At 42.1% G+C, this 137,500-nt stretch overlaps 6 protein-coding genes across 15 annotated transcripts in view; 2 read left to right on the top strand and 4 right to left on the bottom strand.

The window, feature by feature from the left end:
- The window catches only part of ccser2b (coiled-coil serine-rich protein 2b), a 112,718-nt gene extending 58,571 nt beyond the window's left edge, over positions 1–54,147 (bottom strand). For all 4 annotated transcript variants that reach the window (XM_017710572.2, XM_037544102.1, XM_017710573.2 and 1 more), the window contains exons 1-4: positions 53,785–54,147; positions 53,620–53,686; positions 24,435–25,784; positions 23,277–23,479 (exon numbers count right to left, since the gene is read on the bottom strand). In XM_017710572.2, the coding sequence (XP_017566061.2) occupies positions 23,277–23,479; positions 24,435–25,743 (1,512 nt within the window). In that variant the 5' untranslated portion in view covers positions 25,744–25,784; positions 53,620–53,686; positions 53,785–54,147. The remainder of the gene's footprint in view (positions 1–23,276; positions 23,480–24,434; positions 25,785–53,619; positions 53,687–53,784) is intronic.
- A 5,640-nt stretch (positions 54,148–59,787) lies between these two features.
- Positions 59,788–65,248, bottom strand: si:ch211-207i20.2 (uncharacterized protein LOC568537 homolog). Its single transcript, XM_017710574.2, has 5 exons — positions 64,800–65,248; positions 63,775–63,943; positions 62,732–62,790; positions 62,355–62,457; positions 59,788–61,088 (listed from the first exon to the last, which is right to left on the bottom strand). Exons 1-5 carry the CDS (start codon positions 64,971–64,973, stop codon positions 60,079–60,081), a joined length of 1,515 nt encoding a protein of 504 aa, XP_017566063.1. The 5' UTR covers positions 64,974–65,248; the 3' UTR covers positions 59,788–60,078.
- A 1,591-nt stretch (positions 65,249–66,839) lies between these two features.
- On the top strand, positions 66,840–71,365 carry dnajc9 (DnaJ (Hsp40) homolog, subfamily C, member 9). Of its 2 annotated transcripts, none has more exons than XM_017710579.2 (6): positions 66,840–66,982; positions 67,966–68,144; positions 68,438–68,578; positions 69,230–69,484; positions 69,584–69,667; positions 70,852–71,365. In XM_017710579.2, exons 2-6 carry the CDS (start codon positions 67,971–67,973, stop codon positions 70,954–70,956), a joined length of 759 nt encoding a protein of 252 aa, XP_017566068.1. In that variant the 5' UTR covers positions 66,840–66,982; positions 67,966–67,970; the 3' UTR covers positions 70,957–71,365. The 2 variants fall into 2 exon arrangements, with proteins under 2 accessions (XP_017566068.1, XP_017566070.1); XM_017710581.2 differs by having other exon boundaries at positions 66,855–66,982; positions 67,969–68,144.
- Positions 71,366–73,048: 1,683 nt separating this feature from the next.
- nudt13 (nudix (nucleoside diphosphate linked moiety X)-type motif 13) lies at positions 73,049–85,047 on the bottom strand. Of its 4 annotated transcripts, none has more exons than XM_017710577.2 (9): positions 84,518–85,047; positions 83,869–83,982; positions 83,623–83,765; positions 83,395–83,502; positions 83,202–83,308; positions 82,509–82,634; positions 79,865–79,976; positions 79,061–79,215; positions 73,049–76,649 (listed from the first exon to the last, which is right to left on the bottom strand). In XM_017710577.2, the coding sequence occupies exons 2-9, from the start codon at positions 83,952–83,954 to the stop codon at positions 76,452–76,454; spliced, it is 1,035 nt and encodes a 344-aa protein (XP_017566066.1). In that variant the 5' UTR covers positions 83,955–83,982; positions 84,518–85,047; the 3' UTR covers positions 73,049–76,451. The 4 variants fall into 4 exon arrangements, with proteins under 4 accessions (XP_017566066.1, XP_017566064.1, XP_017566065.1 ...); XM_017710575.2 differs by having other exon boundaries at positions 84,534–85,046; XM_017710576.2 differs by having other exon boundaries at positions 83,869–83,979; positions 84,534–85,046.
- An 822-nt stretch (positions 85,048–85,869) lies between these two features.
- Positions 85,870–120,153, top strand: p4ha1a (prolyl 4-hydroxylase, alpha polypeptide I a). 3 transcript variants are annotated; one of them, XM_037544052.1, is made up of 16 exons: positions 85,870–85,975; positions 93,470–93,557; positions 95,628–95,724; positions 99,208–99,359; positions 99,542–99,679; positions 101,031–101,282; positions 102,308–102,504; positions 104,825–105,001; positions 106,921–106,991; positions 109,311–109,376; positions 114,936–115,035; positions 115,558–115,611; positions 116,184–116,249; positions 116,592–116,660; positions 116,785–116,881; positions 118,310–120,153. In XM_037544052.1, the coding sequence occupies exons 2-16, from the start codon at positions 93,470–93,472 to the stop codon at positions 118,378–118,380; spliced, it is 1,695 nt and encodes a 564-aa protein (XP_037399949.1). In that variant the 5' UTR covers positions 85,870–85,975; the 3' UTR covers positions 118,381–120,153. The 3 variants fall into 3 exon arrangements, with proteins under 3 accessions (XP_037399949.1, XP_017566072.1, XP_017566071.1); XM_017710583.2 differs by lacking the exon at positions 106,921–106,991 and having other exon boundaries at positions 109,306–109,376; XM_017710582.2 differs by lacking the exon at positions 109,311–109,376.
- Positions 120,154–122,983: 2,830 nt separating this feature from the next.
- Positions 122,984–137,500, bottom strand: part of arg1 (arginase 1) — a 15,379-nt gene continuing 862 nt past the window's right edge. Inside the window, exons 3-8 of the mRNA XM_017710533.2 lie at positions 128,753–128,927; positions 127,068–127,227; positions 126,218–126,312; positions 126,012–126,116; positions 125,753–125,889; positions 122,984–123,201 (exon numbers count right to left, since the gene is read on the bottom strand). Of these exons, the coding sequence (XP_017566022.2) occupies positions 123,038–123,201; positions 125,753–125,889; positions 126,012–126,116; positions 126,218–126,312; positions 127,068–127,227; positions 128,753–128,927 (836 nt within the window). The 3' untranslated portion in view covers positions 122,984–123,037. The remainder of the gene's footprint in view (positions 123,202–125,752; positions 125,890–126,011; positions 126,117–126,217; positions 126,313–127,067; positions 127,228–128,752; positions 128,928–137,500) is intronic.

The raw sequence follows: 137,500 nt of genomic DNA, 5'->3' as shown, positions 1-137,500 counted from the left end.
AATTTGGAGCCCTCTCTGGTGAAAATGTGTAATGGCACGCAAAACGTTTTCTGAGGCTATGAATAAATCATCTACTATTGAGATCAAGTCTTCAACAGGATAATATTGGTTTTGAGATTACGTCAGACCTAAAGATCAAGCCGGACCTACTTTTTGAGCCCTTGCGTGTGATGTTAAAACATAAAGACATATGGAGTGATCTTAAAACTCCCATCCCAAACCCTCTGACTTTTAACCGATTGATTTCAAGCTTTACAGACTGCTTACCATATTTGCAGATGTTATCAAGTTTGCACAAGTGTTTACACATGCAAATGTTCGGTAAATCAGGGCCTGAACGTACATATGCTAAGCAGCTTAGAAAAATGTCAGAAATATCTCTGCTTAGCAGCCTTCCATCGAAAAATGTTATATAAACTTCAAAACAGAGCCTGTAGTTGAAGTCAAGGGTCTGCTGAAAAATACATTACCCCATAAACCAGACTTTCCCAATGCAGTTACATGTTTGAAGTGTTGGTCGTTGAAATGTTTTGCCTCTTGAACTCTGTCAACAGGCTGTAACAGGCCTAAAAATGTAAACAAGCTGATGGAACGCCTCAAGGAAGGAACAGGGAAATGCAGAGCTTTCTGACAGTGGCAGCAAAAAAAAAAGAAAAAGAAAAAGGAAAAGGAAAAAAAAAAAAAAAAAAAAAAAAAAAGAGGAAGTGGGTTGCTCATCAATATTTTAGAGGGGTCGTTTAGCCACCGCCAAGAATCGGAGTGAGCACATAATGTCTACAAACCAGCAGGAGGGTTGTGTGCTCACACAGAGCTGGATGGAGAAAACAAACCCGACAGGGACAATGTCCAACAGAGTTAGAGCGCTAATACTGCGGCTATCTTGCCACTTTGCACAACTCAGACAACAGTGGCGACTTCAGGGAAGAAAGGGAAGGAGTCAAAAATGCTCTGCAGGGCCACTAGAACTTACTGGGACCCATACTGGACGAGATGACCTCAGGGTAGTGCTGATATCAGTGAGATCATGATATGGTATTTAGGTTAGCATCAATAAATATTAATAATGTGGACTGTTCCATTTCCTTCTTGATCATAAGCGCCACTGGGAGGACAAATCACTCTAGGGATCATGCGCTAGGGGGCCAAGGACGACTAGGCCAGAGTTGTCAGGTGTCCAGTTTTGGAGCAGACAGTTCGGTTGTATTTTAGTTATGCTACAATTATTATGCTGCACACAAATAATATAAGCCGCTTATCCTTCTAGGTCACGAGGGGAGCTGGAACCTCTCAGCGCTCATTGGGTGGAAGGCAGGAAACACCCCAGACAGGACGCCAATGCATCATAGAGCAGACATGCAGACGTGTACAGTCACGTACACATAATTTAGCATCTCCAATTCGCTTGACTGCATGTCTGTGGACTATGGGAGGAAACCCATGCAGACATCGGGAGAACATGCAAACTCCACACCGACAGGATCCTGGTTGCCCAGCCGGGGAATCGAAACCCAGGTCCTTCCAGCTGTGAGTTAACAGTGCGAAAATGACTTTTTATGTATTTTGAATGGTTTTTCCAAACAACAGCAGCCAGCAAATGCACTACCATTCAAATATTTGCAATCACTGTTATCAACAATCCCTGCGATGGACTGGCGACCTGTCCAGGGTGTATCATGCCTTCTGCCCAATTTGGTTGCATGTACAAAATGAGTGTATAAAATAATTCTAATTTGTGCAACTTCACAGGTTTCAGATGATCAGTAGGATGCTACATGAAAACAGAGAAATGTCAGGTGTGTCCAGAATTATAAACAGCGCTGTAGAGGGTTCTAAAATTGACAACGATGACAAATAAGTTAGAATAAAATTATTACCCAGAATTCATATTTCAAAAGTGGAGATCTCAAAGCAAAAAATGTAAATACATAATTGCAACATATTGTTTATCACTTCAAGTTTATAAAATTCCTGAAGTATATATCATATAACAAGCACAGAATCCCTAGGGCTACAGCCCACTGTACGGCAGACGCCGCCAGAGACAGTGATGCCACTCAGGATCTTACGGTATTTATCTAGTATATTAACCCCCAGACCACAAATCCATAGATGATAGCTTGACTTTTTTTTAAGTCTAAAGTCTTTCTGATAAACAGACATGTGTAAACTTTTACACAGCAAATATCTGGCCAGACAGTATTCCGATTTGTATCATTTAGCTGGAAAACAGCAAGTTTGTGAACAGTTGACCTAATAATTTCTCCAAATGATGTTGAACCTGTAGAGGCTGTTTATCATCCAGCACTGCTTCACCTGCAATGCACTCACAAATGCTATGACGTATGTCAGTCAGAAGCTTTTTACACATTCATATCACGACTGAAAGCACTTGTCCAAAAAGGGTTACATGGTGATGAAGGTAGGGCACTGTAGCATAAATATTTATCCATTATAAAACTACACTGAATTTTGCTGGCTTATTTACTAATGCATTGTTTCACCAGGATCGAGATCTAGTATAGAGTAATGGTTGAAGTACACCATCATTGGCACCCATGATTTATAGATGCAATGTTCCATTAACAGGTCCAATAAAGCTGTTAGAGGTCCAACATGGGCCAGCCAACTACAGGCTCCATTTATGTCACTAGGTGGAAAACTATGCAAGAGTACTGAACAGATAGTTTGGAAAACGAGAAACAAGGAATGAAAAATAAGTTGAAGGACCTCTGGGTCCACTTGCTGTATGAGGCTCACTTCCATCTTCCATCCAGTTTATGCAGGGTGATGGCATCGATGGTGGAGAGGAACAGTGAGAGGGCTGCAAGGTAATGAAATTGTCAAGAGTGATCAGTGAAGTGGAGGCAAAGGTCAGGGCCATCGCGGACCGTGATTAGATCTGCAGCCGCGTCCTCCGCTGGAGTAAATCTGCAGCGTGTCAGAACTCCACATGACCGCTTGCACAACGCTGTCCAAGCCAACTGCTCGAATTTGGCTTTACTAAAGGCCCTGAATACCCAGCTCCAACTCATTTCCAGACCACTGCAGGAGGCCCTCACACTGATAGGATTGGGCAGAGCCTCTTAATAAAGTCCACTCTCCCATCTCCTCTTTCTAGCTCCATTACATTGTGAAAATGAACAAAGAGGCTACAGCTTCCCCTACAGTCTGCACGCAGGGACGGGAAACAACACTGGAGGCTTGTTTCTACCCAAACGGCATTACCGCTTCCTCCAGCAAATGGCAGTGCCTTTAATATCACGGCACTATGATGCCATTTTCTCAGCTCCACAAGGTCCCAAACGGCCTGCAAATACCTCCAGTCTAGGGCGGATACCGCAGGCTGCGGCTCATCCTAATGACTCTAAACAAAAGGACTTAAGGGTCCACCTCATCTCATCCGCTAATGAACAGCGCCATTGCTCAGAGACGGGAAACAAACAGACAACTAGGGGATTGGAGCATCTAAAAGGGCTACCGGAATTTCTGTCTCTAATGAGGTCCAGTGATGGAATAATTATGTGGCACAGAACAAGGCCTCTTTGGGTCTTGGGACTGAAAGTGATGGCATGTTCCCTCAAGCTCTGGGAAGCAGTTCTTTTTGCAGTTCATTGCTATTCCTTTAAAGGACAGAGTGACCAAACTGTAACCATTGCTACACTGGTTGAGAACATGACTACATGCCTCCTACAGTGGTGCTGTAGTCTACTGTATAATGAGATTTCCTGGTTTAAAGATTAGGAGAATCCCATTCTAAAGTACCTTGAAGGTGGAAGCAAATTCTGAAGGACTACAAACACATTGGTGTGGACACTTCAATGATTTTGCTCTTTTGACAACTGACTGAGGTTATCACTAATGCATCTAGCATTATGGCCTATTTAGTAGCCCTGGGGTTCTCAGATCAGTCCTCAGGGACTTTGGTTAGCTGGAGATGGTGTAGCAGATTGTGGTTGGGACTTGACTCCACAGGACAGTACATCTCCAGGACCAGGGTTCAGGAGTGATATGCATGCTAGGTATTGCAGTAAGAGAACAGTGATGGACAAAAACACAAAAATGATGAAAAATAATTAATCCTGTTAAACCGATTAGGCTGAGATATGCATTACTAAAGTACAAAATACTGGCAAATAACTCTTCTGCCCCTTTAATAATAACCCTGAGTTTTTCCATCAGTCAACCCACATTGTTTACTAGTCCAAATAACCCGCTGGACTATAAAAAGGAGAAAAAACCCAAAAGAGGACGACGTATTAGCTCAGCGACTTTCAGTTAGAGCCCCGATGGCCACGTGCTCAGGTAATCCGGCGCTCAGAAACCCAGATAACTGAAAGGTTCGGCAGGCAACAACAGCAGCAGGCCTCCCTGGGGGTAACGCACCCTGCCTGCATATTCTCTGCTCTAACAGCCGGGATGATTAGACGGAGCCGAAGGAGCCGGAGTGAGAGTCCGCAGGGAAAGAGGCAGGACGCAAGAGAGACAGACAGAGAGAGATGAATGAAGCCATGTGTGGTGCCCGAGCAGTCTCCTCGTTCCTCTGCAGACAGTCCTCTCTTCTCACAACTCCCACCACAGACCAACACTGCCCCCTAGTGGAGGAATGCACAATCACCATGAACCACACGGAGATTTATCTTCAGGACGGCCTGCCTCGCATGCTATCCCTGATGGATCTGCTTGAAACTCAATTTTTCTACCCATAAATTAGACTGGGTAGTCTGCCATACGCAGAGACGGAAAGTCAAAGTTGTGTCCTACACTTCAGCCAGAGCGTATTATCTTTTGGGAGAAGCTGAAACAGATCCGTACCTCCTGTCATTGCACTTGAAGTTTCAGCATGGGATATTTTTAATCATGTTTTTACCCTCTCTTGGGTTGTCAGTCCTGGAGAATGAGAAGGTCCAAGTGCCAGTTTGAGAGAACTACTGCAACTGCAGACACTGCACTTCTTGGATAAATGACCATTTTTAGCATCGACATCACTGTGAATAAGAAATCATTATGTAGTTTCCTCTCATATCGTGTCATATTTCAGATTGTGATGCATTACATTTCTGAATACACCAGCCGCTGGGCTGTGGTTCCATGTTGATGATGGGTAGCCAGTGGCAAACTAGGCATGCCACCACTTCTAACGGAGCAGCGACAGCAATGTCAACATATGAACCCTGATTTCATTGGAAGCCGTGGACATCCAGTTTTATAAAACCCAACATTAAAAGAACACAGAATGCCCTGTTGCCATTACAGACCCCAAATAAGCAACTGACATTGCTAAAACTCTCATTTGACAGTGCTCCATTTTCACTGGTGTCGCTGTCACCATGGCAACGTTTTCATGCCTGCATACTGCCATTGGTGGTGTACCACTTTGAGGTTAGTGATTTACAATTTTTTCCAAAGAAAACAAACCCGTTCCAATTAGCTGAACTAACTGCTGCCACATTTCTACTTAACACATATAAACACAGAACAACTCTGGTCCTGGAGGGCCAGTGTCCAGCACAAACCTCCAAACTGTGCTGGACACTGGCCCTCCAGGACTGCAGTTGTGCACTCCTACACTTGACCTCCAGCCCGGTCTCTGAAGAAGAAAGTGATGGCAGGCTTACTTTAAGTTCCAAACCGGTTGCTGATCCTAAGTGAGCTTTCAGGTCACAGCTGTGATTAAAGCACATAAACCAGGGGTGCACAACTCTGGTCCTGGAGGGCCAGTGTCCAGCAGAGTTTGGAGGTTTCTCCCTCTCAAAGACACCCACTAAATCTGGCAATTAACAGATAAGTGTAATCAGGTAAATCACCAAACCGTGCTGGACCTTCCAGGACCATAGTTGTGCACCCCTGACCTAAACAAACTGGAATTAGCCAAATACAATTTGTGAAACGAGACAATGAAATGCTTTACAGACTGACTAACAAAACTACAGATTCACACTGAAAAAGCTGAGCTGAACCCAATGATATAAAACTCGGAAGATGTTTTAGAGGCTGAGCAAAAGCCACTGCATTTTGAAGGAAGCCTACTGGAAAACAGAAACGTCTTTTTAAGTGATGGGACACGATGAACCATGCTTAATATCACCCGACAAGGTCTAAGAAAGGTAAAAAAATCCATTTTGATTTCAGGTCAACTTTACTCTGTGTCAGTTTCCTGACTGAACTTTATGCTGACCGTGAATGATGAACGTGTTTTTGCTTAGTCATATGAAAACTCATTGCGAACGAAGGTTGTTTTGCAAATTCCTCACAATAACGGATCTCAAACATAAGCTGGAAGGAGCTTGATTTATTCATGCTTTTATATCGTCACGCCTTGACTACTGTACTACCTTATTTACGTGTCTTAGTCAAGGAGCTATGACACGGCTGCAACTTGTCCGAAATGCAGCAGCTCAGGTACTTAAGTAGGACTACAAGAAGGGAGCACATTTCACCCATATTGGTAACTTTGCATTGGCTGCCTGTTAGTTTTAAAATTTTAAAATTATGGTTTTGATACATCAGGTGGTGCCAGAATATATCTCTGAGCTATCAGTGCCATATTGAAACACTAGGACATGGAGGGCTTTATATATATATATATATATATATATATATACACATACACATACATACATACACATATATATATACATATACATACACACACATACATACATACACACACATACACGCATGTGTGTGTATGTGTGTGCATATATATATATATATATATATATATATATATATATATATATATATATAAAAAGCACCATAAAATCCAATTTTCCTCTAAAAACATCCTTTTCTTGAAAACAAGTCCAAACAAATCCAACATATACTTGTAAAATGTATGACCCAAGTTTACAAATATTTTAAATTAATATAATTTCAATTGGTATTTGGATTGTATGGTAATACCAACAGCATCACCATAAGAATTCCAGGTCATGTGATGTCAAAGTATTCATGCTTTTAAACTAAAAGACCCTTTTTCCACAATTAAAAATTTATATTAGTGCCTTTTAGCAAAACTGAGATAAAGGAATTATTGCCATATGACAACACCATGTAACAGAGGGTTAAGACATATCTGCATGCCTTAGCCTTTGAGGCTGGATACAGCTGATGTTCTCTTGTGTTGTTTGTGGATGAAGCTGTACTGTCTTTGGTTTTATATTGTTTCATATCAGTTTATTACTGTATTTCCTTTATCTTACTGTTGTGAAAGTGCTATATAAATAAATGTTCGGCTGCTTGTTGAAAGGTCAGACTCCGCTCAGCTCAGACGATGCCGACCGCAGGACAGAGCGACTGCGAGATGACTCTGTAAACCGCAGCAGCTCCGCCGATGCGCGGCAGTGGCTGACGGACACTTTGGAGCAACGTCACTCCAGGTCCTCTCGTTCGGCTGTCACTCCAGCAGCTCCTCTACCTGGAGTGAGTCGGCGTGCGACTGCCTCCTTTCTACAGACCATCGTCGCCCCCTACAGCTCACAGGACTGTGAGCACTTTGTCCTTCCTGGATGATTTTGTGATCTTTGAGAACACGCAGAAGGCAATCACAAAAGAAAGTTCAACATCTCAGCAGGAAGCCAAGTCTAATATGGGTGGAGTCCTACAGGCTCAGGCTCCTTGAAAATTCTGGGCAAATTTCTTGCCACTTGTTTTTTTCCCAACTCCTATGTTCAGAAATTCCCATTTTCATCTTCTATACAACCCATGCACACTTAAAGATGGTTCTTTAGTAAAGGCAATCTACCCATTTAAAACACCTGAGGCCTATACAGAACCATCTGCATGCTTAAATGGTTCCCTGCATGGTGAAGTGCTTCTTCAGATTCATAGAGAATGTTGTATATGGTTCTATACAGCACCAAAAAGGGTTCTACTGTTAGCTTGGCATTGTAACCAAAACAAAAACATTTCTGGTGCTTTGTAGAACCACTTTCAAAAAGGTTCTACCATATACAACACATTCTCCATCAGTCTGAAGAGCCTTTCTCTTCCTATTAATAAAGGGCCTATAGAATACTTTATGTACCCCCCCCCCCCAAGTAGTGCACTTCAAATATTTGTGTGCTTTCATGTATCAAAAACAGTCATACATCATTTTTCATGAACATTTTCCAACCTCTCTTTATCCTTTACAATAAAACCTGCTGTTTTTTTGTTACTGCACCTTTAAAACTGATATACTGATATACTGATATACAGTACTGTGCGAAAGTCTTAGGCACCCAAGACGCATTTTCAAAATCTATTTATTTGTGTAGTATGTGTTTATTTGCTGAGAAAAGTGTTAATATTTGAATAAACAACATTTATAGAATATCAATTAATAATGATTTATATATATATATATATATATATATATATATATATATATATATATATATATATATATATATATATATTTACACACACACACACACACACACACCTCAAAAACATAAAGGGAACACAAAAATCATCAATGGAAATCAAATTTATTAACCAATGGAGGCCTGGATTTGGAGTCACACACAAAATTAAAGTGGAAAAACACACGACAGGCTGATCCAACTTTGATGTGATGTCCTTAAAACAAGTCAAAATGAGGCTCATTATTGTGTGTGGCCTCCACGTGCCTGTATGACCTACAACGCCTGGGCATGCTCCTGATGAGGTGGCAGATGGTCTCCTGAGGGATCTCCTCCCAGACCTGGACTAAAGCATCCGCCAACTCCTGGACAGTCTGTGGTGCAACGTGGTGTTGGTGGATGGAGCGAGACATGATGTCCCAGATGTGCTCAATCGGATTCAGGTCTGGGGAACGGGCGGGCCAGTCCATAGCTTCAATGCCTTCATCTTGCAGGAACTGCTGACACACTCCAGCCACATGAGGTCTAGCATTGTCCTGCATTAGGAGGAATCCAGGGCCAACCGCACCAGCATATGGTCTCACAAGGGGTCTGAGTACCTAATGGCAGTCAGGCTACCTCTGGCGAGCACATGGAGGGCTGTGCGGTCCGCCAAAGAAATGCCACCCCACACCATTACTGACCCACTGCCAAACTGGTCATGCTGAAGGATGTTGCAGGCAGCAGATCGCTCTCCACGGCGTCTCCAGAGCCTGTCATGTCTGTCACATGTGCTCAGTGTGAACCTGCTTTCATCTGTGAAGAGCACAGGGCACCAGTGGCGAATTTGCCAATCCTGGTGTTCTCTGGCAAATGCCAAGTTGGCTGTGAGCACAACCCCCATCTGTGGATGTCGGGCCCTCATACCATCCTCATGGAGTCGGTTTCTAACCGTTTGAGGCCTGCTGGAGGTCATTTTGCAGGGCTCTGGCAGTGCTCCTCCTGTTCCTCCTTGCACAAAGGCAGAGGTAGCGGTCCTGCTGCTGGGTTGTTGTCCTCCTACGGCCTCCTCCACGTCTCCTGGTTTACTGGCTTGTCTCCTGGTAGCGCCTCCAGCCTCTGGACACTACGCTGACAGACACAGCAAACCTTCTTGCCACAGCTCGCATTGATGTGCCATCCTGGATGAGCTGCACTACCTGAGCCACTTGTGTGGGTTGTAGAGTCCGTCTCCTGCTACCACGAGTTTGAAAGCACCACCAACACTCAAAAGTGACCAAAACATCAGCCAGAAAGCAGAAAGGTACTGAGAAGTGGTCTGTGGTCCCCACCTGCAGAACCACTCCTTTATTGAGTGTGTCTTGCTAATCGCCAATGATTTCCACCTGTTGTCTGTTCCATTTGCACAACAGCTGTGAAATTGATTGTCAATCAGTGTTGCTTCCTAAGTGGACAGTTTGATTTCACAGAAGTTTGATTTACTTGGGGTTATATTGTATTGTTTAAGTGTTCCCTTTATTTTTTTGAGCAGTGTGTATATATATATATATATATATATATATATATATATATATATATATATATATATATATATATATATATATATATATATAAATAAAATTAACAGTGATTTTCTGGATGTTGGTGTGTTTGTTTAACCATCTCCAAGCCTCTCCTCTGGGAAGCCCAGTATTATATATAGTTAAAAAGCAGCTCCTGGTTTGACCAATCAGTGCTCAGTAAATTGAGCTCATGATGTAATTGATGATATTAACGAGTTTTTATGGCAGCTGTGAAGGTGTCAAGGAAAAATATGGACCCAAGAAATTCTTGTTACTTTTTATTGTTTTTATGTTTATTTGAATTATGAATATGACTAGAATATGAATATTCTAATGTATATGGTGATAAACTCACTGCTGAGGTAAACTGTTTAAAAATTTGCTTAGATGCCTAAAACTTTCGCACTGTACTGTATATGTAAATGAGCTCTGTTCTGATTAGCTGCTCTGTATTGGGCCTCATTCAAAAAGGACTCAGAGCTGAAACAGTCCTTAGAATTTCTAAACAAAAGGCGGGGCTAAACATCTATAGGTGGATGTATGTGAATGTGATGGTTTGTATGACATCACAAAAACAGTGAGCTCCAAACACGCTATTTGCAGCTTAGGTTCCATATATGGACTGCATGGACTGCATGGACTGTATGGACTGCATGGACTGAATGGACTGTATGGACTGCGAGGACTGAATGGACTGTTCAGTAAAATGATAAAATAATTTTATTTACTAATGAAAAAGGTTCTATAAAGAACTCTACAGCATATCCTCCATTAATCTGAAGAACCATTTAATGTTGCAAAGAACCCTTAAATTACGCAAAGGGTTCTTTGAGTGTTCTTCGTTCTATATAGCACCATTCTTTTTACGCCAGAACACTGAAGATTCATCTTTTTATGAGTGCACACTCTTAGCCAAACGTATGTATCTATGTAGGTGGAAATTATGTACAGGGTGGGCGATTTATATGGATACACCCAAATAAAATGGGAATGGTTTGGTGATATTAACTTCCTGTTTGTGGCACATTAGTTTATGGGAGGGGGAAAACTTTTCAGGATGGGTGGTGACCATGGCGAAGTCGGTGGTGACCATTTTGGATCCAACTTCAGTTTTTTCAGGGGGAAGAGGGTCGTGTGACACATCAAACTTATTGAGAAGTTCACAAGAAAAACAATGGTGTGCTTGGTTTTAACGTAACTTTATTCTTTCATGAGTTATTAGCTTTGTCCTTTTTTAAGGGGTCTTTCTATTGTGAAAGCTTTCTTTAGATTCATGGAGAAGGTGCTGCAGATGGGTCTACATAGGACCACTTGAAAAGGGTTCTATATAGCACCAAAAAAACACTTCCACTATTCCGCTATTGTTACAAGCCCAAGAACCCTTTTTTGGTAGCTCTTCAATGTTCTGGCGTAAAAAGAACGGTGCTATGAACACTCAAAGAACCCTTTGCATAATTTAAGGGTTCTTTGCAACATTAAATTGTTCTGCCGACAAATGAAGAATGTGCTATAGAGAGTTCTTTATAGAACCGTTTTTTTGAAAAGAGTCCTGTATAGCACCAAAAGAGGTTCCACTTTTGTTACAAGCTGAAGAACCATTGTTGGTACTACACTACAACCCTTTTGGCTAAGAGTGTATACTCATGGAAAAGGTGGTCTTCGATGTTTTTCAGCCAAGAAAATGGATCGATATAGAACCTTGAACACAAACCTGATTACGTGAAATGGTTCTTTAGATTAAGAATGTTCTGAAGATGGATCTAGATATAGAACCTTTTTGAAAAGGGTTCTGTAGAGCACCAAAAAAGGGCTCTTCTACTGAATCTTCAATGTCAAGCTTGTCATAATAGAACTCTTGTTGATAACATATAGAACCCTTTTCAAAAAGAGCGTGTAGTATCTTTTTGAAAAGAATCCTGAAGAACCCTTTCATGATGCAAAGAACCATTTAAGCAGCAAAGGGTTTCTCTGAGTACTCGTGGTTCTATACAGAACAATTTTAATCATTTTGTTTACTAAAGAACCCTTGAAGAACCATATTTAAGTGTGTACTCTACATTATTCCAGGCGTTCAATAATATTTCCAGCACATTTGATCAATTTTCTTATTTTCCAGGTCTCCAGTAAACCAGTATAAATTCCCAGGTTTTCCAACTTTTCCAGGATGTGTGGATTCTTCAGCGTCCTGTCGTGATTAACTGACCTCAGCCAGCTCAGTGTGTGCATGACATGGCATTTTTTTTCCAGAGGAACATCATGTAATATTGTGAATACACCACAAGATGGCGCTCTCACACTGCACACGGCAGCTGGTCACAGGGGGCGGCATAAGTTCCAGAACAAACTGCCTTAGACATCACGAATATTCCAGCACGCCCAAACCATCGGCACCCCCACCCTGAAAACACATCTACATGAACAGAACCTGAAGCTGAGCTAAAACAGCACCGGTGCAATGGTGAGTGATATTGCTGTGGGTCATTTAGCCGGACGTCTTAAAACACAGCAGTTTTCCTTCCAGTCCAAATGAGCCGATCCCAGTCAGCTCACTGTTAATGGACACTGCCTGAATCTGGGGATTATTCCACTATTATTGGCCCATATCCACATTTTTCTTACATTTTCAGGTTCTTTTGTTTGGTTTCATGGACTAAAAATAACTAATTCAACTAAAATTAAACAGGTAATTTTACTTAATGCATAATTTATGTAAAAGAGTTCTGTTCGAGAGCTCTGATTGGCTGTCCAGCACGGTCCCTCACTTAAAAAGTGAAACACTCTTTATAACTTCAGCAAGAAGGGGCGGGGCTAAACTAATGTAGGCAGATATACATTTAATAAATCTGTTGATTTTTGTTGGTATGTGCTGTAAATGGTTCTATATAGAATCTTTTTGAAAAGGGTTCTATATAGCACCAAAAAGGGTTCCTCTATTGTTATAGGCCAAAGAACCCTTTTTTGGCACTACATAGAACCCTTTTTGCTAAGAGTGTACACTCATATAAAGCTGGTGCTTCAAGGGTTTTCAGTGAGTAAAATGGTTCTACATAAAACCATGAACACTCAAAGAACCCTTTGCAAAATTGAAGGTTTCTCTGGATTCATGGAGAATGTGCTGTAGATGGTTCTATACAGAATCTTTTTGAAAAATTTGGTTCTATATAGAACCAAAAAGGGTTCCACTATTGTTATAGGTCATAGTACATTTTTTTTGGTACTACACAGAACCCTTTTTGCTAAGAGTGTACACTCATAAAAAAAAGATGGTTCTTCAAGGTTCTTCTTTGGTCAAGAAAACGGTTCTATATAGAAGCATGAAAGCTCAATTTTTTTATTTGTATGATCAAAGGGTTCTTTGTATTGTGAAAGTGTTCTTTAGATTCATGAAGAATATGCTGTGGATCGCTCTACATAGAACCTTTTTAAAAAGGGTTCCACTATTGTTATTAGCCAAATAACCCTTTTTTCATTTCTTTCTAGGTTTGTTTGGTTTCATTCACTAAAAATAACTAATTCAGTTAACATTAAAAAAGCCACTTTTCTTACTGTACAAGTTATGTAAAAGAGCTCTGTTCGAGAGCTCTGATTGGCTGTCCTATACGGTCCCTTCACTTAAAATGCAGCCAGGGCTGAAACACAGTTTATAACTTCATAATGAAGGGGCGGAGCTAAACTAATGTAGGAGTCCATATTTAACAAATGAGATGTTTTTGTGACATCATAAAAATATGTGACATCACAAAACAGGCTGTTTTGCAGCATAGTTTGCATATCACTGCTTTCAGAAAACAAAACCTTGTATCTCCACAATGTTAACTTTACAGGAGAGGGATAAAACACACTCTACTTTGTATGCAAGTCAATGGAACCAGACGTTTCCCCCAAGTCATTTTGGGTCATATCTTTTGGTTCATTCATCATGAAATTTGCGTACAATGTCAAGGGCAACACGCACTTTCAAATTATGTCAAAAACTGAAAAACTACAAAACCAACTTTAACAATGTTTACATACATCATCACATTCTTACTTCAAAAATAAATAAATAAATAAATCAGTTTCCCATGATATGGGCCCTTTAAAGTCAACAGTAGAATCCCTAAATCCCTTTACTGACTGATATACTCACAGTATAATAAAATATTAAGAAGCTGGCCTGTGTTAAATGTAACCTCACTCCAGGCATTACCAAAATATCCATCGTCTTTTGTGACATCACAAAAAAAAAACACGGTTGTTTTTGCTGAATAGTTTGCATATATATCAACTGGGAGAGAAAACGGCGCATTTTAAAACTTCATCACAACTATCTTCTTCACCAAAGTGAAGTAAATTCAGTTTTCCATGATATGGGCCCTTTAATGCTGCAGGTTCACCTGCAAGCAGCTTTCAGTTACAACAAGAGCTCGGAGATAAACAGCCTTACAGACCAAACAGACCAACAAAACAATTCACCTTCATATCTAGTCTAAAAAAAATACAGCATATGTAACGTTAGACTGAGATTTCTAAAAAAAGAGTATAAGTGTATTATAAAAGAGTGAATATCCAAAGTTATTAGCATATAATATCAGCCTATATACATAAAATACATGCACTGACACTCTTGGAGCTCTGTTTTCATCTTTGATAGAAGAAAACTTCAAAGGAGTGAGGCCTCAGAGCAATAACTGCACCGTCATTCCCTCATTTAATCCCACAGCTCTGCTTCCTGGCCGGGCCTGCAGCGAGCATTCTGATTGGCTGCTGAGGTAGGTACAGGGAATCACCACAGGCAACAGCCAATCAGGACACTAATAAAAGGGCAGGAACGGTGGCGCAGCTCCAACAGCAGAGGCTCTGTGGCTCAGCAGAATATCTTCCCCCTACTGGACTGTTGGTTTGCATCAACTCCTGTCTGAGGCTCATCAAGCTGCCTGTGCACAGCATTCGCTTAAAGGGCCGATTTCACGGAAAAAGGAAAGAGTTCAATGTGATAAATGTTCCAGTATCGCACCACTCACTCTCTACACCTCGCTGTTGTCAGAAGAAAACCTCGTATCTCCAAAGTGGTAACTTTACAGGAGAAGGAAAAAACCTACCTTACTTTTAATGTAAGTCAATGGAACCAGACGTCTTTCCAAGTCATTTTGGGCCATTTCGTTTGGTCGATTCCTCATGAAATTAACAAACAATGTAAAGGGCAACAGGCATTTTCAAATGATGTCAAAACCAAAACAAGGACAAAAATTGAGGTTTTCTTCCGACAGCAGTGATATAATAAACACACAGGAAAAGCCGACTGTTGTGACCTCACTGCTTTTGAGACGTCACAAAAGCCAACTCATTTCCACACGTCTGCTGCTTCGGCCTACATCAATTCAGCCCACTCCTTCACACGAAGTCATAAAGAGTGTTTCGGAAAATGAAATGCTTTTACAGGCCAATGAGAACAGAGGTCATTTGAATACATCAGTCTTAAAGGCACAGCCTATTTAATGCTGAGAAAATGAATTGTGGCCATTTTTGGTACACAAAACCAAATACGTGGACCTCAGAAGAAATAAAATACAAGAAAAGTGGAAGGGGCCCTTTAAACAAGCACTACTATTAAGGGGGAATTCCACAAATTTCTCAAAATTCATTAAAAATTCAACTGTCAAGTAACATCAAATCTCTCTGAGTGAAACAGAGGTCGCCATGACTACAACACAAATATATACATTTTATGTATATTTTATGTACTATCCAAATCCATTAGCGAACCCACACATCATGAGCTTTTATATAATGTTTCTCATGGCTAAATAGCGCTAAATAAGAGTCTTTTATGCCTCACGATGCCCTGCACGTACCTCCCTACCAGTTTAAAAAACACATTTTAGGCCAAAAACTACTATAAAGCAGCGTCATCAGGCAGCACATTCATATTTACTCATTTCGTGTAATCGTTTTCTTTGAGGGAACTTTTGGAGTTGACGTCTGGTTCCCAAACAACCACTCTGACTCGGAAAGTGTCTCTAGAGAGGAATAACCATGCTGGTACAGTTGTTCTCTGATGGCTTGCTCATGACAATATACCAGATAGTTGTCACTTTCAGTATATACAACTCAAAGATGTTCTAAAGAAAACTGTTAATAGTGGAAATTTCTGCAATCACACTCCCCCTCTCTACTTAATAATAATAATAATAATACTTTTATTTTATAAAGCGCCTTTCAAGAGACCCAAGGACACTGTACAATACAAAAAAAGTAAAACAGAAATTCATTAAGATTTATAACAATATATAAAATAAACTAAGAAAAAGAAAAAAAATATATAAAATAACAACAATAAAAATAAAACAATAATAAAAGACTTAGCTAAAATAAATAGAAGTTCGAGAGAAATTCTCACTCAAATGCTAGTTGGAAGAGATAGGTTTTAAGACCGGCTTTAAAACATGATAGAGATGATGATGTACGGAGCTGTAGTGGAAGCCCATTCCAGAGTTTTGGGCCAGCAACACCAAACGCTCTATCACCTAGAGTACGGAATTTTGTAGAAGGCACAATTAGGAGATGAGAGTAAGAGGAGCGTAAAGTGCGAGTTGGAACATACATCTGAAGTAGATTACCCAAATAAGTGGGGGCAAGATCATGGAGAGATTTAAAAACAGTTACCAGTATTTTATACTGTACTCTAAACTGGACTGGAAGCCAGTGGAGATCCCTCAATACTGGTGTAATATGTTCCCAAGATCTTTTATGGGTCAACACCCTAGCAGCAGAGTTTTGCACATACTGCAATCTGTTTAAAAGCCGGGTAGGGAGACCATGCAACACTGCATTACAATAGTCTAATCTAGAGGTCACGAATGCATGAGTAATGATCTCAGCAGCAGCAGAAGACAGAAATGGGCGAATTCTGGAAATGTTCTTTAAATGAAAAAAGGCTGTTTTGCAGACATTTTTTATGTGGGGTTCGAACGACAGTGTTGTGTCAAAAATTACACCCAGATTTCGAACCTGTGCAGAGGAGGAGACAACAAACCCTGGTATAGAGAAAGCAAGGTTACTGAGCTTTCTGGCAGTAGCAGGAGAGGAAATCAGTATGGCCTCAGTTTTAGTACCATTAAGGCTTAGAAAGTTTTCAACCAGCCAGGCACGTACATCAAGTAAGCAGTCACTTAGCACAGCAGGCGGACAGGTATGAGATGGTTTAGAGTAAACATAGATCTGCACATCGTCTGCAAAGCAGTGAAACTGGAGCCCATGCCTTCTAATGATGTTGCCAAGTGGAAGCATATATAAAATGAAAAGTAGAGGGCCAAGTACAGATCCCTGGGGGACACCACGGGACAGCGCACACAAATCAGACTTGTAGCCACCAATAGAAACAAACTGCTGCCTATCAGATAGGTAGGACTTAAACCAGGAAAGAGCGGTGCCACATATACCTATAAGTGTCTCAAGCCTGGTAAGTAGCAGGTTATGGCAAACAGTATCAAACGCAGCAGTGAGGTCTAAAAGAATCAATACATTTAGCATCCCCTGGTCAGCAGCTAATAACAAATCATTCACAACTCTGAGTAGAGTCGTTTCTGTGCTATGGTTCCTCCTGAAACCAGACTGGAACACTTCGTACAAATCATTCGATTCCAGATGTTCGTGTAGCTGAGAAGCAACCGTTCGCTCTAATACTTTGGCCAGGAATGGAAGATTAGAAATGGGCCTAAAGTTAGCAAAATTCTCAGGGTCAAGGCCAGGTTTTTTTAGCACAGGAGTAACAGCAGCTAATTTCAAACAGGGAGGGACCAAACCTGCAGTGAGTGATGCATTTATGACCTTGGTGATAAGGGGACAAATAGCAGGGAGACAAGATTTCACCCACTGTGTTGGAATGGGGTCTAACTGACATGTAGTGGCTCTAGATTTCATAATAAGCTCACCAACAAAACTCTCATTAACAGTAGAAAAATTAGAAAGGCAACTACCAGAGAATTGAACAGAGAGAGATTGCTGATTCAATATAGGCCGCGTAAAAGCAAACTGAGAGTAAATAGAGTCGATTTTCAGATTAAAAAAATTAATAAACTTTGAACAGAGATCAGCCGAAGGTGTTAAAGGAAAACAATTCAGAGGGCAGATCAGCTTATTAACTGTTTGAAAAAGACCTCGCAGATTATCAGTGGAGCACTGAATGACATTTGAAAAATAAAGTGTTTTTGCTTTTTGCAGCTCCTCTTTATAGTAACCAACATGATCCTTATAAGCAAGGGCATGCACCATCATGCCAGTTCTCCTCCAGCGACGCTCAAGCAGACGACCAGCAGACTTTAGCTTGCGCAACTCTGGTGTAAACCAGGGGGCAGACTGGGTGAAAGATACTTTGCGAGTCTTTAATGGTGCCAATTCATTAAAGATAGCAGAGAGGGTAATGTCATAGTGAGTCACAAGCTGGTTTGCATTGTCACTATTAAAGTCAGAGTGATCAATCTGACTGAGCATGTCCATAAGGACAGAGGGAGAGATGTTTTTTGTAGTTCTGAATGAGAACTGTCGTGAATTGCGCTGCCCACGCTGAAAACATGGTAGAACAACATTAAAAAACACAGCCTTATGATCAGATATAAACAGCTCAACTCCATGCAGGTTAGTAGGAGTTATGCCAGTAGAGCAGACAATGTCCAGTACATGACCTTTGTTATGGGTAGGAAAATTCACATTCTGAACAATGTCAAAACAATTAAGAAGATCTAAAAAACTTTTGGCAATTGAGCAGCTTTCGGAGTCAACATGAATATTAAAATCACCAAGCAGCAGCAAATTTGAGTACACAGGTATAAAAGAAGAGAGCATGTCAGAGAGTTCAGAAATAAAAACAGGCGACATTTTCGGTGGTCGGTATATGAGCAGAATTAAAACAGATCTAGAGGCAGTAATGAGCAATGAAAGACATTCAAATGAGGTCAGAGGGGGAAGTGGGATCGTTCTAACTTTAAAATTAGATCGGTAGACCACCGCAAGTCCCCCACCCCGACCTGTTAAACGTGGTTGACATACATATAAGAAGCCCGCTGGTAAAGTTTGATTCAGCGCAAAATAATCATTGGGTTGCTGCCAAGTTTCTGTTAAGCACAGCAGGTCAATATTGCGCTCCACAAGAGCATCAGCAATGAGTGGTGCTTTATTATTAAGGGAGCGCACATTCAGTAAAGCACAGTTAACATTAAAATCAGTGTTCAAAGCAGGCAGATTTACGGTTTTAACGTAGTGCAGTATCCGACCACTAGCTCGAGTAGATATTCCCATAGCAATCGTACGACGACATGAGGTCCAGAGTGTAGAAATAGTATTCGCGTGCTGCTTATACATAAAAGTCCGGCCTGAACCACGGTGAGAGTATTTAGGTCTCCGCAAAATGCCGAGGTTGCGAAGATGATAAAGCGAGTCCGGGGGTTTACACCGAGTGTTTTGTAGAACATATAGTTCAATAAAAGAGTACCTTAATGTCCTTACTGCCATGCTGGAAGCCTCCATAAGAGCCAAAACAGAGACGCCGGACCAGCAATGATTCCCGAAATCCAGTGGGCAATCCCAACAGCGCGAGCAGAGTCAGGACAGGGGCGGGTAATCCAAACGTTGACACCGGTGCCGGCCCACGCCACAGGTGAAGAGATCAAACGGTCTGTAAGAGCCAAAACAGCGACGCCGGGCCAGCAATGATTCCCGAAATCCAGTGGGCAATCCCCACAGCGCAAGCAAAGTCAGGACAGGGGCGGGTAATCAAGTACCGGTGCCGGCCCACGCCACAGGTGAAAAGATCAGACGATCTGTAAGAGCCAAAACAGAGACGCCGGGCCAGCAATGCTTCCCGAAGTCCAGTGGGCAATCCCAGCAGCACGAGCAGAGTCAGGACAGGGGCGAGTAATCCAAGTGTTGACACCGGTGCCGGCCCACGCCACAGGTGAAAAGATCAGACGAAACAAACCCAAGGGAACAAATGTCGCCCACAGAGTACGAGATCCCAATCCAGGGTGAGCAATACGAGTAGAATTTTAACTTAAAAATAACCTAAAAAAAACTAAAACAAAAACTAAACCTAATTCAACATAAATTTAACAGGGGAGAAGCGGCAGCCAAACGCGCCAGCGTGTCTCTCGCAATCCCGAGACTTGGTGGTTACTTAAAACTACTCTCCCTTAAACCTCAGAACATGTTCTCACAAATATATAAACTAACAGCCTCAAAGGACAACACTATCTCACTCCCACCTGAAAAATGCACATCAGATAGAAAAGAAACATGCAAGGTCAACTGGCAAAATACATGCAGTGACATCTTCTCTATGCCCAGCAACTCAAAACTCCAACTAACTCAATATAAAACCCTTCACAGAACATACAACCCCAATTCCAATGAAGTTGGGACGTTGTTCAAAATTCAAAATGAGTGAATATTTGCAAAAATCAATAAAGTTGATCTGTTTGGACGTTAAATATCTTGTCTTTGCAGTGTATTCAATTGAATATAGGTTGAAAAGGATTTGTCCTATTCATCATATTCCGTTTTTATTTATGTTTTACACAATGTCCCAACTTCATTGGAATTGGGGTTGTATACTACAGCTTCTAAACTACACCGTATGGGATTCAGTGACAGTGATAAATGCCAACATAGCAGTTGTCTGTTAAAGCTGGACAATCATGCTTTCTAGAACTGTCCCCCGATCCAGCAGTTTTGGTCAGAGGTCGTGGACAGGCTATCAGATTTTGGGCCTTGTGATCCCTTTATGTCCTATTGTAGCGCTACTTCATGACCTTTTCCTCACTTTCATCACCCAATCACCTCAAATCCTTTATACTGACTTCACCTACCATTGCAAAAAAGTTATACCGCCGAACTGGAAGGACAGAACCAAAATTTCAACAAAGCTTACCCTCCTCACGGATCACTGCAACCTGGAAAGACTTGCAGCAAATTTCAAAAATAACTCAAAATCATGAAACCTGGTCACAATTTTTACAATATACTGACAGCTGCCTCTCTCTCCAAACTCATCAGGAAAGGGTTGAAACTCCTACATAGGATTTGATAACAATAAAAAAAAAAATTTAAAGTTACTGCTTTGTTTATTGTTTTGTTAAGTGTTTGTGTTTGTCCGTCCTGTATGTCCATTGTTAAGTGTTATTATAATTCTTCTTATTATTATTATCACTATTATTGTTATTTCATCCTTTCTCTTTACTTACATTTATGGCATTTGGTTGACGCTCTTATCCAGAGCGACTTACAGTTTGATCATTTTACACAGGTAGGTGAAGGCGGTGTTAGGAGTCTTGCCCAAGGACTCTTATTGGTTTAGTGTAGGGGGCTTACCCAGGTGGGGATTGAACCCCAGTCTACAGCGTAGAAGGCAGGTGTTACCCACTACACCAACCAACCACACCAACCAACCACACTTCTTCTGTATTTCTGTTTTTCGTTTTACTCAAAGCAGGGGGTGGGTGGGGGTGGGGTGGGGTGGGGTGGGTGGGTGTTTGGAGGGGTGTTGAGCGGTTGTGGTGCCACATCACCTTATATCTATATGATCATTAATAAACGATGAGTTGTGACATTGATTACGAAGTGAAAAAAAAAAATAATAACAATAATAATATGTCCCCTGGAAAAGTGGGGGTGGCGGTGTGGCCAAGGAATGTTGGCCTGGGAATATATTAAAAAAATAATAATAATATTAAAAAAAAGGAAAAAGTGTCTCTAGAACAGAGCATTTGTCTTCAAACGAGGGCTCTTTGTAGATTTTAACCACCTATTAACATACAAATTTTTGAGAAACTGGTGGAAATTCCCCTTAAGACTCATTGAGCCTGTGTGTCTGAACAGAGAACATAAAGACAGACTTTCCCATTCGTGTTAATCCCTCTGATGACTCCGCATTTCCTCCCTCCATTACACGGTCATGTGATATTGAAGCTGCCCACACTGGGTGCTGAGACAGAGCTGACTGACCCGCACATGCTAGGAAACCAAATCAAGTTTTAACACATGTTTGAATGTTTTTCAGAAATTCTATTAAAATATAGAATGATTAAAAATCATTAAAATTGGAGAGTACTATTCAATTCACACTTTAATACTGATACTATCCAAGAACATGTACAACATATGATTTTTTTTCTGTGGTGACTGTTCTGTGGTCAGCAAACCTCAGCAAACTCTTTGTTCACCACAGAGTGACACACTGACCTTGTCATCTCCTCGTCATTATTAATATAATTACTACTATATTATCATCCAAACCCATTACCTTAATAAGGCCCCTAACTACCCTGCCTATTAACCTGCTAATAACAGCTAACACTGGTGAGAATCCTGCACATTTCTACACGAGATCCACTTACATACACTCATATGCAAAAGTTTGGGCACCCCTGATCATTACATGCTTTGCTGGTTTGCCAAGTGAAAATAAGTTAAACGTCCTCTAAAAATATTTGCTGAATTTAATATATCAGAAAAAAGGTAAAACATCAATTGTGGCTGGTACAAAAGTTACAGTAGATTATTAGACATTTTATTTTAATATTTTGTATTATTATTTATTATTAATTATTTATATTATTCTAAACTCTAAAAAGAAACTGCACCAAAATTTGCAGAACAAAAAGAAAAGTTTTTTCATTTAGAAAATAATTAAAAATGTAATTTGATTGACTTTTGAATATGATGTAAATAGATAGCCATGCATAATTCAGTAGTTCTAAGTCATTCATGATGGTTCATTATAGAGACTCAGATGTCTCTATAGTGGTGGTGAATGGAACCAGGGGTCACCATGACTACAACACAGATATAGCCATTTTGTTTGCTATTCAAAACCACCAGTGAACCAACATGTGTCTTCTGAGCTTCATGGAATGTTGATGATGATAAAATCTGAAAAAAATATGTTTTCTTTGGGGACTATTTTGTCTTGTGACACCCCACGTGTATCCATCCATTAACAAAAAATACACTTAAGCCAAAACCTTCTCACAAAACCAGCACAAAACAAGGTCTCAGGCGTCTGGCAGTGGGAGCTTTTAGAGGTGGACGTATGGTTCCTACCACCACTATTGTGAACAACACTGTAAAGTTCCTCTAGAACATAATTCGCATCAAACCACTCTGAATGACTTTGTTTACATCCCAATGATTTAACTACGCATGTGGAAAGCGATTAGCGGGAGAACAGCGGTCCTTCTTTATGGCAGGACTTCATATATTTATACGCACAACTACAGCAAACAATTTCGGAATATGGTGAGGGTGTGCGACGGTACCTGAAACACTCGCACGTGTTTCCAGAAAAAGGGAGTTACTGAGATAGACAAAGGGTTAATGAAACTCCTGCACTCCACACAGTCTATGCAACCCAACTCACCATGCTGTTAAGGTCAGAGTCGTAGCTCCCGCAGCCGTGCGTGGCTCCTCCCAGCGGCTCCAGAACCTCCTCATCCCACATGTAGGTCCCGCCGGAGCTGTCCGAGGGAGAGAGGTCCAGCGAAGAGCCATGTGGCAAATCTCCCCCTGCAGACATCTTCCGAGACATGCAGTGAGGAGAAGCGTCCAACCCTTCTCGACCACCTACGCAAGACAAACAAGAGAGTCAAAGCATTTTCAGTGGTTTTCTAATCCACCGAAACCTGCGCTTCAGATAGTGAATGGCCTTTGAGGAACAAAGTAATGGGTAATGTTATGTGGAGAGGGCCGAGTGCTAAACTTTGCTAAAATTGTGTCAAACTGGAAGGTCGCAACACTGCAGAGTTTAGCGTTGTGTGAAGGGAATGGTTCGTCCACAATTGTCCCCTTAGCTCAAATGTAGTCGATCGGCCAAGACATGTCTGATGTGCAAAAGTTTGTTCTCTTACATTTGTTCACAGTCCTTGGGCAAGACTCCTAACACTGCCTACACCTACATGTGTAAAATGATCAAATTGCAAGTCGCTCTGGATAAGAGGACTGTGCCAGAGGCCTAGGCAGCTCCTTCGCCAACTTCGCTGCCTGGTCAAAGAAAAAGGAGCGGGTCAAGGGTGGTAGAGCTCTTCAAATGGGTAAAGCTATAATCCTAGATGAGTTGGTACGTCTAGCCACTGGTGATGAACAATAGATAGATCTCTGTTTACATGTTCAAATGATGGATTATACTGAAATACTGAAAGTAATAAACATACTCAAATGAAGCTTAGTTTGTCCACACATGTAGGTTTAACAACACGCAGTGCTTTTTAAATCATTTAACACAGGTAGACATTTATGGCTTTTGGCAGATGCTCTTATCCAGAGCGATCATTTTAGAAAGGTAGGTGAAGGTAGTGACGTTACGGCTTAGTAAGAGAGGCCTTCGATGTCTTTTTTAACAAAACCAATCTAATTTATAATAATAAATAAACTAATAAACTAAAAAAAAGCTTTTGTAAACCCAATTTGGTCTATTGGAAGAGGTACATCATCTTTGCAGGGTTGAAGTCCTCTGGGACCTGAGCTTGACACCCCTCATTACAATCGAAGAAACTGAAGACAGCAACAAACTCTGGCTTACCTGTAAGGCCCATTTCTGCCCAGTCTACTGACTCAGACAGGAAGCTGTGCAGACTGGTCACTGACGACCCATCCTGACACTGACTGACGACAGCGTTGTCATCCTCACAGAGTCTGGACTGGTCGTGTCCGCCTTCGTGAGCTGGCAGCAGCTGGATCCCACACCCATTGCCCAGGTCATCAAAGTCGTCCATGTACTCTTCGCTGACGTCATTGCGCTCCAAAGAAGAGGTGGAGGACAAAGACATGTCCTCTGGGATCTCCAGAGGCAGACCTTGGATGCCATCAGCTTGCTTGGTTTCATCTGGAGTGGTTCCGGGACTTTCTGTGGTGCTGGATAATTCAGTTGTAGGTTGAGCTGTTTCTTGAGAGTCCTCATCCCTCTCCACTTTCACCTGGACCATTCCTGGCTGAACTGTGCGGGGCTGCTTGATGAGGGACGGCCGCATCAGCTTGTAGCTTATCGCTGAAGGCTTGCTGCCGGAGCAGCTGGGCAGAAGTGATTTCTTTAGGGCCGTGGGTGGTAAGAGGCAGCTTGTATTTGTTATTGTAGGCTTGGCTCCTCCCTCACTAGCTAACACCAGAGAGGGCTTAGTGACCGGAGACTTGGCCAGCGGGGACTGTGCCAGAGGCCTAGGCAGCTCCTTTGCCAACTCTGCTGCCCGGTTAAAGGAAAAGGAGCGGGTCAAGGGTGGATTCACAGGGGTGGTAGAGCTCTTCAAATAGCTAAAGCTCTGGGAACGCACCACATTTTCCACCGAGATGGACTTAAGGCTGTCACTGGACTGGGATAGTGGGGATGAGGAGGAGCCCAAGCCAGGTTTTGGAAGGCCTGAGCCGACTCCATTCACACCAGCCCTACGGCCATACAGCGGCTGGGTCGGGGAAGGTTGTTTGGGGGCAGCTGTACGTTGATTGGCCCTGGCGGACTGAGGGATGGTCCTCGGGCTGGTGTTGGCCGCAGTAGAGATGGAACGTCTGGCCTTACCCGCTGGGACAACAGAGGGCTTCCCGATCTCTCTAGCCATCACTGCAGAGCGTGGCTGCTGCTGGGATCGGAGGCCCACACGAGGATCATCATCCGCTACCTTCTCTTCACTTTCCTCCTTCCCCTTCTTCCACTTCACAGAGAGGGAAGGAGGAAGTCGAATGACCCCATTCTGCTTTCCTACAGCTGCCCCTTTACTCCCTCCAGAGGAAACCGGCAGGGTAGAACCATTGGGGAGGGGGTTGGCAGCAGCCGGAGCACGAGAGCCAAACTTGGGCAGTCTGGAGACCATGGTGGGCTGCTTGAGGGCCGTGTCTTCCATCGGCTACCTCTCCCACCATGGGTCTGAGCACGGGGGTAGAACTGGGAAGAGAAAAAGAGAAGGAGAGAGATTTAGAGCCATCAGGCAGCACTGCTAGGTCAACAAAAGGCATTGTGAAAGGCTTTAATTTAAGTTGCAGGAACCCTTAATGCAGCATAGCCATGCCGTGATTAATGACCTCTGAATGGTTCTGCAGTAAAAGGGTTTCTTTCATGGTAGTGTGCTGGACAAAGACTGAGCTCAGCTGAATCTAAATCTCTTCATCGTCCACACATACCCAGATATTTTAAAAAACTTATTTGTCCACACCTACAGCATGTCCAAAAGCCAAAAGTCGCTCCGTCCACATGAGAACACAAAACCCACTCAGTGGGGGAAATGACGCGTCATTAAACTTAATATTATACACTTCAAGAAAACATTGTGAACATGAACACTCCACAAATTATGGCATGAAAAGTGACAGTAGGACAATGCAAACACTGTTTTCTTTGACTTGCAAGCCTGCCTTTCGTAATTCGATATTCCATGCAGACTCAAAATCCAATTACTGTCAGAAAACGAAAATCTTAAAGAGATTTAGAGAAACGAAGCCCACCGCTCGCTGCCATGGGGTTGGTCATGTTGCCATGGCTACACTACTGACTCTGAAGTGCCCGCACATCCCTGACCAGGCAGAGATCCAATTTTTTACCTTATGAAAATATGCATTATGAAGTGAGCATTTTTATTTTTAAATCTGACTTTAATGAATGATTATCAAGTTACAAGAGACGTTAGAATCACTAAAGTATTCTTGATGTTTGCAACTGAGCTGACACCCTATTGAACAGCAGTACGCTCTGATGCTTCCACACAGCAGTTTACCAAAAAGATAAAGCTAATTAAGCAGTAGAACACGAGAGGGAGTGTGTCATCATGAAATAACATCACGGCTGTGATTTGGTCACCGTAGATCATCACAGCAGTGATGTTACAGTGATAACACGTGACCTCGAGTGTTCTACTGCTTTTATACAACAGTTAAATAAAGTAAGAAATTAATAAACTGGCTGTGAACATGGCATTTAATATGTTTTAATGTTCAGTTCCTTCCTCCAAATTATAGTTCCTTAACGAGCAGCTTGTTGCTACGTCAGAATAACGAGCTCCGCCCACTCGCTACACAGCCGGCAGCTCGTTCTCCAGCTCCTTACACTAAATTCCCAAACTGTCATCATCACTGAGCAGCTTTTTTGTTTTTTATTGCGTCAGTTTAATGGCTCAGTCTGATTTGGTCAGACTCTGAGGATCAGATGACACGTTTGGCGAATGGTACTGGGTTCATTTCTGGCTGATTCCAGGTTAATCAGCTGTTCTTCTGTCTCAGCTGCTGACTGAAAAGTTGCTCAGTGGTGATGACAGTTTGGGAATTTAGTGTCGTCTCGTCTGACCAAATCAGCTGTCAGTCAAATTTGATCTTAAAAGTGACCATTTCCTGTTTCTGAGCAAAGTAAGAAGTGAAAACGTTCAAATGGTTTGAGCATCTCCTACAGCTGTCAAAGTCGTTGCTTAGCAACGGCATCTTAGTGGCATGATACCACGTTTGAGCAAAATCTGTGATGTTATGGTGAAATAACAGCGCGGTTAGAATGCCTCTTAACCAATCAGCTTGCGTAGCCGGAACTCACTGTTGCATAGATTCCAATTACAAACATGTTATCACCCTCAAACTGCTGAGCACACCACTAGATATACTTTCGTTGTGCATGCTCAATGAATGAGTACAGCGACAGGCATGCGCATAAGGTGATGTCAGGTTTTCAGGTTTTCAGTGTTTTCCATTTTCGGTGACTTAAAGCTCAATTTTTGGGTGGGTGGGAGGCCAAAATGCAGAAAAAAAAAACACATTTTCGTAAACATTGAGATATACCTGGAAGGAGCCTGAGTCACCAACCGTCAAAGCAATCAAATTCAAACCACATTCAAATAGCACAGTGCCAACCACACCCTTGTCTGCCGCTGACACCCAGAAAGCAATGACAACCCCTGACTGTGACACTCCTTAAAACCCCAGCCATACAGCCGTGAAATCATCACTTAATCAACTCCTTGAGAACTACAACACACTCAAGCTGCTAGCAGGGCAATGATCTCAAACCATGATGTTTCCTGCAAGGCATCATGTGAGTGGCCATCATGAAAGAAAACTGAATGAAGGGGAGGCAGATAGTAGACAATGCCCCCGCACCGCCAAAGCCCAGGAGACGACAACTCAATTACAGTGATCCTCAAACAACCCTAACCTTTCGCCTGCGCAAGAGAGTCTCACGCCACAGCGCATCATCCCACTGGCTGTCCCAGAGGGCCAACGCATGACCAAGCAGGAACATCTAGACATCGTCAACAGTCTGAGAAAACAAAGTTTCTACTCAGTCTGAGAACGGCAGACCTCCTCCTGACCAGATGCTGGAGGTGGCTGATGTTGGGAGCTACAGAAGCCTACAGTAAAATCTGGTAAGACTCTGTTCTCAACATCAGCATGATGTTAAAGAAAGGTCAGAATCTCTACTCAGCTTCCTCCATGTAAGGCAGAACTGACCACTGATGATGGACTAGAGGATTATTAGCTCACACTGTACAGCAAAAGATGAGCTATCGGCTCTGACTTTACATCTACAAGGTGGACTGACAAGGTTGGAGTGCCTAATAGAGTGGACAGGGAGTGGACAAAGTGTTTGAAAACTCCAGCAGCACTCTTGTTTCTGATCCACTCAGACCAGCACAACACACACTAACACACCACCACCACCACATCAGTGTTAGTGCAGTGCTGAGAATGATCCACCAGCCAAATAGTACCTGCTCTGTGAGGGTTCATGGGGGTCCTGACCGCTGAAGAACAGGGTACAAGAAGAACAGGGTAAGAAAGCATCAGAGAAACAGCTGGACTACAGTCTGTAACTGTAGAACTACAAAGTGCAGCTACACAGTAAGTGGAGCTGATCAAATGGACAATGAGTGTAGAAACAATGTCATGATGTTATGCCTGATCGGTGTTTGAGGGTCTTAGCTGTAGTAGTGTGTTACAACTACCTCCGCCATGCTGAGGATGTACTTTAGCCTTTCTAACTCTCACTGTGAGTCGTTTATATTCTTCAAAACAGTGCTACAGCAGTCTGTATGTCAATAAAGGTGGTCAAATTTGTCCTCTTTTAAACTTTTTTGATATCCATGTTTTTCCTGATTAAAATTAATGAAGGACTCATTCTTTTCTATTCCTGCCTACTAAACAAAATGACTGAGGTGACTCAAAAATGACCCTGGCCACCAAGGGGGTACAAAAAGAGCCTCAAGAGATGTCGACTACGTTAAAAAGCCATGTTACACCGTACCTTTTGTTAGTTTGTGCTCTTCCCTAACTGTGGAAAAATCACTTTTTCAATCATTGCTGGAAAAATATTTGAAAGTCAGCTGGAAGCTGGAAGTTAGGGAACCAACCTTGTGACCGGAAGGTCGCCAGTTCGATCACCTTGGCCAACAGAACATGACTGAAATGCCCTTGAGCACAGCACCTAACACCCAACTGGTTCCCGGGCGCCATGGATGGGGCTGCCCACCGCTCCGGACAAGTGTGCTCACTGCCCCCTAGTGTGCGTGTTCAGTAGTGCGCATGTATGTGGGCGTTTCACTGCACAGATGGGTTAAATGAGGAGGTCTAATTCCTCAGTGAGCAAAACACAGTTGGCTAATGATTCTGAATTCAATTCAATTCAACTTATTCCTCCCAAGAAAGCCTCAAGACCTACTGAAAAGTGTTTCCTTAAGGCAAGGCAACCACATAACACTCCTATAAGAGACACAGTGTTTGAATAGCTGACTCAAGGGCAGATTCATGAACACAGCTCAAAACATTGTGACAAGTTTTTCCCCCCACACCACATTAACGTGAGAGTCGGTGGTGCTCAGCGAGCAGGTCTGTCAGAAAGTCTCCTGTTTCGGGTTATGTCATCTTGTCAGGAGGATGACTAAGGCATCCTCTGTTTACAAACCATTAAAGTTTCATGAACCAGCACCAGCAACACAAACCCAAGGCTTTCAGGGAAGAGAAGCTCCTGATCTGGACTCGTGCAGGTTTAGGGCGTCACTGCCAATCAAACCCTGATGACACTGCCATTAAAAAGAACCATCATAGGGACTACTGCAACACACCTGATCCCAGGGCGGGACAGACCGACAGGGGAGAGGCTGCCAGAGGGATCACAGGACGCTCCGATTTATGACCGCTCTCTGTTAAAAGGCACTCAGCAATCAATAGAGCTCCATTTTAAGTCCAGAGAGACCTGCTGACCATGGAGTCCGCATAACACTTGTGTATGTCATCCTGCTTTAGAGTTCTTAAGTAGTATCTGGGCAGGATGGGTTCTCCAGACTTAGGCCCATGAGGAAAATGCTACCAAACACACACACACAATGTATTATTTGGTCTGATATGATACAGCTGGATATGGTTCTTCAAAGGGTTCTTTAGTAAAAAAAAGAAATGGCTCTACATAGAACCATGAACACTCAAAGAACCCTTTGCAAATATGAAAGCATTCCTCAGATTGATGGAGAATGTGCTTTAGATGGTTCTATACAGCACCAAAAAGGGTTCTGCAATTTTCACAAGCTTGACACTGTAACAATAGAAGAACCCTTCTCGGTGCTATATAGAACCCTTTTCCAAAAGGTTATACATAGAACCATCTATAGTACACTTTCCATCAGTCTGAAGAACTCTTACATGATGCTAACAACTCTAATCATGCAATGGGTTCTATAAGTGTTCATGGTTCTATATAGAACCTTTCTGACAAGTTTGAGAACAAACTTTGAGGATCAAACTAGTTATTTAGCGCAAGAAAAAGCAAATCCTGATGAATTCTCATCGGCAAAGAACAGAATCCTGACAGCCACTGTTAGTTCTACTACATGCTTGGAAAGGGAGGGGTGATGAAGAGGTATTCAATTGGTTACAGTCTGCAGCCATCACCACTAGATGGCACTAAATCTAACACACTGCACCGTTAAGATGATCCAACCCTACAGAAATGACTAGGAAACAAAATCCAGCTGCATTAACTTCCATAAAGTTCTGAACATTCTTCCTTCTCCTGTAAAGTTACCATTTTGGAGAAATGAGGTTTTGTTCCGACAGCGGAACACTCAGTTTGATCTGTGGATGCCTGAACGGTGCGTCACGCTTTGTGAGAACAGCAGAAGGTCCTCCACTGCAGCATCTCAAGGTCAGTGTGGGACAGCCTGATGGATGGAGCGGTGCTGTGGCAGTTTCACCCTCCACAACTCTGACGCCTACGTCTCCCTGATAGCCACACAAACACTACAGCAAGAAGAAAATCTTCAACACACATCTAATATCAGTCACTTGTAAAAGCAGGTGAACACCACAATGGTGTGATTTTCAAAGACCAATATGTCCAAAAGCGTCCACGAACAGCATTAATTACAGCTCTTATTCAGACTTATACTGGATAATCTTGCCTATGACACCACGCGGAGACATATGACTCAGCTAAGCGCTGTAACAGCTCCAAGGCTTAAAGTGCTGATCTCTATACGAGCACCAAAGTTGAGCTTCACCAGTCAGACAGTCAGGAGGCCTTGTTTCAATAAAAGAGGCAGAATGATAAAATAATTGTTTTTTCCCCCGCTATAAAGCACAATCATCTCTTTACAGCAATTAAAAATGACACGTGAGCCAACGACATGACGTGTATATTGTTTTCCTACTAAATAATTCAGCAAATATATATCCCCATCACATCATTGCACAATACATTTTAACCTCTTATGCTCAAGGACATATGTCACTTTTTCTATTTGAATTTTTTATGCCCAAATTCTAAGGCGAATTATTTAGTAACTGCATGAAAATAAATGTACATCTGTGTTTTTTTTGTAAATGCTCCCCTCAAATTAACAGAAAATGTGTTTTATGATCTACACATATTGCTCTATGCTTACAATTTACTGCTGAAAGCCAAAAGTAGTGGGTGGCCTTCTACGCCGTAGACTGGGGTTCAATTCAAACCTGGGTGAGCACCCTACACTCTACCAATAAGAGTCCTTGGGCAAGACTCCTAACACTGCCTTCGCCTACTTGTATAAAATGATCAAACTATAAGCGGCTCTGGATAAGAGCATCTGCCAAATGCCATAAATGTAAATGTCAATGTAAATTGTATGTAAAAGTATGATCACCGTCCATAATTCCTATTCATATATTAAAATCTTGGGGGGGGGGGGGAATATAAATAAAACATGCATCATAAAATGTGCCATAACTTTTGCACAGGCCACATTTCACATTTATCAGAAGATGTAACTATACCAGGGGTGCCAAAACTTTCACACACAACCAAAAAGGCCAAGTGGTGCAACTATCCAACCATATATGCAAATTATGCCAAAAAAAATTTTACAAAATTGTTAAACAATTGGCGTCTATGCTTTAAACCTTAACTAACATGTTGCAAAAGTATTGAACTAATTGAAAAAAGAAAAAAAAAACCTTACACACCAAAGAACTTTTATTTTGGCATGCTTTCAAAAATAAGGGGGGGAAAAAAAAAAAAAAAAAAAAAAAAGAGTGGGCAAGGTATTGCACCATAAAATGGACCTCAAATGACTTCATGGCGCAATGCTGAGGTCAACAGCCCTTTCACAAACATTGGAAACTTTCCACAGAGTCAGGTCAGACAGGGTTAAATGGTCAACGTTGTCCTTATGAGGTCACAGTAACAGATGTATACGGCTGCATTAAGAAGTGTTTAACCTAGAAATTCATACTTAAGCGGGTTGGGCTTATTGTACAAGTGATATTTGGCTGTATAGAAATCAGAAGTGTTGATATTGTACCGCTCCTATTCCTACTGACCTCAAAATGGACCGAGAGCTGGCCAGGCGCTCGCACAGCGACCCACATTCTCCTCTTCCTAACGCTCACCTCACGGCTTAACCCTGATCGAAGCCCAGAGCGGACACGTCCAGACCTCCACGCAACCCGGCATAATGCAGCTCCAGCCCGGTCCGCCAACCAGGTCAGAGCCCGTAGCCAAGACCTTCTCACTCAGATCAATCAAAAGCCCTCCATATTGAACATGTTTGCTGTTTAAGATACATAAAAATGACAGAATTTAAATATAGAATAAAGGAAGCATCACTAGCACAATGCTTCTCTCATCACTCCACCCTCAGATCTTGAGCTGGGGGGGATGAACACGCTCATCCAGATATCGCTACCAGTGTGGGAGCATCAGGGCCTTCTAGTTCTTCTAGCAAATGACAAAAAAAGTAATTAAGTTTCCGTTCATTTACTCATTTAACAGACTCCTCATGCTCGGTGTGTTGTAGTAATTCTCTAATTCTCTGGTTGGTGTAATGTGGTGGGTAACATCTCTGCCTTCTACGCTGTAGACTGGAGTTTAATCCCCTGCCTGGGCAAACACCCTACGCTATACCAATTAGAGTCCTTGGACAAGACTCCTAACACCTCCTTGGCCTACCTGTGTAAAATGATCAAACTGTAAGTTGCTCTGGATACGACCGTCTGCCAAATGCCGTAAATGTAAATGTAATTCCACCAGCTTTGGTTTGTAGGTTACATAGGGTTACAATGACTGATCACCTGCAAAGATTTTCACCCATCAGATTAAATACATTCAGATTACAGATTCAGACTGAGGTGTTCATATGCCCACTCTACTCAACAACCTGACAGAAGACCTCTGTTTACATTCACAGTACAAGTATTCAGATCTAAATTACACGCATACGTGGAGCAACACTTAGTGCAGACATTTCCATGACAACGAGCATCACAGAAGTCCAGTCAGAGTGAGATGAGCAGCAGTGAGCAGTGCTTGTTTTTATAATCGCTTTAAAACCATGCCAGACTCAGGAAACCGTACAGGGAGATTCACTTGAAAAACACCTCAAATATTCTGCTGTAATTCCCGTTAGGATGAAGCAGTCTGCAACAAAACAATGCCCTACATACCTTGACGTATGTGTAATCGACTGCATCACATACGATGCTGGAAGTGATCTCCGCCACACGAAGGGTTACAGAGGGTATGCACTTGGAAGTTGCAAACGGATGTTAAATGTCGCATTGGCTGTCCAGTTCCTACCTCATCGCGCCGACACAGGGGCATCCCGGCTTATTCGCAGCTTCACATGCTGAGGGGCACATTGCACGTTGTTTCGTTCAGATTGCTTCGTCCAAGGGAGAGTTATAACAGAATACGCTGGGCCTCTTTCAAGTGAATCTCCCTGTCCTTCAAATGTCCTTATTAAAGAAGGCAGAGAGGAAGACATCGTGTTCTGAGACACATAAACTGGACGCCCGTCCCACCGCCTTTTGATCTTTTACATTTGAATTTCATTTACATTGAAGGCATTTGGCAGAAGCTCTTATCCAGAGCGACTTACAACTGCATCATTTTTATGCATGTAGGCAAAGGTGGTCTTATTGGTAGAGTGTAGGGTGTTTACCCAGGTGGGGATTGAGCCCCAGTCTACAGCATAGAAGGCAAAGGTGTTATCCACTACACTACACCAACCTTTTAAAGATCAGAGCACAAATTTCATAAGTTTCTGCTCCCGCCAGCGTATTCCAAACGGCCTCAATCGGACTAGTCTATTCCGACTGTGGTGTATAAATGGACGTATTCTATTACGACTGAGCTATTAGTTAGATTATTAACAGATTATCAGGTCGCATGTAAACGTGGCTAATGGGGGAAAAATAATTGAGATACCCTACCCCCCCTAGGTGTGAACGCACAAAAAGGAGGGGTCAGGGCGAGGGGTGAAATGGGATTTGGGCCTGAATCAGTGGTTATTGCTGGATATGCTAATCTACATATCTTACAAAGTGCCCCCCCCCAGTTTGTTACGAGATGCAGAGGAGGTTCAAAGCATCAAGCTTCACAACAAGCAAGGTAAACCAGTTACAACCAGTGCAGCTGCTGAGAGGCCTAGAAGATTCCGTCAAACCCAAACAGCTAGAGCGCCAAGCTGCACCAGGATGCACACACACTCATTAAATCCATTAAAATTTGATTATGTCTGGGTTTGAAGTGCCTCTGTGCCAGCAAGCCGACTCTTCCTCTTCATCCAAAGAACACTATCTTCCGGAAAATGCACACTGTCTCGGAAAAACGGCCGCACAGTGACTACACAGCACGTGGAGTGTAGCATGCTTAAACACCCAGACACACAGAGAGCCTAGAAAGCTCACTGATCAGCTGCTTTCACTTTCACTGCTAACTACTCTATCTGAGCTGGACAAAGGTGTTACCTGGATATCTGCTAATATTACCAATCAAAAGATTCACTTGCCATATTAAAGCGTGCATATCAAGATTTTTTTTACCCTTATTTACCCAGGGTAATCACACAGCCATAAGCAACAGTCCATCAGTCCATAAAGCAACAAAAACATCATAAATTAAAAAGAAAAAAGCAAAGAAATGTTGGATATAAGCTCTTTATTCTATATTTAAAATGTCATTACTCAATAGAAAAAAGACAATAAAAGGTCATTTTTAGACCTTTTCAGTATTCCAAAGCAACTTGGAAACAAAGACATGATTCCAGGATTAAAAATGAAATACTAGCTTTATAACTTCCCAATAATTTCTCAACAAATATTTTTCTTAATTCATCTGCATCAACACTGATGACAGCACTGGATTAAACCAGCAAAAAACGGCTTATAACTGTTTAGAAAAAATTATCGCCATTGGACAGCTGAAGAAATACTGTAAAAAAAAAAAAAAAAAAATATATGCCTTGCATTTCAGGAGAAAATGATATCCATCATGCACACCAACCCTGTGAAAAAGTAAATGCCCCCTTAAAAATCAGTCGTTTCAGCAGCAATAACTGCAACTAACATTAGCTTTAATTTGATATCAGCTGTTCACATCGCTAAAGGAATTTACGATTCTTGGTGATATTTGAACTCAACAGCAAAACAACCCCTCCCTTCGGTGGTCCTTCAGAAGCTCCACCCCATACTCATGAACATGCCTTTTTGGATCTCTGTGGCCATAAATCCTTCGCAAACACTGTACAGGCAAATACAACGATATAAGGTCAGCGCGAACAACAACACAGCAAGCAACGTACCTAATGTTTGCTAGGACATGGATTAGCAAACTGTCTTTACAGGTTCTGTTGCAGAGCTAACCAGTTAGGCAGGAGTTAGGACTACAATCCGGCGCCAGAGCTTCTTGTTCGAATTTTCCCCCATTCTGCCTTAAATGGTGCTCACACAACGCTGTGTGGGCGGTCACTATCTGGAGAGGGCAAAACAAAACGTGGGGAGGACAGACGTTTTCAGATGGCTGAACTGGCTATGAAAACAAAAACAGAGAAACTCAGATCGCAAACACACAGAGGGGCTTCATGTGGCTTCATTCTCTGCACAGAACACTGTTACTCCACTCTGACTAAGGCCCAATCCCATTTCTTCTTTTTACCCCTACCCCTTGTTTTCGAGTGTCACCCTAACCCCTTTGAACTGAGTTACAAGGAGTAGTGGTTGAAATCTTGGCCTACGAAATGGGACTTATATAAAAAAAACAAACAAACAAACTTCGTTAACAGCTACTAGAGCTGCTCTGTAGGCGACCCAGCCCAACTTCAGCGACAGCAGAGAAGGGAGAAGTTCAGCTCCTCACTGCTGGGCTTTGTGTACATGAAGGCACATGATGCCCTTCAAAGAGGGGGACAATTATTTATTACCGCCCACCACTAATTCTTTGGTGATTCGAAGCTGAACTCAGACATTCACCAGCTTCTGGTTCGAATTTTCCCGTTCCACCTTAAATGGTGCAGCAGTTACATTCTGGTGCTTCAGGCGTCAAAACTGCCGGACTATTTAAGGTGGAATGGGAAAGTTAGCCAGCTAGCTACCGAGACATTAGCATGCTATTAGTGATTTTTTGTGCTCGTTATGAAGAAAACAACCATAATGTATTGAAAAGACATTAAACCAAGATATTACAATGGTTATCATAATTTTTTAACACAGAAAGTTCGCACATTTGTCGGCAGCTCGTGCTGCCATCTTGCCGTTCTCTCATAACACTTCTTTTGGAATACGCCTCTAAAAAAACCTCCGTTTGGAGGGCCACGTAGCCCTAACACTTCGCCCTACCCCTCTATCTCAACAAAAAGTGGGACACCCTACCCCTAGACGTGAACATGCAAAACAGAGGGCTAAGGCCTAAGTGGTAGGGGCGAGGGGTGAAATGGGATTGGGCCTTAGAAAATAGTTGTTTGCTGCTATATTAATGTTTGTGTCATAAATATCACCTTTAAATCGAGTTGATTCGTTGCTTGAGTCCCTACGGGGAACAAGTGCATGCGTTAAGCAGAGAACACACGTCAGCGCATAGTTACAGTTTGCTGAATGTAACATGTTGGAAATCAATAAAACAATAAAAAAAAAGGAATAGCAGACTTATATTTTATTTTATTTTACCAAATAAATCATGGACTTAAAATGCAGAAAAAAAGTATATTTACACCTTGCTGGTAACTTATTTTCACCTAGAAAATCACCAAAATATGTGAGGGGTGTTCGAAATTTCATACCACAGTAAACCTCATATGAGAGGCACTTTATATAACCACAACAAAACCGATTACGTATTAGTGTCTAAATTCTCCCAGCGGTAATGTAGGTGCTGGTATTTAGCTCCAGAGACCCTGTTTGCAAATGGCAACATCTACCACGGCTATTGGCCCTACATTAACCTCATGTGGTTGACGCCATTTCATTCGCCCCTGTCTGAGAGCCTACGACGTCCGCCCGGGGCCAAATAACCCAGACCTCAACTCCATCAGACAGGAGTACAGAGCCACAAGAGAAGAGGGTAAAGATCAGGGCTTGAGTGCTCAGCTGAAAAGCCAACAAGGCCATTATCAGTCCTACAATGGGACATTATACGAATCCCCGTTCTGAAGATCAAAGAGCGACTGGATTCTGAAAGGCTGCTTTTGAGGGCGAGACCTTTACATCGCTTTACAGCAACCAAAGCAAAGCCTTCACTTTTCCAACTCTGCTTTCTGAGCCGAACAGTGACCGCTGCCTTCGCGACCACGCGTCCCAATGCTCAGTGACCGAAGGTTCTCTTCATGCACCTGTGTTTGTCTACCTGTGTAATGAAGCAGAAGCCCTGGAGGGAGAACGAATGCTAAATCAGTACAGCCCACTGAATTCAAGACCCAGATTTCATGCATGTCATACATGTTTCCATGGTAACACATTACAACACGTCTGACCGCCCATCACATTTGCCCTGGGGAGGCACGGACAGACAGAGAGACCTACTTTAACTTCCGTGATGTGGGCACTGAGGAGTGGGCGAGAGTGGTGGTAGACAATCCGTAATGTTGTTATCACTCATCAAAATCACTACAGACATGGTCCTGTTAGCCACACCTAAATACTGGGTCTCTTTTCCATCCACTCCTTGTAATTGTGCCGTTGGGTCATTTAGACCATGATATTTTATAATGCAATATAAATAGATCCAGTATTAGTAGTTAGTAGTATTATTATAAGGTAACACCATGCGCTGAAGTATTAAGGATTGCACATGTTGGCTAATGAACGTTGTGCGGTTAGTAAAACAATCAGGTGTCGTAGCTTGAAATCATCAAATGACCTTAAGCAAAGAGCCGAGCTGGACCAGCGTAAAAACTGCTGCGATCGATAAGCAGCTGCTGTAAAGCGCCGACATCTGCTAATAGAATTACAGTCAAATATAGTCCAGATAGTCAGACACCAAAGTTCTGGTGTTGGTCACGAGTTTGATCCCCAGCGATGGCCAGATTCACACTGCTGTCCCAGAACGTTCACCCCATTCACATTGTTCTATTCACAGAACGTTTTCCCCATTAACTCTGTTCCAGAATGTTATCCCCGTTCTCAGCGCTGCAGAATCCACTCTCTACAGAACTCTACTGTTCTGAAATGACATACCCAGCCATTCACACTGCTATAGAACATTTCCTCCTTTCCACAAGTCTACGAGTGTTCTCCCCATTCTCATGGTTCTAGGATGTTCTCCCCATTCACACTGTTCTACGATGTTCTTAATATTCACATAATTCTAGAATGTTCTTCTCATTCACATGGTTCTCTCTGTTTCACGCTGTCCTAGAACATCTGCCCCCATTCTCACTGTTCTAGAATGTTAGCCCTAATCTCACTGGTCTAGATGATACTAGTCTTTTGTTTTTTTAATTTGTGTGTTTTTTAATTTGTAATATATTTCATACCTTTGTTGTTCTTGGTCTTCCTTCTGGACCCTTGTCACAACTGTATGTCAATCTGGAAAGCACTCTGACTTACAGCTGTGGTCGGAATTCTTTTGATTGGGATTTAAGTGACTAAGTGAGGAAGTTCTAGATTGCCCCCCCCCCTCCCCCTCAGCTTAGTTCTGTTTTCAAAGATTCTAGCGTACGTTGCTAACATCAGAACTCTCTGGCCTTCAGAGCCAGTCTGTTCAACCTTCTTCTAACACAGGCACCCCGCCCCAAAAACGGGCGGGAACAGATGCGAGATGTTTTACCGAAGTCTGTGTACTCAAGACAAACGCTCTCCAGTCTTGCCTCAGCCAGCTGAGTCATTCCACACCGGCAAACAAGAACTTCACAGTGAGCAAGCACCTCCATTTGCTGGTCTCAGGCCAAAGAGTGAGTCTACAGCAGGAGATACGGTAAAGACAGATGAGTTGGGTGGGTCTAGCACTGCTGGCACAGCGAGCCCAGATGGAGTCTGACTCGGGGCTGTAACAGTTTTAATCATATACCACGACATAAAGCCTGATTGCTAATATACTGTTTCATATGTTAATCAACACACAGCGGAGCACGAGAACGATTACAGATGCTCCATATGATAACAGTGTAACACGGACTGAACCGAATTGCTTCATGACTCAATGTCTCATCATGTGTCATAAGCAGAACTATGCAGAGGTGACACACACTCACCTGCTAACAATGAAGCGCCTCTTTTCCAGGACAGAAAGATCAGCAACACACAACAAACCAGAGGTGTGGACTAATTTACTGACTTGACACTCGACAAAACCTGGAAAGATTTGGGACACGAAGTGGAATAAACATGGAAAAACATCTAAATTTCATTTCATCAAAACATGAAAAATAGCATTGCTGATACCGGGTGCAGATTGGTTAGCATTACTGCTACTGAGCGCTAACTGGTTAGCATTGCTGCTACTGAGCGCAGATTGGTTAGCATTGCTGCTACTGGGTGCAGATTGGTTAGCACTGCTGCTACTGGGTGCTGATTGGTTAGCATTGCTGCTACTGAGTGCTAATTGGTGAGGATTACTGCTACTGAGAGCTGATTGGTTAGCATTACTGATACCGGGTGCAGATTGGTTAGCATTGCTGCTACTGGGTGCTGATTGGTTAGCATTGCTGCTACTGAGAGCTGATTGATTAGCATTACTGCTACTGAGAGCTGATTGGTTAGCATTGCTGCTACTGATGCTGATTGGTTAGCATTGCTGCTACTGGGTGCTGATTGGTTAGCATTGCTGCTACTGGGTGCTGATTGGTTAGCATTGCTGCTACTGGGTGCTGATTGGTGAGGATTACTGCTACTGAGAGCTGATTGGTTAGCATTACTGATACCGGGTGCAGATTGGTTAGCATTGCTGCTACTGGGTGCTGATTGGTTAGCATTACTGCTACTGAGAGCTGATTGGTTAGCATTGCTGCTACTGAGAGCTGATTGGTTAGCATTGCTGCTACTGAGAGCTGATTGGTTAGCATTGCTGCTACTGGGTGCTGATTGGTTAGCATTGCTGCTACTCGAGCTCTACTTCCTCTCCAAAGCTGATTTTATCGTCTGCGTTAGGCCACACTGACTCGCCGTGAGCCTCTGAAACCGCATTCCACAAACAAGCTTTCACCCATCATTAGCAAGGTCTTTGAAATGAACACAGGCGTTCCACTTGCTGCTCGCCGTTTGAGCTATAATCTCAACCTGGCACCAAACTCACTCCAACATCCTCTTATCGCCATTCAGAAAAACGTGCTGCAGCTCAGTTCACCTTCAGAGGAACGTCATTTATGTAACTGCTGTTGAAATGAGTTAGTCAGCCATAAAAGTGGATAAGAGCAAACGGGACTTGAACACGTGCTACGGCCTTGCGCTGATGAAGAAGCCCTCCCCACGCAGCTTTGGGAAAAGCAGGTGGGTTAATATTTGATGGAGTGCTGGTGCCCGGCCCCCTGACGGCCCACCCCTACCAGTGCAGAAAAGGAACACTGAGGGCACCGGAATTATCCGGGAGTAGAGGATTCAGTACAATGCGTTATCAAGATGTTACTCGTTCCACATTAAACGGTCTCTGGGAACGAGTGCAGAGCGCGCTCAGAAAAACCAACAGCATCCTGACATCAGCCTACAAAACACATACAAAGGACCGCTCAGCAATTTCTGCTCTTACATTGCCTGTAAAAATATTGTGGCCCTTAATATGAAAATAAAAGCCTGTATTCTGTGCCAGCATTTTCTTATTAAACGATCACATTAATTCATGATATTGCATTATTCTACAACCCCTCCTGTGCGTAAATACATTTTCATCGCATCAAAATAAAATTAATTTTATGCCTCAACAAAGCGTAAAAATGTCCAGCTACACAACCACATGCGACTGGATTACCTCTTTTGTTAATTTTCTAGGTGAACAAACTTAAATTTAGCAGCAATTTTTGGTGCACAATTTCTTTTTGTTAGGAAAAAAACATTAATATTAAATATTGCATGTGCCATAACTTTTGCACAGACCACGTTTTATGTCTTTTTTCTCCCAATGTGTTAAATTCAGCAGTAATTGTGAACTGAAATGCATGCAGGTGGGCTGTGGACTTATTTTCGCTTAGAAAATCAATACAATTTGTCACTGGACCAGGGGTGCCTAAACTTTTGCATACTATACATATTATGGCATGACGCATGACTTCGAACCCTGGTGCCATGTTGCAAACAATTCTTCAAATGTCAAATGTTGACCGACAGCAAAGGACTTTTATTTTGACACTGAACATATAGGAGCACATTGTAGTTCTACAATTACAGACTGTAGTCCTGTATCTGTTTCTCTGCATACTATTAAGCCCCCTTTTACCCTGTTCTTTAATAGACAGGACCCCCCACAGACCCTCATAGAGCAGGTACTATTTGGGTGGTTGATGTTTCTCAGCACTGTGTTGTGCTGGTACAAGTGGATCAGACACAGCAGTGCTGCTGGAGTTTTTAACACTGTGTCCACTCACTGTCCACTCTATTAGACATTCCCACCTTGTCGGTCCAGCTTGTAGATGTAAACTCAGAGACGACAGCTCATCTACTGCTGCACAGTTTGTGTTGGTCATCCTCTAGTTCTTCATCAGTGATCACAGGACGCTGCCCACAGGACGCTGTTGGCTGGATGTTTTTGGCTGGTGGACTATTCTCAGTCCAGCAGCGTCACTGAGGTGTTTAAAAATTCCAGCAGCACTGCTGTGTCTGATCCACTCAAACCAGCACAACACACATTAACATACCACCACCACATCAGTGTTACTGCAGTGCTGAGAATGATCCACCGCCCAAACAGCACCTGCTCTGTGGATGCCCTGAATACTGAAGAACAGGATAACAAAGCATGGAAAAAACAGATGGACTACAGTCTGGAATTGTAGAACTACAATGTGAGTGTTTATTTCTTGACACTGATAAATTGAAGGGAAAAAAGTGCCATATTTAAAAGTACTATATAAATCAATGTATCCAATAAAAAGAGACTAATTATGCTCCCTTAATAATCAGAGAGACAGTTGGGAAGTGTTCTTAGGTACTTATGATATTCACAATATGCTCAGAAAAGCATATTACAGCATAGTATTATATCATTTATCACAATAGTCATAAATATTGTCATACTGTCCAGCCCTAACACAAAACATAAGGTTTGAACTGCTATAAACAAGCCTGAGTAGCACTGGCGATCCTAAGAGTTTTCTAAAAATCTAAAAAAAAAACACCAAAAAAGTAAAATAAGATGTGAACTTCCAGAAGGATCGTGAGCATCACCCCACTAGCCATCTGCTCAAACAGATGGTCAAGGCCACAGGGTCACTGAAGGGGCCTTCATCAACGTTAGCATCTGGCTAGACTGGCTCTGCCAGTGAGGCACTGAGCTAGCGTGAGCGAAGATGGAGTGACTTATAACTGACCATCATGAAACTGAACACCAATGAGAGACTAAAGAGTACAAGCTGGTCAAAAAGAGCTAGTAGAGCCGGTCAGAGTTTCCAGGGGCTACGTTTTCAGTGTTAGCAAATGGCGCTAGCTCAGGTCACCTTCACCTAAAACCGTAACCGATCCGGCTCCACTGGCCACTCAGGTGTGTGTAGGACAGTCTTAATATAGCTCCGTACCCCGGCCGGGCCCACAGCAGCGAGCATCTGAAAATGAATCTGCCGTATTATATGATCCATAATGTGTGCAAGGACAGTGAGCAGAGGGTGGTGATCGGATGGTGGAGAGGACTTTTCCACCGTCATTCATCTCACTGCTCGGGGAAATACAATGTTCTGAATCACTGGCTGGACCAAGGGATACATTAAAAGACATTTAACTGGTTCTTTGTACTTCATGTACAAAAATGACTCTGATGTTTACTCATCACATGGAGTTAGAATCACTTCAGCTGGTTTCCTGATATGTTTAATCTGCAACAATAAACTGTCAAACACTAAAAAAACTGCAAAGCTGAAGCCAGATTCCTGTTCAAATGTTCCCGTTCCACCTTAAACGGTGCAGCAGTTACATTTAAGGCGGAACGGTTAAATTTGAACAAGAAGCTGGTGAATGAGAAGCGACTTCAGCCACATAAAAACTGAAGAACTGCAAGAAACTGTTGCACGTTTGAGGAAAAGTTTCCTGCTGGAGATGCGTGAAAAGCAGCTATAGCTGAGCTAAAGCTAAAGTAAGTCTGCAATGTCGTTTATATCATCATTTTTGTCATTTACCAGAACATCAGCACATACCGAGACATGTTTACAGCCAAGATGGTAAAACAGACATAATGTTGTGGCTCTAAAGGCGATTTGATTTTTCTTGAAAGGACAAAATGGCTCTTCTTAAAATTTGGGTTGCAGACTCCTGGCCTAAGGTCACCATGCCAGCACTGGGGTGTAGAGCAGTGGAACTGTGTTCTCAGGAGTGATGGTGCTCCATCGAGTACCCTTGGAATGAGCTGTAGTGATCCATAATTGATCACCCGACATCCATCTAGTATAAAGCCTTAATAAAATGCATTTCCTGAAGAAAATGTAAAGTATCTGAGCACCTCGAAGATGGTTGCTAGAGTGTTACCAGTAATTTCCTCTGTAGTATTTTTGGTGGCTGCTGTAGTATCCCAGGTGGTTGCTAGGGTCTCCCTATGGTATCCCAGGTGGTTGCTAGAGATATACCCCAATAGGGGTGGGATAAAATATTTACACGCCAATATATTGTCGCTACACTTTATTATCGCTTTCTTTGGTGATATGTGATCAATACACTGGTGCCAAATATCTATGTAATGATTTATGGTATCCCATGTGGTTGGCTAAGGTGTTGCTATGGGATCCCAGGTGGTTGCTAAGGAGTTGCTAAGGAATCTCAATTAGCTGCTAGGATTTTGTTAGACAGTAACTCATTTACCCTACAAGGTTAACAGGGTGTTGCTAATGAACTTGTATCATCACAATATAAGCTTGGTGCACAAAGTTTTGCCTCCATTCATTCCTAAAAATAAAATCAACTTTTAACTTTCACTGTATGAAAATCATCTGATCAAAAAGCTGTGTACAAGCACGCCATTCCCGATCCCCAAAAATCCTGAAGAGAAGGAAGAAGAATATAAATAGGACACCAATAGTTGTTGACAATCACCCTGACTTTAGAAGAAACCCAGGTATCTACACTTTCGGACATACAGTACATTACAGTATTATGTGTGACTCATATCAGCACACACTCCAGTGCAGGTGTAGCTGTAGATCCTCTCCTTTTGTAAACATGCTTTTCTTTGTATTACTATGGTGCCTACTGTTTGATTTCCTTTTTCCTTAGCATACATTATGCAAATTTTGAGGTAACTCCTCTGACACAGTTGGGCTCAGTTCTGTAGTTCTGGAAAATTCCGTAGAGATATCCAGCCAGAATAATACATGTGATTTAAACGGCTTATTCATTATTTATTCCCTGACAGATTGGTTCAGGTAAAGTATTCCATATAATATGTAAGTGTAATATGCGATATTTACACTTTACATGGTTGATAATAGATCTGAGAGATTACGTTTAAAAATAACATCAGATGACATCTTTGCTTTTTAATGTTTAGTAATAAATGATATTCTTATCAATATATAAATGATTCGGGTCAATATACAATAAATTGTCTGAAGTGGCTTGTGATTTGGTCAAATCAGGACCAAACAGCCTTTAATAAATACAAAAATCGAGTAAAAAAAAAAAAAAGTTAAGCAAACAACAAGTAAATTCAAAATGTTTGCTGCAGTAACAAATGAAAGTGTAAAATTAAATGAATATATAAATAAATAAGCAGGCCTCTTTTTCTTATATCATAACAGGGACAAATTATATTCTACTATATTTTTTGTAAGGCTGCTTGAGGTGGCGTAAGAAATTTTAGGCATTACATTTTTGTCTGGTCATTTTTAAGGTCCCTGTCAACATGGCTTCAAATGTGGAAATTTTGGTTTCAATAGTAAAGACGGGCCACTGAAAACGTGTTTACCAGTGATATATTCAAGATAAAGGCTCCAAAATTTCTGAGCTGCCTGCAAACCCAAATATACACCCCAACACCCGGTCCAGGTTCATAAGAATCTATAAAAAAAATCTCTCTAAAAGCCACACAGAGTGAAAAGACTCAGCAGCTCCACGTTTCACATGGATCTAGTCTGCACATGTTTCTGCACTCCTGGCTCTGACGAAATAGGACGCTGCAGAGGGACATCCCCAAAAGCCCAAAGCCCACTCTCCTCTCCTCACCACCAAACTGGGCCACAAAATGGGCCAGACTGATTATTGAGCCGGTTCCCTAGTGGCCTTCTCCCTCAGCACCGCCGCAGCCTCCGTAACACAATGTGGTTGTTGTAGAGGAGCTGAGCACCGTTCCTTCATTCCCCCTCAGTGCACACACACAAAGCCCTCCATTCTTATCACAGGACCACCACGCTCCTGCCTCCGGCACGGTCACACGTGCAACTCAGAGTGACCACCACTCACAGTGCCAGAGTACCAACCATAAACAAGAAGTCAGGTGCCTCCAACAGCCAATAAATTACTTTACTGACAGCAGTTTTTACTGTACTGACAGAAGGACAGTTGCGTAAAAGGGAAACTCCACCAAATGTTCAAAATTCCTGCATGATTAAATCAGACGGAAACAAAGACATTCCGAATGGTTTGGTGTAAAACGCTCAGCTTTAAGGAAACGTAACGAGTCAGAATTGTTCACAGTGGTGGTGATAGGAACCAGACATTGCCAGACATTTTTAAGGAGGTTTTTGAGCTAAAACATATTAAACAAAGTTAAACAAACAAAAAGTTAAGTAACTAACTTCATTAATGCTCTAATGCAATCAAACCCTCACAGTAATGTTCCAACATCTAGTATAAAGCCTTAATAAAATGCATTTCCTGAAAAAATGTAGAGTCACTGCACACCCTGAGCAATTCCAAGTGCTAGTGTTTCCAGATAGTGACTATAGTATTTTCAGTGGCTGTTCCGCTATCGCAACCCAGGTGGTCGCTAGGGTTCCGCTATCGCAACCCAGGTGGTCGCTAGGGTTCCGCTATCGCAACCCAGGTGGTCGCTAGGGTTCCGCTATCGCAACCCAGGTGGTCGCTAGGGTTCCGCTATCGCAACCCAGGTGGTCGCTAGGGTTTCGCTAGGTAGTAGCTAATCTGTTGTGGGATAAAATATTGATACAGCAATATACTGTTATAGTGATATATATCACTTTCTTTGCCGATGTGTTATCAATACACCGGCACCAAATATCAATCTATTTATTTTATCGATTTATGTATATTAAAACATAAAATCCACTCATGGCGGAGGAGTACACGCAGGGTGTTGTGAGGCAAAGTAGTCTGAAAAGAAAACGTACATTTTTAGGATTTAGATCTATTTTACTATCATTAACATTACATATATGGTTTATGTTTGTTTATTGGAAATGATGTAAAATTAGACTAACGCCAATAGCATTATGTATGTGTGAAATGCATTCATTACCGTTTCAGCTAAGTCATAACACATACGCACTTTTTATCGTTTTATGTCCCTTTAAATGTCTCTGAGGCATTTCTGGGATATGAAGCAGTTTGCGACTTGCGATCTGAGTGAAACTGAAACCAAGACAAGAACAGCAAAGTCACCAGCAAAAATCTGTCAGGAAAGTGCAGAGCAGACGCGTGAATGAAGCTTCATAGTGATTCCTTGAAAAAAGCCCAGTTGTAGCTCTGAAATCTGAGCTCATATAATCCAATCAGTTGACAAACTGCCAGTTAAACATCACTGGTTGCTGCAAACAGTCTCTCTTTAACTTCTTAACACTTCATATTCTCTTTGTAACCGGCCATTTCTGCCCCCACTAGAGGAGGCGCAGCAGAAAGCTAACCGGCTAACCAGCTAACGCTAAAAACAAAAGACATACTTTGAGTTCATTCTTTTAAACAATGAGCTACTTCAAAAACAGGAACATGCAAAGTAAAGAATGTTATTTGCGTGTCTGTTATGAGCATCGGACGTCTATTTAAACTAGAGCTTACCTCAAAGTCCAGCATAATGCTGAACTGACTCTGCTAGCTTGGTGCTAACATAGCATCTGAGGGGCAGTCTGCATTGGATTTAAGAAAAAAAATCAAGTTAACAGATTTTGACATAAAATTGCCTTTTAATGGCACTGCTTTATGGTTCTGCGCCTGTGCTTGAGAGTGTAAACAAAACGGAAAAGTCTGAAATGACTGAAATTACTTCATTAGCGTTAGCAATTCGTGTTAGCCGTAAACAGAGTCCTCCAATGAAAGTATTTCTCTCACACAGGTTCAGGTTTCTGTTGATATATCGATTACAAACATCAGCCTTAAAGTATTTTAGCATCCCAACATGAAATATTATTTATATTTTCATTTATTCTCACGTTTCTATCATGTTAAAATGTGGTTAGCATTTAAGAAACATCTGAAATGGCATCCTACTATATTAGGACCAATTATATCCTACACACTGTATCGTACTGTTGTTAAAACAAAGTATCGTCGCAATAACAGTAAATTTTGTCATATTTCCCAGTCTTAGTGTCCAAATACGCCTGTTTTCCTGTTTTATTAAAAAGGTCAGTCATTTCAGCTTCATTATATGAGTATCTGGTGATGTGAGCTAGTTTGACAGAATAATAAGCAGTCTGACTTTACACACAAGCCTGAAAAGCTGACACTGTGTGGTGGAGACCAACTTATGTAACATGAATAAATTATGTTGTCTATGAATTAAGTTAACTTTATTAAATGGGCTAATATAAATACACCTCAAGAGCAGCAGGGAAAGCAGCAGCTTTCATTCAAGCATCCATAAAACATTGAAAATGGGGCCATTAAACTGTTCGGAGCAAGCCAGGTGGTTACGTTCTCCTGAAATGACTGCGGTGCCTTTTTGGGACACGGTATAGTGGGTGATTCAAAAAGATTCATCCGATTTCAAAGCCGTGAGGCACCTAGGAACCAATCACATTCCAATTGCAAGAGGGAGTCATAGAGTTTCTGACTGTCAGTACAGCAGTGAACCTCCAACAGCTCAGAGCATTCGTCGTTGGTACGACTGTAAGGTCACCAGATCTCAAGCCGTGCGACTTTTTTTTTTTTTTTGTGGAGGTACGTTAAGGGTTCTGTTTACATGCCACTCCCAACAACATGGGATGATCTCCGAAATGGCATTGAAGGAGCCGTGAGCGCGGTGACACCCGTCATGACGTTGATGTTGTCCGTGCAGCTGGAGGAATAATAAACTTCATGCTCATTTAAACCATTTAAAATGTATTATATTTGTTCTGTAAAGACTTATAAGCGAAATAAATCATTTGGAAATTGGATGAATCTTTTAGAATCACTCTGCATAATGAAGATTGTGCAGCACAGGCGGTGCTGAAGTATTTGGCCCGAGTAGTAGGTCATCCTGGCATACTGGGGAAATTCATGTGGGTCACACACTGCATTCTATTGACAACTTTTGGGCCTGCTTGGTACGTGAGCAGTATGTAGTAGGCCACTTTCAACGCCATAGACTGTTTACACTTCCCAGGAAGTTCTGTCCATATGTCACTCAAAGTATCATGGGGCACAGGACCAAGATGGATATTGGGAAGCTGAATTTGATCGATATCAGCCAGCACTACTGCACACTATGGGTGAGGCTCTTTTGGCGTCTGAACCACACCCTTCATTCCAGTGTTTACTGGCCCAAAGGCCCAAAGGCGGAATGGCACATAGCCGTGTAAAGAGAAGCCGGTAAGCCTCACAACCTAAACAACAACAAAGCCATCAAAGCAGAACAACACAGACAGCAAACAGCCAGGAGAAAGAATGAAAAAAGACCTTTTCAGACAGAGGCCTGACGTCTGCCCTGACAAGGAACGCCTGAGCGGGCATTCCTCTCTTATCACACGGGCAGACTTTGTCCTATGCAGCCAAGGACCTGCATGCTGACACTCATTCGAGTGCAGTCATCGTGGAGAGAGAAACAAGCTCACGTGATGCCCCCAAAGCCGCCGCAGGATAATCCGACCTCTGTTTAAACAGGAACAAATATCGGCAGCATGGAGAGCTTGGGTTCAATAACACATAAAAAAAAAAAGGCAGAGGAGGCATTTCATTCTGTGACCCAACAACAGGAGCACAGCTGGGCAGCTGGCAGAAGCTTCTCGTTGTGCTCAGACTAACCCCGGCTTGCCCAGACCGCAGCACACATGCATAAACCACTCCCAGAGAACCTGGGACATGAATTATCTATGGACACGAGACACCGCCGAACACCACACAAGGCAGAGAGGACGCGGAAGCGGAGACAGAAAGAGAAGTGCTGCGTTTTACCTGCAGATCTGTCCACCTACTCAGAGCTCAGGGAGATGCTGTGCATCTCGCTGCCAATATTTATCATTTTTCTGCTTTTTTAATGCTGTTTTGAACTGTTAAATCTCTCTACAGCTTACAGCTTTTGGAACAAAACGTCTTGTAAACACTAAGAAAGTGAATAAAGTCTTACACTGCATGCATAAAATGATGAACCACAATAGCTGTAAATGCAGACTTGTGTGTGTGTGTGTGTGTGTGTGTGTGTGTGTGTGTGTGTGCGCGCACACAGGTTTCACAGACTATGCAAACACTAAAACTTTCAAAGCAAAAACTAAGCCGCAAAAACAGCCCATCAATCAAAAAAAAAAAAAAATCCACCTATTAAGCCTACAGTGGTTTAGCCCTGCCTATTCATAGTGAAGTCAAAAGGAGGGTTTCAGCCCAGACTGCCTTCCAAATGAGGCAAAAAATAGGGCAGCCAATGAGAACAGAGCTCCTGTACATACAATCAAATTCAAAAGTTTGCGTTTGATCAAATTCTAGCTTTAATGGTGCTGGGCAATGATAATACACATCATTATCATGATAAATACAACACAACATACTGCGTATATCGTCAGCACTTGTCAGTGCTTCTCAGTGTTTAACTAAAAAGAGCAAAATTAGACACATTTAACTTAGCGTGCCAAGCATTCAATAAAAAAGTGTTTACAGGTTTTGATTGTATTTTTCCCCCCAATGCAGCATCTATCGCCTACCTCTGTATTTTATTGCACCATTTACTATTTATTTTTTAATTTAACATACTGGAAATAAAACCTGTGCAAACTTTATGGCATAATTTATACCCAGTACGTTAAACTCAGCAACTAAGCAGAAATAGTGTATTAAAATTGTCTGTAATGTCTGTATTCACCCATTTTCACTTCAGCAAAATACATAATTTGTCAGCGAAGGGGTGTTAAAACTTTTGCACACAGCTTCACATATATTAGTCTTAAAGGCAAAAAAAACAGCTTGGTCGTGTAAAATGAATTATGGCTGGTTTTGTTACATGAAGCCACACAAACGTTAGAAGTGGACATCACTGAATTTAAAATAGTACATAAGCCATTTAAAACAGCCGGCCGTCAGCGTGTTGTGATAAATCAAAATAGTACATAGTAATATTTATAGTATAGTATAGTATAGTAATATTTATAGTATAGTATAGTATAGTAATATTTATAGTATAGAACCAGCCCTGTGACCGGAAGGTCGCCGGTTCGAACCCCAGAGCCGATAGTGCATGACTGAGGTGTCCTTGAGCAAGACGCCTAACCCCCCACTGCTTCCCGGGTGCTGCGGATAGGGCTGCCCACCGATCCGGGCAAGTGTGCTCACTGCCCCCTAGTGTGTGTGTGTGCTCACTAGTGTGTATGTGGTGTTTCACTTCACGGAAGGGTTAAATCTCCTCGTAGGGGGAATAATAAGGGCCACTTAATCTTAATCATTTTGCAACATGTATATGCTTTAGAACTGTTTCTTAGAAAGAGTAGAAGGGCGACATTTACAAAAAGTGAGGGAAAATATTCATTTCCGATTTATCCAATAAGGAAAAGTTTGATTATATGGCAATGATGAAAAGGTGGTCACTTAAACTAGAAAATGTGACCAAAAAAAAAAAAAAAACACTTTGTTTCTATAAACCAACCATGAAACATTACAGTCTCTGCATTTTGTAGCAAAACAACATTTTCATGAAGAAATAACACATAGAAAATGAGTTATTCTGAGGTTTGGAACAGAAAGAGACCATAAAAAGCCGCTGTGAGACATTTAACAAAGACAAAAACAGAAAGCTTTGCACGAGAAAACGATTTAAGGGGAACTAATTGGTCAAAATAAATAAATAAAATAGGATGATGTCATAACGGGCTGCCTTCCAATCTCCTTTTACTTAATATACAGTTCATACAGTCACTATAAACTGGCTGTTGTTTACAGGTTGGATAATCGGTGTGCGCCTGCCTGTCAGCTCTCTTTTCTCCAAGTCCTCAAAAAAAAAGCATATGCTGACATGTAATTGTTACTGAGATGAATGACCTCATCTCACTGTCCACTCCTGGCTCACGTGTGAAGTCAAGGCAGAGCTTCCACTCTGACAGCCTAAGTAGCCGCACACTAATCTTGTTAGCAGGCTTGGAGAAAGCGCTTTAATCCTTTGGGGACTGTTAAAGACACACCGGAGCGAGAGTGCAGAGATCAGCGGCCCGTTACGGGCAGGCCTCACAAACCAACAGGATTCGACAGACCGTACCAGATCTCCACGCCACGGCTGCACTGAATGGATGTCTCTGACCTTCACAGCACCGCGCTGACCCTTATACACCACAGAAGAAGCGCCGTACAAATCAGGCTGGCAGAGAAAGACTACGGCCCACACAGAATCTGACGAAGCTGGATATTTCCCCTTTTTCCGTGGAGCGAAACTGGCACTCCACCTTAAAAATTAGCACTTAATGTGTTAAATGGCATGCTAGGTTAAGCTCTGTATCAGCTCCATCAGTTCGAGTCGTGAGTTTTTCATCCTCTTTACGTTCATCCATCCATCAGTGCCCACTTTCTCACTACAATTCCCAGAATGCACTATGCAATCGTGTCGTACAAGCATACAGAATCAGAGGTTAATAAATATAGACGTAACATTGGCTTCCTAGGAGTAACGATAGCCATCGGTGTTGGCTGGCTACATACAAAACAACCTGCCCTCAAGCAGCCCCTTTAAAGCACCTGCCACCTTCAAGACGCATCACCAGAAAGAATTTAAACTTGAACATCTCACTCCAGAAACCACTGAGACACGACTGTGAGACATGACCATGCATGTTTTCAGCAGACGACGCGGTGGCCAACTCGCTCAATTTTTCCAGAGTGCATCTTTAATGACCAAGCAGGTTCATTCAGAAACACAAACAGGCCACTGCAGCCTGCTGACCCCTCCTGACCCAACATTACTGCTAATAATGTATATTCCAGCATTTAAAAAAGGCCTGAGTGGTCAGCTTTCATCTGAGTGAAACATTTTAGGCAGGCAAACTGAAGATCCAGCATTTCTGATCAGTTTCAGAGTTGAAGGGGAACTCCGCCAGTTTTCCAAAACGTCTGCATAATTAAATGCTTAGGGTGTAAACCAAGCGTTTAGACTGGTGGTGATAGGAATCAGACGTCCACCTCTAAAAGCTCCCTCACAGAAAGTTATTACATGAAATGGTTTTGGCTTGAAATAAATCTATTCATGGTGGAGGGATATTACATGAAAGATGTTCTAAGGCAAAGTAGTCCCAAAAGAAAACTTTTTTTCAGGTACATCACTATTTTGCCAGGATCAACATCACATATTAAAACTCGGAAGACACATATAGGTGCATTGGTGGTTTTGGATAGTAAATAAAATGCTGATATTTGTGTTGTTGACGTAGCCAGCCCTCTGGTTACTATCACTGCCACTGTATGGAAATCTTAGTCTGCAAGTTTCTCAGCAATTCTATCGTTTCTCATCAAACCACTGTGAATGACTTTGTTTATATGCAACCACTGAATTATGCAGAGATTTTGCAACATCGTTGAAGTTTCCCTTTAAGTACTCTTACCTTAACTCAGTCCATCAAATGATCGGATCAGAGCCACAGCTGCAGCAGCGAGAACTTCCAATAAATCCTGGAAAGTAAGACAAGCGTTACGGCTTCTGACAGAGAGCAACGCGTGAGTCATTCCGTCTAATAATGCGTAAAAAGAGCAGATAAGACGAGGCAGACCTGCTGTTCAGCGTATCTTCAGTGAAGGTGACGCTGCTAAACTGCCTTAGCCCCGGAGCTAACCGAAGACCGAGCGCAGCCTCTCCCTCACAGCGCCGACAACGAGCCCGAGCACGGCTGCCCTCCCAGCAGCACTCCGCGCCGCTACCCGGCGAGTCCTTCTCGCTCACTCGCTCGCTCACTCACACTCCGCGCTCTCCTCCGGTTAAAAACATCTGATTTTAAACCAGACCCGGGATAAACACCGACAACACACGCAAGCATCGACAGTATTTGTCAACATTAGTCAATAAACAGCATTTTAGCGACAACCGGAGCGGCAGCTACTGCTGAAACCGAATCACAGCTGATACAGATAAAACACACAACACACAGCAGCGCCCTCTAGCGACAGCCTTAAAATATACAACACACAGCAGCGCCCTCTAGCGACAGCCTTAAAATATACAACACACAGCAGCGCCCTCTAGCGACAGCATTAAACTATACAACACACAGCAGCGCCCTCTAGCGACAGCATTAAACTGTACAACACACAGCAGCGCCCTCTAGCGACAGCATTAAACTGTACAACACACAGCAGCGCCCTCTAGCGACAGCATTAAAATATACAACACACAGCAGCGCCCTCTAGCGACAGCCTTAAAATATACAACACACAGCAGCGCCCTCTAGCGACAGCATTAAAATATACAACACACAGCAGCGCCCTCTAGCGACAGCCTTAAAATATACAACACACTGCAGCGCCCTCTAGCGACAGCATTAAACTATACAACACACAGCAGCGCCCTCTAGCGACAACCTTAAAATATACAACACACAGCAGCGCCCTCTAGCGACAGTATTAAGATATACACCACACAGCAGCGCCCTCTAGTGGCCACATCATGGAATTTCTAGTGAGGAGACCTGCTACACGTCTTCCAGGTTGGTCATGCGCTAGAGGGCGCCCTCAAGAGAGTCCAAAATAAATGCTCAGACCTTTTTTACGCAGGTAAATGCACACGCTTTCTCAGTGCAGTATAAACAGTATAAACTATATAAAGACTGCCGTCATGTTATTTTGAAGTATTTAAATGATACTACTCTGAACTGTGATGGACTGGCAACCTGTCCAGGGTGTATCCTGCCTTCTGCCCGATGACTGCTGGGATAGGCTCCAGCACCCTCTGCGAACCTGACGGAGAAGCGGCTTAGAAAATGGATGGATGGATGGATGGATGGATGGATAAATGATACTATGTCAAGTTAAAGTGTAGTTGGGCTGTGGACAGTTTTAAAACTTGTTTAGAAAAAGAATTTTAGTTCCATCACTCATCCTGAGTAAACATGAGCATAATATCTTAACTACAGATGGCACTGATCTGACAGCAGGTGACAGTACTCTCTCACGTTGTGTGGTGATGTTGTTAGCTGTGTGGTTCTTCCTGTGTGGTTAATAGAATGAATCTTCATTCAGCAGAACTGAGTTCCCACAGGCAGCTCCTACTCTTCATTTTGGTGTCCAAAGGGTCACCCACGAGTGCCCCGCATGTGGCCATTGGTGAGGACCATGCCAGAGATGTTACAGAGGAGACAGGTCATTGCTTGAAACATAAACGGAAAAGCTTCTAACAAAAGTCCTTATAGGAAAGTCCTTCCACTCAACGGCCATCTTGGCAACACCGCCGGGCAGTTATTTCCAGTCATTCAAGACCAGACTCCTTTTCTTTGAACAGGTAGGCCTAAAATCCTGAAGCCAAAAGCCATATTAAAGTTTCAAATACATATTAGAAACAATTGGTCAAACCTGGCAAAAACAGCACAAATAGTTTGTCACATTTGTCTGAAATAACACACAAATAAGCTCCACCCCACCATGAAGATATCCGCATGCGTAGCAGCAAAAACAAGCTGGAAAATTGTGGGGGGGGTTTTTTATGCAGTATTTTTTGGGACAAACGCTACTATTTATGCTGCTTTGGTCAGATTTTATCACTGATTTCAAGTTTTTAAAACCTTAATGAGGCTTAGTTTCAGTTTTATAGGTGTGTCCCTATTCAAAGCAATGGAGTCCGGTCTTGTGTGCCTGTAAATTGGCGGGAGGGGGTGATCTGACAGCTATCTGACCACCAAAGCAGAGGAGCTGATATTCATTTGTGAGCTAGAATATATTTTTAAAATAGGTAAACCCCCCCTTAAAGGCCAAAAAGTGCAGAAATATAACTGTAGAGGATATAATAGGGAATTTCAAAGTTTGTTGACCCTTTTTTCCAGCTGCACTTCTTGTTAAACCTGAAAGAATCATTATATAATGTAACACTGATGAGTGAAGAGAATAAAAACAGGCTAAAATATGGTGAGCGTGTGCTGCCAATTCACTCTGTACAGCCTGGAATAATCATTTTAAAGTCAGAGACGTGGTGACGGGAGCTCTTCACACCACGTCAGACATCTTTATGTATTAACGTCACATTCACAGCCTCAACAAAAGGCCTAGCTCGATGTTTAGGTCTCAAACGTTCTCAAAATCAACATCTTACTGATGAAGATGTGATGACAGAAGTAGACGACTCACTCACATCCTGTGAAGACGCGTCCTTCACCAAGTTTTGACTGAGTTTTAATTTCAATCAGCAGGGCCAGTCATAAAACATTGCGTGCAGTTACATAAGTCCACCAGAGAGGTCTCCAAATCCCCAAATCCCCAAAACATACATAGTGCTGCTTTACAGTTGGTATTATTATTATTATTATTATTTATGGGGGTATTTGGGATGGGGCATTTTAGACCATGATCTAGCACCTCAAGGTCAGCAAAGTGTAATCATTGAGGAGAGTATTCACTCATCTGCCTTCACACATATATGAAATTGAGTGAGATCCCATTCTTAATCCTTAGGGTTTAATATGATGTTGGCCCACCCTGCTATAACAGCTTCACCTCTTCTGGGAATGCTTTCTACAAGGAAAGGAGTGTGTTTATGGGATTTTTGACCATTCTTCCAGAAGCGCATTTGTGAGGTCAGACACTGATGTTGGACGAGAAGGCCTGGCTCACAGTCTCCACTCTAATTCATCCCAAATGTGTTCTATTGGGTTGAAGTCAGGACTTTGTGCAGGCCAGTCAAGTTCTTCCACACCAAACTCGCTCATCCATGTCTTTATGGACCTGCTTTGTGCATTGGTGTGCAGTCATGTTGGAACAGGAAGGGGCCGTCCCCAAACTGTTCTCACAAAGTTGGGAGCATGAAGCTGTCCAAAATCTCTTGGTGCTGAAGCATTAAGAGTTCCTTTCACTGGAACTAAGGGATCGAGCCCAATTCCTGAAAAACAACCCCACACCATAATCCCCCCTCCACCAAACCTTACACTCACAATGCAGTCAGACAAGTTCCGTTCTCCTGGCAACCACCAAACCCAGACTCATCCATTGGACTGTCAGATGGAGAAGTGTGATTCATCACTCCAGAGAACACATCTCCACTGTTCTAGAGTCCAGTCCACTTTACACCACTGCATTCCACGCTTTGCATTGTGCTTGGTGATGTAAGGCTTGGATGCAGCTGCTCAGCCATGGAAACCCATTCCATCAAGCTCTCTATGATGTTCTTGAGCTGATCTGAAGGCCACATGAAGTTTGGAGGTCTGTAGCGATTGACACTGCAGAAAGTTGGTGACCTCTGCCCACTATGCCCCTCAGCATCCGCTGACCCCACTCTGTCATTTTCCGTGGCCGACCACTTCGTGGCCGAGTTGCTGTCGTTCCCAATCGCTTCCACTTTGTTATAATCCCACTGTCAGTTGACTGTGGAATATTTAGTAGTGAGGAAATTTCACAACTGGATTTGTTGAACAGGTGGCATCTTATCATGGTACCACGCTGGAATTCACTGAGCTCCTGAGAGCGACCCATCCTTTCACTAATGTTTGTAGAAGCAGTCTGCAGGCCTAGTTGCTTGGTTTTATACCCCTGTGGCCATGGAAGTGATGGGAACATCTAAATCCAATGATTTGGATGGGTGAGTGAATACTTTTAGGAATATAGTGTATTTCGGGACAGGGCCTTTGATTTAGCTTGGAACGAGCAACTAGGACCAGCAACACGGTAGATCAGGACAACAGATCATTGTACTAGACAATCACTGCACACGCGGTGGGTGGTCAGTAAAATGAAAGAACGAAACCATCAGTGTATCATATTTATTGAAATGAAATTAAAAAAAAAAAAACAAAAACAAGAAAAAGGAGAAGAAGCAGGACTCGTATGAAAAATCACACAACCATAATCGGCCTGAGTTGGGAGGCATTCCCAAATTCTTTTACAAAAGATAGATCAAGTGAGCAGAGCACAGCAGCTTTCTACTTCATTACAAAAGCTTTACTTTGGCTTCGAAAGCTGCCCTAACAGAGAAGCGCGGAATATTTTGTGCTGCTTCTACCAGACGGCCCGGTGGGGAGGCGCACCAAAAGGTACGGTGTACATCTTCAGCCTTTTTAAACCATAGCAAAAATGACTCTTTGGATGGTTCAAATCAGAAATCTCATCAAAATATCATGTACACTTGTTTGTTATCGACAGCCCAAGCATTATTAACGCCTGTGAGAAATACTTGGTTTTCTTATCTGTATTGGATACTAACAGCAGTAGTGCAGAATGCTACACCTTGACAGACAGCATGGTGGAACTCAGTCCAAGGCAGCAACGTCCAACTGTGATACAATTTTAAGGAGACTTCGACCAATTTTTCCAAATGTCTGTGTAATTCATTCACTGAGATGTAAACAAAGCCATTCTGAGAGAAGTATGGACTCTTTCCAGTGGTGGTGAATGGAACCAGAAGTCGCCATGACTACAACACAGATATAGCCAATTTATTCTGTATCCAGAAGCACCAACGAACCTACGTGTGTCCGGTTTATATATGTTGACGATGCTAAAATAGTGGTCAATTTCACAAAAGTAAGTTTTCTTTGGGGACTATTTTGCCTTAGAACACCCTTCATGTATCCCTCCACAATGAATGGATTACAATACGTTTTAAGCCAAAACATCACTATTCATAACCACTTCATCTAATAACTTTGTGGGCTTTTATATGGAATGTTGATGGTAAAAAAAAAGGGTGTAAATTTGGAAAAATATATATTTATACCAGGGACTATTTCTGCACATGCAATGCACAGTGTACCTAATAGGTGCTACGATCAAAAATGTGTATCCTGGTACTAAACTTAAGTTTGCTAACAGTGGCTTATTATTCTGACATGTCCCTTCTTTTTTACATGTTAACAACCAAAGTAAAGCTGAACAATATACAGACAAAACTATGTTAATATTGCTTTCTAACTCTAGCCATGCAAGCCCAGCTAGAACACTGCTAAATGCTGCTTCACGTCAGTTGTTGCAAAGCTCAAGTTGGGTTCTTGTTCAAAAGCTTGGAGCAGAAGCTACATTCTGGCGTTTGCACAGGCACTGTACTATGACTATTGCACTATTTAAGGTGGACCAGGAAATCCGAATACTCCGTCAAGTCATTTCACCCACATGACCATCCGACACTGCTGGAATTTGGAAAATATTGGTCATTAACACTTCAATACCAGCAGGTCCACAGCTTGCTGCGTAGACAAGGCCTCAATTTATGCGGATTCACTGATGGTACAAGAGGAAATGAGCTCAGCGATTGCTCAAGTGTTCATGTTAGGCTAAAAGTAGCTGCAAAAGAGCGTCCTTCCTTTATTTCCAATGTCTCAGAAATGACCTAGCCTACTTTGGATGAAACATATTATACAGCGGGAGATGATCGAGGGTCTGCTGTGTTTTCATTTTTATTTAAAATGTGGCAAACATCCCTGACTCAGCCACTCAGCTAAACGGACTAACGTTGGCATTGTTTGTAGGCTGCAATATCTGCGCTTATCTGTAGCAGTTATACACTGGCATAACCGCTCTGACAAAGCTTTAAGAAACCACTGTAGCACTAATTGCTTCCTGGGCCAAAAAATCTCAAAACTCTCTCAAACATCAGGCAGTGATTTATTCATTAAATGCCTTTAAATGCTTCAGATGTCTGGTTCCATTGTGACCTCCATTGTGAAGAATTATTCTTGGCAAGTTTCTCTACTATAGAGCGTTTCAGACCAAACTGCTCCGAATGACCGTTTACATCTTAGTAATTAAATTCTGCAGACATTTTTAAAAATGGGTTCTCCTTTAAGGGTTTCTACATCGCAAAACCCGTGGCACATGAAGTGAAATCAGCCTCAGCTCGTGACTCTTCTAGGCTTCCACACCAAACTGGACCACATTCAGGCGTACACGCACTTGTGCAGCTTCAGATTGCGCGGGTCCGCGTAGCGCTTTCCGCATTTGTCACATATGTACTGCTTCCCACCTCCGTGGACGTGGCGCTTGTGCGTTCTCAGGTGGCTCCCCTGGCTGAAGCATTTGCCGCAGTACTCGCAGCTGTATGGCTTCTCGCCGGTGTGGATCCTCTCATGGAGCTTCAGGCTGTTGGTGTTGTTGAACCACTTGTCGCAGTAGCTGCAGCCGAACGGCTTGACGTCCGAATGCGTGCGGCCGTGCGAAATGAGGCTGCTCTGCTGGCTGAAGCTCTTGCCGCACTCCTTGCAAGTGAACGGCTTCTCTCCGGTATGAATCCGCTTATGGATTTTGAGGTTGACCGCCTGGCGGAAGGTCTTGCCGCACAAGTCGCAGGCATACGGCCGCGCGTCCGTGTGAATGCGCTCGTGGTTACGCAGGTTGACGGCGTGCCGGAAGGCTTTGCCGCACGCCATGCAGGAGTGAGGTTTCTGGCCCGTGTGGATCAGCTGGTGGGTGATCAGCGTCTTGGCTCGTGTGAAGCTTTTGTGGCAGATGGTGCAGGTGAAGCTCTTCTCGCCGGTGTGTGTCTGCTGGTGTCTGGCCAGGTTCTGAGCGATGTTGAACTTCTTCCCACACTCTTCACAGCTGAACGGCTTCTCTCCAGTGTGGATTATCTCGTGCGTCTTGAGGTGGGCCGCCTTTCCGAAGCATTTGCCACAGACTTTACAAAGGAAGGGCTTTTCTCCCGTATGAACGCGGTGGTGATCCACGAGGCTCTGTTTATGAGCGAAGGCCTTTCCGCAAAGCACGCAGCCAAAGGGTTTCTCGCCCGTGTGGATGCGCTGGTGTGATCTGAGGTTGCTCAGGGTGGAGAAACTTCTCCCACATTCTGTGCATATGAAAGCTCGCCTTCCACCAAAGCTTATGGCATCCTGACCACCCTCACCGCCCTCTTCTGGGGGTCTCCCTTCGCCTGAAGCCAGCTCCAAGTTACCTGTAATAAGCAAATACCAAATATTATAAAAATACCAAACAAAATACTCAAAATATTGAGTTTTAGAATTTGAATGACTATCTCTGTTCTTGGCCAAAATGGCCAAAAGTATGTGAACACCCCTCCTAATTACTGAGTTCAGGTGTTTCAGCCAGACAGATTGCTAAGAGGTGTATAAAATCAAGCACATAGCCTTGCAGTCTCCACAGACAAACACTGGCAGTAAAATGGATCATACTGAAAAGCATGACTTTAAACTAAAACTGTCATAAGACTTTTACCAAGTCAGTGTGTGAAATTTTTGCCCTGCTAGATCTGCCACAGTCAACCATAAGTGCTATCACTGTGAAGTGAAGTGTGTAGGTGCAACAACCGCTCAGGTACAAAGCAGCAGAGCACGCAAACTCACAAAGGGGGCAACCGAGTGCTCAAGAGCATAAAAAGCATCTACCTGCTGTTGCACCACTCACTACAGAACTGCGCATTAGAAGCTCCACTAAATGGGTTTCCATGGCTGAGCAGCTGCATACAATCCAAAAATCACCATGTGCAATGCCAAGCATCAGCTGGAGAGGTGTAAAAAATGCCACTACTGGACTCGGGAGCAGTAGAGGCATTTTCTAGATTTTCTAGTCACTATCTTGCAGTCAGATGGACGAATCTGGGTTCGGTGGATGCCAGCCCAACGTCTGACCTCACAGATGCTCTTTTGACTGAATGGGCGTAAATTCCCACAGACACACTCGATAATTTTGTGGAAAGCTTCCCAGTGAAGTGGAGGCTGTTGTAGTCGTAAAAGGGTAAAGTGGGGCAACTCTATATTAATGCCTATGGTTTTGGAATGGGATGTCCAACAAGTGGTGATGGTCAGGTATCCACATACTTTTGGCCATATTCTGTATTAGAGTCGATTTTATGGAGACAGATTAAGCCTAGGCTTAAGGCTTTTTAGTCTAGTATTAAACATACAATAAACGATGCATATTTACATTTACGGCATTTGGCAGACGCTCTTATCCAGAGCGACTTACAATTCGATTATTTTACACAGGAAGGCCAAGGTGGTGTTAGGCGTCTTGCCCAAGGACTCTTATTGGAATAGTGTAGGGTACTTGCCCTGGTGGAGGACTGAACCCCAGTCTACAGTGTAAAAGGCAGGTGTTAACCACTACACTAGCCCAACCACATATTGTATATCGTGAAAATGTTGTGAAGCATTGTGATACAATATTGTTGCCATATCGCCCACCCCCATTCCAAACTTACCTGCAATAATGGACTTCAAGTCAATGTTTCCAAATTCATCTTTGATTGTCACAGCCAGGGTTAACGGAGACTCGGGACGCTGAGAATCCTCTGCGTCTGCAGCCTGAGAAAATAATATGTTCACTTTAGTGATGCTTTATTGCACACAAATCAAGGTACTACATAAACAGTTTACCTTCATAAAGACCACCAGCAATAAATGCTTTTTTTCTTTGACTATATTTCTTCTCTGAATGCTCTTCAGTCATAATCACTTCTCATTTCTGGAGCTATACAATAACTCAGAGTGTCCTAACAAGCACATAGGTGCGTTAAAACTGCCCGATTGTCTCAGGAACCACCTGCCACAAACATCATTTATGGCTGCGGCAGCTTACCTCGTTTTGCGTTCTCGTCTCGGAGTTTCTTCCACATCCATCATAGGAATGTTCCTCCTCTGAGATCAAATCATAAGAACATCTTAAAAAACTAAAGATTGGATTAAATCTTTCAGAGAAAAACAGCAATAGGCAAGCATAGTAACTCTTAAATGTGGGTGTCTTGATTCTACTCTGACTCGTACAACTTCGGAAAACCCAACAAAATAAGCCCCAAAATTCAGCTCCTCAAATCAGACACAAAGCCCAGGCATGTCATAGCGCCCCCTCCCTGCCTCTTTCAATCAGAAATTCCAAAGTGCCTACTGTCCTTTACACTGTGTGAATGGACCAAAAGAAACGGCCCAAAATGACTTGGAAAAACGTCTGGTTCCATTGGCTTACGTTAAAAGTAAAGTAGGTTTTTTCCCTTCTCCTGTAAAGTTACCATTGTGGAGATACAAGGTTTTAATCCAATAACAGTGATATCAGAGATGGTCAGAAACGACCCAGACCCCGATTGGCGCAACTGTCTAAGCGTGGGTTCTATCATCAGGAGCCCTAGAGAGCACAACTGGCCTCGCTCTCTCTGGGTGGGTAGGATGGCGTAGGATGTGCGTGGGGTCCTCAGAACTGACTCTGGGACATCCGCTTTTCTTTTTCAACACTATACAAAAACCACTGAGTGACAAGGTTGAACAATTTTAGGGAGAGAAAAATATCACAGACCAATATCACAGTCGCAGTTTAAGTTGGGATTATTTCCTATAAATTAAGGCCTGTTATTTGGCAGCGAGGATGAGAATATCCACTTTTCCTGGCCTGACGATTGAACACTGAACATAGCGTGATAGACTGTCAGTTCAGTGTGGTTGTGATGTCACAACGCATGGTTGCTTTGTTGCTTCTGATCCATGTTATTAGGTTAAACATCCCCCCTTAAAGGCAGGGTAATGTAGGCTACGATTGCTCTCGCGATCTGAAAACGGCACGCTTTCAAATTGATTTTGATAGAAAAATGATTCTTTCAGCCGTATTTGGCAACCTTCGCAGTGAGCCCTTACCCAGCCCTCCCACTGAGAGGATGTTCAGAATGCTCCCCGGCTGCTTCGCTCGTTTCCCTGAAAATGTCTTGCACTCCAGGTCCAGCAGAAACTTGGTCTCGTCCACCAGTTTGATGATTTTGCCCAGAGCCTCGTTGCCCAACACTTCCATGACTGACGCAAACTTCTTCTGCAAGAACAAACACTCATTAATCTACTCTGTCTGGATACATATAAATACATAAATACACACACACTGTAGTTCTACAGTTACAGACTGTAGTCCATCTGCTTCTCTGATACTCTGTTAGCCCCCTTTTACCCTATTCTTCAGTGGTCAGGGCCCCCATGGACCCTCACAGAGCAGGTACTGTTTGGGTGGTGGATCATTCTCAGCATTGCAGTAACACTGATGTGGTGGTGGTGTGTTAGTGTGTGTTGTGCTGGTATGAGTGGATCAGACACAGCAGTGCTGCTGGAGTTTTTAACACTGTGTCCACTCACTGTCCACTCTATTAGACACTCCTACCTTGTCGGTCCACCTTGTAGATGTAAAGTCAGAGGTGATAGCTCATCTGCTGCTGCACAGCTTGTGTTGGTCATCCTCTAGTCATTCATCAGTGGGCACACGACGCTGCCCACCGGATGCTGTTGGTTTTCAGTCCAGCAGCGACACTGGGGTTTTAAAAAAAAACTCCAGCAGCACTGCTGTGTCTGATCCACTCAGACCAGCACAACACACACTAACACACCACCACATCAGCGTTACTGCAGTGCTGAGAGTGATCCACCACCCAAATAGAACCTCCTCTCTGAGGGTCCATGGGGGTCCTGACCACTGAAGAACAGGGTAAAAGGGGGCTAACAGAGTATCAGAGAAGCAGATGGACTACAGTCTGTAACTGTAGAACTACAAAGTGCTCCTATACAGTAAGTAGAGCTGATAAAATGTACAATGTGTAGAAACAATGAGGTGGTCATAAAGTTATGGCTGATGAGCGTATAGATGAATATTAATGAGGAGATGATGAGTCATCATCGCCTACCAGTCTCTCCTCGTTCTCTACTGCTGTTGTTGCTTGTGGTGTTGTTTGATTGCTGTTTGTTGTTGTTGTCTCGTGCTCGTCCCGCAGCAGCAGCGTGCTCATCTCCGCCACCGCCGCGCGGATCAGCGCCTCCAGCACTGCCGCCAGGTGCGCGTGCAGCGCCAGCACAGGCATCGGCACGAGCGATCGGTCCAGCAATCAGAAAACAGCGATCAATTTTAATCAGTTAATCGTTCATAAAGATCCACGAACAGCAGAGCGGTCAGCAAACACACCGCAGGACACTCAGCTGAAGCGGGAGCTTCACATCCGGGCAACTGTGTCAAAATAAAAGCTCACCCAGATAAAAGTCTGCTAACTCGAAACACAAACTTTTGGAAGGTTTGAAAGAAATACAAATAAAAAACTAAACGGATTTGGCGCTCATAATCTGCCTTATCGTGTTTATCTTTTAGCATATATTTAATTGTCATTCATGACCGGGGGAAAAAAACTCAAAAAAGCGTTATTTTTTATTGACTTATATTATATTTTATTATGTGTCAGGGATTTTTCGACCACGTCCATAAATCACGAAGTTTCTTACAAAATAATAGTATTCACAAAACTAGCCATATTCAAAAATTAGCCCCTCAAAGTTAGCACAGTCTTTAAATTAGCCTCACAAAAATAACAGCAACACAGCAAAAATAACAGCAAAACTCAGCCCGGCAACAGTCACGATATTCACAACTCAGCCCGGCAACATCACGATATTCACAACTCAGCCCGGCAACATCGCGATATTCACAACTCAGCCCGGCAACATTCACGATATTCACAACTCTGCCCGGCAACAGTCACGATATTCACAACTCAGCCCGGCAACAGTCACGATATTCACAACTCAGCCCGGCAACATCATGATATTCACAACTCAGCCCGGCAACATCACGATATTCACAACTCAGCCCGGCAACATTCACGATATTCACAACTCAGCCCGGCAACATCACGATATTCACAACTCAGCCCGGCAACAGTCACGATATTCACAACTCAGCCCGGCAACATCACGATATTCACAACTCAGCCCGGCAACAGTCACGATATTCACAACTCAGCCCGGCAACAGTCACGATATTCACAACTCAGCCCGGCAACATCACGATATTCACAACTCAGCCCGGCAACAGTCACGATATTCACAACTCAGCCCGGCAACAGTCACGATATTCACAACTCAGCCCGGCAACAGTCACGATATTCACAACTCTGCCCGGCAACATCACGATATTCACCACTCAGCCCAGCAACAGTCACGATATTCACAACTCAGCCCAGCAACAGTCACGATATTCACAACTCAGCCCGGCAACAGTCACGATATTCACAACTCTGCCCGGCAACATCACGATATTCACCACTCAGCCCAGCAACAGTCACGATATTCACAACTGAGCCCGGCAACAGTCACGATATTCACAACTGAGCCCGGCAACATCACGATATTCACCACTCAGCCCAGCAACAGTCACGATATTCACAACTCAGCCCGGCAACAGTCACGATATTCACAACTGAGCCCGGCAACATTCACGATATTCACAACTCAGCCCGGCAACAGTCACGATATTCACAACTCAGCCCGGCAACAGTGACGATATTCACAACTCAGCCCGGCAACAGTCACGATATTCACAACTCAGCCCGGCAACATCACGATATTCACAACTCAGCCCGGCAACAGTCACGATATTCACAACTCAGCCCGGCAACAGTCACGATATTCACAACTCAGCCCGGCAACATCACGATATTCACAACTCAGCCCGGCAACATTCACGATATTCACCATTCAGCCCAGCAACAGTCACGATATTCACAACTCAGCCCGGCAACAGTCACGATATTCACAACTCAGCCCGGCAACAGTCACGATATTCACAACTCAGCCCGGCAACAAGGAATTTATGAATGAATGATTGAATATCGACAAATCTCCAGTTAGAACATGCGTTAAAATACAGTCCGCCTGCAGGAGGCGCTAACGTGCCCAGCACATCAGAAAGCTCAGCGGGGGAAGAAGCGCAGAAGGCGGCAAAGTGCAGAGCGGCTGAAGAGAGAGAGAGAGAGAGAGAGAGAGAGAGAGACAGAGAAAAAACAAACAAATAAATAACCAGCTTACCAGAGAGATAACCAAAGTAAGTTTTTAACCCAGCTGTTTAATGTGTCTGTCTGTCTGTGATTCAGGCTGTGTGTTGATGACTGTCGGGCCGACGCTGAAAACGCGGGCTACTTGTTCGAATTCTCCGTTCCACCTTAAATAGTGCTGCAGTTACAGGTATTTAAGGTGGAACTGAAAACTCTGACAAGAAGCCAGGTTTGGAGAGCAGGCGGGGGAGTGTTGAGGGTATTCGGGTTTGATTTGGGAGATTAGCTTCTTGGCGAGGCTCTTCATTGTTTCTTCAGTCGGCTTAGCTCAGTAAACCGCGTTTGGGCTGAGCTGAAGCCGCCAGCTTCGCCTTCTGGCTCCGTTCAGCAGTGTTCAAATTATTGAAGGCGCTTTTGGGAAAATGCTGAGAACCAGGGTTCTTTAGTGAGGGAAATGGTTCTATATAGCGTCAAAACTGTTCTTCTGATGTGTTGAATACGGTTCTACATAACTTGGAACCTGTGACCGTGATCGGACGCCTCCTGTGCAGCAAGTCCAGTCGTGAAATTTCCTCACTACTAAATATTCCACAGTCAACTGTCAGTGGGATTATAACAGAGTGGAAGCGATTGGGAACATGAAGTGGTCAGTCATGTAAAATAACAGAGTGGGGTCAGCGGATGCTGAGGGGCATAGTGCGCAGAGGTCACCAACTTTCTGCAGAGTCAATCGCTACTGACCTCCAAACTGCGGCGACTGCAAGTCAGGCCTTCTCGTCCAACATCAGTGTCTGACCTCACAAACACTCTTCTGTCAAAATTCATATAAACACACTCTTAAACCTTGTGGAAAGCCTTCCCAGATGAGCTGAAGCTGTTGTAGCTGCAAAGGGTGGGCCGACATCATATTGAACCCTGTGGATTAAGAATGGGATGTCACTCAATTTCATATGCTTGTGAAGGCAGACAAGCGAATCATTCTGGCAGTATAGTTTATCAAGCAGCAGGTGTTAACATATGATCGTTTCTCCAGCAGTCATGGGTTTGTTGGAGCATTGTGAGCAGTTCTTCAACACTTCCAACCTCTATGAGGTGCTGGGGGTCCCAAAGGGGGCAACGGATGCTGAGGTGCGACGTGGCTACTACAAACTCTCCCTGCAGGTGCATCCTGACAGAGCCAGCGGAGACCAGGACGCCACCACCAAGTTTCAGGTAGAAGGCAGCACATTTATTTCAGTAGCCCAGCACCACTGCATGAGTAATGAACACCATTGTATTACTAGACTTTATTGAGTTTTTCAGGCCATATTTATCACAAAAGAAAACACACTGGTTGTCTCTGTATTTTGATAAAATGAGTGAAAAGGATTTTCACCAGCATTCTGTAAAGCCTGTCAGTCTTGGATACTGTGGCAAAGAGAGAACACATTTGTGGGCAGAGTATTTGTAAACGATCTCCCATTGTGACCGCACACCTGTCTAAATCATGTTGCGTTTGCCAACAGATCTTAGGAAAGGTCTACGCTGTGTTAAGCGACAAGGAGCAAAGAGCCGTCTATGATGAACAGGGTGTTGTGGATGAAGAGTCGGACTCCCTCAGTCAAGACCGTGACTGGGAAGAACACTGGAGAAGGCTGTTTCCAAAGGTAGGACAACCTGCTGAAGTACTTCCTTCCAATAATATTGGCGGCCTTTGCAAAGATGAGGGATACATATTAATTTCAGGTTTGATTTTTGATTATAAGGTAGAGATTCAGTTTAAAATTGGACATCTGATTATTATTAATACCCTCTAACAGAGTGAGTTTTTAAAATCCCCTAGAATTGATAAGCCCAGTCATCTGAGCAAGCATGGGTTAGCAAAAAGAGTTAGCAAAAGCCCTGCCAGTCCTGCCCACTTTACTCTGATTGGATACACCTCAATGCCTAGTTTTGATCAATGACTGAGATTGATGAAAGACGGTAAATGAGAGATGCTCAGGAAAGACGGCAATGCCATGTTATTTTTCCATAGACCGTTTTAGCATTAATTTTTAACAGTACTGTATTTATTTTATCTTTAGTCATAATGGGTTACCGGTATAGAAGAAATATTTCCTTCAGCTGAGGCAAAATCAAAAGAGTTGGGTTTAGTATAAAAAGGTTTTCATATGGCATATTTTTGAAAACTGGAACTTGTTTATCATGAATGTCAGGTTAAGAGATCTATCTATTACTTAAGAAACTTGACTGATAAACGTAAGAAAAATGATCACCCTTACTTTTTAACGCAAGTACCCTGTGTGTCTGCTTGTCAGATCACGCTGCAGGACATCATGGACTTTGAGAAGCAGTATAAGGACTCAGAGGAGGAGCTGCAGGACCTGAAGAGGCTCTACCTGCTTCACGAAGGAGACATGGATCAAATCATGGAGTCGGCGCTGTGCTGTAGTCATGAAGACGAGCCTCGCGTGCGGGACATCCTGCAGCGTGCCGTTGACGCTAAAGATATACCTGCTTACAAAGCCTTCACACAGGAGAGCTCCAAGAAGAAGGCCAACCGCAAGAGGAAGGTCAGTGATTTGTAGCTGCAACACAGGACAACACACAGAGCTCTGTTAGTGTTTATATGTTTTTATATAGAGTTAAGATCACTGGTCTGTGTTTTCCAGGCGAAGAAGGAGCAGCAGGAGGCCGAGGAGATGCGAAAGGAGATGGGTCTGGACGCTGAGGACAGTCTGGTGGCCATGATCCAGGTGAAATGAATACAAATCCCATTAACAGACTATGTCTGTTGCCCTGAGATACGAACAGTTCTATGTGAAAGCCACACTTTTGTTTATTTACAGTCAAAAAGCCCATTATATACAAGTTACTCATCTTTATTTTTACCTGATGCTGAAAAAATAATAACTTGTACTTAATGGTCATTTTGACTGGAAATTAAAGAAATGGAAGAATGGTCTCTGACTTTTTCATGGAACTGTACTGGAAAAACTTGCATTCAGAAATAATAACTTTTCAGGTGAAGAGAACATTCTTCTTATCTTTTGCCTTACGTTAATACGGTGAGGGTTTCAGAATTCAGACACATTTGTTGGTTGCGCATGTCCACTTCAGGTCAGCTGTCCACTTCAGGTCAGCACACAGTATGTTTCATTCACTGATGTGTGTACAAATGATCCGACCACACAGAAAAGGGTCTTTAAAGACCTTAACATCGACATGCCTGTGTGCATAAATTTGGTCTAATGTTGGTGAATTGGATTATTCTAAACTAGCACATTGGGTACGTCGCCATATATGACTATCCAGGGTCAAACGAGACTCTAACATTGCTAATGTAATGTTTGGCATAATTAAGTAAGCTAAGATGAATAAATGGTATTTTTAAATTGACACATTTATTCAAAATATGGTGTCTTGAACTGTTTGACATTAGCATGCTACACCTTTATAAACCAGTGTGCTTATGAGCACCAGAGGTTGCAAGAGCTTAGCAAGCAGGCCAAATAACAGCTTCACAGCACAGGTTCAGTTCTGGCTCACTGAGGCTTCACTGATGGACTCAGTTCTGAGGCAGTTGTTCCATTATACTTATTATTTATTATAATTGTTCCAGACCTTGTTCCATTATACTGTCCCTAGTAGCATTATGGGCTATACAAAATCAGTTTCATGCACCACAACACGGGTTCAATATGTGCGAGGTCAGATCCAAATCTGGGTGAGTGACTGAAGTCACTGAATGAATCTCACCTGTTCTGTGGTCTGGTCAGCTGACACAAGCTCTACTATGCTTTCCTTAGTATAGAACAACATCCAACAGTTGCTCAGGTTATGGTTTAGCATTTAATGGGTGGTGATGGTTTGACAAATGATACATTTTACATTTAAGGTGATGTTAATTATGTTGGCCTTTTTTCTTCTGTCCCTGCAGCAAAGACAGAAGTCCAAAGAGAAAGGATTCAACTCGCTCATCTCGGATCTTGAGGCCAAGTACTGCAAGAAGAACAATGCAGGGAAGAAGGGGTCCAAAAAGTGACCGTTATTCATACCTGAACTGGACAAAGATGCCTGGACCTAAACTGACTGCTTAAATATAATTGAGATGCAGTTGAAGGCTTCTTGAGCTGTTTTCCAGCCACATATCTGCACTTTGTGAACTAATTCAGTTTTATTTGTGTTCTATTCAGTGCATAGTTGAGCAGCACCAACCCTTTGGGCCAGACGAAGCACATCATGTGGGGATTTCAGCTGTCACAGCACTTGGTTTACTCTTTAGAGACCAGACACAGACTTAAAACAGCTCCTCCTCACTGGGGTGAGAGCATGACTGTAAACAGTAACAGTAGATCATTTTTCACACTTATTACACATTAATTGTGTTTCTTATGCATTTATAAATGCTGTGCAAACATTTCCGAATAAATGCTAAAGCTTTCCTGAAAACACTGCAGGTCTCTGATGCCCTGAATGTCTTACAGCCCAGAGCTACTGATCTTCATTTCTAGATTAAATACACAAAAACAAGTTTCAGTTCTCAAAAAGAAATTTATTAAGTCAAGACAATGGATTATTCAAGGTTAACTTAAAGTCCATTCTGGAGGTAGACATGATATTTGACAAAAACAGGGAAAGCCTTAAAGTTTTCACTTTATTTGTGGATTTATTTCCCAAATTGATTTACTTTCTCTTTTCTGCTATTTATTTGTTTTTATCTATTTATTATTTTGGCTTGCCTCACAGTTGCACCCTTTTCATTGGACATTTATTCAGTCCTTTGTCATCACATCTTCAAGGTCCTCGTCGCAGTACTGCAGCGGTCGGTTCGGCCACCTGCTTCAGTGTGATTTAGCACCAGATGAACATTCAGCTTTCACATGTCCAGGCTGATTTACCTTTAAGTGGCTTCATCAGAGAGAATAATAGAAATAATAATAAACTTCGTTTTATAGAGCGATTCTAAATAAAAAGTGCAGCCGAAAGCCTCGACACAAACATAAAGACAGAAAGAGGCCTCTCTGCGTTTTCTGTCCAGATTACATGCTGGAAGACAAGCACAGATGGACAGTGAGGTATGCAGGTGCTTTAATGCCGTTCACAGCTTTAAAGACAACTAGAAGGACTTTAAACTCCTAAAAGATACAGGTAACCAGTGCAGTTCTTTGAAACAGAGGTGATACGAGCTCTTTCCTGCTTTTCTTAGGATCCATCCTGCCCTCTATGGCGATGTTCACATTACGAGGTTGAAGCGGCACAAATCCGATTTTGTAATGTGACTCGGATCTGATGTTTTCAGGGCTGTGTGGACGCAAATCTGATCTTTTCAAATCCAACCTGAGTCACTTTGGCTATGTTCACATTACAAGCCTCATTGCTCAAATCCATTTTTTTTTTGCTTAAATCCGATCTCTCTGAGACGGTGGTTCACACTCGTTTAGGTGTTTCAAATCTGTCATTAATGTGGACGAACCTGCGTCCTGAAATGACCCTCATGCGCTCATCCTACTCAGTAACGTCACGTGAATGAATCCCTGCTTATTCAGCGCAAACTAACAAGCAGAACGAGCTTCGCTGAGAAGACCATTAACTCTGATCAGCTCTCGGCTTCATTATTAGAGCCAGACGAAGGAGAAAAAGGTGAAATGAGCTGCTTTTCCACTTTTTACTGTCTGTTCGGTGCTGTTGCCATGGTAACGCTGAATGATGGGGCACATGAATTCCGATCTGAGTGTCACATTAAGGTCACATGGCCACGAGTCGAATGCATATCCGATCTAGGACCACATGTGAAAGTCTCAGGTCTGATTTGAAAAGATCAGATTTGTGTCCACACAGCCCTGAAAACATCAGATCTGAGTCACATTAGGGCAAAGAAACGGATTTGTGCCACTTCAACCTGGTAATGTGAACGCAGCCTTTCATATGTGGTTCTAGATCGGATATGTATCCGATTCGTGGCCATGTGACCTTAATGTGACGCTCAGATCAGAATTCATGTACTTTGTCTCCAATGCGCGTGCGCCATCATTCAGTGTTACTCTGGCGGCAGCGCCAAACAGAAGTTAAAGCCTGTAAACGGTGGAAAAGCAGCTCACCTCACCTTTTTCTCCTATGTCTGGCTCTAATAATGAAGCTGAGTTAATGATCTTCTCAGCGAAGCTCGTTCTGAACGTTACTTTGAGCTGATGATGCTCGTGATTCATTCATGTGACGTGACTGAGTAGGACATGTGCATGTGGGTCATTTCAGGACGCGGGTTTGTTCACATTAATGACAGATTTCAGTCACTTTCCTAAACCAGTGTGAACCACCGTGTCAGAGAGATCAGACTTGAGCAATGAGGCTTGTAATGTGAACGTAGCTTTGGTTGTAAAGGACTTACTATTTTCATAGGAGGTCCAACAAAATGAACATTACAGTTATGAGCAAATGAATAAGTTCCTCAAAACAGACGAAACAGAGCTCATGATCTAGGATTACACCCAGGTTTCTTTCTCAGCTTTAGTATATGAAGCAAAGGGGCCTAGTTGATCACAGTTTTCTCTGAATTGAGTTCTAAGAATCAGCATTTCAATTCGATTTTTTCCCCTAATTTTAGACAGTAGTGTCAAACTAAAATCCTACATAATAACTGTGTCATTACAATCACCACCACACTAAAGCTATCACAGCTACAGTTACAGGCCGCGTTCTTTGATTCAGTTTAGGGCCTGAAACACTGCACAGATCACAGAAGGTCTAGCATAAAAAGACTGGACCCAGTAATGCTCTGTTACACTCCTTAAGAAGATGGGATCTTTACGAGAGACAGTGGTTCTACACAGAACCATGAGCACTCAAAGAGACACTTGCATGCTAAAATAGGCTCTTTGCATGGTGAAAGGGTTGTATATAGAGGCCTTTTAAAAAAATGGTTCTATAAAGCACCAGTAATGGTTCTTCTACTGTAACAACAAGCTTGAAACCTTAACAATAGAACCCAATTTTGGTGCTATATAGGACCATCGTCAAAAAGCGCCTATCTAGATCCATATACCACACATCACATATTCTCCATCAATTTGAAGAATCAGTTCACCAGGCAAAGAACATTTTAAGCATGCAGATGGTTGAGCGACTTCATGGTTCTGTATAGAACTACTGTTTTTGCTAAAGAACCCTTAAAGAATCTTTATTTAGAATGTATCAGTGTAAATGAATCTGAATCATTTTCACATCCACAGTACCAAGCCATATTAAACAGTCCTTTCTATTGAAATTTGAAGCTGCACTATGTAAGATTTGGGGAATTGATACATTTTATACTGTGGGTTGTGCTTCGGTCCCCTTCCCTGAGCAGATGTGTCTGATGACTGAAAGAGAATTTAAAGATGCGTCTGAGGAAGTAAGAGCATTATCTACCATTGTCATCTTATCTTCATCAGTATGATGTTGATTTTGAGGTCATTTGAGACCTAAAAAAATCGAGCCGGACCTTCTTTTTGAGCCAAAACGCATGTGTTGATACGTAAAGACGTACGACGTGTTGATAAACTCCTAACCTGATCCAAGTGTGAGCGATGAGATAAGTGGCACTGGAGAGCGGGGGAACACTAGCTTCAAAGGCTAACTGTTTTTAGCAGCTGGCTAGCTTGAAGCAGTGCTCTTTCACGGCCGAACTGATGTTACTGTAGATAAAACAAGAACAAAATAGCACTGAATTCAGTTTAAACATACCTAAAAGGGGCGTGTTGTTTGTGTAATGTGAGAAAAATCACACCGCAGTCAATGCTAATACACTGCGAGCGTCAGATACATTGCGGTTCTTCCACCTTCCAATTACTATGGTAGACCACAGAAGTCCAGTCGTTGCTAGCTGGTGTTTGAATACTGTGATGTGCTCCGACATGGATGTGGTCGGAGTGATTGCAGTGTGGGCCATCATTGATTAACCGAGCCAACTAATGTCTGTTCATATTAAGGTGACAGTATTGAGAAAATAAACGGTTCAGCACTTGTAGCCAGACAACTAGAAATTAATTGCTTTCTTACATTATAAATATCACGAAAATTGCAGCCGTGCTGTTCCAGTTGGTAAAAACAGCTGACCTGAACGTTCTCCCACTCAGCCATGACAGATTGGTGAAATATTCTACTGGTTGGTGAGTGTTTGTCATGTTCTGACCATAAAGAATAGTTTAAAACAGCAATTAACCACCCCAAAAAAAAAAATCAGACTTCAAGCTTGAAAGAAATAACAATTTGACATTTATCGGTTTATGTATCGATACATTTTTTAATGTGATAACATCACCCAGCCCTAGGTATCGGTGCTGATACTGGCACTTAAACGCAGTATCAGTATTGGTGATGAAGCCATTTCTGACACAGGCATACGTACCAGTGGGTGGAACTTAACACCATGTCGGCAGGGTGGGACCACGAGCAGCAGTAAAAATGCTGTAACAGCAGTTTTTGGTGTTAATAAAGTGCTAACGGAACCGCGTACCTGATTGGCTGAGCTGCTGCTTTCAGTACTCACTCATCTGGCGCTGTTTGGTCACTTACAGTCTGAGTTTATGTTATTAAGAGAGCAGACGGGACCGCCAGACTTTCTGCATAAAGAACCTTTAGCCTTGATTTAGCCTTCAGCATAGCAGCCTGTTAGCCAGGTCTGTGTATCTACTAGGCCCGCCTGCGGTTCGACTCCATCAGCCAGCTGTATCACTCGGCAGTGGAGTCTCGCTTCAACCAAGCCAGTAAAACCACTTGCTAAAAATGATGCATGAACAACGGTGATATTTACTGAACTGACGCTCAGAGAAGCAGCACAAGTGAACAAGACGCACGTACGAGGCAAACGACTTGAGAAATTTGAATGTGAAACAGCATTCGGCTCCGTTTTTGAGCCAGAGAAGCTGCTGTGTAAACACCACAGGTTTATCTACATACTGTTCAGCTCTGTTTTTAACTGCTTTGCACAAGTAAACATAAAATATCTTTCTTAAGTTGCTAAATGGTTCTTATTATTCATTATATAATATTAAATACTAATTATATACAGTAAATCAACTAAATGTTTTTTTAAGCATCGTATAAATATAATCCAACAACTAAATGCCACCTAGCGAATTTGAGTGTGTTTTATTTGATGCATAGAACATAGATTTGACCAAAATAAAATGTTTAGAAATATTAATAACGATATACGTGAGTTAGGTTAGATAGAGTTAGTATCTGTATCAGTACTCGGTATCAGTTGATACTAAAGGATCGGGTATTGGTACTGGTACTGAAAGGAAGCTTAATAAAGCTACTTTCTTAAATTTTAAAGGAACATAGTGAAGCTTTCAGAATTTCAGCATCTCCAGCTAAACACCTATAGCCCTACAGCATATCTGAGGGGCTAAACTGTAATTTTAGTGTTTTAGGCACTTTCATCTCCTCTCTGCTTTCTGATTTAGCAGATTTTGAAGTAGTCAGTGTGTAGTAAAAAGTGGACCGAGGTTGATGATGTAGATGCTGTTCCAGCTGTGTCCCACGTTGAGCCCTGTGCTATTTCTTTTCGAGGTGCTGCTGCTGGTCGGCCCACTCCTGGATGAGGCGATGGGCTATAGCGAAACCGTGAGGCACCCAGAAGCCCGGCGGAGTCGCGCCAGGTTTGTTGGGTGGGTACTTAACCTGCAGTGCAGCCAGGACCTCCTCCAGACTACACCAACGAGCGTCCTCCAACTCGGCCTTGTTCAGAACCACCTGCGCACGACCACAGCTGGAGAGGTTAGAGAGCTGAAGCGGCCCTGCAGCACATTTGATTCACCGTCGTATGGAGGCAGCTTTTATATCTACTATACGTAGTGAACATTCAAATCACTGCTCTCGTATCTCCAAAGTGGTAACTTTACAGGAGAAGGAAAAAACCTACTTTAACTTTTAATGTAAGTCAATGGAACCAGACATCTTTCCAGGTGATTGTAGGCCATTTCTTTTGGTCCACTCATGATGAAATTTACAGACAATGTAAAGGACAATGAGTATTTTCAAATTATAAAAAATAAAAAAAATAAATTCAAAAAATAAAAAACGACAAAAATGGAGATGCAAGGTTTTGCTCCGACAGCAGCGATATCCAAAAGTCTGGACACTCCCAGTTAATTTACATGTTTTGTTGATTTTCTGTGCACATAAACTCATTCTATACAGAGCACAAACTAAAGCGGAAATATGTGGCATTTCTCCGCACTTTTTAGTGCACAGGTTCTATTTACTTTCTATTTATTTGCTGAGGTTAACATACTGGGGAAAAATAAAGCATATAGCATAAAATATGCCACAATGTTTGCACAGGCCATCTTATTCCTTAATATAAACAGTCGTTTTGTATTAAAATGTGCAGAAGTGTGTTCTCTGTAGAAGTAAACATGCCGACAACACCAAAACAACATTTCACCAAGGTTGCCCAAACATTTGCACGTGACAGTATATTGAACTGGCAGGGCGCTAGGACCTGGGGGAGCCAGCTGCTGCTGATCCAGCTCTATCAGAGAACTAGTAGTCTCCCGGATTTTTAAACCGCTAGAGGGCGCTCCTGAGCGAGTCCAAAAAGAATGGGTTCATATGGAGCATTTGAGCAAAACTATGGTTTTATGAATGCTTAAACTGAACACAGAACAGCATAAAACATTTTCACGCTGCTGTTATAATCTTTTTAGAGCTTTTAAACTCGAGTTATAGTTTAATACAGCACCTCATCTACGTTCATGATGTCAGTGAGCGCGAACAGCCAATAGACCACTGCAGTCCTTATTATGCCCATATTAGGAACTCTGGGTCTAAGCGCCATTTCTCTATGGCCAGAATGAATAGGGTTTATGAAAAAGTCGCCTCTATCGCCCCCTGTGTTAAACAACAATGTTCAGAACCCAATAGGTTTTGTCCTGTGTACATTTTTCTCCCGAATACCTCTGGATTCTCTGAATTATGAGGTTGTAAACAGCTATAACACATGAAGCTGAAGCTGGAGTCTGTACTGGATCAGCCTGAGCGCAGGTACGTTTGTAGATCACTTCAAATCAAGCTAAAAGGAGAGATCTATCGTGTTCCAGGGAGCATCAGGTGAAGAACAGAGAACTGCAGGGAAACCTGGCAGCCTTCTTTTCATCTGCCCTCAGTCTGAACATGGAAAGGTTCACTGACTAAACCTGCTTAAGGAGGCTGCCAGTCAAATTACATGAATTCAGTGTACAGTAGCTTTAGCTCACATGTAGCAATATTCATATTTCAACTCTTTAACGACCTCATAATTCGGAGCATCCAGTGATATTCGAGAGAAGAATGTTCTCAGGACAAAACGTATTGGGTTCTGAACATCTGTATTTAACACAGGGTGTGACAGAGGTGACTTTTCCGTAAACCCTTTTCATTCTGCCCAGAGAGAAAAGATGTTTAGACCCGGAGTTCCTAATATGGGCATATCAACATAGAGCTGACTACAAAATGACAACACGACTACAGTGGTCTATGAGCTGCTCTGCTTGCCAACCACTCAGCACTCGATAGCAGTAACGTTAATGTCCTGCTGCCCAAAACGCGTTTGCTGTAGTTTGCTTTTTTAGTGAATTATACTGATGTTATTATATTCCTTATACTTTCTAAAACTAAAGGAAAATTCTGGGAAAGTGATTGGAAACTATTTTAACTTCTTGTTTTTAGCCATTTAGCTCCATTCACTCTCATTCATTGAGGACTCGCTCATGGGGACCCTCTGCTGTTTTGTAGTCCTGTTTTTGATATAACGAGGGAAACAGGAAGTAGCCAGGTCATAAACTGGCTAAGGCTCTGTTTAGGGGCCTGAATGTAACTGCTGCAGCATTTAAGGTGGAACAAATTCAAATTTAGCTTTGTGGAACAAAAAGTTATATTTAAGAAAGAATTTCAACCAATATAGTGCTATACCTCCCTTTATTGCTACATCTTTCTGGGTCAGGCATTTGCCGAAGTTTGCCAGAGTGTTAATGGAAATGATGTGTTCTGTGTGTCTTTAGTGCGTGTTTAGTGCGCACTCTGCGTTTGCCTGTTTGAGAAATGGGACACGCTCCCAGAAAAGCACATGAAGTACAGGACAGGCCGGTGTTGCTCTGTGACACAGAATGTGGAGCATATCTCACCTGTGTTTTGTCTGGGTTAACCGTAGCGTGGCAGGCCAGCATGAAGGAGCTCTGTGGGATCGGCCAGTGCTGCGAGGCCGAGTACTGCAGCGTGTCCACCTCCAGTCCCACCTCCTCAGCCACCTCCCTCCGCAGAGTCTCCTCCAGCGTCTCCCCTAAATACAGCACCACAAATAACACAACGGTGTACTCAGAATACATTTACATACATTTAAAGAGCAATTATCCGATTTTCCACACTTTTTGAATAATTAAATAAAATTAATAAAGTATATTTTGTTTATTTATATATTTGTACTGTACGGGTGCACTTTTACTTCTGGAGTATGTTTGTGCACATACAAGGATGACAAAAGATATCAGATAAATGGTCTACAAGCAGCAAATACACTCATTTTGGGGCTAAAATGTGTGTTTTTATGAAATTTCTTCAAATTTGCATTTGAATCTGATACATCGCAGTAAACTGTTTACATGATCACTTGGATTTTCAGGTAACTGTATTTAAATGCACATGCAGACTTTTCAAACTGTAATTATGGTCATTATCAATATACAAAGTGATAGAATACTTCGCCAAAAAGCTAAAATGACTGGGGTCAATTTAGAATGACCAGTAAGCTTTCGTGCACAAAGGTAAGTGGCCGTTACCAGCTTTTCTGCACTATTAGCGGTGCATTAGTTTTGGGATGAAGTGTTCCTTTAAGCCCACATCTGTAAGCAGTCGGTCAGTAAACAGCTGTGCATGTTGAAGTTCTGCTATCAGGCACTGGGTTTAAAGCTGTCTGGCAGATAGTGACTCACCCAGGTCGCAGAAGCCCGCCAGTGCGCTGTACATGCCCGGTGGGAAGGAGCGCTGACGGCCCAGCAGACACCTATTCCCATCAGACACCAAAACGATCACTACCGGCGCCATCTGCAGGCCAGCAGCACACTTTACAAACCCAATATATCTAACTACCTTTTTTTTTTTAAACAAATTCTGAATTTACAGTTTAAATACAAACTCATTTTTAAATAAGTTAAGACAGTAGATAAAATGTAAACAAAATAAAAAGAGACAGCGTCTGTTTATAGTTTATAGCCCAGATTTGTGGAAAAATGGGTGGAATTTCAGTACAAAAAAATCAGTTCAGAGTTCAAAAATCAGAGTTCAGCTTCTTTTATTATAAGAAGGGTTTAAAATGACATCACCATCTATTTGACTGGAAAGAAGACTTAGTTACAGCCTCATACGATGCCCAGCTTCTGAATGTGGCTTATGAAATATGAAAGAAGAATATGGTGAAAGCAGAAGCCATTTATCAGCAACATCCAGAAACGCCGCCGATTTCTCTGGGCTGAAGCTCACCGGAGATAGACTGATGCAAAGTGGAAGCGTGAGTCTTTTTCTCTGGGCCAAAGAGGTAAAGGACAATCCCGAATGCTACCAATGTAAAGTTCAAAATCTAGCATCTGTTCTAGTATTGGGGTTGTTACTGGGTAACTAGCATATCTGTAAAATACTATTAATAATAAGAGACACACTATACTGCCAAAAGTATTCACTCACCCATCCAAATCATTGAATTCAGGTGTTCCAATCATGGTCACAGGTGTATAAAACCAAACACCCAAGCCTGCAGACCGCTTCTACAAATATTAGTGAAAGAATGGGTCGCTCTCAGGAGCTCCGTGAATTCCAGAGTGGTGCCGTGATCGGACACCACCTGTGCAACAAGTCCAGTCATGAAATTTCCTCACTACTAAATATTCCACAGTCAACTGACAGTGGTATTATAACAAAGTGGAAATGATTGGGAACGACAGCAACTCGGCCACGAAGTGGTCAGCCACGTAAAATGACAGAGTGGGGTCAGTGGATGTTGAGGCGCATAGTGCGCAGAGGTCACCAACTTTCTGCAGAGTCAATCGCTACAGACCTCCAAACTTCATGTGGCCTTCAAATCAGCTCAAGAACAGTGTAGAGAACTTCATGGAATGGGTTTCCATGGCCAAGCAGCTGCATCCAAGCCTTACATCACCAAGCTCAATGCAAAGCGTGGAATGCAGTGGTGTAAAGTGCTACCACTGGACTCTAGAGCAGTGGAGACGTGTTCTCTGGAGTGACCAATCACGCTTCTCTATCTGGCAATCCGATGGACGAATCTGGATTTGGCGGTTGCCAGGAGACGGTACTTGTCTGACGGCATTGTGCCAAGTGTAAAGTTTGGTGGAGGGGGGATTATGGTGTGGAATTGTTTTTCAGGAGTTGGGCTCGGCCCCTTAGTTCGAGTGAAAGGAACTCTTAATGCTTCACAAGACAATTTCCTTAACTTTGTGGGAACAGTTTGGTGACAGCCCCTTCCTGTTCCAACATGACTGCACACCAGTGCACAAAGCAAGGTCCATAAAGACATGGATGAGCGAGTTTGGTTTGGAAGTCCTGACCTCAGAACACCGTTGGGATGAATTAGAGCGGAGACTGCAAGCCAGGCCTTCTTGTCCAACATCAGTGTCTGACCTCACAAACGTACTTCTGGAAGAATGGACAAAAATTCCCATAAACACACTCCTAACCCTTGCGGAAAGCCTTCCCAGAAGATTTGAAGCTGTTACGGCTGCAAAGAGTGGGACGACATCGTATTAAACTTTATGGATTAAGAATGGGATGTCACTCAAATTTATATGCATGTGAAGGCAGATGAGCAAATATTTTTGGAAATATAGTGTACTTAGTTGAAAACAATATATGTACTGACATCTAGATGACATCTTCTTCAGGGACGTACATGCTTGTTTCAGTAAGTCAATGACAAGCGACATTCTGCATTCTGCACTAAGAGGGAGCAGGTGACCCATCTCCCATTGAAACGCGGCAAATTGTGAAGCACCACATACAACAATGGAGGCCCCGGACTGTTAAGCGCCAGAATTGTTATCAAGAAAGAATGTGAAAAATTTGCACTTTCACAACAACAACTGGTGTCTTCAGTTCGCAAAGGATTACTGAACACGGTTAAAAAGGTGATATAACACTGTGATAAACATGCCCCTGTCCCAACTTTCATGACAGATGTTGCAGGCATCACAGTTGAAGTTAAAAAAATGACATTTAGTTTATCAATAGAAACAGTAAATACTATCTTGTCTTCGTACTATTTCCAACTGAATATAAATCTAATCACTGCTGCCCGCTCTTATTTGCATTTTACCTACTGCCCCAACCTTTTTGGAATTGGGTTTGTACATTATACAAACCTGCCATCTGAAGCGCTGCCTCGATAGCAGGAGTATGTTGAACAATACTGCATTGTATCCATTATAGAAGAGAATGACATCTTTCAATAGTAACCAAAACATGACTCTTCAATCTAAAAGGTGCACAACATTCATATAAGCAACTGATGGGAACTTATCCTTTAATCTCATGTTCTCAGAGGGGGCAGCTGAGAAAGAGACCACTCACTTGGGGGTAGTAGGTGATGCCGCTATTAGGAGACACTCTCTGGCTGCCAGACTGATTCCGAACCGTGGGCTGTCCAGTCGCACTGCAGAAGCCATGCGTCTGATGCCACCTCAAGAGGGCCTGACCCTAAACACAGCGAGAGCAACAGAACCTTAAAATGACATTAATTTTGTTAAGTAGCTACATGGATTATAATACAGAAGTGTGCATAATTGAATGGGTAAAAAGTAAGCAAAGTCATTCAGAGTGGTTTGCGTCAAATTGTCCATTCGACAGTCAGAACTGTTGACAGTGGTGGTGATAGGAACCAAACGTCCACCTCTAAAAGCTCCCACACAGAAAGTTCTAACATGTAGTGGTTATGTATTTGTTGCCTGTTACATTATTTTATGACACTTTTGCCATAAATTGAGTTCCAATTTTGGCCTTACATAGATTTTAATAGATTCCCGTTAATGGAAGGGAAGTATGCAGGGTGTTATTAGGCAAAAATATAAATAATTTTTTTCCCCCAGATTTATCATCATAAACATTCCATGCAGAACCTCAGAAGACACATGCACGTACACTGGTGGCTTTGGATAGTAAATAAAATGGTTATATTTGTGTTGTAGAAATCATAACGCCTGGCTCCTCTAACCAAAACCATGTCACATCACAACTTCATTCACACCTCTAATGTGCAGTACATACTTTAGCCACCAATGTGGTTTCTGGTACTGTAAGCATAAGGAAGGCTGTTCGAAGGTCCATGAAAACACCACCACAAAGCTGTTCCATGCTATTCTTCTGTAAATCACCTACAACCCCAAATAAAAACAGTCAGTTTACCAGAAATTGTTCATTCTGTAGGTATTATATACAAATTCCTGTAGGCTGCTCTTACCCACATCCAGACAGAAACAAGGCTCAGCAGTCTCAGGACAACTAATGAGAACAGCCTCGCTGATGAGCTTTTTGTCTCGGCCGAGCTTCTCCAGGATTCGTTTGACATCTCAAAAGCAGACAGTGGCAGATCATTTTAAAGGCATTCGAAAATGGCCATGATTATGAAACAGGCCATCACACTCTTCATCTATCCAGTGATCATGTGTAGGGTGTTGTATCTCTGCACCTGGAGTCCTCAGACGTGGCAGCTGATAGATGCCTTTCTCCTTCTTCTGCAGCAGAGGAGCGAGTTTGTGGTAAAGCAGCAGGCTTCCAGATTTGAGGGCCTCCCGGCACGCTTCATCGTCCTCCTTCAGCTTCATCAGATATCTGCACAGAGTGACCACACACTACTCAAGGTCTGGACTGCAATACATCTGCAGAGTGAGGTTATTCTAGCTCATGCATGTGTACACAAACAGGGCAAAGTGACCTTATCCGGGACACATAGCTGGACAAGGGCTGAGGGGTCACCAGCTTTGGCAGCTTTGGCTTCAACAGAGACCTCAGTGACTGCATTCCTTTGGATCTACAGTGGACAGGCCTGCTGAAACACACAGTGAAATGTAAATGAACTAGTGCTGAGGGCTGTAATGCTTTACTTAATACAGTACTAAAGTACTTTAAAAAGATGGTTCTTCAAGGGTTCTTTAGTAAAGGCAATGGTTCAATTGTGAGCTATGGGCTCTATACAGAACCACTTTCATGTTAAAATGGTTCTTTGCATGTTGAAGTTGTTTTTCAGACTGACGGAAAAGGCATTGTATTTGGTTCCATGTAGCACCTTAAATGGTTCTGCTATTGTTACGATGTCAAGCATCTCGCAAAAGAAAACCCCTTTTTTGGTGCTATAAGGAATCATATTTAAATGGTTCCAGACAGAACCACATAAAACCCATTCTTCATAAGTCTGAAGAACCATTTCACCATGGAAAGAACAGTTCAAGCATTAAACAGTTCAATACAAGACTCTGGGCTCTCTATACAACCATTGCCTTTACCAAAGAAATCATGAAGAACCATATTTTTTTAATGTGCCCTCGAAATTTTCAAAATGTGGCGAAATCTAGCAGCTAACTAACGTTCTGCAGGTCTTACTGCCTTATGAAGGCTTGTGGAACCACAGCGAACCGCAGCCCAGTACAGTCCAGTATGTCCCCCACTGTTCACTCCTCAAAAACTGTCCTTTATACACGAGGCTGAAGTTTGCCACCTATTAGCCAGCTTCTTATTCGTATTTTCCTGTTCCACCTTAAATGGTGAGGCAGTCACAATCGCCCTTCAAGCGCCAGAACGTTCCTGCTGCACCGTTTAAGGTGGCACGGGAAAATTCGAAGAAGAAGCCAGGGAATACGCCGGCTTTGTCCTTTATGATGAGGTTTTCAGTCTAGCTATCTCCTGTCAGGATCCCGGATTAGTCCCTGTGAACATATATACTCAAGACACACGAAAGGTTGAGATATTTTGTCAAAAACGGAAAGATATAAGACTTGCTGTTTGTTTTGTAGTCCGTCTGTAGTCCACGAACAACATATCCCGTGGAGCAACGTGGAGGCCATCTGGGCGAATCAGATGCCGCCGCCTCATCCGGGCATTCAGGCTAACTTGTTGGCTGCCCTCGCCGTTCAAACTCACCAACCCCTCAAAACACCGAAAGCCTTCTTTCTGTATTACTTTATAATTGGCTTCCAGGTTGCATTATTCTACAAATCACTGTAAATATAATGTTGTTAAGGGACCCTGCAGCTGCTTCATACCGGCATTGCTAGTTAGCGCATGCTACCGTAAGCTGGAACGCGATAGTAAGTGGGACTTGTAGTTTTTAGACCATGAATGAACTACAAACAGGGGGAAAATGAACATATCGTACAGAGCGGATGTAGTGTATGATCGAATCGGAAGCAAACGTTAAATCACCATGTATATATACCGTAAAAGTAGTTTTAAAAAAAGTGCACAATTACTGTGAATAATAATGACCACTGCTGGTTTTAAGAATGGCGAATTAATGTATTTCGTTTGTTAATAAAACAGACGGCAATCCGCATAAAACAAATGTCCTAATTCTGGTTAAATCCTAAAAAACAGCATTCACATACTTAACCAGCATGCAAACTGAAAAGTAAAACGTTTAGCTTTCTTTCACATTTGGGGAAAATGTGTGAAAGATAAACAACGCCGATTATATTTCTCACATTTCCTCTTTCTGTGCGCACAGTTTTTGTACCTTGCAACATCGTATAAACCTGCGTGAGGCTGTTCCCCTTTGCATGAACTGTTTTACAAGCAGTTATTTTACTTTCTACCCATATTTCAGAAAAAAAACTCCCATCTACGCTGTGATTGGCTACTGCGTCACAATAATGGGCGGGTCCCTTGTGAAAAATGAGCTGCTAGCCAATCGCAGAGCAGGAGGCTATACTGGTAATTCGTAGAGCTTTCCAGAATACGGGTGTGAAAAAAACCACAGTGTGGGCTACACGTAGCGAGAGAGGAAGGAAAATATCGATTGTGTTGCGAAGAAAATCCGGAGAAGTGCCGTAAGTGTGTGTGTTGGAAAGTTTTGGCGTTGGGAACGTGTTTATATCTGCTATTAAAGGATATTTATGTAGGTTGGTGGAGAGAGAGTCTAGAAATTTCCTCCGGGCTGGGGGCTGACTGGCTGGGCTGTTTTGACTTGCTGTTTGGTGGAACTGATTCATACACTTTCACTTGAGTGTCTTCAGGCTTTTGAGTTTGATCATGTGTGTGTTTTGTTGTGGTGTGTTTTTGGGGTGTTATGTTTAGTGGTCATTTGTTTTTAGGGTGTTGTGTTTAGTGGTCGTGTGTTTTTAGGGTGTTTTGTGGTGGTGTGTGTTTAGGGTGTTGTGTTTAGTGGAAGTGTGTGTTTAGGGTGTTTAGTGGTGGTGTGTGTTTAGGGTGTTTAGTGGTCGTGTGTGTTTAGGGTGTTTAGTGGTCGTGTGTGTTTAGGGTGTTTAGTGGTCGTGTGTGTTTAGGGTGGTGTATTTAGGGTGTTGTGTTTAGTGGTGGTGTGTGTTTAGGGTGTTTATTGGTGGTGTGTGTTTAGGGTGTTTAGTGGTGGTGTGTGTTTAGGGTGTTTAGTGGTGGTGTGTGTTTAGGGTGTTGTGTTTAGTGGTTGTGTGCGTTTAGGGTGTTTTGTGGTGGTGTATTTAGGGTGTTGTGTTTAGTGGTCGTGTGCGTTTAGGGTGTTTTGTGGTGGTGTGTGTTTAGGGTGTTGTGTTTAGTGGTCGTGTGCGTTTAGGGTGTTGTGTTTAGTGGTCGTGTGCGTTTAGGGTGTTTAGTGGTCGTGTGCGTTTAGGGTGTTTAGTGGTCGTGTGCGTTTAGGGTGTTTAGTGGTCGTGTGTGTTTAGGGTGTTTAGTGGTCGTGTGTGTTTAGGGTGGTGTATTTAGGGTGTTGTGTTTAGTGGTGGTGTGTGTTTAGGGTGTTTAGTGGTGGTGTGTGTTTAGGGTGTTTAGTGGTGGTGTGTGTTTAGGGTGTTTAGTGGTGGTGTGTGTTTAGGGTGTTGTGTTTAGTGGTCGTGTGCGTTTAGGGTGTTGTGTTTAGTGGTCGTGTGCGTTTAGGGTGTTTAGTGGTCGTGTGCGTTTAGGGTGTTTAGTGGTCGTGTGTGTTTAGGGTGTTTAGTGGTCGTGTGTGTTTAGGGTGGTGTATTTAGGGTGTTGTGTTTAGTGGTGGTGTGTGTTTAGGGTGTTTAGTGGTGGTGTGTGTTTAGGGTGTTTAGTGGTGGTGTGTGTTTAGGGTGTTTAGTGGTGGTGTGTGTTTAGGGTGTTGTGTTTAGTGGTGGTGTGTGTTTAGGGTGTTTATTGGTGGTGTGTGTTTAGGGTGTTTAGTGGTGGTGTGTGTTTAGGGTGTTTAGTGGTGGTGTGTGTTTAGGGTGTTGTGTTTAGTGGTCGTGTGCGTTTAGGGTGTTTTGTGGTGGTGTATTTAGGGTGTTGTTTTTAGTGGTTGTGTGGGTTGTGTTTACAGTGTTGGGTTTGGTGATGATGGTGTGCTAAAGGTGTTGGGTTTGGTGATGGGTTGTGCTGACAGTGTTTGGCTTGCTGGTGTCTGCTGGTGGGTTTATGGTGTTCTTTTTGGTGGTAGCCATTATATTTAGGGTGTTGGGTTAAGTGATAGTGGTGGGTTTAGGATGGTGGGTTGGGTGAAGGGCTGTGTTTACAATGTTTGTGGTTGTTTGTGTTAACAGTGTTGTTTTTGGTGGTGGTGTGTATAAGGTGTTATGTTTGATGCTGGTGTTTGTTTAGATTGTTGGGTTTGGTAGTAGCGTTGTGCTTGGTGGTAGTGCGTTTAAGATATTTGGTGTTGTGTTTATGGTGATGGTATGTGTCAGTGTGGATCATTTGTAGGTCAGTTTTGTTCAGCATTCGTACGTGCGCCGGCCCACGGTGACGTTAATGTATGCCGGCCCACGGTGACGTCACTGTGGCTCAGTGTGAGGCAGCTTGTGTAACATCACTGCCCAGTAGTAATATCTGAACATCAAAACTAGTTATGATAATGAATTTGTTGAGCTCATATACAGGCAGTTGCTGCATTCCTGGTCACTGGGTTGAATCTACACTCCTAAAGGTTAATGATGCGGCTGTGTAGCAGGTGTCCGCTGCTCAGCGGGAAAGGAAGACTGAGCACACATCCATCTACGTGTCCACAGTGCTCCTTTCTTACCTTCACTGGCCTCGTGTTACTCTGCAGGATTACCTGGGGGCTGTTGAGCATGCCTTCATGCATTCAGTCCTCACAGTCCAGACCAGTCACATGACCTGATCACATTCCTGAGGCAGAGAGGGCCTGCCTCAGACACAGCAGACTGTGTTTATAACATGGGGTAGTGTAGGACCTGGAGACGGCCATTAGCCTTAGACACCATGTGCTGTGACCTCACAACCACCACTAACTGGTAGGATCATTACTGCAGTTATCATTTGAGCCTGAAGCCAGAAAAAGGTAGATATTGGCCCAAAAATTGATACATTAATCTATATATAGTAATCGCAATTTAAATAGCAGTCGTAATATTGGTCAGTAAAATCGCATTTAGATGTTTTCCTCAAATCTTTGAGTCCTTCTGGCAACATCTGCTGCAAGTTTAATGGCAACAATTTGCAAGTTTAAAGGAGAAATAAGTGACGTTTACGACAAAAAACCTGAAACACTTTGTATAAAAGTTGCCATTGTATTTAAGTTTCATATGTAACATAGACTCGAATTTCTTTAGCTTGTATAAACTATTGTATCAATGGTGGCCCCACATCCTCCCATGGGCAGCGCCACATTTAGATCATGTGACGACAGCGAGGCAGACTCGCGGTAGTAGAAAAAGATATGCGTGTTCGTTGGTTAGCGGCTGTGGGTATGCTTGTCACTTTCCCCCATGCGGGGAGTCAGCGGCAACATTAGGCCTGTTCACACCAAGAAGGATTTTTCGGACAGAAAAACAAATACGATTGATAACGTAGTGGGACCTTCACAGTCCCAACGTCTTTTTTGTTTCACTCTGAAAATGCAGGTAGACGATGAAGGATACAAAAGAAAGGCATCCCTTGATTAGCAGCGATGATATATTCATAATTTTTCTTTAAAGCTACAACAAACACATGCAAGACCACCTAATACAGGAGCCGAAGCTGTATAATGATTCCGGTGGTGCTTTCATATGTCGGTGGGGGGATTCAAAGCTCTGTTTGTGCTTGCTGCCTCTCTCATTAGTGAAAGAAGGAGGTCTTCGTAGGCATGAACAAACTAGGACAGAGGTCATTAATTATGATTCAGTAAGGTCCAGTCAGAGAAAATGTCCTTAAGTGAAGGGGTCCGGAACACCATAAAGTCTGACTTGCATTATGATTGTGACATATACTGTTTACTGAAGTAGCCTAGTAGGAATATCGACATCTTATACTGTCAACAACTGAATGTCAAATCAAATAAAAGTGCATATTTCAGCAATATTTGTTTTTTTTAGAGCATGTCATGTGAAATAACTTCCCTCTGACTCACTTTCTTCTCCGACTGCTGTTTCTCGCCTCGTCCCTCCCCTGTGTGTGCGTTACTCACTCAAGTCTCAGGGCTCATGGTAATGCACAGATCTGATTGGCTGAGTAGCGTCAGGTGTGATATTTACCACACGTGTGTTTGGTCTGTGAGGCTCCCGGGCTGCTAAACTGGTACCTTAATGACTAGAAATGATACGCCAATAAAAACAGGACCACCCGATTGAAATAAAATAATTAACCATAGTTTATTGGTTATAGGTCCAGGTCCGCATAGCACAGCGAGTGGCTCTGGATTCATCCTATTAGTGACCTCAGGACTAGAATCCACCTGGATGAAGTGAAAACGACTGACTAGCTGTCAGGACGTACTTAGCGCCATTGCCTTCCACGTTTGTAGTCGGCGCGTTTGTCGCATAAGCTGTTGTGCTCTGCTGCGGCATCTTGATGCACATTTGTTTGGCCTGCAACCTTGACAGTCGAGCTCTGATTGGTCAGCCTGATTTTTAACGCATCCGTACAATGCAGGAAATCGAACAGGCTTCAGTTGGAAAATTTGCAGCAACGCAGTCACTTTAAGATGTGATGTGAAAGATTATGCGTGTGCTTGTTTTCAAAACTTGACATGCATGTTTGTGGTCCGTAAAAATCAGACTGCCTTTAGGCCACGTGAAAAAGAAGCGCAAAATACAAGAGATTAACGTTGGCAAAGAAGCAGGGTGAACATAGGCATCATGTTTTCCAGTTGTAAGCCCTCATGAAAAGCCAAGGTCAAATACTTTCATTGTTGGCAGGTGTTGTCCACTATTGACCAAAAGGTTACACGGTTTATCTTTTAAAAAAATAAATAAGAGTGGAAGTGCGACAGTATTTTGGTGCTAGAACACACAATGGCAGCATTCCTGCTACATAGGGCTCAAATGCTTTGATCCTATTTGCCCCCTAGTGGTCAACGATACGAAATTCTTGAGGATTGCGTGGAGAAGAAAGCGGCTTCGGGAAATTACAGAATCGCGTACTTACTGCAGTTTCGTGTTGGCTGTCGCAGTTGCTCCACTAATGCAGGTGATGCTATGACATTTTATAACAAGTTTCATGACTAGTTCACAGTTCTATGGCGACATGCGAGTCCAGAATGCTGCCACCATTTAAGGTGGAACGGGGAAATTCAAACAAGAAGCCGGCATCTTCAGCCTCGTCCTCTTGTGAACCTGAAGATAAGCTGACCTGTATGTTTTGGTGCTCATTACTAGTTAGTACTGCTGAATAACAGGCTTAACTTAAATTTAGGAGGTATTCTTTGTTTATTTAACAAATGCGTGTTTCACAGTATAACACTGATGTGTCTGCCAAAGCGATTAGCATGCTTTTTGTGAAACGAAGCCCCTTAAAGTCGTCTATCTTTGTTTTATGGCACGCCTCTTTTTCACGGACCAGTCACAGGCTTTTTTGCGTTTTAAGATTAAGTGACCCTTATTTGAAATTTCACCTTCGCATTTAACCCATCCGTGAAGTGAAACGCCACATACACACTAGTGAGCGCACACACTATTAGGCAGTGAGCACACTTGCCTGGAGTGGTGGGCAGCCCTATCTGTATTGCCCGGGGAGCAGTTGGGGGTTAGGTGCCTTGCTCAAGGACACCTCAGTCATGGACTGTCGATCCCTGATTCCGGTTCCCTAACCTCCAGCCCATGAGTGCCCCTACTTGAAGCCAGGCAAACGTCATCTTCGCAAGAATGATGCTGAAGCCTTGAGTGGGAATTCGCTTGCGTTGTCCAAGTTGGAGGTCAGAAATTCCGATTTTACAAGCTTAAGGTGAAGGTGTCATGATTGGACAGCTGATTGGAGATTGGTAATGGTGTACACTTGAAATGGAGTTGGCTTGAAAATGTCCTTCTGCTTCCTCAAAGCAGCTTGTGTGATATAGCACATCAGATCCACCCAACTGAGTCCTTCACTTTCATTCTCAGGGCTTTCTTTCTTTCACAAAAGCATTTTAAAGGGGTGCTATGTAACTGAGCTGGTGAAGTGAGGACAGTGATTGTGTGATCTCTGTGTTTGTATGGAGGAATCGAGGTCAGTGCAGCTGTGGCTTGGCTGTCGGGCTGTAAGTTTGACTGTTTTTGCAAGGCCTTTAGACGCTGCATTGTTGGGTTGTCTGGCTCACAGAGTGGACCAGCCTTTATGGCTCAGAGGACTCAGAGTATTTAAACTGCAGGAGCCAATCACTGTCCATCCATCCATTTTCTAAGCCGCTTCTCCGTCAGGGTCGCAGGGGGGTGCTGGAGCCTATCCCAGCAGTCTTCGGGCGGAAGGCAGGATACACCCTGGACAGGCCGCCAGTGCCAATCACTGTGACTTTGCATATTCATCATCTGTTGTGTCTAAAGTTTTATGAACAATGCAGATACCAGTTTTCATAGGCTGAAAATTCCCCTTGTTTATTAGCTCTAATAAACAGCAAAATAAAACAGTCTTAAACAATCTACACCAATCAGGCATAACATGATGACCACCTCCTTGTTTCTACACTCATTGTCCATTTTATCAGCTCCACTTACTGTATAGCTGCACTTTGTAGTTCTACAGTTACAGACTGTAGTTCATCTGTTTCTCTGATACTTTGTTAGCCCCCTTTTACCCTGTTCTTCAGTGGTCAGGACCCCCATGCATCCTCACAGAGCAGGTACTGTTTGGGTGGTGGATCATTCTTCTTTTTAAACACAAATATGCAATATGTAAAACGTAAACTATAAGAAAAAAGAAAAGATGAAAAGTTTTGTTTTTAATAAAGAAGCTGAACGGTTCCTGATTTCTGTTTGGTTTATCGAGTAAAATCATTCAGAATAAACATGTGATTTGAGAAAGTATGTGTGTTTTCCACTTTCCTTAAGGGAACACAAAAACAAGTACAATTAGCGTATCCGTAAGCAGCCGTGTCTAAAGGTTAAAGGTTGTCACTTTACCTGGAGGGACAGAAAAGCAGTTAATAGCGATTAATTAAGAGTAAAAACCAATTCATGGTGAAAATGTAAAGATCTAATGGCCATTAATCATCAAAGTTGCGTAAAAAAGAAAGTTTTTTTTGCCGTTTATAAGGTACGAACTGCTCTGCGTCTGATTCATAACAATTTTGTACGAAGTGGAAACCAATAGAGATTTGAGCATAAATGATGAATCAGCTTCAGTGCATGAAACCAGCCTACCAGCACCTCATTTACATATCATTTACATGATATTGTACTGGACTGTCACGTACACAAATTAGTATTATTGATATTTTCTACTGTTCTGATTTTTCAGATTATGTTTTGGTTAGTTAGCCACATATCCAGCATTTATGCCCAAATTTACATGCACTATTGGCAGATATGAGTTAGTTTGTACAGATATGCCAAAGATGAAAGTGATGAATAACAAATCCATCAGTGAATTTGTGTGCGCTCATCTTATGTTCAGATGTGACCATGAGCATCTTTAATGAACAAGAACCAATGTGAGAAAAGTGAAGCAACTGAATATACGGAGGTGATGGAAAGTTCACAGATAATTAACGGGACTAACGGGTTACTTCTTTATATGAATAAAAATACTTAAGTTCTTTAATAATGTAATTCGCAGCAGTTGATGAGCAAGTAGGCCATAAGCTAACAACATATTAACTAACGATGTACTCAATTACTAAGTGATAAGTGCTTATTAAGTTATTAAGTTATAACTAATGCTTAATGAAGAGTTAACTAATAACTAAATAATGGGAAATTAATAGCCGATTATTATATAATTAATGATCGATTAGCAAACATTAAAGTGGCATGTTACCAGTATAATTGTACCATAATCCAGTGAAATTGTATTTTCTAAATTGTATTGACTCCACACACCCCGTCTCGTCTCCAGTCTTTTGTTTTATTGTTCTCAGAAAACTTTGGAGAAAAACCTTGGAAGACTAGACCTTTTGTGTTCAATCTCTCTCTCTCTCTCTCTCTCTCTCTCTCTCTCTCTCTCTCTCTCTGTGTGTGTAGATGGAGGTTCGGAGTGTGTGGTGTGTGTTGCTGATCAGCTGCCTGCTCCACAAGAACTCGGCTAACAATGACTTCTTCACTTCCATCGGTGAGGCCTTTTACAAGAAGAAACAAAGAGCAGATCAGTGACAGAACTACACCAACCTTTACAAACATCGGCTCATTAGTGGATCTCTTTAGTCCCGTTTGCATGCCCTCGTGTGACAAGACAGTTTAAAAATGTTTTAAAGGCAGTTTGATTAGTATGAATGTTTTATTCTAAAATCTGAGAATTCACACCGATCAATCTACCTTCTAAAACTTCCTGAAACTAGATGATTCAGAACGACCACACATTTTAAAACCGAAGAATTCACACCGACCAAACCGCTTTTGGCACATTCTAAATGCATTCTGAAATTCTAAAGGCAGTTTGCCAGGATGAATTCTGTAGATTTAGAATGTTTTATAGGCGGTTTGATCGGGATGAATTCTGTAGATTTAGAATGTTTTACAGGCGGTTTGATCGGGATGAATTCTGTAGATTTAGAATGTTTTACAGGCGGTTTGATCGGGATGAATTCTGTAGATTTAGAATGTTTTACAGGCGGTTTGATCGGGATGAATTCTGTAGTGTTAGAATGTTTTACAGGCGGTTTGATCGGGATGAATTCTGTAGTGTTAGAATGTTTTACAGGCGGTTTGATCGGGATGAATTCTGTAGATTTAGAATGTTTTACAGGCGGTTTGATCGGGATGAATTCTGTAGATTTAGAATGTTTTACAGGCGGTTTGATCGGGATGAATTCTGTAGATTTAGAATGTTTTACAGGCGGTTTGATCGGGATGAATTCTGTAGATTTAGAATGTTTTACAGGCGGTTTGATCGGGATGAATTCTGTAGATTTAGAATGTTTTACAGGCGGTTTGATCGGGATGAATTCTGTAGATTTAGAATGTTTTACAGGCGGTTTGATCGGGATGAATTCTGTAGATTTAGAATGTTTTACAGGCGGTTTGATCGGGATGAATTCTGTAGATTTAGAATGTTTTACAGGCGGTTTGATCGGGATGAATTCTGTAGATTTAGAATGTTTTACAGGCGGTTTGATCGGGATGAATTCTGTAGATTTAGAATGTTTTACAGGCGGTTTGATCGGGATGAATTCTGTAGATTTAGAATGTTTTACAGGCGGTTTGATCGGGATGAATTCTGTAGATTTAGAATGTTTTACAGGCGGTTTGATCGGGATGAATTCTGTAGATTTAGAATGTTTTACAGGCGGTTTGATCGGGATGAATTCTGTAGATTTAGAATGTTTTACAGGCGGTTTGATCGGGATGAATTCTGTAGATTTAGAATGTTTTACAGGCGGTTTGATCGGGATGAATTCTGTAGATTTAGAATGTTTTAAAGGCGGTTTGATCGGGATGAATTCTGTAGTGTTAGAATGTTTTAAAGGCGGTTTGATCGGGATGAATTCTGTAGTGTTAGAATGTTTTACAGGCGGTTTGATCGGGATGAATTCTGTAGATTTAGAATGTTTTACAGGCGGTTTGATCGGGATGAATTCTGTAGATTTAGAATGTTTTAAAGGCGGTTTGATCGGGATGAATTCTGTAGATTTAGAATGTTTTACAGGCGGTTTGCTCGGGATGAATTCTGTAGATTTAGAATGTTTTACAGGCGGTTTGCTCGGGATGAATTCTGTAGATTTAGAATGTTTTACAGGCGGTTTGATCGGGATGAATTCTGTAGATTTAGAATGTTTTACAGGCGGTTTGATCGGGATGAATTCTGTAGATTTAGAATGTTTTACAGGCGGTTTGATCGGGATGAATTCTGTAGATTTAGAATGTTTTACAGGCGGTTTGATCGGGATGAATTCTGTAGATTTAGAATGTTTTACAGGCGGTTTGATCGGGATGAATTCTGTAGATTTAGAATGTTTTACAGGCGGTTTGATCGGGATGAATTCTGTAGATTTAGAATGTTTTACAGGCGGTTTGATCGGGATGAATTCTGTAGATTTAGAATGTTTTACAGGCGGTTTGATCGGGATGAATTCTGTAGATTTAGAATGTTTTAAAGGCGGTTTGATCGGGATGAATTCTTTAATTTAAGAATGTTTTAAATGTTTGTTGCCCCTTTCTTGTGTCCACTCTGTTGTGTTTGCAGGCCAGATGACAGACCTACTGTTTACGGAGAAGGATCTGGTGACCTCCCTGAAAGACTACATCAAAGCAGAAGAGAGCAAGCTGGAGCAGGTTAAACAGTGAGTTGTGCCTCCGACATTAAGGCTGTTTTTACATCTTCCATGTTTTTAACCCAGCTCTTCAGTATGGCTTGTTTTGACAGGTGTGAACGTTCTACCTCTATATTCAGTTGTGCACCAAACATATGAGCTTTAGTCAGAGGCCGAATTGAGACTCTCAGTCTGTGAACGTTGGTTGCTCATTGCTGGTGGGAACACATGTTTACGATTGTCCACTTCAAAAGGAGGGGATGCAACATCAGGCCATGCTCCCTCTTTACGTTATCCATTGCACTGTGAAGCAGACACAACCAGATTAGATAATATCACAAAAAGTCAGCTCTGGCATCAGGGGTCATTTAGTGGGGCTGTGCCCACCTAGCCAGTCATCATGCCCCACTTAACCCACTGCTATCTGTACATGCTTCTGTAGAGGCAACCGGTAAAAAAACAAAGTTAAAATTAACTTTGTGTCTTGCCTCTGCTTGCCACATACCGCCAATAGAGAAGGCTATGCTAATTAACATAGAAGTGTTTGAATGCACCACTTTTATTGATTAAAGTTGGTTAACTGGCCCCTTGTGAGGCAGCAGCACTGAAAGCATTAACTTCCATGAATTATAGACCTACTGATTTCTACTTAGTGGAATTAAGACAGGTGCTTTATTTTTCTGGTTGGGATAATTTACATGCTGTTAGCACACTATAATGTTTCCACTCTCTTACTAGAGGATCACTGGTGGCTGCAGCACGTTATGTGACATTTATCAATATTTAGCTGAATGCCAAGTCAAGCTTAATTAGATATTAATGTTATTTCTCTCATAATTTTATGACTGTGACTAATTACACTAAGTAAAATAACATTAACCACACGGTCTGGCTATTTGCACTTACTCCACCTGGTGACTACAGAACACAAAATTGCTTTTTTTTGCTGCATTTCCATAAAGAAAAACAGGTCAGCATTAAAGGAGAATTAAAGAGTAAGGTTATTTAGTATTACTTGTCCATACACTATATTACCGAAAGTATTGCTCGTCTGCCTTCACACACATATAAAGTTCAGTGACATCCCATTCTTAATCCATAGGGTTTAATATGATGTCGGCTCACCCTTTGCAGCTATAACAGCTTCAACTCTTCTGGGAAGGCTTTCCACAAGGTTTAGGAGTGCGTTTATGGGTATTTTTGACCGTTCTTCCAGAAGCACATTTGTGAAGTCAGACACTGATGTTGGACGAGAAGATTTGGCTCACAGTCTCCGCTCTAATTCATCCCAAAGGTCTTCTATCAGGTTGAGGTCAGGACTCTGTGCAAGCCAGTCAAGATCTTCCACACCAAACTGGCTCATCCATGTCTTTATGGACCTGCTTTGTGCACTGGTGCGCAGTCATGTTGGAACAGGAAGGGGCCGTTCCCCAAACTGTTCCCACAAAGTTGGGAACATGAAACTGTCCAAAAAGAAAAAAAAAGAAGCATTAAGAGGTCCTTTCACTGGAACTAAGGGGCCGAGCCCAACTCCTGAAAAACAACCCCACATCATAATCCCCCCTCCCCCTTCACACTTGGCACAATGCAGTCAGACAAGTACTGCTCTCCTGGCAACCGTCAAACTCGGACTCGTCCATCGGATTGCCAGATGGAGAAGTGTGATTCGTCACTCCAGAGAACACGTCTTCACTGCTCTAGAGTCCAGTGCCGGCACCAGTGTATTGGACGCTTTGTATTGTGCTTGGTGATGTAAGGCTTGGATGCAGCTGCTTGGCCATTCCATGAAGCTCTCTACTCTGTTCTTGAGCTGATCTGAAGGCCACATGAAGTTTGGAGGTCTGTAGCGATTGACTCTGCAGAAAGTTGGTGACCTCTGCACACTATGCGCCTCAGCATCCGCTGTCATTTTCCGTGGCCGACCACTTCGTGACTGAGTTGCTGTCGTTCCCAAATCGCTTCCACTTTGTTATAATACCACGGACAGTTGACTGTGGTATATTTAGTAGTGAGGAAATTTCACGACTGGACTTGGCACAGGTGGCGTCCGATCACGGTACCACGCTGGAATTCACTGAGTTCCTGAGAGCGACCCATTCTTTCACTAATGTTTATAGCAGCGGTCTGCAGGCCTAGGTACTTGGTTTTATACAATGGAAGTGATTGGAACACCTGAATTCAATGATTTGAATGGGTGATATAGTGTATGTGAGAGTAATTTTCCACTACACTGTTAGCAATACAGGTTCTGTGCAGGTAAATGTTGGGACAGATTAACCTGGCCTGTGTTCTGTTATATAGTGACCCATCGCTGGGTTATGGCTATGACCCATATTCGGTTGTTTATAATCCAGCATTATTTGAGTGCAGGAACATTCTGTATGTTGTGGGACGATAGCAGACGTTGGGTGAATTGCTGTAAATGTTGCTTTACTTTTGATTCTCTCCTGAATAATATGTGGTGCCTCAGGGGTTTTTGTTTTTGCTGTGTGTGGATATGCTGCACCCTGTCTGCCCCGCCTCATCCAGCATTTCTAGATGCCCCACTCATGATTTAGTTCTGCTGCTGGGCCTGAATCAGCTCTAAAGTGTTCACTGGCAGCAAGAGTTTATATAAATGTGTAACCAGCTGTGACCAACCAAGCCTTTAGCCGCTGAAGACGGATCAGTGAATGAGTAAACTGACTGTTGTGGACCTTATTCACTCAACTCAAGTGACATAATAGCTGTTTCCTGTTCTGTCACATTTCTGGAACATTTCTGGAATCGATAAACAATATTTCTGCCAAAGTTAAATGGACAATCCTTTGCCTGGAAACTTGGCTAGTGACAGTGTTTCAGTTAAGGTATTGTTGAAGGTAAGCTTTAAGTTGAAATACAGCTGTAACAGACGTGTTTCTACATGTATCCCTATCACTTGCATTGTCCAAACCCCCCCCCCCAGTCAAATGATCAAGTGTCTAATGGTCAAGAAGTAGATTTTAAAAAGAAAATGATACCTAAGAAAATAAATTGAATTGGTGGGAAGGATGTACTTTGGGGTTTTCACTTTATCCATAATACATTGAAATGACATTAAACCAAGATAATACAGTGGTTATTGTAACTTTTTAACAGAGAAAAATCTCACATTTGTGGGTTTCCTTGGTCTCTTGTTCAACCATCTTGCCAGTTTTCCTTTTTTTTTCATAACACACTGTTTGGAGTGTGCCTCTGCCATGTAGCCCTAACACTAACACTTCGCCTTACCCTTCTATTCCAACAACAATCAGGACGTCCTACCCCCTAGGCATTAATGTGCAAAACAGAGGGGTAAGGGCTAAGTGGAAAGGGCGAGGGGTGAAATGGGATTGGGCCAAAATTGATGTCCGATGTACCTTTGTGCTCTTGAGTGTGTGTAGATTCTATTGTTACCTAAGAACGAATCCCGAATAACAGAAAACTGTTGAATGTCAGAATCTTCAGGAAAATTGCATAAGTGGGTTTTTGTAAGCTGTTATGTGTGACCCTCAGGTGGGCCGAGAAACTGGACGCTTTAACGGCCACAGCGACACAGGACCCCGAAGGTTTCCTTGGTCACCCGGTCAACGCCTTCAAACTGATGAAGAGGCTGAACACAGAGTGGGGCGAGGTGGAGAACCTGGTGCTCAGGGACATGTCTGATGGTCAGTGCTGCCGATCTTCTCTGCATGACTCCTTCAAGTTTCTGTCAAGGTCTTGACGGATGAATTTAAACTTTAGACTAACCTGAACTACAGTTGACCTTCTGTAGGTTACGATCGATGCTCCGTCGTAATTTGTGTCCAGGAAACTGTGTGACTATAAGTGACAGTTGAACTTCACTCAGGTTTCATCTCCAACCTGACCATCCAGCGGCAGCACTTCCCCAACGACGAGGACCAGACGGGAGCAGCCAAGGCGCTGCTCAGGCTGCAGGACACCTACAAGCTGGACACACAGACCATCTCCACTGGTGACCTGCCTGGTAAGTCTAGTATATACAGTGCTGGACATTAAAAGCTGTTTTTCCAGACAAAGAAAGCATTTATCTTCTCAGAAAAACCCCAATACTGCACCCATAAGAAAGATGGTGCTTCAAGGGTTCTTTAGTAAAGAAAGTGATTCTGTATAGAACCATAAACACTCAAAGAACCCTTTGCATGATTGAAGGGTTCTTTTTACCTGTTCCAAAGTAAATCTGGAAAAAAAATATTGTGCAAAATAGTCAAATCAAAACGGAACAATACATAAATAAACATTTGGCAGGTTTTTTTTCTTCTGTTCCACCTTGAATGGAGCAGCAGTTACATTCTGGCACCTGTACAGACACTTTTATGTAACTGCTGCACCATTTAAGATGGAACGGGTAATAAGGCGAATAAGAGCGCTGCTGGAATTTGGAACATGTTGCAGTCATTCACGCCTCAGGACCAGCTGCTACACGGCTTGTTGCAAGACTCATCTGATACAACTGACCAAGTCAGGCAACTCCTTACCCATGCCTAATCAGTCGTGTCCACCTTACTACATCAGGTGCAACAGACTAGACCAGAGCTTGGCAGTGTGTGGCTCTTTTACTGACCTGTTGCGGCTCCACAGCAACATTGGCTTAACTGCTAATTCACTCTTTAAACCTGAAGTCTGGCGCGCAGACTGCTGATCACCATAGCAAGCCAGACAACCTCGCATAGCTATTAGCTAACAAAAAGACAGAGTAGATCTGAGACAAATGTTGATCATTTGGAGACGAATGGAATTTGTGTTTATAATCACCCCAGCTGGTTTCCTGAAACGTTTAATCTGAAACAAGAATTCAGACCTTAAATGGTGCAGCAGTTACATTCTGGCCTCTCAGGCAGCATTTAAGGTGGAATGGGAAAATTTGCACAAGAAGCTGCGAATGAGAAGGGACTTCAGCCTCATAGAAAGTCAAACGTTGAGAGACATTTTACAAGAAACGGTTCTACTTTTGGAAAAGGTTCCTGCTGGAGATGTGAGAAAAGCTATAGCTGAGTTAAAGCTTAAAGCAGAGCAAAACAAGTATGCATTTTTGACAAAATGGCTCTACTTAACATTTGGGTTGCGACCCCTGGACAAGTGGTCTAGTTTTCATTTTGATTTGAAATGTGACAATCGATTGAGGATTGAAAGGAATAGAAGTAGAAGGTTGGTGTTTCAAATAAAGTGGCCAGTGAGTGGAAGTACAAGGTAGGTGTTTCTAATAAAGGGACAGTATGTTTATTGCAAGGCTAATCAAGATAGCCTGATAACTGTAACACGTCTAGGTAGGGCTGTTTTAATCAGGTATGGTTGTAAAAGTGTGTGTGCTGTTTCAGGCATTTCCTCAGAGCTGCCCTATAAGAGCTCTCTAACAGTGGAAGACTGTTTTGAGCTGGGGAAGATCGCATACTCAGAAGCAGATTACTACCACACGGAGCTATGGATGGCGCAGGCTCTCCGACAGTTGGATGAAGGAGAGGAATCCAGCATTGACACAGTGACTGTACTGGACTACCTCAGCTACTCCATCTACCAGCAGGGTGAACTGGAGAGAGCACTGGAATACACTAAGAGACTTCTGTCTCTGGGTAAGTTCTAGACAATAAAAAGGCCGACCCTACATCTTTCTTGTCATATTCCCCTCTGTCCCTTTATGACATTTTTATGGGTTTATAATTCACATTGCTTACAACTTCAGCATTGATGGGCAGGGCTAATCTGCTTTTTTCCTGTAAATAATGCAAACAATGTTATGTACAGGCTGTGTTTGCAGCTTAGTTTCTATACATGGACATTTAGTTTATATTTAGAAACTCTTATTTAATCAAAAAATATATAAAAATAGTGAAACCAAGCAGCTGTTATTTTAGTAATGCTCATGCTCAGTGGCCAGTTTGTCAGAACTTGGCCTGCAGTGTTTGAGGAAACTAGAATATTTTTTAACAACACCGCTGTTACACTTGAACACTAGTTTATCTAAAATTATACAACAGTGAGTTCCAGCCACGCAAGCTGATTGGTTGAGAAGCGTTCTGACCGCGCTGTTATTTCACCATAACATCACAGGTTTTTCACAACCACTGTAAACACTCCGCTGAGACGCCGTTGCTAAGCAACGGCTTTGACAGCTGTAGGAGCCATTTGAACGTTTTCACTTCTTACTTTGCGCAGAAACAGTAGATGGATAATTTTAAGATCAAATTTGACCGACAGTCGATTTGGTCAGACTCTGAAGATCAGACCACACTAAATTCCCAAACTGTCAGTCTGTGTGGAGCTGGAGGACGAACTGCCAGCTGTGTAGCGAGTGGGTGGAGCTCGTTACTCTGACATAGCAACAAGCTGCATGTTAAGGAACTATAATCTGGCTGAAGGAACTGCGAACATTAAAACATATTAAACGCCGCGTTCATGGCCCAATTTATTTATTTATTTATTACTTTATTTATTTAACTGTTGTATAAAAGCAGTAGAACACTCAAAGTTGTGTGCTATCGTGATTAACATCATGGCTGTGATGATCTATGGCGACAAAATCACAGCCGTGATGTTATTTCGCGACAACACACTCCCTCTCGTGTTCTGTTGCTTAATTCTAATTCATACTGTACAGATCCAGATCATCAGAGAGCCAACGGCAACCTGAAGTACTTTGAGTACCAGCTGGCCAAGCAGAGGAAAGTAGAGAGGGAGCAGAAAGTAAAGGAGGAGAAAAAAGAGAGAGAGAAGAGGGAGGTGGACAAAAAGAAGAATTTCCTTCCAGAGAAGAGGAAGTACGAGCAGCTTTGCAGGGGAGAAGGGATCAAACTGGTGAGAACTCACTGTGTTTATCTTCATTAGTTGATAAGTTGGTGCCAGTAATTACTGCAAAAATATTAATCCATCTGACCTTTTTCACTTCCTTACCCTAAACATGAACAGCTGAGGATACAACAAACAAGGAATATCTTAGCAACCAGTCAGCCACACCCTAGCAACCACTACAGATACCATAGCTACAGTTGGCAGCACCCTAGTAACTACCGGGGATAATATAGGATCTGCATAGTAACACCATAGCAACCACTTGGAACTCCATAGCAACTTGCTAACAACACCCTACCAAGCACCAAAGACACCACAGCAGAAGGAAGCAACCACCGAGGATAACATAAGAACAGCTTGACAACACCTGGAACACCTTAACCACCGGCAGAACACCTTAGGACTCACTCCGGATGCTTTACCAGCTACCTAGCAACTGCCAAAAATACCATAGCAATGGGTTCGCAACACCTTAGCAACCACCAAGGATGACATAGGAAAATTTTAGCAACACCCTAGCACCCATGTGGAATACCACACCAACCACCTAGCAACCACAAGGCATACAATTGCAAACACTTAGCGATACATTAGCAGTGCTACCAGCCACCTAACAACCCCCTATCAACCTGATAGGGGGTTGATAGTAATAACATGCCCAATTGCTTGCCATTTTTTTCTTCAGGAAACACACTTTTCTACTTTGTTCATGTTTTGGTTGTTGGTAAGATGCAATGATATCGATTTGACTCTTTTCTCTGAGCAATCAGGCCTACATTGTGAATGTAGCCTTGTTATTGCTGAGTGTTGAGTTGGCACAGAGACTGAGATGCCTTGGCACTGCCCGCTCTGCTGCTCCGCTGACAGGTGTGGACATAGCTCATTATGTTTATTCACTGGGTGGCAGCTCTTGTGTTTGAGTGTGTGCGTAACCCTGCTTTGTGGTTCACAATCACATCAAAGCAGGAAAAATTCAAAGACTCTGACCTGAATGACCTGAAGGAAATCTGTTAGACTAAACTCACTAGGCCCAGCTTTTGAATATCAACTGGCCTCCTTCATTCTGTCTTCATGTGGTGTCCAATTACCTATTATGTAATTTGAATAGCTGAGGTGATGTGTTATAACTAGCTCTAGTCTGGAACATTTAAGGTGGAATGGGAAATTTATCTAGCCAGCTACCGGGACATCAGCACTACTACGAGCGACCATAATACACTATATTTCCAGAAGTATTCACTCACCATCCAGTTGAGAGTTTCATGGCTGAGCAGCTACATCCAAGCCTTACATCACCATTGTGCCAAGTGTAAAATTTGGTTGAGGGGGGGGGGGGCATTATGGTGTGGGGTTGTTTTTCAGTTGGGCTCGGCCCCTTAGTTCCAGTTAAAGGAACTCTTAATCCAAGAGATTTTGGACAATTTCATGCTCCCAACTTTGTGGGAACATTTCAGGTGCGGCCCCTTCCTGTTCCAACATGACTGCACACCAGTGCACAAAGCAAGATCCATAAAGACATGGATGAGCGAGTTTGGCATGGAAGAACTTGATTGGCCTGCACAGAGTCCTGACCTCAACCCAACAGAACACGTTTGGGATAAATTAGAGCAGAGACTGTGAGCCAGGCCTTCTCGTCCAACATCAGCGTCTGACCTCACAAATGTGCTTCTGGAAGAATGGTCAAAAATTTCCATAACCACACTCCTAACGCTTGTGGAAAGCCTTCCCAGAAGAGTTGATGCTGTTGTAGCTGCAAAGGGTGGACGCCAATGGATTAAGAATGGGATCTCACTCAATTTCATATGCGTGTGTAGGCAGACAAACGAATACTTTTGGAAATATAGTGTATATTGAAATGACAAACTGAGGTAGTACAGTGGTTACTGTATTTTTTTTAACTGAGAAAATTCTCACATTTGTGGGTTTCTTTGGTCTCTTGCTGTTTTCTTTCCTTCAGTTGGAGGGTCATGTAGCCTTAATACTTCACCCTACTCCTCTATCTCAACAAAAATCAGGACGACCTACCCTCTTAGGCATGAACACACAAAATTAGAGGGTAGGGATAATTGATAAAATGGCCAAGTAGGGCAAGGGGTGAAATGGGATTGTGCCTAAATGTGTGCATCAAATACTGTACTGCAGTGTATATACTGCCCCCTGTCCTGAAGCATTGCAGGTACATTACTGTAGGGACTAATGTCAATGTCAATCATAATCATTGTTTGGAGTAGCTGTTGACTGAAACCAGCTGATGGGGCTATTGATATTGTTTAACTTACTGTATTGGTCTGTAGTTCTGAATCCCATTGTCCATCTAACCACACAGACCCCGCGCAGACAGAGCCGGCTCTTCTGTCGCCTCTTTGACAACAAAAGACACCCGTATTACCTGCTTGGCCCGGTGAAACAGGAGGACGAGTGGGACCGGCCACGCATCGTCCGCTACCACGACATCATCAACGAGAGAGAGATGGAGAAGGTGAAGGAACTGGCCAAGCCCAGGGTGAGTTCGGCAGCAGACCTGCTGCCTCTGCACATTATTATGAGGTACATCATTCAACATCAGTTGCAGCTGTCTGGAATTAGATTCAACTTCGTAATCTTCATGAGCCAATGCATTTTGATAAAATTAGGGAACCACAGAACTGAGAGAGGACAAACTATGCTAGACAAAGTACTTGATTATGGGCATATTGGAGCTGGATTAGTGTTGCCTGGGGAGGTGCTGTAATGTGAGTGATTGCTGATGAGAGCTGTGTAGGAATCCAGTACGAATCTACACTTTCTGTAGTTTTGTGGACGGGATTCATTTTCCATGGGGAGGTGGGTAACGCCAGTTTACAATAGAACGTGTGTAATGTTTATGACCCATTCGCACAGGATACGAAATCACAGTATACATGACAGAGATGGGAGTGGCTACTAGATTTACACATGACCTTCACTTTAAAAAGAGTAGAAAATATGTTGAAATGTTTAATTTAGCTGTTATTCTGTTACCTTAAGCCTAACAGTACTGCAAAATGCAGACTTACTTTGCTCCACTTTAAACTTTACCTCAGCCACTTTTCTCACATCTCTGGCAGGAAACTGTTTAACAAAAGTGGAATGTTTTCTTTTAAAATCTTGGTCAGCATTTGACTTTTCAAGGCCAAAGTCCACTCCTCATTCTGCAGGCTCTTGGTCATATTTTCCCCTTCCCATCTTAAATGGTTCCTGGGGCACCAATATGTAACTACTGCACCATTTGTGGAGTGGAAAGATTCGAACAAGAAGTTCTTTTTAGTGTTTGACAGTTTCTTGTTGGAGATTACATGTGTCAGGAAAGCAGCTGGAGTGATTATAAACGCAAGTAAATCCCTTCAGTCTCAGAATTGTCGATGTTCGTCTTAAATTTTTCTCTTCACTTTTCTGGTAGCTACTAGCTATGCAGGACTGTTGTCTGCATTGCTATGGTGACAGCTGTCTGCGCACCAGTCTTTAGGGTTAACAATGGGTGAATTAGAAGTTCTAAGTGAACTACAATGTTTAAGACCATTTATTGTTAAATCCGTGTTGAACGATCAGCAGAGCTTTATTTTATTTTTACCTACAAATCTAATTCTGCTGCGGAGCCGCAGCAGGGCAGCAAAAGAACCACATGTGGCTCCACAGCCGCATCAATTACACCACATAAAATAAAATTTTTTTCTGCAATTTTGAGTTGCACGTATGAGATAAATGAGGAAAATAATGTTACATATTTCTTGATTTTAGCCAAAGAGAACAAAAGTAAATGCTTCTTCAAGCCTCTATACTTTTCTACACATTTTCTACACAGTATGATAGCATTTTTATCATCACAGGATTAGGGTAATCTAAGATTATTTCTACGGCTCGTTTTGTGGAAGGTGAACAGCACCTGAATCTTTTTCTGCAGCTGGGGCAGTAAAAATGACTGATGTGGTACATTTGGGTAGGACTAATATCACTGAGAAACACCAGTTATATTTATGCTAACCATCTACTCATGGAAAACTAATCCCATCCGAGTAGGGCTTATAATAATTCACTCAACTCAGAGTTTCCTCAGTAACAGCAGTGATGGAGAATGGCACCTCCAGTTTGTTCTGTTTTTACAACCTGAAAACAAGGATAACATCTAATGGAGCATGGTTAGACCCAGCTCCTTACTTTTCAAGTTCATGACATGACTACTAATGACTAGTACGTGTTGGTACCAGCCCACACTAGCTATCTAGTCCACAGCTATCTAGTCTTGAATTCCTGCTAATGCCACTAATGCTTTTGAGGGAACACTCTTGGTTATTTGCGGTTAATGGGAACCCAGTGAATCCCTGAGCCCCCTGCACACGGTGAGCGGGGTGGGATGGTGTGAGTGCAGTGTGTAACTCATGTCCTCTCGGCCGGTTGGCTCCACAGCTGCGCCGAGCCACCATCTCCAACCCCATCACTGGTGTGCTGGAAACTGCCCACTATCGCATCAGCAAAAGGTAAGAAGCCTGCAGGCCTCCCCGCCACATCGTAGCACCGCAACTTCAGCAAGACCAGAGACAGCAAAGGGGATACCGCACACTCCTGTGGTTTGCCAGCTAAAACAAATGGGAAAGTTTTAGGAAAAGGCCAGTGTGGCTAACAGGACTTTACGAATGACATTACCGATTAAAGTTGCTATACCAGTTATCATCACCTCCTGCTTTCAGTGAAGAACAAAACTTGCCAGTTATCACATGAGTGAATAAAATGACAAATAAAAACTAGCCATGCTAGTTATCTAGTAATAGTTAGCTAATAAACCAACAAGCTGTTTCAGTTAGCATGCCATGCTAACAAGGAGTAAGAATGGAAAAACAGAAATATGAGCTTGTTCTCCTGATTAAAAAGGAATTCATAAAAAAAAAATCAATGTGATGTTTATCATTTTGTTCTAACGGTGCATGAAATCTAACTGCTAATCTCCTGTTAGCACAGAATGAACGACGTTAGCTACACACATTCATAAAAAGCTAACCTAGCTGTGCTAGTTCAAAAGCTAGTAATAAACATGGGCCAGTAACCATGTACCTAATAAAACTATAAATAAATAAAACTCGCTCAGGAAATTTACATAATCTTCATACTAACAACAAGAAGTGAACATATTAAAAGCTACTTGTGCCAGCCATTATAATCCAATGCTAACAGCCATTGCTGAGCTTCTTTTACTGTTAGCCAGGTTTGCTTTTGTGGGTAAACCCTATAATTTACATTTTACATTTACGGCATTTGGCTGACGCTCTTATCCAGAGCGACTTACAATTTGATCATTTTATACAAGTAGGTGAAGGTGGTGTTAGGAATCTTGCCCAAGGACTCTTATTGGTGTAGTGTAGGGTGCTTACCCACATGGGGGATTGAACCCTAGTCTACAGCGTAGAAGGCAGAGGTGTTAACCACTACACTGTACAAACCATATATATACTATAATGTGCTGCTAAACCAAAGTGGAGGTTCAGAAAGCTTCAAAATGTCATTGTTCATATTGCATAATCATCGTCAGTTCTAAAGAGCTATCAATACATATTTGAAAGGAGTGAGCTTGTTGTTCCTCTTGGTGTAGCTGGTCATGGTGAGGTTGCTGCTACAGCTTTTCTAACACAGGGGAGATGTGGTTAACACAGCTGGAGACCTTTACTCGTCATAACTGTAGATCTTACTGGGGTAACGGTGGAAATCAAGCAGGAGCTCAATGCGTTATGAACCTTTAATACGCTGTAATTTTATTTTGAGGACCCAGTACGATTTGGTGTAGGGAAATGTGGGAAACTTCAAGTAATTTCTCGAAATTTCAGCATAATTCAGCCACTGAGATGCGAGTCCGAGTGGTTTGAGTGGTTAGATTTGCTTACAGTGGTACTGATAGACCCAGGGGTCATTTATTTACCATCCAGCATACCCAGTGAACGTACATGTTTTTTCAAGGTTTACATTGGAGATGGTAAAGTAGTGATAAACCTGGAAAAAAATGTTTTCTTTAGGGACTATTTTGCCTCACGACACATGACATGTGCCCTTCCACCTTACATTTATGTTTTTAAAAAAAATAATCATAACTGTTTCATGTAATAACTTTCTGTGAGGGAGGTGGATGTCTGGTTCCTATCACCACCACTGTGAACAATTCTGACCAAGTTTCTCTACGCTGCAAAAAATAGTATGTCATCAAGTGAAAGTGTTAAATTTAGCTGATATATCCAGTATTTCTCCTGTCGAGATTGTTATATGATTATTTTAAGAGTATTAAACTTATATCCGTACATTTTTACCCTTTTTAAGGAATTTTGTTAAGTAAAATGATCTCACTGTATTGGCAGATAATTTGTCTTGCTTTAAGAAATGTGCTTAAAACCAGCTAAATTATCTGCCAGTATAGTGAGATCATTTTTGCTTAATAAAATGACTTAATACAGGTAAATAATAAGCTAAATAATCTTATAATCAGTGACAACCCTGTCATAATAAGAAATTAAGCTTATTTCACTTGACGAGATGCTATTTTTTGCAGTGTAGAATGGAGTTTCACGCCAAGCCACTCCAAATGATTTTGTGAATATCTTAACCTTTTAATTAGGCAGAAATTTAGAAAAATCAGTGGACTTCCCCTTTCATAATGGGCATGGAATTAGCAAGCAGTGACGTACTGTCTCTTCTCTTCTTTCTGTCTATCTTTATTCGCTGTCTTTCTCTCTGTATCCTTCTTTTCCTTGCTTGCTCTCTCTCTCTCTATCTCTCTCTCGCTCTCTCTTCTAATCTGTGCCTCCCCTTTAGCTCAGGAGAGCCACCGTGCATGACCCCCAAACAGGGAAACTCACCACAGCCCAGTACAGAGTCTCCAAGAGGTAAGGGGCTAACGGTGAAGGCTTTAAGGTCAGGTGTGTGTCCGTTGTGGCTGCTGTCTTTACGCTAAAATACCTTTTAAAGGGCCCATGTCCTACATTTTTCTTCAAGGCCCCTTTCACATGTTTACACACATTTTTTCCAATCTCTATTTATACGGACTGTGTTTGGTACTGCACCTGTAAGACTTCCATATGTAAATGAGCTCTGTTCTGATTGGCTATGCTGTACCGCACGCCATTCAATAAGCAGTCCGGGCTGAAAAACGTCAGTGTGAATAAGCGAAACTGCTGTATAAAGAATAGGTGGACATATGCGTTGATAGATGCAAAAGTTTGTGTGCCCTCGGTCAAATTTGAAACTTTGTTGATTTTCTAAGCGAAAATAAATTCCTCTACAGAGAGCGCACTACATGTTTTAACGTACAGTTACTGTTTATTTATTGAGCTTAACATTTTGGAAAAAATCTGAAACAAAGTGTAGCTTGTGCAAAAGTTGTGGCACATTTTTATATTTTGTTCTTTAACTTTTTTTGCTCGTGGGTATATTTTGGTTTGTACATGTGATTTTACGTGACCCAATCGTGAGGCAAATTATTCAGTAACTGCGTGAAATACATGTACATTTTATTTATTTCTTTATTTTTAGGTAAACGCTCCCCTCAAATCAACAGAATGTGTTTTATGATCTACACATATTACTGTATGCTTACAATTTACTGCTATTAAATAAAAATCATTTTTACAGAGCAGATCGCTGAAGAGACGCTGTCTGTTTGTAGTTTAGAGCCCAGATTTGGGGAAAAACGGGTCGACTTTCAGTAGAAAAACAAACTGAGTTCAGCTTCTTTTATTATAAGGGTTTAAAATGACATCACCGTCTATTAGACTGGAGAGAAGAGTTACAGCCTCATACGACGCCCAGCTTCTGAACGGAGCTTATGAAATATGAAAGTTATGAAGAACACGACGAAATGCGTTTTGGAACCACCGGTGGTTCCAAAAAACAAAGTTTAAAAGGTTAAACTAAGCAAATAAGTAGAAATTGTGCTCTAAAATTAGCAGAAAAAATCCACATACAAATGTGTTCTTCGTACATGCGATTCTGCATTGGTTTTTGTGACATCACAAAAACAGTAAAGTGAAAGAGTTGTTTTTGCAGCTTAGAGTGGACAAAGGTGGACCGAGGAGTGTGTATATGTTTTGAAAGGGTTTAAATACGACATTGAACCCTTTTATTTAAAAAAAAGAGAAAATTTGGTTTTCCAAGTCGTGGGCCCTTTAATAGTCAGGTTAAAGAACAAATCTCCTATAAAAGTCTTTCTGTATTGGACACTTACCTGCATCCAGACGATGTCACACAAAGGTGTTGAGCTGTCTGGAGGTTGAAAGGTGGCAGAACTGGTCTCAGATTCCTTCTCATCTGCTTTCTGCCTGTGCCAACCCAAATGTTAAGAAGAGCCATTTTGTCCCTTTCAGCAAAAATCAAACCACTTTGGGAGCCAAACATTTTATGCCCATCTTACCATCTTGACTGTAAATATGTCTGTATTTGTAGGTGTACTAGTACAGACTAAAATATAAACAAAAACACAGACTTACTTTGCTCTGCAAAGTTTAAGCTGTTGCTCAGCTATAGCCACTTTTCTTACATCTCCGGTAGGAAACTTTCCCAAAAGTCTGCGTCTTTCAAGCGTTTTAAGACCATTTATTGATAAAACTGTTAAAACGAAGGACGATTAGTTTATCTTTACCTAAAAAATCTAATCCTTTTGTGGAGCCACGGCAGGGCAGCAAAAGGGCCGCATTCGGGCCCCATGTTGCCGACCCCTGGTCTGTCCGCACACAGAGGGCAAGCAGCGGACCTCTTTAAACCCTCACGTCCTCTGACATGCTATGTTTTCCATCTCCTCAGACCAAGGCTATGTATGTGTCTGGTTTAGTCCTTGTTTTTATTCGTGTGCCTGTTGATGACAATGACTTTCATTGTGGTCTTGGAGTTTGTCAGTTTTCCAAGCATAAAAAGGACTGTAAGGCATTTAGTCGTGACTTTCAATACTGCACCATGCAGAACAGCCACATTTATAACTTAAAGCAAGCAGGAATGGAAGCTGTAATAAAGGCAACGGGTGGACACATGAAATATTAAAAAAATGTGTATTACATTTAGTTCTTCAACTGTCAAACATGTTTCCAGCTTTTTTCCTGACCCTGAAAAGTGTGTAGCTTAACCACTTTGACTGGGAATGAACAAAAGGGTGGTCTCCTATTTCTGTACTTGTATTTAGGACACGACTGTCGTAAGTGGCCCACTGTGAGTGAAAACGAGCTCTGTGTTTTTCAGTGATGAGTTCAGTGCTGGCTTGTGTATTAGACGGGCGGCTGTTTTTTGGGGGGTTTTTTTGGAGACAGTAATTGACCACCTGTTAGTTTCACATTCCTTGGCTTTGAATTGTATGGTGTGGATGCCCCCTAGTGGTCACAGTCACACTGGCATAAACAGTAATGCACTGTAGACAGAGAGACAGACAAATAGATAAATAGACAGACAAATAAATAAATAGACAGAGACAGATAGATGTATGTATATCTTAATTGTGAAGGTCACACAGCTGCACATGAGCCGAAGGTCACCATGCCCAGTGCCAATGATGGGCTAGAGGGGTATAAAGCCCACCAGAGTGATGGAGCTCCATTCAATACCTTTGGGATGAGTTGGAGTGATCCAGAACTGACCATCCAACATCAGTTACCTGGCCTCACTAATGCTCAATCAAATCCTCACAGCAATGTTCAACATGCTGTCTAAAGCCTTCCCAGAAGAGCAGAGGCTGTTACTGCAGCAAAGCAGGACAAACTCCCTGTTAATTCCCTGAAGTTGCTGCTTATTCAAACTTTCTGTTCCACCTTAAATAGTGCAGCAGTAACATGTTGGTGCCTGTACAAGCGTCGGAATGTAACTACTCAAATTTAAGGTGGAACGAAACATGCAAGTAAGAAGCCAACGTCACCATTTGGAAGAAAAAATGAGTAGTGATTCATTCGTGCTGGCCAGTGTCCACTCTCTGTATCTGCTGTATCACTGTCTGGCCTCAGACGCTGGTCTACGTAATCGTTTCCAGCTCTGTGTGCATAAACACATCTAGGCTGCCGTTGGCTTTCGTTTCAAAGGAGCTGTTTATAGTTGTGTAAACTGGTAGATGTGGTTTTTGTTCTAGGCTGGTAGATATTTTCTCGTTGTTGTGGTCAGACAGCAGCTGTGCATTTAGTGTCCAGTGAACGCCCTGTCCTAATAAGGGACAAACCAAAAACAGCTGCAGATCAGCCATTCCAGAAATGACCTCATTCACAAACAAATGGAAAAACAAGGGCTTTTAAAACGAATCAAATTTACATGAATGTAGCTGAGCAGCCAAAACACATTTGGTGTCTGAAGTTTGGTTCCTTAGTTTTGACCTGCAGCTATAAGGCTAATGTAGCTAACAAGCTATGAATGCTAATACTCCACCAGTTAGTGCTACCTAAAGGCCTAAATCATCACTTACTTGCCCCCTCAGACTGTGTGGGGTTGTTCAATATTCTCCATTAGACTGGCTTATATGGCTTCTGACGCTGTATGACACACTGTCTTCTATAAACATGGACAAAAGTACATTAGCATTGCTAAAACAGTAGCGCTGGGTACTTTTTATTCCTATACTTCTGCTCTCTTGAAGCACTTTTGAGCTGAGAGGAAAATCATCCTTTTTTGGTCTATATCCTACACTTGTCTTTATTTTCCACCTCAGGCCCATTTAAAGCATGTGTCCTTTTATGTACAAAAAGGTCATCATTTTTACATTAACACTTTCCAGACACTTTCTTTATCCCCTTTAAAGAGGCTTGTTACTGTTCCTTTAAGACTGATGTATGGAAATCGCTCTGTTCTGATTGGCTGTTCTGTATTGTACGTCATTGAAAAAAGTGTGAATGGGCTGGGCTAAAAATCTGCAGGCTGAATCAGTGGATGTGTGTAAAATGAGTTGGTTCTTGTGACATCACAAAAACAATGAATTCAAAATGGACTGTTTTTGCAGCCGAGTTTCCACATGTGGTCTGTATGGAATTGAGTGAACAGTAAGGTTTGAAACTTGAACAGTGTTTTAATATGTAAGCAAAATTCAGGGTCTTTTTTTCTCTTTTTTTTCCTTTTTTAATAAGAAGTTAGGAATATTCAGTTTTCCATGATATGGGCCCTTTAAGAAGTGTGTGTGTGTGTGTGTGTGTGTGTGTGTGTGTGTGTGTGTGTGTGTGTGTGTGTGTGTGTGTAAAAAAAAAAAAAAATGTTATATATATATATATATATATATATATATATATATATGTGTGTGTGTGTGTGTGTGTGTGTGTGTGTGTGTGTGTGTGTGTGTATATATATATATACATATATATGTGTGTGTGTTTGTGCATACCACTTATTGGTCCGTTATGTCCTTGTTTCTGCGCTCATTGTCCATTTTATCAGCTCCAATTACTGTATAGGTGCACTTTGTTGTTCTAGTTACAGACTGTAGTCCATCTGTTTCTCTCATACTTTGTGAGCCCCCTTTTACCCTGTTCTTCAGTGGTCAGGACCCCCACGGACCCTCACAGAGCAGATACTATTTGGGTGGTGGATCATTCTCAGCACTGCAGTAACACTGAGGTGGTGGTGGTGTGCTGGCGTGTGTTGCGCTGGAGTTTTTAAACACCTCAGTGTCGCTGCTGGACTGAGAATAGTCCGCCAACCAAAAACATCCAGCCAACAGTGTCCTGTGGGCAGCGTCCTATGACCACTAATGAAGGAGTAGAAGTTGACAAACACAAATTGTGCAGGAGCAGACGAGCTGTCGTCTCTTGACTTTACATCTACAAGGTGGACTGACGAGGTAGGAGTGGACAGTGAGGGGACACAGTGTTTAAAAACTCCAGCAGCACTGCTGTGTCTGGTCCACTCAGACCAGCACAACACACACTAACACACCACCACCACATCAGTGTTACTGTAGTGCTGAGAATGATCCACCACCCAAATAGTACCTGCTCTGTGAGGGTTCATGGGGGTCCTGACCACTGAAGAACAGGGTAAAAGGGGGCTCACAAAGTATGAGAGAAACAGATGGACTACAGTCTGTAACTCTAGAACTACAAAGTGTGTCTATATATATATATAAAAAATGCTGTTTTTCCATTTCATCATCAGAGTCACCTGCTTCATTTCTCACTCTGTTCCCCAAAAAACCTCTGGAGAGTCTGTTGAGGGAGACGTGCTAACACTGCTAACAGTGAACGGAAACTAGCATGGTGCTAATGGACTCATGCTAGCTAGCTAATCCCTGTTAGCTTTTCACTCCTGTTTAGCCACATTAGCATTTCGGAATGTATTCCTGAAGTCCTCGTTCATTATTCTCAGTAACCGTCCACTGCATGTGTCCATTTCTACTCACCTCTCGAGTCTGCCAGCTGCACGCTAACCACAGTTTTACATTTTAGAGCGTTTTCACTGCAAACCGAAGAGAAAATGTGATTGTTTTCTGCTCACAGTGCTTGGTTAGCAGCCTACGAGCATCCAGTGGTGGACCGCATTAATCAGAGAATCCAGGACCTCACAGGCCTCGACGTCACCACAGCAGAGGAGCTGCAGGTGAGGCTCTGAAGAGAGTGGAGTGGATACTCGTCAGGGCTGCGATACTTTAAGAAATGTTCAAGATGCACATGTTTTATTTTGTCAGACAGAATCAGTTAGAAAAGAACCCGCTGTGCTTCCAGCTACCAGCGAAAACTGATTTTGATTTCATATTTTGCTTGTTGTGTCGCACTAAATCCAGTTAACCAAGACTGATCTCGCTCTTTTTATAATGAGACGAGTGCCGACAAGCATCACGATAACGATATGTACTGCCGTATCGCCCAGCCCAGTGAAATATTCAATAAAATTAGCTTTGTTTAGCAACGTAAGTTTGTGACAATGGTAAAAGCATTTGAATAATCAGTCATTTTAAATCAGAAGTGGATAGAATGTGATGCTCTCGCTCTCTCTCTCTCTCTCTCTCTCTCTCTCTCTCTCTCTCTCTCTCTCTCTCTCTCTCTCTCTCTCTCTCTCTCTCTCTCTCTCTCTCTCTCTCTCTCTCTATCTCTCCCGCTGTCTGTCACCCTCTCTCTCCAGGTAGCTAATTATGGTGTAGGAGGCCAGTATGAACCTCATTTTGACTTTGGACGGGTAAATAAAGCTTTCACCTCTTCAGTACTGATAGCAGACGAAGCTCACTGTACTGATCTATATGAATCTCTGTGCTGATCTCTGTGGCAGTGTCTGTGATGATGTCCATATTCACATCTCTGCTCATCTCTCTGCTGATATCTGTGCTGATCCCTACACTTGTGTCTGTTCTGATCTCTCTGCTGATCTCAGTACTCATATTTTCGCTAATCTCTGTGCTAATATCTGGGCTGATCCCTATACACATATCTGTACTGATCTCTGAGCTGATACCTCTGCTGATCTCTGTGCTAATCTCAGTACTCATATCTCTGCTGGTCTCTGCACTAACATCTGTACTGATCTCAGTACTCTGTGCTCATATCTGTACTGATCTCAATACTCATATCTCTGCTCATGTTTGTGCTGATCTCTGTGGTAATATCTGTACTGATCTCCATACTCTGCGCTCTGATCTGTGCTGATCTCCGCTCATATCTCTGCGCTCATATCTGTACATGTTTGCATTGATCTCTTTGCTCATCTCTCTCTTGATCTCTGTGTTGATCTTTTTTTTTTATGACGTATGGCAGAAAGACGAGCCGGATGCCTTTAAAGAGTTGGGCACAGGAAACCGCATTGCCACCTGGCTCTTCTACGTGAGTCATTATAAAACCGGGAAATTGTGTGCATGTCTTCCTCGTCCAAAAATGTCTTTTTACTACAGATGTAGTAAAAGTCCTTTCTTTGCTCACAGTACAGATCTGACTACTTTGATATCTTTAATGTAGCAGAGTCTCATATTTGTACATCTCACTACTCATGGTTAAAATCTGCCCAGTGTTGCCACTTTGGATCAGCCTGGCATTTTATGCTACCAGTTAAAAAATAATTATCAATATTGTTTTTCTTTTCTTACCTTTTAGTTTTTAACTGTAAAACATAGTATTAAAGTGAAATAACTATATTAGTATGGGTTATATGTTCCTCCTGTGTTGTAGATGAGCGATGTGGCAGCAGGGGGCGCCACAGTCTTCCCTGAAGCAGGAGCAGCAGTAAAGCCAATGAAGGTACAGCATGGTTGTGATCTTTATGGTGAATGGGGTCACACAGGGGTGGCAGGATTGAATACTGGTAATGCTGGTGGCCACTGCTTGTTCTGACTGTATGTGCGCTGCCGTGTGTGTTGTGCAGGGCACAGCAGTGTTCTGGTATAATCTGTTCCCCAGTGGAGAGGGGGACTACAGCACGAGGCACGCCGCCTGTCCAGTACTGGTGGGGAACAAGTGGGGTAAGTCAGTTAATCAGGCTGGTGCCCCCTGTACATGACATTTTCTCCCAGTATAAATACAGGTGATTCAAAAAGATTCATCCAATTTCAAACTGATTCATTTCACTTGTAAATCATCACAGAACAATGCAGTAAGCTGTAAATGGTTTAAATGAGCATAAAGTTGATGTAATTTTACAAGTGCTCAATATGAACCTCCTCCCGCTGTACGGACAACATCAGTCAAATTCATCCCATACTGGATTGAGCATGTTGGGTGTTGCTGCACTCACGGCTCTGTCAGTGCGATTTCGGAGATCATCCAGTGTTGTGGAACCAACGCCGAATGCTCGGAACTGTTAGAGGAAAATCACGCTGCACAGTTATGACAGATTCACTCTTATTGAAGTGGAGAACGCAGAGCGCTTTCTGCTCAGGGGTCTCATCTCCTCCCAGACTGAAGGGAGCCGTCTTCCGGGAAGCAGTCAGAGGCTCTTTCAGTTGGATTGTGATTGGTTCCTAGGCAGCTCACAGTTGTAAAAATATGGTGCTTTGAAATCGGATGAATCTTTTTGAACCACCCTGTATATAAAAGTACATTTTTTACTGTTCCTTTTACTTTTTTTACACATCACATGGCGAGGCCCCAAAGTGTGTGTATAATTGAATAGTCAAAACACAAATGCAAATAAGAAAAACTAATGTAGAGTTGATTGATTTCATATAAAACAATAAAATATAATTGTCATGTTTCACAAAAAGGACCCCCACACAAATCATAAATTATCAGTGATATCGCTGCTGTTGGGTGGTGGTGATAATAATAATAATAATAATAATAATAATAATAATAATAAATTTATTTATTTAAAAGAGCACTTTTCATGTCAGTGGCAGCTTAAAATGCTTTACCAACAGCTGATAGCTTAACAGTAATAGAAGAAACTAAGTGTTGGTTCAAAATCAAAGTAATTGGTGAGCTAATCTTTCATACAGACCATCTAGGGGCAGTTTTATTAGACCTAGCTTAAGCCTTTGCTTAGACTAAAACCTCTAACCACTTAGAGCACTCCACAAGTAGTGTGGTATCTCATATCTCTTAATATCCAGTTATTTTTAGCTTTAACACACGTAAAAACAGCCGCTTAACACCAGAGACCGAAGCACATGGGAGCAGTTCTTTTTTTGACCAGCGATGCACTGTTTAAATCCTTTCACCCCCCAACAATGATGTTCTGTCAAATGAAAATCCTTTAAATCTGCTCAGTGGATGTTCTGTTTCTGACTTCATGGAATGCGTATAATGATATTATGAGAATAAACTTAATTCTAGGCAATTTTCCCTGTTGTAAGTAGTGCAATGCAGCCTTATTTAACTGGCAGATACCATCAAAATGCCAGTGGATTAAAGTCACTGGACTTTGATTTTCTCTTGTGTTTCTGCTCCAGTTTCAAATAAATGGATCCACGAGAGAGGCCAGGAGTTCCGAAGGCCCTGCGGCCTGCTGCCGTCAGACTGACCCCTCCTGCGTCGTCCCCTTCTCTCCCTCGTTTGCGTGTGACTCTGTGGACTGAGAGCTTTGAGACGTTCCCGATTTCCCCCACCAAATGCACACCAACTGCTGCGTTGGCCTTCAGCAGCCGACGCGTCTGCCTTTAAATCAGTTTTGTTTTCATTTGAGATGAATGTCAGTATGTCTGAATTGTGTTGATGCCTTTAGTGCCTTTTGTCATTTCACACACGAGCAGCTTGTGCCTCTTTACATCACTCCATCCTGCATGGGGCCTTAAAGTTACACTCCAGCATCCATCAGCACCATCGCTGTCCAACATATCTGTAGTGTACGGTCAGTTACCACAGACAATCACCTCTCCAAGAGTCCGTCTCATAGAAAAAGACAGAAAATCTGATGACTCCAAACTCACTTATAGTACAAGCCGATGGGCAGATGCTGAATTTAATAAACATTTATGTGAAACGTGTATTTTTGTCTCATGAATTCTTCAGGAGGTACGAGGTTCATAAGTTTGGAGACTGGAATGTGAAAGAAATCAGAGTAAGAGTTCACATGCACTGAGAAATCTGAATACTGAGCTAGTTTCTAGATCAGAGTATGCTGTTTACATGACCATACATGAATAATCGGATAACTGCAGGCATCCAATCGGATTATCGAGTGCATGTAAACACTCATTGTTTAAATAATATACAACCAAATTTGACGGTTCAAATACTGATTGTTAATTGGTTTCAAACTATTTGATGAAATGGAGCTGTAGATGATTAAGTTTTTTATGCGGAATACCTCGAATTTGAAAACTAGTGAATTCTCGCTGATCAAATAGCTGTTCGTGGGTATTTTATGGCAGAAAATTTGTGCAAACAGATAAGGTTTTTGATTTAATAACTGTTTTCTTTGGTCATGTCATATTTTCTCAGTGTTCTCAACATACTTTAAATTTGTGGGTAAACTATTTTTGTTGGCTTTTAACATCTCAAGTCATACAAGTTATAGTTGATTAAAAAAAAGTGATTCTAAACTTTTGTATATTCGTAAATTAAGCTGTATTCTGTATAATTAGTTTATTCAGAGATGGGAATAGTTTTCCAGAGGAAAGAATTTGTGTTCATTTGTTACCAGTGTAGAGATGTGGGTGGAGTTTTCCCTATTAAACCCTTAGGAAAACTTACTGTAAAACTGGTTAAAGAACAGCTTTCTCCTAGTCTGTTTCATGACTTCTAAAAGTCAAAAGTTTAAAAGTTTCAATGTTTCGATTTTGTGATATGTAGTCAACCATTTATTTCCAATATTCAGCAACTGCCCATTGGCTTCCAAGTGATTTTAGCATCAACAGGCTTTGTGCTTTCCTAATGCTTAGAAAACTAAATGCTGCGCAATTAAAGCTCATAACTCAATTTCCCAACTCCAACTAGGAAAAATAGCAAAGAAAACGCCCCCTCACCTGGAAATTCCCACTCGGAAAGTCAGAATGGAGTTTTCAACTCGGCATGGCTGCTCACAACTTTGACATTGACAATAAATTTGACAATAAATATTTTCTACTTTTAAATGAATTTGCTTTAGATTTGCCGACATACAGAAACGGTAATCGGTTAAATTTATAACACTGAAAGAGACCTACATTTATAACACTGGGAATTTCTGACCTCCGACTAAGAAAAAAACAACTTCTCCAACTGGGAATTCCTACTCAGAAAGTCAGGAAGATGCTTTCAACGTTAGATTTCATATCAACACCACCACCAGTAATAAAGTAGCTCTACTTTTAAATGAGCTTGTAGTAGTATTTTCTCATACAGACACAGTAGGCGGTTAAATCCATGAAATTCGTTGATTTGAGAAGGTAGAAACATCATGAACGCTGAGGTTATGGCTCATGTTACCAGCGCTGGCAGCTAACGTGTTGCTAACAGTACTCATTTGGAGGCCTCCATTTTTTTCCCGCACTTTGTAACCAGAACAAGGTCGAAAATGGCGTATTTCCAAGCTCTTGCTGTCCACTTAACTCTGAAGTGGGAAGTCTAAGTCCAAGCCTGCAGATATTTTGCATGCTAACACCGCTAATAATGAATGAAAACTAGTAGGTGCCTGTTAGCATTAGCAAATAGCATCATGCTAGCTCTTCTGCACCAGAGCAGCCCTGAAGGACGTCAGCAGAGCAGGATTACTCAGTTTAGCCAGATAAGTTAAGGCCGCGTTCATGAGGACTCTGAATCTCACACACTTCCCACCTTAAAGTGAAACTGTTTGAGGTTGGGGAAAATTGATGCTCATAGAAATGCTCATCTTGCTAATGTGTGCACTAAAAAAACAAAAATGCATTTCCTTTAGATTTCAGGTGCTGTTTGGCGAGTGCTGTGGCAGTTCAGCATTGATTCAGTGCCAAGAAGAGCATAAAAAGTGTTGCACAGAACTGCTTAACCTTACAATTATCCCCATATCCCCCTGCATCTAGCCAGATCATAGACAAAGAGCATATGATGCGCAGGCAGGCTCTCAAAAGTCCAGTTAAAAAGATTAAAGCGTCTGGTTTTATGAGCTGCCGTTAAAATGACTGGCTTTGAGTGCAAATTACATGCTGGGTGGATGTTCAAATAGTTTCTTCCACTTGGAAATTAGAAACGTCCCAGATCCGGCTTGTTTGTGAATGCAGCATGAGCCTAAGATCAAATCTGTCCAGCAGAAGAAGAGCTATTCCTATGGGACATTCCCGAACTTTTGGGCTTAAATAGGAATTCCTTTGATTTGTCAAAAAAATCTGTATAAGTCAGTGGATGGGAAAAGACGTTTAGAGTGGTTTGGTGTGAAATGGGTGATTGGAGAGACTCGGATTTCTTTGCAGTGGTTGTGAATGGAACCAGGAGTTGCCAATACAAATATAGCTATTTAGTGTAGCATCCAAAACCACCAGTGGACCTACACGTCATGTGAGTGTTTATATTCCATGTTGTTGATGGTGAAATAGTGGAAAATCTAGAATATTAACTTTTCTTCATGGACTATTTTGCCTCACAACACCCTGCTCTGTGAGGGAGCTTTTAGAGGCAGACGTTCGGTTCCTATCACCACCACTGTGAACAGTTCTGACTCTAAGCTTCTCTAGAACGGAGCACTTCACACCAAACCACTCTGAATGACTTTACATTTTAAGGATTTAATTATACCCGAATTCTAAAAAATCATGGAATATCCCTTTAAGGCAAAAGGAGGAGGACCATGCTAACTTTAGGCATATATTATCCAGCTTTGCTGAGAGTTCCTGGTTTGGGAAGTGGTTTGGAAATGAGATTCCAGAGTCCTGAGGCAGGATGATAGCCAGAGTGCTCCCACCCAACTGGCTGAAGTTGCAGTTTAGCACCAGTGCTATGCTCCTCTGTTGTCTATGAGGTGAAAAACACAGCTCAGCACTGTAATTATCCTGAAAACTGAGACACAGACATTCTGACCACTCACTCCACCACTTTCTGACTGACTCCCCTTGTCCACCCTTTGTTGCCAGGACGGCACACGATGTGACTGCCGAGGTCATTCACACTAAGACAAACAGATAAACGGTTGATATTTAAACCGTATGCACAGTTACACCACTGACCTCTGTTAGTTATCATCACTGGTGACCTTAACATCCACCATTAACACTCCGCACAAAGGTTTAACAGCATAGCAGAGACATAGCAGCTCCATTTCAATGCCAAGGGCAACACTTGAAGGGGAATTCCACCAAATTTCCAAACATTCTGCACCGTTAAATGCTTACATTGAGGTTTAGGATGAAATGCTCTGCTCTAGAGAAAGTTACAGGGTCAGATTTGTTCCCAGTGGTGGTGATAGGAACCAGACGTCCACCTCTAAAAACTCCCTCACCTTTAGTTTACATCTCAATGACTGAATTATCCAGAAAGTTTTAAAAAAAGATTGTGGAATTTCCCTTCAAAGGATTCACTTGTTCACTCTGTAGTGTGACTCCAGTCAAACCGTGTCCTATCAAGCCTTATTAAATCTCCTTTTATCTGATTAGTGAGACTCCAGTTAAACCATGTCTTAGCGAGCCTTATTCAACCTCACGTCGTCTGATCTGATTACGTACCTGCAGTTGAAAGCCTCTATTCATATCTCCCAACGTGCAGTTCGCAGTTCATTGTGAGGCCTGTGCTACATCAAAAAAAAACAGGATATTTTGGGAATGTGTGAACGTCGTTTTCTATAAAAATTAACTCATTTGTTCGACTTGATGTCATGATGTCCACTTATTACAGGCTGTTTTTTTTTTTTATTACTGCACCTTTAACACGTCTATGCAAAGGTCGAGGGGAAACTAAGGATATCAGCCTAGATCATCGACTTTGTCGAGGTAAAGTTTTTACTCTCCCAAAGTAAGGAGAGTAATTTTAGCCATCTGTCAAAGAAATTGGGTCCCAAATACGGAAAAACACGTGACTGAAACCCTGGGATAACTTCAGTGTGTGGACTGAGTAGGCAAATATATGCAAATGTGTTCATGTTTGTGACGTCACAAAAGCAGTGGATTTAAAATGGGCTGTTTTTGCAGCTTAGATTTCCATATATGGACATCACATTTTATTAAAGAAAGAAAGCTGCATATTGTTGTCATTGAATTTAATCTCATGGCTGCACTGTAGAAAAGAAAAGGCACTCATGGTTCGGGCATTTTGTAGTCGTTCTGGTGCGATCCTTCACGGACTCGTCCGAAGCAGCTCAGTACGAGATCCACCGCCGCGTTCACGGTAGAGCGAACCTCCTCCTCCGTTCTGCCTTGCTTTGGGTTCACCTCCACAATGTCAACAGCAGACAGCAGCCCTGGTGGTGAGACAGAGTGGATACGTTACACCAGAGCTTCCCAGCTGCATGGTTTTATATCTTCCCTCATTTACCAAACCTGATTTATCTCATTTACTAAGTAACGAGGTTCTGTATGTACTGGGCACCGGGCACCGGGGCTAAGACTGGGATCGACTGCTCTACAATAATATAGCAATAATTACTTATATTCTCTGCCTGAGAAGCTCCGCCCACATGTGGGTAGACTATTCAATTTACGCTGACCACAACCATCCAAATTTTGTGATTGCCCTTATAAAGATGTACATTCAAGTGTGATATGAGTATATTCTTCTCAACTAAATTAAGGCGAGTTTGCTCTCGTTTATTTTTCATGGACTTAAAAGATACAGTGCGAAAGTTTTAGGCATCTAAGCAAATTTTAAACAGTTTACCTCAGCAGTGAGTTTATCACCATATACATTAGAATAAAGTTGTAGTCATAATTCAAATAAACATAAAAACAAAAAGTAACAAGAATTTCTTGGGCCCATATTTTTCCTTGACACCTTCACAGCCGCCACAGAGACTTGTTAATATCATCAATTACATCATGAGCTCAAGTATATATAAATAAAAATAAAATGCTGGGCTTCCTCAAGGAGAGGCTTGGAAAGGGTTCAACAAACACACTCACATCCAGAAAATCACTATTTATTATTTATCTATACACATAATCATTATTAATTAATATTCTATACATTTTGTTTATTCAAATATTAACACTTTTCTCAGCAAATAAAACACAAACTACACAAATAAATAGATTTTGAAAATGTGTCTTGGGTGCCTAAGTCTTTTGCACAGTACTGCATCAGACAAAATTTTACTTAAGTATATTTGGCTTATACTGACAAATATGCAGAAAAGTTTATTTGGCCTATACTTACTTGAATAAAACACATACTTGTATATACTTATTCATATACCTGTGGCCTGCACTTGTAATTATACTTTATAAAATATACTTTCATAGACTAAAAGATGGGCTAGAACTAGTACCTATAAGTTCACTACACTGTAGTGAAGATCGTCAGACCCTCTCCTCAGCACTGAAGGATACGAGTGAACACGGCTTCTACTAGGGCTGTTCAATAAATCGTATTTTTATTGTTATTGAGATAAAGCTTTAAAGGAAATTTTACTCAAAACAGCTGCAGCAAAAGGGGACAACATGCAGCACACCGGCTGCTCAGGCTCTACTGCTTTTTTTGCTAGCCAGCTGGGATACTCAAGCTTGCTACCCTTCCGGCCCCCAGAGTCCTTCAAAATAAGAGTCCAGAACCAACTAAGAACACGGTGTCAAACTACCCTCAACCAAAAGCAAGAACAACCTTATTTTTAAAGAGCAACTATAAGACCTTTGTTTCATTACTAGCTGAAATGCTTTGCTCTGTAGTAATCTACACCAGCCTTGCCTGAAATGTGAATACATCTTTCTGAATTGTAAAATATCTTTATAATAATATTATCACAGTCAGTTCTGCCTCTGTGGAGCAACTCAGATTCAACTCTGCTATAGGTGCAGATACCGAAGCATTATGACACATAGTTTGCAAATCAACCAATGTTACCGTCCCCTGATGACGCTCTACTCGTTTATAAAAGCATATTTGCATCCAATTCATGTTTTCCTTCACAACTCAGACCCTCAGCATGATTCACTGAACAGAAATCAATGGCAAGCAACACTGGAACTACAGAAAGCGAAACAGTATAGCAAAGGTTAATGTTAAATGGCCATTGTTACCAACTGTCAACCAGGTGGGCAGTCATGGGCTGGAGGAAAGGGAACCAGCCTCGTGCCCGGAAAGTCACCGGTTCGATCCCCAGAGCCGACAGCACATGACTGAGGTATCCTTGAGCAAGACACCTAACCCCCAACTGCTCCCTAGGCGCTTAAAATTGGGCTGCCCACTGCTCCGGGCAAGTGTGCTCACTGCCCCCTAGTGTGTGTGTGTGCTCACTAGAGTGTATGTGGTGTCTCACTTCATGGATGGGTTAAATGCGGAGGTGAAATTTCCCTGTTGTGGGACTAATAATGGTCTCTTAATCTTCAAAACCCTTCGTCCGTACAGCCTTTGCCAAACTTCATCACTTTTCGTAGTTCCAGTGTTGCTTGCCGTTGATTTCTGTTCAGTGAATACGTGTGCCCGAGGACTGATTGATGAAGGGGAAAGTGAATTTGAAGGGGAACTCTGACGGTTTCAGTCAGCGGCTCATACTGGTAAGGCTTAAGACGCACTGCTTTATCAGAAACACCTTCCCTCGTCGCAGATGGGGATGGTAGTGGAGAAAAATCAACATCGTAAGACCTCTCAGTTGCAAAAGTGCCGTTTGATTCGGTTACTCTCCATATTTTCGGGTAACTTTAGCTGTAAAAGCAGTGTTGTGTTACATCCAGCCACAGACACATTATTTTAATAGTAATTTATTCCTTCTCATATCGTCGTCATGACATCAGACCGCTTTATCAAACATTGTTTTTTATGTTAACGTACTGCAGCCCTGGCTTCGACATATGTTTCACCTGTTTGACAGATGTGCTCCGTGATGTAGACCCCCTCTCTGTATGTCAGACCTCCGACCACAGGCGTCCCTGTCGCAGGAGTCACAGACGGGTCCAGAGCGTCGATGTCATAACTGAGATGGATGGGCTTTTTCACCCTGTTTGATGATAGTGTTTTATGGGGAATGTTCAGCAGGGCACAGTGTGATCTGAATATATTCAAAGCAGCACATTTGGATTGTAAACTATACATTTGAGGTCTTGAAGCTGCAATACTTGCTTTGAAAAGATGTGATCGCATGTCTGTTCCATAACTTTGGCAATTCCAAGACGATCTACCTCCGTCATGGAGAAGGTCTTGATGCCGAGGTGTTTCAAAATGTAACTGGAATAAAGGAAAATTGAGTATTAAGATAAAACCTGAGTTGTTTCGGCATATTTTTGAACTAAAATGCACTTTTTACAGCATTTTTTAGTGTAACTTACTGTTCCCCTGGGTCTACATCTCTGAGTCCAATGTACACAATATCTTTTGCTGCTATGCAAGGCTTTATCCATGAGAAGTCTGGCAATACAGGAATCTGAAGGAAAAAAAAAAAAAATAATAATCTGTCATTTTTTTTTTTTTACTGTTCAGAATTGTGCAAAACTGTTATAGAATTGCCCGCGACCCTGATGGAGAAGCGGCTTAGAAAATGGATGGATGGATGGATGGATGGATGGATGGATGGATGTTATAGAATTGCACGACCTTAAGAGAAACATTAATTACTAGGTCGTCGATTAAAATATGTCAGACAATAAAGGGTCAATGTACTAACTGTACACTCTCAGAACTAAAAGGTACTACCTCTTGTCACTGGGGTGGAACCCTCAAGAGTACATCTCAGTACCATTAGTCACAGAACATAATTGTACGATGATCCTTAGAAATGATATTTTCTAAGTTGTACTGACTCCATACACCACGTCTCACTTCCAGGCTTTTATTTTATTGTTCTGTTTTAAAAGATTAGGTAATAAAAAAAAAATTTAAAAAAGGTACAAATCTGTACATTTCACCTGTAAAAACTCATTCATGGTGCACCACTGGACCTTAAAACCACTGTTGTAACTTTGAGGGAACATTTGCATTGTTTGTACCTCGATGAATGAAAAATGTACAGTGTATAGAATTGAAAATTCAGACATTACATTATAACATTAAAGTTATAAAAACACTTCAACTTCTAATGAGCTTTGTTTTGTTGTTGCTTGCGTTTTACAGATTTCGCCAGATTACTTTATCTGTTTTCTTTGCAGATCCCGAAATGAGTATATCGCTGCGGTGAATCACCTTTGTATGCAGCTCATGGATGAGGTAGGACATGGGCTGCCCGTGGATGTTACCAGTCGGGGTGGTCAGGGGTGTGTTGATGTCTGCATGGGCATCCACCCACACCACGCTCAGTTCACTTCCACAGGCCGCGTGACCGTGGATTGAGCCGATTGCTAAACTGTAGAAACAAAGAAAGATTAAACGGCTTAAAAATGAAACAAGCAAGTTCACAATGAGAACATCTACATTGACGGCATTTGGGAGACTCTCTTATCCAGAGCGACTTACAATTTCATCATTTTACACAGGTAGGCCAAGGTGATGTTAGGAGTCTTGCCCAAGGTCTCTTACACTACACTAATACTACACTAACCTACAACCAGAGCAGAACCTCCTTACACTGAAAATATCACTTCCTTTTTACTGCAGAATCTAGATCAGGGAAGAAAGCAACCCAACTTAAGTGTACAGTAGCGCATTGTTATCACAAATTGAACTTTTATGATGTTCATATAAACATTAATAGATTAAAACAACCCAGATTTTCATGCATTTCTTGTTTTTGCAGTATTGAAAAATATACTGAATGAGGCACTACTGCATCACTGAACACAGTTATGAACTCCGAATCATTGCACACATCATAGAAATCAAAGTTATCACCAGCAATAATAAAAACATGTTGTAATTCTATGAATTATTTCCGAAGAAATTCTGTTTAAAAGTTAAGATTCTAAACTTTCTGCCCACACGCTCTTAAAAACTTTTCTTCAAGGGTTCTTTAGTAAAGAAAACATTCTATATAGAATCAAACACTCAAAGAACTCTTAGCATGATTAAAGGGATCTTTGAATAATTAAATGGTTCTTTAGATGAATATAGAATTTTATATGGTTCAATATATAGATCCTTTCTGAAAAGGGTTCTATATAGCACAAAGAGTTCTTCTGTTGTTGACATGTCAAGCCTGTAACAGTAGAAGAACCCTTTTCAAAAAAGGTTCTACATAGAGCCATAAAACACACTCCATCAATCTGAAGGACAATTTAATGACACAAAGAACCCTTAAATCACGCAAAAAGGTTCTTTGATTGTCCATGGTTCTTTATAGAACCATTTCTTTACTAAAGAACCCTTGTATAACTACCTTTAAGTGTGTACACCAGTGATGTTTGCAAGTAGATGCTTTGTTATGATTTGAATTTGTTTTGTAAAAGGAAAACTTCAAGAAACAAAAAAAAATGTTGAGTCAAAATGCAGACTCATAGATAATTGGATATAAACATAATTCAATGTATAACTTACTATATCATTAAATAGGTAATTACATAATCATGTTTAAATATCTGATTGTTCAAGTGATCAGTGTAGACAAGTGTAAACATTAAAGCATAATTCTTAGTTCAGATCAAGGCCTAGAAATCGGATAAAGAGAGCCGGATTTGAGCTCGGTAATGGGGTTTTTCAGCTCATGTACCCTTACTCTGATTTCTTTCGTTTTTCTCAGTCTGCACATGTGCCAAAACAAAACACTGTGCCATTGACCGCAGAAATCCAATTACTGCCTGACTCAAGTAGACCCAGAGTTTTCCCAGTATCTGATCACCCAAGGGCATGTAAATATGTTGTACATACAATCTGATTTTCTGCAGTTTTCAGATTCACAGTGCTTGTAAACACACTCGGTGTTGGGTGGTTCAGACCTGTGATCCCCCCCGAGCATCACACAGGTGTGGCCGTCGCTCTTCACTCTCTGCACAGCGTTCGCCAGCTGTTGGTTGGCGCGTCCGACCGCCCGTGGGCTCTTCGTGTTTCCAATGGGCTCATCGTTGGACACATCTTCAAATGTCAGATTCCCATAATCCTTCACTTCACAACCTGCCGGAGACAGCATTAATCTTTAAAATCCATGTCATTTAGTTTCTTCTCTATGGGAAAAATGAATGCTGCTTACAAAACTAAAAATAAAATGATATGTTTGAAATGTCCACTGTCCACCCTGTTATCTGAGCAAGTCACAGGTGCACAACATGATTTTCCTGAAGATCATGGGAAGATGAAAAGATTGCTTATTCTTTTTTCTTCATTTTCAGTCACACTGTGATATTGACTGACTAGGTCACTTTGAAAATGCAAGCCTGCTGGCCAAATTCTCTACTGAAAGTAAATGATTCATTTAAAAATAATAATAATTTAAGTAAATTGTTAGAATGAACACCTGAATGTCCTGAAAACTCAACACTGTTACTCATTTAAGCCACTGCCAACAAAGACATTTGATAGAAAATGAGATATTGTTCCTGAGATTAACCACATTTTCTTTTTGATGTTGAAAAACGATAGTTTAAAAGTTTTCATTTTAGAGATTTACAAGGGCTAAACTGCACCCCAATCGTAGCCTCACCCTGTACATGCTAAGCTAGCACTCAACATTTAGTTAAGCGGCTATCGCAGCCTTTCTTCCATTACATTAATTAAATGTGCTACATGTTGGGAAAATGCAGGAGTTAACTACTTTAGCAGATACATATTAGCTGGTACATAACACTGTATTCTTATGTAGTAGCTAATGTGCCTACAGCAACTAATATGTGGTTCAATGTTAGTATATATCAACACCAGCTACCTAAACTGACCACTAACAAAGTAGCCTTTCTTACATATTACACTGATTAAATGTAGACTACGCGCTGTGAAAAAGTAGCAGTTAGCTTATTTTAGCAGTTACTTTAGCAGCACATATATATTAGCTACTACACAGCGATATGCTGTTATGTAGTGGCTAATATGTCCTTATAGTAGCTAATATGCTACTAATATGTCTTTCAACACTAGCATATCTCAATACCAGCTACCAAAACCGACCACTAACGCAAAGTAGCTTTTCTTACGTTACATTAATTATAGACTACCACTCTGAAAATGTAGTTACTACTTTAGCAGAGTTACTTTCACAGCACATTAGCTAGTACATAGCAGTATACTGTTGTGTAGTGGCTATTATGTGCTTACAGTAGCTAAAATGCTACTAATGTGCTTCAGCACTAATATATATCAACACCGGCTACCCAAATTGATCACTAAAATACAGTAGTAGCTGTTTTTACATGTTACATTAATTAAATATAGGGTACACAAGGTGAAAAGTAGCAGTTAACTTACTTTAGCTGAGTTACTTTAGCAGCACACACGTATATAATCTCAATTTTTGTCGATTTTTTAGTTTTTGACACATTTGAAAATGCACGTTGGCCTTTATATTTTGTATAAATTTCATGATGAAATGGACCAATATAAATGGGCAAAAATTACTTGATAAAAAGTCTGGTTCCATTAACTTACATTGAAAGTAATGTAGGTTTTTTCCTTCTCCTGTAAAGTTACCATTTTGGAGATACAAGGTTTTGGTCCGACAACAGCGATATATATATATATATATATATATATATATATATATATATATATATATATATATATATATATATATATATATAAATTAAAATAAGACACACACGTTACATTAATTAAATGTAGACTACGCATTGTGAAAGTGTGGTTACTTTAGCAGCACATCTTAGCTACTACATAGCAGTATATAGTAGCTGATAGCTAATATGTGCTTAAAGTAGCTAAAATGCTACTAATATGTGCTTCAGCACCAGTATACATCAACACTGGCTACCCAAATTGACCACTAAAGTACCTCAACTGCTACTTTTTAGCAATATTTGGTTTGTGTGTGGTATTTTGGCGAGTTTTACGTCCATTTTGAGGTTGTTAGCTTGCATGTAGCATGTGTGTGGTAAAACTGGCACACTAGCTTCACTCTATAGCTGGATTTGAAACACAGTGATAATCAAGGTAAAAATATAAGTGAGAAAACGAACGGTTTACCACAGATATACCATGATATCTGTTTGTTTTTCTCCACAACTTAAACATAGCCATGCTAATGGGGAACTAGCATCCTCAGGGGTGCTCCAGGGTGGAGGGAGGAACAGCTTCAGATTCCGTCTCCATGTTTAGTAAATAGAGATTTTGCTGTTTTTTCTGTGAACAGAGGTAACGAGGACACCAGATGGAGGTTTTTTGGTCTAACCAGTGACATGAACAACAAAAGAATAACCCAGTAGAAACAGGCTGCAGGCCAATACGTCACTCATGAAGCACTCTGTGTTATTGATTGAACCTGCAAACTTTCCTGCTGGCTTATTATGTACACACTGCCGGCAGACTGACGCACTAATGTCACCTCTGTACTGGAGGTGTGTTTGTGTTTTCCCCATCGCAGCTTCTCAGAACTGCCATTACGGGGTGGGTGGTACAAGGTCAGTCGGCCCTGTTTTATCAGATCATGTCCCCAGGTTGCTACTGTCTCTCTTGCTCATCCTTAGTCCTCATCTCACTTTACTCCTATTGAGAGGTTGCCATCATCAAGTATTTCTTCCGATATTAAGGATACTAATAGGGCATCTGTCTCTCTCTGCTGCATTAACAGCCTCTACTCGTCTGTGAAGGCTTTACAGGAACACTGCTATGAGGATTTGATTGAGCATTATTAAGGTCAGGTAACTGATGTTGGATGGTCAGTTCCAGATCACTCCAGCTCATCCAAAAAGGTACGGGTGGAGCTCAATGACTCCAGAGAACACAGTTCCACTGCTCTACAGATTTATGGCTATTTTACCACCGTATAGACTCAGAAGACCGTGTAGGTTTGGATGGAATTGGATAGTAAATATAATGGCTATATTCGTGTTGTAGTCATGGTGACCTCTGGTTCCATTCACCACCACTGTAAAGAAATCTGAGTCTCTACAATCAACCACACACCAAACCCCTCTGAATGCATATAATGCATATAGTTTGCTTTCGCTGCAACACCAAATCGCCAGTGTTGGGCTCCTGCTGTTTCTGTTAGGACTATATTGCTGGTGTAATATGGCTGAGTTGATTAATGTCTGGGTTAATGTTAAGGTTGGAGCTACAGCTCTAGAGATGGGGTAATGTGAGGGTTGGGGTAACACTAGGTTTGGTCATCCTGCAGTAATGCTGGAAAACAAAGCAAGCAAAGCTGTATTTAGCATGAACGCAGCTAAATGTGACCAATTCTCAGATTTCACCTAAAGTCTCTGCAGATTAACTGTGGACGGTGAGACATTAATAGCAGGTCTTTGTCAAACAGCAGAGAAGTTGTGATGTAACTTCATTTGCAGTTCATTCAAAAACACAAGGCAAATGACAGGAAAGCAAACTTTATGCTTCCCTTCACTTGTTTGTTCTTAGAGCAAACACATTTTGTACAGCTTGGATTGTTTTCTCTTTTTTGTCCTTTTATGAGTAATTTGGGGGCAATATTCTCTTCTCAGCCCTCTTTTTGGTTTTGGGGCAGCTTCTTTTCTTTTCTTTTCTTTTCTTTTCTTTTCTTTTCTTTTACTGAGTACCATACCAGTCACCCCTCCACCCCTGCCGTTTGCCATAGCCTTAAGTGGGGCAGGCCACAGGTGTGTCAGGTTAGCCTAATTAGTCCATGACTCCTTGCCACCGTTGCCCTCTTCTGGCAGCAGACAGGGCCGGCTGGACCCCCACAACAGCGATATATATATATATATACACACTGCTCAAAAAATAAAGGGAACACTTAAACAACACAATATAACTCCAAGTAAATCAAACTTCTGTGAAATCAAACTGTCCACTTAGGAAGCAACACTGACTGACAATCAATTTCACAGCTGTTGTGCAAATGGAACAGACAACAGGTGGAAATTACTGGCAATTACCAAGACGCACTCAATAAAGGAGTGGTTCTGCAGGTGGGGACCACAGACCACTTCTCAGTACCTTTCTGCTTTCTGGCTGATGTTTTGGTCACTTTTGAATGTTGGTGGTGCTTTCACACTCGTGGTAGCATGAGACGGACTTTACAACCCACACAAGTGGCTTAGGTAGTGCAGCTCATCCAGGATGGCACATCAATGCGAGTTGTGGCAAGAAGGTTTGCTGTGTCTGTCAGCGTAGTGTCCAGATGCTGGAGGCGCTACCAGGAGACAGGCCAGTACAGCAGGAGACGTGGAGGAGGCCGTAGGAGGGCAACAACCCAGCAGCAGGACCGCTACCTCTGCCTTTGTGCAAGGAGGAACAGGAGGAGCACTGCCAGAGCCCTGCAAAATGACCTCCAGCAGGCCACAAATGTGCATGTGTCTGCACAAACGGTTAGAAACCGACTCCATGAGGATGGCATGAGGGCCAGATGGGGGTTATGCTCACAGCCCAACACCGTGCAGGACACTTGGCATTTGGCAGAGAAAAAATTCATTGGTAAATTCGCCACTGGCGCCCTGTGCTCTTCACAGATGAAAGCAGTTTCACACTGAGCACATGTGACAAAGTCTGGAGACGCCATGGAGAGCGATCTGCTGCCTGCAACATCCTTCAGCATGACCGGTTTGGCAGTGGGTCAGTAATGGTATGGAGTGGCATTTCTTTGGAGGGCCGCACAGCCCTCCATGTGCTCGCCAGAGGTAGCCTGCCTACCATTGGTTACCGAGATGAGATCCTCAGACCCCTTGTGAGACCATATGCTGGTGCGGTTGGCCCTGGGTTCCTCCTAATGCAGGACAATGCTAGACCTCATGTGGCTGGATTGTGTCAGCAGTTCCTGCAAGATGAAGGCATTGAAGCTATGGACTGGCCCGCCCGTTCCCCAGACCTGAATCCAATTAAGCACATCTGGGACATCATGTCTCGCTCCATCCACCAACGCCACGTTGCACCACAGACTGTCGGAGTTGGTGGATGCTTTAGTCCAGGTCTGGGAGGAGATCCCTCAGGAGACCAAACGCCACCTCATCAGGAGCATGCCCAGGCGTTGTAGGGCGGTCATACAGGCACGTGGAGGCCACACACAACACTGAGCCTCATTTTGACTTGTTTTAAGGACATTACATCAAAGTTGGATCAGCCTGTGTTTTTCCACTTTAATTTTGTGTGTGACTCCAAATCCAGGCCTCCATTGGTTAATAAATTTCATTTCCATTGGTGATTTTGTTGTCAGCACATTCAGCTTTTCTCATTGAATACTTTATTCTGTACATATTTCATTCATTCAGATCTAGGATGTGTTATTTGAGTGCTCCCTTTATTTTTTTGAGGTGTGTGTGTGTGTGTGTGTATGTATGTATGTATGTATGTATGTATGTATGTATGTAACCATTTTACCAAATTAAATTAATGCAACCTGCAGTCCCAAAGCAAAGAAACACTATTTAATAAAATAATTGCCTGTTCTATTTAAACTCATGGTATTCATTTGGATAACATGTTAAATATAAACAATCATAATTTAAAGGGGATTTTTTTTATTGGGTTCCAAACATTAACAACTAAATTTAAACTTGTGAAAATAATATTTGTAATTTTTTTTGTGTGTGTGATGTTGATTTAGATTTGTCATGAGTTAAATTTTTAAATAAAACTATCTATTTAAAAAATGCTGTCAGCAGGTGGGGTCTTGTTTCAGCCATGCCCATGCATTTTATTGCAGGAAGTGAGGCTGCATCCCTGTCCCTCATGGCCACATGGTGAGCAGTTAGAGCCCATGTTTTTTTTGTGTTGTAATAAAAACATGATTTTAGGTGTGTCCAACTGTCCAAAGCTGCATTTGCTAGTCACGTACTGGCGAGAGTTTTTGAGTTCTGCTCAAAATGAGCTAAAGCTGTCACTTCTGATGTATAATGTGCATATATGGATCATTCTGCGGAACAACTGACCATCATTGAGGATAATTTCGCCCTGTTTTTCTATAATTAGAAAGCAACAGAAAACACTTTTGCTCAAATCTCACTTAAAACAGAAGCCAACAGTTTGTTTTCCATTTTTTCTCACATGGAAACTCATAATTACTGTTTGTGTTTCGCTATCTGTACATTTAAGATGCAGCAGGTAGAGATTAGACTCAAATATGCTGGAGTGGTCCTTTCACTGCTCTACTGTGTCGCTTATTCAAAGCTATAAAAGCCGTTTTAGTGTCCATTATGTCTAATCACGGACAGACAGAGCAGATTGGGCCCTAAAAATGCTTTATGTTGGGATGACCGCCACGTCATACTGATCACATCGGCCAAACTGTAATGTATTTGATGACCACAGCATCTGGATATAATAAAACACATAAGAACGACCAAAGGCTGATTAATGGAAACTCGCTGACGTTTCTCTTTAACGACTCCAGAAGGAACGTCTTCCTTTTAACATTTTTACATGTTTTTCCCACACGGCCCAAAATAACTTGGAAAAACATCTGGTTCCATTGACTTACATTAAAATGAAAGTACTTATTAAATGGTTATAATATATATACACAATGCCATTCACAGTGGTTTGGCATGAAATGCTCTGTTCTAGAGAAACTTCAAGTCAGAATAGTTCACAGTGGTGGTGATAGGAACCAGACGTCCACCTCTGAAAGCTCCATCACAGACAGATATCACATGAAATGATACACGTTGCATGACATCTGGGGCACTGTTACCTGTTTTTTTCAGAATTTTAAAATGAATTCAAGTACGTGTCGGACACTGCGAGCAAAAATAGTCCCCAAAGAAAACAATATTTTTTTTCAGATTTATGGCTATTTTACCGCTGTATAGACTCAGAAGACCCGTGTAGGTTTGGATGGAATTGGATAGTAAATATAATGGCTATATTCGTGTTGTAGTCATGGTGACCTCTGGTTCCATTCACCACCACTAAAGAAATCTGAGTCTCTACAATCAACCACACACCAAACCCCTCTGAATGACTCCGTTCCCCTTTAATGCATATAGTTTGCTTTCTCTGCAACACCAAATCATCAGTGCTGGGCTCCTGCTGTTTCTGTTAGGACTATATTGCTGGTGTAATATGGCTGAGTTGATTAATGTCTGGGTTAATGTTAAGGTTGGAGCTACAACTCTAGAGATGGGGTAATGTGAGGGTTGGGGTAACACTAGGTTTGGTCATCCTGCAGTAATGCTGGAAAACAAAGCAAGCAGAGCTGTATTTAGCATGAACGCAGTTAAATGTGACCAATTCTCAGATTTCACCTAAAGTCTCTGCAGATTAACTGTGGACGGTGAGACATTAAGAGCAGGTCTTTGCCAAACAGCAGAGAAGTTATGATGTAACTTCACTTGCAGTTCATTCAAAAACTTTTTTACACAACACAAGTATAGCCATTTTATCTACTATCCAGAACCACCAGGGAACCCACACGTGTCTTCTGAGTGTTCATGTGGAATGGTGATGATGGTAAATCAGTGATAAATCTGAAATCTTCCCTCATGTACTTCTCAATCATGAATGCCAAAACCTTCAGCATTAAACAATGTCAGGCACTGAATTCATATCCAGGTAATAACTCTCTGTGAGGGGGCTTTCAGAGGCAGACGTCTGGTTCCTATCACCACCACTGTGAACAGTACTGACTCTAGTTTCTCTAGAACGGAGCTTTTCACACCAGACCACTCTGAATGAGTCTGTTTATGTATTGATCGGTTAATTATGCTGGACGGTTGGCAAATTGGTGAAATGGCCCTTTAAAATGATGTCCACTGAGCGCTGACCACTGAATAGCAAGTCAGCATCAACAAAATTGCACATTATGTTATCTGAACAACCGGTGACTAAACTGAATGAATGTAGGAACAAAAGTTATGATTAGGAAAAATGTAAATATGTCTTTAATGTAGACTTTAAAAGCGCTGATAATAGACATTTATAATATACTACAGCCTAACAGGTGGATGTCTTTCCCACAGGAATAATATACATAAAAGAATCATTTGTGTTGATATGTTGAGATATATATACCTACTGGCCACTTTATTTACTAATGCTAGTAAAAAGTTGGACCCCCTTTTGCCTTCAGAACTGTCTTAATTCTTCGTGCCACACTTTCAACAAGGTGTTGGAAACGTTCCTCAGAGATGTTGGTTGGTTATTTGAGTTACTGTTGCCTTTCTATCATCTGGAACCAGTCTGCCCATTCTCCTCTGACCTCTCACATCAACAAGGCATTTTCGTCCACACAACTGACCGCTCACTGGATATTTCCTCTTTTTCGGACCGTTCTCTGTAAACCCTAGAGATGGTTGTGTGTGAAAATCCCAGTAGATCAGCAGTTTCTGAAATACTCAGACCAGCCCGTCTGGCACCAACAACCACGCCACGTTCAAAGTCCCTTAAATCCCCTTTCTTCCCCGTTCTGATGCTCGGTCTGCACTTCAGCAAGTTGTCTTGATCACCTCTACATGCCTAAATGCATTGAGTTGCAGCCATGTGATTGGCTGATGAGCTATTTGTGTTAACAAGCAACTGAGCAGCACTGTACCTAATAAAGTGGCCGGTGAGTGTATATAAACGTGTGTCTGTGTGTGTGTGTGTGTGTGTTGACCCTCCAGTCAAAACAG

The sequence above is a fragment of the Pygocentrus nattereri genome, chromosome 13, assembly GCF_015220715.1.
Source record: "Pygocentrus nattereri isolate fPygNat1 chromosome 13, fPygNat1.pri, whole genome shotgun sequence".
Taxonomy (NCBI): Eukaryota; Metazoa; Chordata; class Actinopteri; order Characiformes; family Serrasalmidae; genus Pygocentrus; species Pygocentrus nattereri.
This window is presented reverse-complemented; position numbering and strand designations above follow the sequence as displayed.

What these genes read in the sequence shown, in the direction of transcription:
- dnajc9 (XM_017710579.2), top strand. Translation starts at nt 67,971, where the DNA reads ATGGGTTTGTTGGAGCATTGTGAGCAGTTCTTCAACACTTCCAACCTC. An exon ending in ACGCCACCACCAAGTTTCAG is followed by an intron (nt 68,145 to 68,437) that starts GTAGAAGGCAGC and finishes GTTTGCCAACAG; the next exon opens with ATCTTAGGAAAGGTCTACGC. An exon ending in GGAGAAGGCTGTTTCCAAAG is followed by an intron (nt 68,579 to 69,229) that starts GTAGGACAACCT and finishes TCTGCTTGTCAG; the next exon opens with ATCACGCTGCAGGACATCAT.
- nudt13 (XM_037544475.1), bottom strand. Translation starts at nt 84,994, where the DNA reads ATGGCCTCCACGTTGCTCCACGGGATATGTTGTTCGTGGACTACAGAC. An exon ending in GCATCACCTACTACCCCCAA is followed by an intron (nt 79,977 to 82,508) that starts GTGAGTGGTCTC and finishes GCTGGCCTGCAG; the next exon opens with ATGGCGCCGGTAGTGATCGT. An exon ending in GGCGGGCTTCTGCGACCTGG is followed by an intron (nt 79,216 to 79,864) that starts GTGAGTCACTAT and finishes TGCTGTATTTAG; the next exon opens with GGGAGACGCTGGAGGAGACT.
- si:ch211-207i20.2 (XM_017710574.2), bottom strand. Translation starts at nt 64,973, where the DNA reads ATGCCTGTGCTGGCGCTGCACGCGCACCTGGCGGCAGTGCTGGAGGCG. An exon ending in CCTCTCAGTGGGAGGGCTGG is followed by an intron (nt 62,791 to 63,774) that starts GTAAGGGCTCAC and finishes ATTTGATCTCAG; the next exon opens with AGGAGGAACATTCCTATGAT. An exon ending in CTTGAAGTCCATTATTGCAG is followed by an intron (nt 61,089 to 62,354) that starts GTAAGTTTGGAA and finishes TGCTTATTACAG; the next exon opens with GTAACTTGGAGCTGGCTTCA.
- p4ha1a (XM_037544052.1), top strand. Translation starts at nt 93,470, where the DNA reads ATGGAGGTTCGGAGTGTGTGGTGTGTGTTGCTGATCAGCTGCCTGCTC. An exon ending in GGGGAGAAGGGATCAAACTG is followed by an intron (nt 102,505 to 104,824) that starts GTGAGAACTCAC and finishes CTAACCACACAG; the next exon opens with ACCCCGCGCAGACAGAGCCG. An exon ending in CAGTACAGAGTCTCCAAGAG is followed by an intron (nt 109,377 to 114,935) that starts GTAAGGGGCTAA and finishes TTCTGCTCACAG; the next exon opens with TGCTTGGTTAGCAGCCTACG.